This window comes from Hyperolius riggenbachi, chromosome 5 (genome assembly GCF_040937935.1).
Source record: "Hyperolius riggenbachi isolate aHypRig1 chromosome 5, aHypRig1.pri, whole genome shotgun sequence".
Lineage (NCBI taxonomy): Eukaryota > Metazoa > Chordata > Amphibia > Anura > Hyperoliidae > Hyperolius > Hyperolius riggenbachi.
In genome coordinates, this window is record NC_090650.1 from 308,720,825 (window position 1) to 308,842,720 (window position 121,896).

At 44.6% G+C, this 121,896-nt stretch overlaps 1 protein-coding gene across 1 annotated transcript; it reads left to right on the top strand.

Moving 5' to 3' along the window:
* The first annotated feature begins 19,998 nt into the window (after window positions 1–19,998).
* Window positions 19,999–121,458, top strand: LOC137518827 (acetyl-coenzyme A synthetase, cytoplasmic-like). Its single transcript, XM_068237185.1, has 18 exons — window positions 19,999–20,416; window positions 20,923–21,118; window positions 51,774–51,865; window positions 57,955–58,058; window positions 65,212–65,284; window positions 65,378–65,453; window positions 68,167–68,245; window positions 71,474–71,611; window positions 76,405–76,575; window positions 84,257–84,390; window positions 89,008–89,140; window positions 97,292–97,348; window positions 103,152–103,232; window positions 104,089–104,197; window positions 104,292–104,360; window positions 106,698–106,874; window positions 117,377–117,451; window positions 118,908–121,458. Exons 1-18 carry the CDS (start codon window positions 20,263–20,265, stop codon window positions 119,033–119,035), a joined length of 2,046 nt encoding a protein of 681 aa, XP_068093286.1. The 5' UTR covers window positions 19,999–20,262; the 3' UTR covers window positions 119,036–121,458.
* The last annotated feature ends 438 nt before the right edge of the window (window positions 121,459–121,896 follow it).

Below are 121,896 nucleotides of genomic sequence, written 5' to 3' on the forward strand. Positions count from 1 at the left end.
TTCGGGCACCTACCTATCTAACCTATACTGGGGGCTCCTACATATCTAGCCTATACTGGGGGCACCTACCTATCTAACCTACACTGGTGGCAACTATACTGGCTACCTATATTGGAGGCACCTACCTAGCTAACTTATACTGTGGGCACCTACCTAGCTAACCTATATTGGGGGCAACTATACTGGCTACCTCTACTAGAGATACATACCTGGCTAACCTATAGTATGGGGCAATTCACCGCGAACTATATGTGAGTTCGACCCGCCACCTATACTACATCATTAGGCTCAACTTTCACACTCTACATCACAGTCAGCAGACACATGGTAGCCAATCAGGCTACACTCCCTCCTGGAGGCCCCCCCCCCCTTTTTTAAAAGGCAGGCAACATCGGCCATCCCCCTCACTCGTGTGGCTGCAGTAATTACATCTCATTCACACTTTGTGCGCTTCTGTCCGCTTTTTTTCAGCACATCATGTTACAGATATATGTTGCTGAAAAAAAGTGGACAGAAGCGCACTGGTGTGAATGAGCCTTTAGAGAATGGAAAGGGACCTGCTGTAGACATAAGGAAAGCTTAGTTAGGCTCTTGTTAGGCTTGCTAGCTTGTGATCTATTTTTTTTTGTGTGTGTCCCACTGACACTTGCATATACAGCCCTGTCAGTCAGTCGCAGCTGGCCCTTGGCCCCTTGCTAATTCCTGCTGTGCCACTGCCAGGCCCAGCACATTCAGTGCCTACCTTTTCACTGCACGTTTGTGACAGGCAGCTGCACATTTGTAATACCAATCACTGCATACCCGTTCATGTTTACTGCACCTACGTGAAAGAAGCAAGCAGTGTTATATACCAGTCACTGCACCTGTTCACGGTACCTGTGTGTGTGACAGCTGCACATTGTATTGATACCAGTCACTGCATACCTGTTCAGTGCACCTACGTGACCGCACGCAGTGTAATATTATACACCAGTCACTGCATACCTGTTCACGGTACCTGTGTGTGAGTGACAGCTGCACATTTGTAATACCAGTCACTGCATACCTGTTCACTGCACCTGTGTGACCGCATGCTGTTTTATATACCAGTCCGTGCATAACTGTTAACTGCACCTGTGTAACCGCACATTGTTGTACCAGCAGTCACTGCAACCTTTTCACTGCACCTGTGTAACCGCACATTGTATTAGTCAAGTCAGTGTATACCTTTCACTTCATCCTCCCCAATATGGACAAAAACAAGAGGCAGAGCCAGAGGCAGATCACCTGGCAGGTCTGTTCAAGGTCGCGCTGTCGTGATTTCGTGCGGCTCTCGACCAAAGTACAGTGTTCAGAAGAACCCCCAATATTGTCAGGACGTAGTTGACTATTTAACACAGAACACCTCACCTTCCTCAGCTTCCGCATGGTAGCGTGACATATCTTCCTCCTCTTGCTCTGGTTCTGGTACCCCACTTAACTCTCCGTTGGCAGCCATCACCAAAGTGCCATCATCCCAGGGCTCAGCGGTGTGGACATTTTTTGTGTGTCTGCCTCAGATGAGAGCAATGCCTTCTGTACTCTCTGCCACCGAAAAATGGAGCCGTGGAAAGACCAAGACCCACGTAGGGACAACTACCTTACGAAGGCACATGATTACAAAGTACAAACTGCAATGAAATGACCACCTGAAGAAAAGTAGCACACAAAAGCAAAGCCACACACCGCAGTGTAAGATACCATCACGCAATTATTTCTCAAAAAAGGTGATGCCCAAACTGTACCGTGATGTTGAAAGGCAAGTGGTGTCATCTCTGGCACACAGCGTTGGGTCAAGAGTCCATCTGACCACGGATGCCTGGTCTGCAAAGCACGGTCAGGCCTGCCCAAAGACTAAGTCAGTCCCCACACACAGCATCTCTGTCTGCACGCCGTGTGACTGCCTGCCCCAAGACTAAGTCGCTCCCCACACAGCATCTCTGCCTGCAGGCCGCTTGACTGCCTTCTCCGCCACCACCAATAGGGTCCAGGACTCCAAGTGGATTCCTAAATTTTTAAGGCTGCTGCAGCGACCGCTATAATAATTTTTCTGGTGCGTGTACATGCCTGCCTAATTTTTGTAGCTGCACTGCGGCTGCAACAACAAAATAAAAAGCATGTACATGTCAATTCCTCTTCGTGATCGTTATCTTGCCGCAAGGGGCTTGCGTATCACAATGAAGCAATGACCGCCAGCTATATGTTGTTGGGGTTGGGGGGCACACCTGACCCAAGAAGATAGACAATAAGGTCGTTACTTCATTGTGGACAGACCAAATTCGATCAGCTGGACACTCAGTCACTGTTGTTCTGTCATTCAGCTACCTCAGCCCGACCATATGGGCTTGAAAATCGCTATCGCCTGCACTCTCGCCATGGTGCGCACCAGTTCAGCACGGCCGTCACTACACAAATAGCTGTTTGCGGTGTGTTACACGGTGAGTCTGGTCTGTCAGTGTGAAGCAGTACACTAATTACTCTACCTGATTGATGTATACACATGCAAGATGTTTTAAAGCACTTTAGGCCTCCAATATAGCAATAAAATGTGATTTCTGCCCATAAACCCTGCTGTGCGTAAAATCCGGATTTTTCCCTGGGACTTTTGGCATGTATCCCAAAATGCCATGCCCCCCTCCAGGTGTTAGACCCCTTGAAACATCTTTTCCATCACTTTTGTGGCCAGCATAAATGTTTGTAATTTTCAAAGTTCGCCTCCCCATTGAAGTCTATTGCAGTTCGCGAAGTTCGCGCGAACCCGAACTTTTGCGAAAGTTCACGTTCTAGGTTTGCGAACTTAAATTCGGAGGTTCAAGCCATCTTTAAATTAGATTTATTCATAGGCTAGCTTAAATCAGCAATGTTGAACCACAAATGCATTGGTTTTATGGGTGGGTATTTTATAATGCATGTCTTAAGGTGGCCATACATCTAGCCATGCCCGGATTTACCTCACTGGAGCCTATAGGCACAGATGTCCTGGCACCCTAGACTCTGCCCTCCATGAGCCTACAAACCCCACCAAACTGCACCGCAAGTGTGCTGGCTGTCCCAGCTGTCACTTCTCCCTTACTTCCCTTGCCTGTCGTAGGTAGCTACAGGTGCCCCCAAGCAGGGGTCGAGTGGTGTGTGGACGTGTGGGCAGCCGGCAGCGGGCGGGACTTACCTCTCCTCGTTCCGGCACCGGCACGAGGAGAGGTAAGTCCCGCCGGCTGCCGGCTGCCCGCACATTAGTTCTGGAGGGGAGAGCAGGGGGTGGAGAGCCCTAAGATGAGGGAAGGAGGGGGGAGATGGCCCCCCTTCCCCGCTGATCCCACAGCTCTCCTTCCACTGCGCTGCTTCCCTCATGCTGGGGGGACACCTGACTACCTATTCTGGGGACATATACCCCTGACTACATATATACTGGGCACATATACCCCCTGACTACAAATACTGGGCACATATACACCTGCCTACATATACTGGGACACATACCCCTGACTACATATACTCGGCACATATACCCCTTACTACATATACTGGGCACATATACCTCTGGCTATATATGCTGGGCACATATACCCCTGCCTACATATACTGGGCACATATATCCCCTGACTACATATACTGGGCACATATACACCTTCCTACATATACTGGGACATATACCCCTGACTGCATATACTGGGCACATATACCCCCTGACTACATATACTGGGCACTTGAACACCTGTCTACATACTGTATACTGGGCACATATACCCCTGCCTACATATACTGGGACATATACCCCTGCCTACATATACTGGGCACATATACCCCTGACTACATATACTGGGCACATATACCTCTGGCTATATATGCTGGGCACATATACCCCTGCCTACATATACTGGGCACATATACCCCTTACTACATATACTGGGCACATATACCTCTGGCTATATATGCTGGGCACATATACCCCTGCCTACATATACTGGGCACATATATCCCCTGACTACATATACTGGGCACATATACACCTTCCTACATATACTGGGACATATACCCCTGACTGCATATACTGGGCACATATACCCCCTGACTACATATACTGGGCACTTGAACACCTGTCTACATACTGTATACTGGGCACATATACCCCTGCTACATATACTGGGACATATACCCCTGCCTACATATACTGGGCACATATACCCCTGACTACATATACTGGGCACATATACCTCTGGCTATATATGCTGGGCACATATACCCCTGCCTACATATACTGGGCACATATACCCCTGTCTACATATACTGGGGACATATACCCCTGTCTACATATACTGGGCACATATACCCCTGTCTACATATACTGGGCACATATACCCCTGGCTACATATACTGGGCACATATACCCCTGCCTACATATACTGGGCACATATACCCCTGGCTACATATACTGGGCACATATACCCCTAGCTACATATACTGGGCACATATACCCCTGGCTACATATACTGGGCACATATACCCCTGGCTACATATACTGGGCACGTATACCCCTGGCTACATATACTGGGCACATATACCCCTGGCTACATATACTGGGCACGTATACCCCTGGCTACATATACTGGGGACATATACCTCTGGCTACATATACTGGGGACTACTATACTACATATACTGGGGACTACTATACTCATGGCTACTTATACTGGGGACACCTATAGACCTGGCTACCTATGCTGGGGGTACCTATTTTGGGGGAACTGCTGTCACATTATCTGCATTTTTGTGGAACTGCTGTTATGTATTTTGGGGAACAGCTGCCAGATTATGTGTATGTTAGGGGAACGGCTGCTGCCAGATTATGTGTATTTTGGGGAACAGCTGCCACATTATGTGTACGTTAGGGGAACGACTGCTGCCAGATTACGCGTATTTTGGGGAACTGCTGCCAGATTGTGTATGTTTGGGGGACCACTGCTGCCAGATTATATGTATTTTGGGTGTTACGTGTATTTTGGGTGATCCGCTACCAGGTTTCGCGTATTTTGGAGACCTGCTTCCAAATTATGTGTATGTTGGGGGAACTGCTGCTGCCACATTGTCTATTTTGGGGGAACCACTGCCATATTATCTGTATTTTGGAGGAACTTCTACCAGATTATGTGTCTTTTTGGTGAAATGCTGTCAGATTACATCTATTTTGGGGGGATACACTATGGCAGAGCTCAAACTTCCCCGGCAGACCTTTTACATCACTGCTAAGGTCATGTATATTTGGCCCCACCCATGACCACGCCCACATTATGCTTGCCCACGCCCATTTTTGGTGCAGGTTTTCCAGGAGAGTCCATTTACCTCTTTTCCCAGGACTAGACCCCTGCCCCCAAGTATTAGGTAGTAAGAAGTACCCTCAATAATAAGTAGCTAGAGGTGTCCCAAAGTATTAGGTAGCTGAAAGAACCTCATTATTAAGTAGCTAGAGGTGCCCCTGACTGAAGGGAGATCTCATCAGTGGAATGCTGAGAGCAGGGTGTGTAACCTCTCATTTACACCCTCATCAGGACTCTGCATGGGGAGGGAGGGAGAGAGGCGCTCGGAGAGGGGAGGAGTCGCCTTTCCATCATCAGACGCCTGTAGGCACGTACCTACAGTGCCTTATGGTAAATCCGGCCCTGCATCTAGCGATGATGGGCAGATTGACCAAGATAAAGATCTCTTTCTGATTAATCCTAACGGAGAGTGATCTGTCAGCTGCCCATACACTGCAGGCAGATTTCAGCATGAAATTTTGCAGGAATCGGCCTAATGACGCCACCTTATTGACGCCACACACTCGCCTATGTTACGCTAACAACCACGTGAGGCGTATGGATGTAAGGAAGAGTGCGGAGACAGTGCCAGCGGTGGACAATGATAGATAAAGTATCCATGCACAGGTAGGGGGGGGACATTTTACATTAGTGGAGAAAGCGCTGGGGGTTTCATAGCGTTCATCGCTCATCCCAATATCACATGCTGTTACCGTCACGCACACGATCATGCACGTCGGCCCGACATCTTGCAGCATGTCCAATCAATACATGCAACTAATTTTGGCCAGAAACTGGTTGCATCATCAATCGTGGCATGCTTTTGGTGGAACTTATTTTCATCCGATTCATTAATAATCATGAGGGGCAGGGGCAGCACGGTGGCGTAGTGGTTAGGACGCTCACTGTGCAGCGCTGGGTCCCGGGTTCGTATTCCAGCCAGGTCAACATCTGCAAGGAGTTTGTATGTTCTCCCTGTGTCTGTGTGGGTTTCCTCCGGGCGCTCCGGTTTCCTCCCACATTCCAAAAACATACAGATAAGTTAATTGGCTTTCCCCTAAATTGGCCCTAGACTATGATACATGCACTACACCAGGGCTGCCCTATGCGTCGATTGCGGTCTACCAGTAGATTGCGAAGGACTACTAGGTAGATTGCGAAGGACTTTTGGAAAATAGTGCGCCGGACGCTGACTGTGCTGCTCTGTTGCCCTATTCAGAGCAGCACACAGCCTATCAGAGGAGACAAAGGGAAAGCCAGGAGTGTACCTTTTTACCTCTTCTTTCCTGGTCCGCCCCACTTCCTCCCCAGCCGCCACTCAGCCTCTCTCTTCTGCACTCTGGGCCTGGGATCCTTCTCGCTGTTGCTGCGTGCCAGGCTCGGAGACTTCAAATCGGTGGCGGCCCGCAGTTTAGAGGAGAGCGGTGGCGTAGCAACGGTGCATATACGCGCTGTTAGGTCTCTGAGCCTGGCATGCAGCCCCAGCGAGTGGGATCTCAGTGTGTGGAGGAGAGCGGCGGTTGCAGAGGAAGGGGGCGGCTGGTGGAGTAGCCTGGGGGGCCTTTCCAAGCTACCTATACTATGGCTAACTATACCTGGCTATCTATACTGGACACATATGCCTGGCTAGCTGGGCTAACTATACCTAGCTATCTATACTGGCCACATATGCCTGGCTATCTATACTAGCGCACATATGCTGGACTAACTATACCTGGGTATCTATACTAGCCACATATGCCTGGCTACCTATACTGGCCACATAAGCCTGGCTATCTATACTGGCCACATATGCCTGGCTATCTATACTGGCCACATATCCCTGGCTACCTATACTGGCCACATATTCCTGGCTACCTATACTGGCCACATATGCCTGGCTACCTATACTGGCCACATATCCCTGGCTACCTACACTGGACACCTATGCCTGGCTACTTATACTGGACACATATGCCTGGCTCTTCTTACTGGACACATATGCCTGGCTACCTGTACTGGCCACATATTCCTGGCTACCTGTACTGACCACATATGCCTGGCTACCTGTAATGGCCACATATCCCTGGCTACCTGTACTGTACACATATGCCTGGCTACCTGTACTGGACACATATGCCTGGCTACCTATACTGGCCACATATCCCTGGCTGCCTATACTGGACACATATGCCTGGCTGCCTATACTAGACACATATGCCTTGCTACCTGTACTGACACATATGCCTGGCTACCTGTACTGGCCACATATCCCTGGCTACCTGTACTGGCCACATATCCCTGGCTATCTGTACTTTGACACATATCCATGGCTACCTGTACTGGCCACATGTATCTGGCTACCTAAACTGGGGGCACCCATGCCTGTTTAACCTATACTGGGGGCACCCATGCCTGTTTAACCTATACTGGAGGCACCCATGCCTGGCTACCCTATATTGGGGGAAGGAAAGTCCGCTTGATAATGTGGTAGTAGGGGGAAGAAATCTGCCTTTGCCCAATCATGATGGGGGGGGGGGGGGGGGGGGGGGTATGCAAAGTTTAGAATTTTAAATGTTGGTAGATATCTGGAGCTCGGTAAGTTTCAAAGTAGCTCACGAGTTAAAAAAGTGTGGGCACCCCTGCACTACACGATACATACATAGAAACATGACTATGGTAGAGACTAGATTGTGAGCCCCTCTGAGGGACAGTTAGTGACAAGACAATATACTCTGTACAGTGCTGCGTAATATGTCGGCGCTATATAAATACTTAAATAAATAAAATAAATTGGATGGACCGCCAAGTCCCCAGATGTATGACCACATAAAGTTTGTTATATTTCTAGCTCTGTGCTCCCTTAGTGCATTTATATTTAGAGTACATCATTTTGAAGGTGAGACTAGTACTATATATTATTGGTTGATATCCCATAATTTCTACATTTGTTCTTAATATTCCTGTCCGCTATTTTAGTTCCAGCATGTAACTACAAACCAGCTTTCCGGATTTCATATTTGGCATACAAGTTAAATAAGGAGACAATATGCAACCTTGTCCCAATCTTTTACCAATTGTGAACCAGTCTGTTATTCTATACTAAATTGTAAAGCCTGGTACACATTGATGATGATTCATTTTACCAACTCCATGTAGTATGAGAGATTACCTACCGTATTTTCCGGCGTATAAGATGACCCCCCTACTTTTCCAGTTAAATATAGAGTTTGGGATACACTCGCTGAAAAAGACTACCCCTCTTCCAACGCACACCAAATAATTTTTTTTTTTTAAATCATATACTGGTGCTATGTATAAACTGTACAGTATGTGGTACCCAGTATATAACAGTATACAGACGATTGACTGGTTGGATTGGTCAACTCTCGTTCTCCCTAAGCAGATTGGTCAGCTCTTCCTGTCTCCAAGCAGATTGGTCCGCTCTCCCTGTCTCCCTGTTTATCAGAGCGTTATGGAAGAATAGATTGCGCTATGCCCATAAAAAACTCTTTTACCTGTCTGGCCTGCCCTTGTATCCTATTTACTTCCTACTCTGCCTCTCATATATCGCACATGTGCGCCTGTGCCGCTTCACTACAGTCCTCAGCAGCGAGATCTGAGAGGCGATAGCAGGATAGGGCGGGACAGATGGGTGGGCCAAGGCATGTTTTATGGGCACAGCCTAATCTCTTTCTTCCATACCCTGGGCGTCCCAGACCTTGCAGCATGAGCGATGAGTTCCCTCCAGCATATGCAATGACCGCCGAATCTCCAGCACCCGATAATTAAACATTAGCATGTCGCGTACGCGCATCGCGTATACATCAACATGTCGTGTATGCTCATCGTGTATCATCCGGCATCAATAACACCTGTGGCGTATAAGACGACCCCCGACTTTTCAGAAGATTTTCTAGGATAAAAAAGTAGTCTTATATGCCACACACTACATCAGTGGTAAAATTGTAGGTGTGTACCAGGCTTTACTGTTGCTTCTTGGTTTGCATACAAATAGCTCAAAAGTGTTTTTCCATTTTAAAGCTATCCATCTCCTAGCATACAACAGGAGTAACCTAGCCAGGAACACCTTCAGTTCTACAGGTGGTACGTCTCTGAAGAGAGTAAGCAGCATGGCTCTGGGAGTGGATGGTATAGAGGTACTGATAAGTTTGGTGAGTAGGTCTTGAACATCATTCCAGAACACCTGGATCTCGGGAGAGGACCAGAATGTATGGAAAAACGTTGTGTTTGATGAACCACATCTCCAGCACCACATCTACATCTCTATCCTGGCCGGTGTCTCCTATCTTTAAAGTGACCCATGGTTGTCCACTCTGTCACTTCCAGAACTATGGAAAAAGTAATGCTGGGTACACACAATTGAATTTCCTGTCTGATCGAGGGGTATTCTGACGGGAAGTTGTATCGTGTGTACATGTCCAAGCTGCTCCTGATGGAATATGGGATCGATTTTCCCATTGGTATTCATAATCTATTTATAATCGAATTATGAAATCCCACCCTATGGAAGAGCTGCTGAATCGTTCGGGCCATACAGGGGACATCTCTCTACTTTATAATATATTGATAAATGCTGACAAGGGCAGTATTAGAAACCCCGGCTCATCTGGAAGCGAGATATTCCTGACATGACTGAGGAAGAGTCACTGGAGGTCACCTTTTGCTTCCTGAAAACCCCCATAGCAGTTCGCCATAAGCTTTCCGCTCTTAAATATCTTTACCAAACACAACTCATACTTTACAGGTTATTAAATGGGCCCTAAGCACTAATTAAAGATGAAATTGGGACTTACCTGGGGCTTCCCCTAGCCCACCGTAGGCTGCAAGGTCCCCCGGCATCCTCCTGGCTCCTCTCCAGGTCCCGGTTGGTGGCTCTGTTATTAGATGACTCAGCCTGAAGTCGTCAGGGTTGCTTCATGATTTGTCTATAGATATATAATCACGCCGGCCGGTGTGAAAGTCCTGCACATGCATGGTTCTCTAATATTGAACCAGCAATGCGCAGGACTCTCACGCCGGCCGATGTGATTACGCATAGCGGGCAGCAGCCCTGATCACTTCAGGATGAGTCATCTAATAATGGAGCCCAGTGTGCCCAACCGTCCCGATTTTATCACGGTATCACGGTATGAGCCTCCCAAGTCCCAGGCAGCAGTGGTCAGTGAGGGTAAAAAAAAATGATCGAGGCGCCAGCCGCGGGTAAGTGGGATGCGGGACGCGTGCATCACATTACTATCTCCCTCCCTCCCTTGGAATCTGCCCCCCCGTGTACCCCCGTTAGCAGAGTGCGCAGCGAGCGGAGCGGGCTGTCATTACCTGCGTCCATCGATGCGTACCGATATCCGGCTTCATACTGCTTCCTGTGACGTCACAGTAAGCAGGAAGGCTGAATGAAGCTAGACATCGGTACGCATCGATGGACGCAGGTAATGACAGTCCGCTCCGCTCGCTGCGCACTCTGCTAACGGGGGTACACGGGGGGGGGGGGGGCAGATTCCAAGGGAGGGAGGGAGGTAGTAATGTGATGCATGCGTCCCGCATCCCACTTACCCGCGGCTGGCACCTCGATCATTTCTTTTTACAGTGGCACCCATCCTCACCCTCCTCCCCACCCACGGCCATCCTCACCCTCCTCCCCACACACGGCCATCCTCACCCTCCTCCCCACCCACGGCCATCCTCACCCTCCTCCCCACACACGGCCATCCTCACCCTCCTCCCCACACACGGCCATCCTCACCCTTCTCCCCACCCACGGCCATCCTCACCCTCTTCCCCACACACGGCCATCCTCACCCTCCTCCCCACCCACGGGCACCCTTACCCTCCTCCCCACCCACGGTTATCCTCACCCTCCTCCCCACCCACGGGCACCCTTACCCTCCTCCCCACCCACGGGCACCCTTACCCTCCTCCCCACCCACGGCCATCCTCACCCTCCTCCCCACCCATGGCCATCCTCACCCTCCACCCCACCTATGGGCACCCTTACCCTCCTCACCACCCACAGGCACCCTTACCCTCCTCCCCACCCACGGGCACCCTTACCCTCCTGAACCAGGATAGAAAGGACCAGTGTGGTTTGAATTATAAAACATATGTTTCTTATAAAATCTTTATGGTATGCGTGACTAGAGGCGTGGTGAGGGCATGGCCAGGGGTGTGGCAGGGGTGTGGCTTAAGTGTCCCTTTTTCTCATCTCAAAAAGTTAGGAGGTATGCTATGATGGAGCCACCAGCAGGGACCTGGAGAGGAACCAGGAGGACGCAGGGGGACCAGGCGGGCTACAGTGGGCTGTAGGACGCCCCAGGTAAGTCCCAATTTCATTTTTAATTAGTGTTCAGGGTCCGTTTAATAACCTGTAAAGTGTGAGGTGTGTTTGGTAAAGATATTTAAGAGCAGAAAGCTTATGGCAATCTACTATGGGGGTTTTCAGGAAGCAAAAGGTGACCTCCAGCGACTCTTCCTCAGTCATGTCAGGAATATCTCGCTTCCAGATGAGCAGGCAGTGGCGTAGCTACAAACCTCTGGGCCCCGATGCGGAATCTGGATGTGGGCCCCCCCCCCCCCCGGCAACAACAGCCCCCCCTCCCCCGACAACACCCGACGGATGCACACACATATCAAAATCCCTATAGCCAGCTATAGGTACCCCCAGTATAGGTAGTCAGGCATAGGTAAGCCAGTATAGTTGCCCCCGGTATAGGTGAGATAGGCAGGCGCCGCCGGTATAAGTTAGATAGATAGGTGCCCCCAGTACAGGTTAGCTAGGTGGGTGCCTCTAATATAGGTAGCCAGAATAGTTGCCCCCAGCGTAGGTTAGATAGGTAGGTGCCCCCAGTATAGGTTAGTTAGGTAGGTGCCTCCAATATAGGTAGCCAGTTTAGTTGCCACCTGTATAGGCTAGCTAGGTGCCCCCAATACAGGTTAGATAAGTAAGTGCCCCCAGTATAGGTTAGATTAGGTAGCTGCCCCCCAGTATAGGTTAGATTAGGTAGCTGCCCCCCAGGATAGATTAGGTAGCTGCCCCCAGGATAGATTAGGTAGGTGCCCCCCAGTATAGGTTAGATGAGGTAGCTGCCCCCCAGGATAGATTAGGTAGCTTCCCCCCAGGATAGATTAGGTAGCTGCCCCCCAGGATAGATTGGGTAGCTGCCCCCCAGGATAGATTAGATAGCTGCCCCCCAGGATTAGGTTAGAATAGGTAGGTGCCCCCCAGGATAGATTAGGTAGCTGCCCCCCAGGATTAGGTTAGATTAGGTAGCTGCCCCCCAGGATAGATTAGGTAGCTGCCCCCAGGATAGATTAGGTAGGTGCCTCCCAGTATAGGTTAGATTAGGTAGCTGCCCCCCAGAATAGATTAGGTAGCTGCCCCCAGGATAGATTAGGTAGGTGCCCCCCAGTATAGGTTAGATTAGGTAGCTGCCCCCCAGGATTAGGTTAGATTAGGTAGGTGCCCCCCAGGATAGATTAGGTAGCTGCCCCCAGGATAGATTAGGTAGGTGCCCCCCAGTATAGGTTAGATTAGGTAGCTTCCCCCCAGGATTAGGTTAGATTAGGTAGGTGCCCCCCAGGATAGATTAGGTAGCTGCCCCCAGGATAGATTAGGTAGGTGCCCCCCAGTATAGGTTAGATTAGGTAGCTGCCCCCCAGGATTAGGTTAGATTAGGTAGGTGCCCCCCAGGATAGATTAGGTAGCTGCCCCCAGGATAGATTAGGTAGCTGCCCCCCAGGATAGATTAGGTAGCTGCCCCCCAGGATAGATTAGGTAGCTGCCTGTCCCCATAATGGAGGGGGGGCCGCAGCCGCGGGGAGGGCAGCCCGACCTCTCCCTCCCTTCCTCTCCCCGGGGCCCCCCCTCAGATGCAGAGTAAGCGGCTAACGGAAGCGCTATAGGCAGAACTCACCTCCGTCCCTGGTTCCAATCGCCGCTGATCTCCTCTCTGGCTGGCTCTGCATAGATGCTTACACACGCAGCTTCCTGTTTAGCCGGAAGCTGCGTGTGTAAGCATCTATGCAGAGCCAGCCAGAGAGGAGATCAGCGGCGAGTGGAACGCAGGGAGGTGAGTTCTGCCTATAGCGCTTCCGTTAGCCGCTTACTCTGCATCTGAGGGGGGGGGCCCGGGGAGAGGAAGGGAGGAAGAGGTCGGGCTGCCCTCCCCGCGGCTGCGGCTCCCTCCTACCAGCGCGAACGGGCGCATGGCCCTGCAAACGGAGATGGGCCCCCCGGGCCCCTCCCCCGCCTCCTCAGGAGCCGGGCCCGGTCGCCAAGGCGACCGCTGCGACCACGGGCCCTACGCCCTTGTGAGCAGGGGTTTCTAAATACTGCCCTTGTCAGCATTTATCAATATATCATAAAGTAGAGAGATGTCCCCTTTATGGCCCGAATGATTCAGCAGCTCTTGTATAGGGTGGGATTTCATAATTCGATTATAAATAGATTATGAATACCAATGGGAAAATCGATCCCATATTCCATCAGGAGCAGTTTGGACATGTACACACGATACAACTTCCCGTCAGATTACCCCTCGATCAGACAGGAAATTCAATTGTGTGGACCCAGCATTACGTTTCCCATAGTTCTGGAAGTGACAGAGTGGACAACCACTGCAGACGCATCAGAAGGCTCAGTCACTTGCTCTCTATTCACCATAGCAACAAGGGAAGTAGAGAGATACAGACTACAGAAGATAGTATTGTGCACTACAAGTACATAGCTACTCATAATTGAAATTTAGATTAGACAGCGCTGCCCGCGGCAGAGGGGGGTTAATTAAACCATGCTGCTGCCTTAGCCAATGCGCTCCACTCACATTCCATGTCGCGTTCGACATCACTCCCATGCAGGGCCGGTTCTAGACTTTTTGCTGCCTGAGGCAAACTTGTGATGATGCGCTTTCTCCCCCCCCCCCCTCCCCCACCCCCTCTTGAATTCAAATGATCGCACAGCACCCAACAATTTTCTCTGCTTCATTTAATGTTCTCACATGACATGCTGCAGCTCAACACAATAGCATACTGGCTGGCTGTGAGTCTGTGACAAACAAATTGCTCACCCTCAGCCACCTACTCTCTTCTGCTGTGCAAGTCAAATTAAACACTGCTGCTCTCCTGCCTCTCCCCTCCTCACTCACTGCCATGCTCCTCATACAGCACAACAAGCTGCTTTTCCCCAGTGATGACCTCTTCACCTCACTTTCCTCTCACTTCTCCTCCTACTCTGACTGCATGCTGTTAGTGTAAACACACAGTACAAACATGCTGCCCCTGTAATCTCTGCACCTGATGCAAATGTTTCACCTTGCTTCATGCAAAACCGGCCCTGCTCCCATGCATTCTTCAAGATTGTAGGAGGAAGCATAGAAGTGACGTGGAATGCGAAATGGAACGCTAATGGAGTGCATCGAGGCAGCAAATTTCGATTAAGAGTAGCTACATACTTGTAGTGCACAACACTAGTCCTCAGGAGCCTTGCTGAAAAGTTCAGTATCAGTTGATTTAGATTTTGCCTATTCAGTAAATCCTCTTTAGAACTCCTAGACAAGGTCACTCCCTGGTTAATAAGATCATTTGCTGTTGTAATGATTTGTTTGTATAAAATTTGTGAAAGCCTCTGATAGGAACAGTCAACAGATTTCCAAATAAACTATTGCAATGCTTTTTTTATGGTTTACTTGAGAACAGTCTTCAGTGACCCAGTAATTTTAGGTGATGTGCTGCTTTTGCTGCCTGCAGCTCTGTAGCATCAGCTTAGAATACGGTGATTTTTCCCTAAAAGCAATATCTGAATCGGGGCTATTATCATTCTTTCAAAATACTTTGGGTTTTCTTAGGATATAGTATAGATGGACCGCACAAGTTCACTTCAGGTATGCTTATAACAAATGTGATGAAGGTCTGGAACCCACTAGAAATCGCTGCAGCGTTTTAAAATCGCCACAGCGCTGTGTGCAGTGATTCCTAGGGCGATTGTGCTTGCGATACCCCAATGCTTGGAAGCGTTGTACAGTAAACTGTACAGCTCTTCCAATTTGCAGTTTGGGTTTTCTTTTAAATAAAACTTTATTATACTTACCCGGCATCCTTCGTCCGTCCATAGCACCGCCCCCTAAAGGAAGAGGTCATAGGTGCTTCTCTAGGACCAATCAGAGATGCGCCTGTGACCTCTTCCTTTAGGGGGCGGAGCTACAGACGGAAGAAGGAAATCAAGACACCGGCTAAGTATTTTAAGCTTTATTGAAAGCGCGATTGCTGGGCCCCCAGCGCTCAAAATGATGTATGTCGCTAATGGGTTCCCCCTCACTCACTTACATTGTCCTTGTGTGAGTGTATTAGTACTGAGCATGTGTGAGTAAGGTCCAGGCATGCCCAGCAGAACGCTATGCATGGAGGAATAAAGCCATGTATGAATGGCTTCATGTCACTGGGCATGCACTGATCTTACTCGCACATGCCCAGTATGAATGCGCTCATACACGGGATCACAGCCATAAGAAACATTTGACAAGGAGGAGTATGCATTGACCCATCACTGGACCGGTGGGCTGCAGGATTGGGGAAGCCTCAACTATCCAGAGGCATCTCACTACTGAGATATCTTTTGTTTTTTCATATTTGTGACAGGTACACTTTAAAATCCAACTCCAGGGAGAAAAACAAAACTACTTTTGATGCCTCCTCCTGCCTACTTGACATACATTTTACATGTTTAATCACCCCTGATCAAAGAACTGATCCAAATCAATCGAAAGACTGGCGATGTTCTAAGCAATAGATATGTGTCTGAGTCAATCAAAGTGATCACCTAAAAACATTGATACGTACCTGTATATGGCTCCCTGTAGGCAAGTGCATTTATAACCCGTGATGTATATTTCCAGTAGAGCTGAATAGTAAGGCTTCGTTCACAATGGGGCATTGTGATGTAATGCGCAGTATCGCACTGTAGTTGTAAGAATACATTTCTACTAGGCTGCCTCATCTGTTTACGAATTGGACACGGCATCTGTGCTGCAGATGCTGCAGGCACTACGCTTTTTTCATGCACGTGAATTTGGAAGCAGCCTGTTGATTTCAATGGACTGTAATTCCACATCTGAATTCACATGCGGGGAAACGGATAGGATTTGCTTTAATGGAGACTTAGCCGAAGAAGTTTATGTGACGTAAAGAGTGCATTGGGAGTAGTATGATCCGGCGGACTCCAATATCCCAATGTGGAGCATGCAGTGCATTGCAGTATAACACACGTTATCGGTGGCACTGAAGCATATATTTCTTTGACTGTATGCTTCACTTTTTGCGTACATAACGTGCAATGCGACTTTTCCACTCAGTTGTGTTTCTGTTTCTACAGGGAATACAACACAGCTTTCACTGAAGGTTTAACTTAATACTAAACAAATGTCTAAAATGTAGAGGATTAACCCCTACACTCAGCTGGCAGAGAGGTACTGTCTTTTAAGGTGGTCACTAACGATACAATTTTCCAAACGATTGTTTACAAACAATTATTTATATGAACAATCGGAAATGATGGTTTGGGACCACTAACAGACAAAAACCTCTTAACCTATCTGTATACAATGAACAGAGGCGCCAAAAGTATAAGATTAGATTAAATGAGCTTAAAGGGGTTCTGTGGGGTTTGTGGAAGAGAAAAACGGACACTTACCTTGGGCTTCTATCAGCCCCGTGCAGCGGTAATGTCCCACGCCGTCCTCCTCCCATCTGCCGTTCTCCACCGCCGGCCCCGGTCTAAGCGGCATGGGATCCAACTGCGGCTGCGCTAGAGTGGCCCCGCACCCACTCGCTTCCGCCTGCGTCATCGGAAGCTTACTGCGCAAGCGCAGTACAAGGCTCCATTGTACTGCGCCTGCGCAGTAAGCCTCAGATGACGCGAGCGGAGGCACGGCAACGCGCATTATTCGTCTGTATGTCAGACGAATAATAGCCCGGTGCCGGCTGCGGGGAATGGCGGATGGGAGCAGGGCGGTGTGGGACATTACCGCTGCACGGGGCTGATAGAAGCCCAAGGTAAGTGTCAGTTTTTCTCTTCCACAACCCCCACAGAACCCCTTTAAAAACCAATTTAAATGGCAAAATTGAAGGAGGAAGTGGTGGTCTTACCTCCCTCAAGCAGACACGACAACGACTGCGATTCAGACAGTCAAACACATTTATTAGGAACTCCAAAAAGAAATGCAACGCGTTTCGCAGGTTCAACCCCGCTTCATCAGGCAATATATGGAGGAGTATCAAACAATCTGCACAAGGATTCAAGTTAAGCGCCTCTTAACCTATCTGATCAGATTGATAGGATCGGTCCAAAAATCGAATCAATTTCATTAATCTGATCAAATTGGTCAGGAGATTTTTGTCCATTAATGGTCCCAAACCATCATTTCCGATTGTTCATATGAATAGTAATTTGTAAACGATCGTTCAGCAAATTGGATCGTTAGTGGCCACCTTTTGTGTCAGAATTCTATCCTAAACTCCACATGCCAATTTTATCTTCATGTCGTGACATAGTCATGCAGTTTTCTATAGGCGTACATACCGGTATGTAATCGCCGCCGTGAGACTTAGGTGCAGGATACAGCCGGTATGGCTTATCCTTCTGCTGCACAAGTTCCCGGCGACGTTAATTACTATTCTCCCTCTAGGTCCACGTGGATAGTGGAGAATTATGTAATTTGGCTTCCAGCTATTGCTGTAGGCGAATTAAGCCTGGTACACACTTTCAATTTTGAATGGCCAATCATCGGCCAATTTTACCACTTCCATGTAGTATGAGATTTTACCTGCACAATCTGTTTAGAGTATTTAGTCTGTAGGCCATTGTACTAAATGGAGGTGGTAAAATTGGCCAGTGATTGGCCAATCAAAATTGGAAGTGTGTACGCACCCTTAGGCCTGGAACACACTACAAAACGCTATCGCTAATAAAAGTGTTTTGAATGAGCATTTTGTAAGCCATTTCATGATCGTTTTTGGTAGCGATTTTAAAAAGTGTAAGGTTTTTGCCAGTGATTGTGTAGCGATTAGTGTTTTTAATTCTGATTGGTCCTTTCAATTAATTTTGATTTTTTTACAGTGTGCAGTAACGTCAAAATGCTAGCAAAATCGCTCTGTGCAGGTTTTGATGAGCGATTAGGACAGCGTTTATATGCTTTACATTGCAGAAACGCTAATGCTAACCGCTAAAAATGCTGCATGTCCTGCGTTTTGCAATTTGGTAATTGAAATCGCTCCGGTGGAATTTGGCCCATCCATTAACATTAGCTGAGCATTTAGGGAAATCGCTAGCGGTTTGAATTGCTCTCTAAACGCTCAGAAAATTGCTCTAGTGGGTTCCAGCCCTTACAGTGTTTTAAAATGTAACTTCTGCTGCATCTTCTGACGGCCCCGAAGTTACTCAGTGTGTGCCCAAATCTCCTGCGCTGTAATCACAGCGCTCTTTCTATAGTGGTAAGCAGATGTAGCACACCTAGCTCTTTACTGAAATGTCCCATCTGGGGAATAGACTGTTAAAGGGGAACTGAAGTAAGAGGTATACAGAGGCTGCCATATTTATTTCCTTTTAATCAATACCAGTTGCCTGGCAGCCCTGCTGGTCTATTTCTCTGCAGTAGTATCTGAATAACACCAGAAACAAGCATGCAGCTAGTCTTGTCAGATCTGACTTTAAAGTCTGAAACACCTAATCTGCTGCATGCTTGTTCAGGGGCTATGGCTAATAGTATTAGATGCAGAGCATCAGCAGGGCTGCCAGGCAACTGGTATTGCTTAAAAGGAAATAAACATGGCAGCCTCCATATACATCCCTCTTCAGTTCTCCTTTAAAGAGAACCTGAGGTGGGTTTGAAGAATGTTATCTGCATGCAGAGGCTGGATCTGCCTATACAGCCCAGCCTCTGTTGCTATCCCAAACCCCCCTAAGGTCCCCCTGCACTCTGCAATCCCTCATAAATCACAGCCACGCTGCTGACAAACAGCTTGTCAGAGCTGGCTGTGTTTATCTCTATAGTGTCAGTCTGCTGCTCTCCCCGCCTCCTGCAGAACTCCAGTCCCCGCCTGCATCCCTTCCCTCCCTGCTGATTGGAGGGAAGGGATGGGGGCAGGGACCGGAGCTATGCAGGAGGTGGGGGAGCAGCTGAGACTGACACTACAGATGTAAACACAGCCTCACAGCACGGCTGTAATTTATGAGGAATTGCAGAGTGCAGGGGGACCTTAGGGGGGTTTGGGATAGCAACAGAGGCTGGGCTGTATAGGCAGATCCAGCCTCTGTATGCAGATAAGATTCTTTAAACACACCTCGGGTTCTCTTTAAAAGGCATTCATTCACTTCAAGTTTCCAGCTCATAGGCGTGCACTGCTCTACAGTGTAAAGCAGGAAGTGCTGTGTGATTGAATGCCTCATTCATATGCACCCTCCAGAGACAACCAAAAGACTTCCAATATACTATAAAGAACGGATTTATTACTACAGAAAAAATGAGGTCACAAGAAGTGAAGTCGGAAGGCAGAGCAGTTTGCAGTTAGCCACGCCGCTGCCTTTCTCCTAACAGCACGCTTCCTCCGCCTGCTCGCCGCACACGCCATCTCCTCCGAACGCAATGGCAAGAGATGAGCCGAGCGCGCCGCAGCCAATCAAAAAGGAGGAGTGTGAGTTTGCAGTTCTGTGATTGGATGGCTGGAGATGAGAATACAGAGCCGAGCTAGACTCGCAAATAAGGTCCTGCAGCAAGACAGACCGAGCAGCAAATGAGGAGGAGGCGAGGAGGGATTAGTGGCTGGTGCTAAATCCTTTGGCGCTCATCTCCCTTGACACCTCTATTTACACGCTTCCCTGGTCCTCACCACATCTGTCACCTCTTCTCAGGGACTCCTGAAGTTCGGATTACGGAGTCAGAGGTGTTTGTGGTTTCTTGCTGCAATCATGCCAAGCCAGGTAACGGCAGCATCAGGAGTAGCCGGCGAAGAAGAGGACGTGATCACCTATCCACCTGAAGAGTCTCTGAAAGAGCATGCATACATCCCAGACCTCGGCTCCTACCAGGAGTTGTACAAGAAATCCATCTACAACCCCGAAGGTACTGCAGCACAGTGGAATGCATACTCAAGGACCAAGGTACCCATTAACGGTACAATTTTTTTCATCAGATGCGATCTTTCAATGTGATTTTTGCTTTCAAAAGTAATTGGAAGGTGAGTATCGATTGTTGCCATAATCAGGTCGATCAGGGTATTTTCTCTCTTCCGATTCGATCATAAAAGCTAACATTCCTATTGATTACATTTTCTGCTCCATTTGACCATAGAATCGTTTTACATTGATTTTCACCACTCACAACACAATTTTCTGTGCAATTCAACCATAAAAATCACATTGAAAGATCGCATCTAATAAAAAATTGTAGTGTTAATGGGCGCCTTTACACTGGATCGTTTTGCCAGTAATGTAACAATTTATACTCCATAATTGACACACATAAACCTATTTAGTGTGTGAGTTTTGTACATATATTAGTTTAGTGGCTATGCATATAAGGCTCTTCTTATTGTTAGTTTTCTCACCAGACAAATTTCTCCTTTGCAGAATTTTGGATGGAGGCTGCCTCTGAATTCTACTGGAAATCTCCGCCGACTGGAAAAGTACTGAATTATAATTTTGACATTACCAAAGGCAAAGTCTTTGTTGAGTTTTTGAAAGGGGCTAAAACCAATGTGTGCTACAATGTCCTGGATAGAAATGTCATAGAGAAGAACCTTGGGGACAAGACTGCATTCTTCTGGTAATATGTCACTGCTAGGAAACATTGGTGAAATGACTAGCTTTTATGTAACACCCTGATTTGTTGGGCAACAAGTACAGATGCATGTCATCACGCAATTACCTCCAGTGTGTTGAGATACTATTCAGACATATGAAACAAGGAAGTTGTATGTTACACCCCTAATATTTATTTCATAGCAAAATATAACACCAGCAAATTTCACAGTGTACTAAAGCCTAGAGATGGCTGTTTAGTTAAAGGGGAACTGAAGTAAGAGGTATACGGAGGCTGCCATATTTATTTCCTTTTAATCAATACCAGTTGCCTGGCAGCCCTGCTGGTCTATTTCTCTGCAGTAGTATCTGAATTAGGCCCGGTTCACATTAGCGTTCGCTATCAGGATTTTCCGGGTCGGATCCGGAACACATACTGCACAAACGGAACGTACGTTCCACATAGCAATGTAATGTCTATGCGGACGTTCACACGCGTCCGTTCCGTACGTACCGGAGCCGGATCGGATCCGGACTCTTTTCCAACATGCGCTATTTTTTGGGTCCGGATCTTCGGCCCACGCATCCTGACCGGAGCCTGACAGCACCATCAGGCACACAGAAAGCAATGGGGAACGGAAGGCACAGAACACACTGCCTACAAAAACCTGACATTCTACCCCACTTCCTATGCGTATCCAAGCGGCAATTTCGGATGGGGACACATGGGCCAAGCATGTCTGGAGTGGAGCAGCAGTGACAGACGTGCTGGAACTGTTTTGGCAGAATGTCGGAGGTGGAGGTGAGGCCTACAGCGGAGGAACCTGATTCTACAGGTGCACCTTCTGCTGACCCCAACATTTTTTTTATTTAATTTCGCTATTTTTTGCCCACGGATCCTGATGGCAGCCTGATGCATGCCTGATTCAAACGGACCGGATCCTGATCGGAACCGTACGGTTCCGATCAGGATCAGGTCCTGATCCGATCAGGATCCGGTCCGTTTGCAAGGCAAAACGCAAGTGTGAATGGGGCCTAACACCAGAAACAAGCATGCAGCTAGTCTTGTCAGATCTGACTTTCAAGTCTGAAACACCTGATCTGCTGCATGCTTGTTCAGGGGCTATGGCTAATAGTATTAGAGGCAGAGGGTCAGCAGGGCTGCCAGGCAACTGGTATTGATTAAAAAGGAAATAAATATGGCAGCCTCCGTAGACCTCTTACTTCAGTTCCCCTTTAAACTAAAAATTTGCTGTTTGCTCTGAAATTGGCTGAAGCGGATCTTTTCACATGGCTAATTAGGTATAGAAGCTACTACCAATAGTTTCCATGTACTGTATGCATCGCACCTTTTCCCTTGCGTTGCGATCCTGTTTTTACAGAGAATGCAACGCAATTTCCCAGAGTGAAAGTAGCCTACTTGTTAGGGTGTGTTCACACTATGGGCTCGATTCTCTAAAGTATGATAACTGCTATCACAGCAGTTATCACGCAAGCTGCCGTGCGCAAAGGTTTGTGCAGGAACAGCGTTACTTCGCGTGATAAGCGAAGGTTTGCGCTTTTCACGCTATACTGAATCAAGCTCTATGTATGTTTTGCAGTAATGCCACATGTGAACTTGCTGCCCATATAATTGCATAGGCATGTTCACATCTATGGGCTGTAATGGATTGTGTGTTTCTAACCTGTACGCAGCGTGTTTCTGGACAATGTGTGCGATTATGTGCACATTGCATAGACCATGACAAAGCTTTGAAACAAAACATGTGTTAGGCCCTATTCACACTTGGAAACGCAAATTGCAATTGCAGTCACCTAGCAGTTGCAATTTTACATTACCTTTTTCCAGGACTGTAGAGTTGGCACAAAAGTCATCCAACTCCTCAGTTTATGAAACCACTGACTCCGACTCCAGGTACCCAAACTTGCTCCGACTCCTTGACTCCAACGCCTTAGTCTAATACTAACAAGGGATGTGGAGTTGGTACAAAAATCACCCCACTTCAACTCCTTATGTAGACTTCGACTCCAGGTACCCAAAATTGCTCCAACTTTCCGACTCCACGGCTCTGCTTTTTTCGGCGATTGTGTTTGCGATTCTCAATTTAGTGAATGAGAATCACAATGCAATCGCCGGAAAAATGCTGCATGCAGCATGTTTGCGATCAACAATAATCACAAACGCGCCACAATCGATGCAGCGAGTGTAATCCCATTGGATAACCTGTGCAGCAGTGTTTTGCTGATCGCCGGCGATTAGCAACGCATGAATCGCCCAACTTGTGGGTCAAATTTGAAGGCTCTGTGGACTTGGTTGCATGACTTCCCTAAGGTTAATATGCTTTCAATTATTATAATTTAACATGTAATACAGAGTTCATGGTATGTAGAGTGGGGTATAGTATTGTATTAGCTAGGCCTATTTTTAACATTGAGTCACAAGCAACCAGAAACCTCACCTGTCAGTGTTGGTGGCTTGTTTGACTGTGGAGATTATACTGTGCTCTAGGCTGGGTCGTTGAAACTTTAACCACTTGCCGACCAAGTGATTTCCCATTGATCTGTGCTGGGTGGGCTCTTCAGCCCCCAGCACAGATCGTATTGCAGGCAGGGCGATCAGACTACCCCCCCCCTTTTTTTCCCCACTAGGGGGATGTCCTGCTGGGGGGGTCTGATCGCCACCGCTCTGCTGTGCCTTGCGGGGGGGGGGGCTCCTCAAAGCCCCCCTTCGCAGGGCTATTCCCCCCCCCCTCCCTCTCCTTCCCTCCCTGGCTCTGAGGGCGGTACAGGACGGCGATACGTCCTGTACCGCCTCGGATATGCTTCAGCCTATCAGACGGCGGCGATCCCCAGCCTATCAGAGGCCGGGGATCGCCGATCTCCTGGGGATTTCTTCCCAGTGTGTTTACATTTCGGCTGCGAGCCGCGATCGGAGGCTCGCAGGCAGTTCACGGTGACACCCTCCGTGAACTGACGTTTCCATGGAAACCCGCAGACAACCAGTTTACACCGATCGGCGTTAGCTGGTCGTCAAGAGGTTAATAGTTCTTCAAATACAAAGCAGAATGAACTGACGACCCAGAATAATTACATACTGTTACCCTGGTTTTCCTCAGTTCTTAATGCAGATCTCCAGGATTATTAATAAAAACACCAGTAAAGCCCTCACACTAACCCCAAAATGTCTATGTGCTTTTTTGGCTATAAAAGGGTTTTCTCTTTGCTCCTCTGCCCTGTTCCTGGTGCTGGAGGTGGAACACTACTTCCATTAGCAGTACCCTATGGGAGGAGTGTTCCAGCAGTACCCTATGGGAGGAGTGTTCTCATATGCTGATTGATCCCCACCATTGACATGTATGTCTGGTCCATGGCTATAGGATGGCAGGGACAAGGGTCACATGACTGATCTTTTATAGATACACTTAAGGTGCACATACCACACACCGACAGGCCTGTTGCCTACAGGGATCGGTAATTGTTCTTTTGTGCAATAGTCCAGGACCGAGTTCTGTACAGACACGTCACTAGACTAGAGGCTGGTGACCCAAACTGTTACTATGTAACAGGGAGGAGGATCAAAGTGCAGCACACAATGGAGCAGGCAGGTAAATAGAACCGTGTGCTCAGCTAAGATGATCCACCAAAACTCAGATTACCATCTGTATTCATCCAGTGATAGTAGCTGATCTTTACTATATGGAAACAGGGCAGATTTTTCCATATTCCAACACTCTCTGACCTAGCAGACCTGAAAAACCACTAGTTGGGTGTTGACAAGTATATGACAGAGAAACATATTTACAGTATGCAGATAAAAATCATTGTAAAAAGTTTGTCGAACTAGTTCACTGACTTCTGAAACACTGCTGCTCATGCTGTTCTGTGGAATTTCTCCAACTGGATGATGCTTTCTCTGTGCTGCTTAAAAAAAAAAACCTGAAGCAAAAATTAAAAGAAAAAACAGATATTTACCTAGGTAGAGGGAAGCCTTTGGATAGACCAGAGATTTCCTGTGTCCTCCTCTCCCCCACTCTGCCCAGGATCCTCTTTTAGTCCATGCTCCCATTCTTGCACAAGCGTGGCCGTACTGTACCTGCGTGAGTACAGCGTGGGTGCGCAATCGCACAAAGCCACTTGTGAAGAAGCAGCTTTGGTTTATTGTGCAGTCCCAGTACAGCCTCGCTTGTACACAGCGGGTAGCTAGGCCATGAGAACATATCTGATAAGCTCTTGGAAATGTTTAGGGGGTCCGTGCGCAGCAATGGTGGTGGGGGAAGAGGACACATAAAGCCTCTGGACTATCCAGAGGCTTCTCTCTACCGAGGTAAGTATCGTTTTTTTTCTCTAGCCAATGCCCACAGGGCACTCCAGATAATTGTTCTAAACGTGTTTTTTTTTTTTTTTTTTTTTTTTTTGAAAAGCTAACTATTGGTATAACCACTTTTGCTTTTACATGACATGCATTGCTTATTTACTCTAAGTTTGTAAGTATATGTATGATCTAACAACATCTATAGCCAGGGCAACTGCTATGGGGCGCAGGAGCAGGTAGGGGCCCCCTAGGTGCCTAGTATGCTTTTTTTTTTTTATAGTCTCCCACACCCCATGTCTACCAGGCATTTTACTTGAAATCAAGCGGTATGGCTCAGGAAAGGGTTGTGGGGAGGCTTGGGCAAATCAGTGGGTACTCACAGATACAGATCCTGCAGGGAAGTTGTGCAACATTCTGCAGCAATTTTCCTGAACACTCTAAGGTCTGGGGCCCACTGGCAGTGCTTTTGCAGCGCTTGCCAATTACCGGCAATTGGCAAAGTGCTTCCACAGTGGAACCCTATGGGGGATATTCTACTTGCAGTGATTGCATATTGCTGCATGCAGCATTTTGGGTGCGATCTCGGCGTGATCATATTTATAGCTGCAAAGCCAAATCACGATCCCGTCGGAATTGAGTTTGAAAACACAGCACTTTCGTAATGTGGTCATGGACATTTTGCAATTTCCCAAAAAAAGCATGGCATAGGTCCCCATGTTTACTGAATCGTGAAGATAGGGACACTGCTGCTCAAAGCAATCTCATTTAAAGTACCACCTCGTGGTACTTTAAATGATTTGGGGAGACACACCGTCCACCATTTTTGTTCCTCCATTTTTCAGGAACAACTGTTATATCTGCCTGAATGCATTGTAGTGTGCCTAGGATTGGGAACCTATGTCAATGTTCAAAACCACTCATTGTACTGACATGCTTCTGTGCTGTCTGCCAAGTAGCCTGTTCTGCTCCATGGACAGGGGAGTGGAGAGAATAAACAGGAGATGCCCCAGTGCCAGGACTTCAGTTTCAAAAAGTTTTATTAGGTTAAACAAACCAAATAAACAATACAGCCATTGTTTTTCTGTCCCAGATGGGACTGTACTGGATACACATATAAAGATACATAAAAAACCCCCAATAAAACAGGTACCATATATGCAGTCGTATCTGATACGAGAAAATAAACAGGAGTACATAAAAGAGAAGTCGGCATAATTATACAATCATAGTAGTAATTAGGATGTGGTCACAGAGTAAATGTACAAGAGCGAAGCCCTATGAGGTTCGAGGCGTTTAGCCAGGGTTGCCATGTCATAATGAAAACCTCAAATACATCATGAACAATTGCAAGTATTCTTTTCCGAGATCATGATATCCAATATAATATTGTCAGGTAGCTGAATAGAGAGTGTGGGTTGCAACCATTGCCTGGCAATATGTGATCTGGCTTCCTTTGCTATATGTTGTGCTAGGCGGTGGGAGGGATGCTTCCACTTTGAGGGCTTATCCCCAAAAAGGGGTCTGGGCCCAGAGAGGTTCCCAGTGCAGTATTTATTAGTGAGGTAACTTTAGCCCAGAAGGTCTGTACCACCGGGCAGAACCACCATATATGGGAGATATCTCCCACTCTCCCACAATTCCTGAAGCATAAGTTAGTTTTAGTTGGGTCAATGTTGTGCAGTTTTGTTGGGGTGATATATGCTCGGTGGAGAACCTTATAATTGGTTTCAATATGAGAAAAGTAGGTGCTACCTTTCGTGAGAGTGATACAGCACTTGGACCACCTCTCTGTAATCCCCAGCTCTGATTCCCATGCTAGCATAGGTTTAAGTTTTTGAAGTTCAAGGGGTTGCGAGAGTGCCAAGACTTCCGTAGTCATTCTTGCCAGAACAACAGTAGTCAGCCATTAGTGATCAAGCACAATAGTTCACGAATGACCTCATCAGTGATATTGGGGACCCCTGTACACACTGTAGACTTTTGCCTGTTAGGATCACAGACAGTGGCGTAGCTAAGGAGCTATGGGCCCCTTCGCAAGTTTTACATGGGGGCCCCCCAAGCACTCTATACATATCAATTGATCCGGCGTAATAAAACCTGCCAAAGACAACCACAGTGTCAGAGTTGCAAGAAGGGGACGAGGAACAGTGTGTTAAGGATTACTACTATTCAAAGCATCTATAGAAATGATTACCAGCACAGGACCAATAGAGAGCCAATACTGTGATAGAGGGTGGACCCTTCGGAGCCCCTCTGGCCCAAGGGCCCCGATGCGGTCGCTACCTCTGCACCCCTTATTGCTACGCCACTGATCACAGACCGTTGTTTTCAGCTGAGGTAAATTTGATGTGTGCATGTAGCTTTAGCTGCCTGCCTGAAGTTCAGCTGTAGATATTCTGTTTGTCACACTGACCTTATAACAGCCATAAAATCATTCATCTGCCACAATTCAGATATTCAGCACAATGCTATCTGCCAGACTGATTCATGAATCCAATGTTTAGATATCTATGTAGGTCACAAAGTTGGTAAAACAAAGGACTATTGTGTAGTAAAGTAATTTATTAGAATATCTGAGTTAAATGTAATGGACAAAGTGGCCAGTGATGGAAACGAGCAATGAAGTGATCATATCAGAGTATTGTGTGCAGTGATTTAAGCTGATATGGGACCCTAGGCAAGGTAGTAATTTTGGCTCATCTTGATGGTCCTTTTTGGCAATCTGGGGTGGGAGACAGGGCTGAGAAATTAGCAGTTGGGCTCCCTGACATGCACAAGGCCCCAGGCACCTGCCTAGGTTGCCTTGTGTGTGTGTGTGTGTGTGTGTGTGTGTGTGTGTGTGTGTGTGTGTGTGTGTGTGTGTGTGTGACAGTCGGCTATACAGGATAGTGGTGATGTGCACTTCCGATCAATAGAAGTGATCAGTGTCCCACAAATAGATTTTTCAAGCTGAGAATCTGCAGCCAGTGGCTGAGCATTCCAATTAAATGGAAAAATGCTGATAAATCTTACATCGTGAGAGTGCTGCTAATATCCACTGGATCAGGAATGAGACCTGTCATATGGGCAGTAGGCTTGTCATTGAGGAAGTGCCCAAATAAACTTACTTTGCTTGAAGTGGAGCAGTACACACCTTTGTGACTAAGGCCGGTTTCACACTGCAAACATGGCGGCAGCGATCAGAAACAGGTCTTTAGGGAACACTGCGTTAGTATGTGGCGTTCCCTGTCTGGCCACCAGCCAAGCAGGAAGTGATGCACACTTGCCGTCACTTCTTGCTTCGGGTATGCGAAAGTGCACGGAAGCGTATTGTTAAATAACGTTTCCACACAGGCACGCCATAACGTCGCAACGCCAACATTTTTAAAATCCCTGTGTCACCATAGAGTAACATGTCCGATGCAGAGCGACGCAAGTACACGCATTAACGTAGTTTTGTCCTAGTGTCGGATGTGGTGAAAAGTTACTTCCATCGCATCGCGCTGTACCATGGCAGTATAAAAGTGTGGTAAAAAAGGGCCCTCGGGCTCAGTTCACACTTGCACCGGGCCGGGAGTGAACAGTGAAATGTCCACTCAGATGGTCTGGATCTAGCCAGGGCCCGGAGCAGATGCGTTACCCCCATAGGCTATATGGGGGAAGGGAACACATCTGCCTGCCCTGGATTAACACGGGCTGCACAGATACCACATACCCTTTGCCGAGTGACAAGTGTGACCCGCTCCTATTTATAAAATATGAGCTGTTCACTGCCCACTTAGCAATCAGCAGCGAAAGAAAAGAAATATATACGTTCTCCGCTCAAGTGGGAACAGAGACTAATTGTTGCCATTGTTCAACTGGCAATGAGGAAGACTCCCTTCCTAGCAAAGCTATGCTAGTGGATTCATGCTCATTTGGCACTCCTTGTTCCTGAGAGGTAAATAAGTCATGTGACATAGTTTGAGAATGGCCAGATGTCTCATAGCCTTATCTGTCTAAATTACTGGTCCTATTGAGTGAAGTTGGAAAATTTCGTTACATCAATGTTTTCACCCTGATAAGTAAGTTGGTGTCTCTCTGAAAGGTCAACTTAACTTAGAGCAATATGGAGGCTTAGGGCTGCAGTGGTGTCAATCACACACCTGAAACAAGCATGCAGATAATCCAGTCAAACTTCAGTCAAACACCTTCAGGCTCTGTTCACAGTGGTCAGTTGTGAGGCAGAATAATTCTGCTTGTCAACTCACTGCCCATACAATTCTAGGGGGCAAGTAGATGTACAGAGGCGCCAAAAGGATAAAATATTCTAAAATGTTTAAAATATTCGGGTGGCGGCGGTGGACCGGCCACTCAGAAATAGACTCGATGCTGTCGCTTAAGATAAAGACAATTTATTCACATACTCCATGAACAGAACCGCAACGCGCTTCACGGGTATATTCCCGCTTCCTCAGGCAATAAACAGACAGGAGTACACAGTACAGTCTCAAGGTCTTGTGTACAGAGGCGCTATTCGTGACCTTGAGACTGTACTGTGTACTCCTGTCTGTTTATTGCCTGAGGAAGCGGGAATATACCCGTGAAACGCGTTGCGGTTCTGTTCATGGAGTATGTGAATAAATTGTCTTTATCTTAAGCGACAGCATCGAGTCTATTTCTGAGTGGCCGGTCCACCGCCGCCACCCGAATATTTTAAACATTTTAGCATATTTTATCCTTTTGGCGCCTCTGTACATCTACTTGTCAAGATATCCACCCTTGGTGGTTGGAAGGGTGACAAACCCTCCTTTCCTTCTTCAGAGAGCGACATCTTAATCCTGAGTGGGGACAGGTCTAATCTCCCCACCTGCCTATATAGTGGTTGCCTAAACGGTAACCCATGTTTGTAAGTATAATACTTACTCCACACTAATTCTCCCTGATCCAATACATACTACACTATATTGGGCTCTCGGTTTCTCTGTTTTAAATTCTAGGGGGAAGTTCACAGTGCTGGATTGTAACGGACCTTGTTATTGCATGCAGGCTCTAAAGTAACGTCTATGTCCAGTCTCCATTGCAGTTCACAGTCATGATGTGTGCGTTATGAAACTGACCACTGTGAGCCTAGCCTAGCCTCAGTCAAACGGGCAGAGGATTCATTTATTTAAATGAAATAAATATACTGTGTCGGCCTCCATGCTTAAAGCTTTCCCTTTTCAGAGAGGAAACGGGGACCTTGCTTAGTAGTTCTGTCTATAGCAGTTCAAATAGATTAGATAGATCAGGCCAATAAATCAGTCTTTAAACTTTGCCGCCTGTACCTGCCTTAACATTTTTAAGTTGATTAAGTTCAATAAAGATTGTACAAGTACATTTATAGTGCCTGACCCTCCCTGCACTTGCAATTTATAAGTTTATCTTTATGGTTGGTAATTGCATTTCCTAGGAAATTACATACTAAACAGACGTGCATGCTAAACCTTTCAGTCATAGATATTTCAGCTGATTTACAAAGTAATACATAGTCTGTTTATCAAGCATGCTATTTAAAAAAACACCAAATCCTATCAAAACACAAGTACAGTACTCCTCAGCAGCCATCAGCTTCAGAGGTTAAGGTGAAATTTTAGGGCTCCCATTAAAAGCTTGGATTTGCAAATTTTCACAGAGGAATTTTTTTTCCACATGTTCTTAGCATATGACTCCTCCCCTTGTGCTTCCTTTGTCAAACGTATGTGAATGTTTGCATTTCACAAGTGGAGTAATTGAGAATCATCGTGCGCTTTAGACACAAACAAATTAGGCATGTGAAAAAATGGCTGTCGGGTTTTACCCCGCAAAGCAACACGAATGAAAATGTGTGTTTTTATGGAAACTAACTCCTAGACGTTCATTAACATGTGAAGTTTTGCTATGTGAAAATGTAGTGGCAGTGAGGCCTAAGTTTTTAGTTAGGGTCAGAATGTTACCTCCACTTGTTCTATTGTGAATAGGAAAAATTTCACAATTCATTTAGAAAGAATGGTACTTTATACAGAGAAATAGTAGGGCTGCAGTGACGTATCACCCTGTTCATGTCAAACATCCCGTCATGTGTGGAGGAGTGCTTTAATTTAACTTACTTACTACAACTAACCTTAGTCCAGTCCATTCACCCCATAGCATCTTAATGACTGGTAATTGATGCTGATCTTTCCATAGCAGGGGTTCTTAAACTACATAAATGTGCTAAATCTTGCCGATGAAGACCACCTTGGGCGAGATTCTAGTTTGTGTGCATCGTCTAAAGGTCCAGCATGACAGATTTTTAGTGATGTCCAATGCCCAATTGACACCGAAGCATATTGCACTTCCCCACACCCTGCCCAAGGTAAGATGCTCGCTAATGATGCGTCTGTACAGCCTCCACCCTCAACTGTCCCCAGAGGAATTAAGTTCCAATCCCTGTTGGGTGACAGTCCAGGCACGAGGCTTTAAACTTGTGGTGGTGACCCAGTGACTGAGCAGTTGACCCTCACCCAGCAGCAGTAGAGCTCCAGTTTCATTTCCTAGGCAGGACAATCTCTGCATAGAGTTTGCATGTTCTCCTTTTGTATCGTGGTATTTACATCATGGGTGGCATGAATGTAGCATCAGGTGGCTTGGCAACGACGCCATGCCATACTGCCAGTTAACTGCTGAAGTGTGTACTGACTTTCAGTGTATTTGGCTGTGACTCTGCACACTCTTCAACATTGGCTGTTGGTTGACAGTGGCACTCGGCAAGCAACAAGGACGCGACAACATCGCATTTGACCGACTGCACGACATCTGCCCAACAGTTGTCTGAGTTGGTCCGATACGGTGAATCTGTTGTTTGTCAGACATTTAAAAACTACTTGCTGAGCGTGTGTACATAGCTTTACTGGTGCTTTTAGTAATTTTTGATGTTAGTGACTGGTAACTGCAGCTTGCCATTGCTGATAGCCTGCAGTGTTGTGAAGTGCTGTGGGACAGTTTTTTAGTTTTAAGATGAGCGTTGTATTTTATAATGAGCTGATCACACTCTGCCTATTTATCTGAAGAAATGCAAGACTGTCAAATCTGCAGTGGATGTCCTAGAAACTATTTTGGAGACATGCCTAGTCTCTATGATTTATCTTGTAAGTCAGTCAGCGTTATTACTTGTCCTTAAGCAGAGAAGGGCTACATTCTGTCCTCATGACAAAGGCGCAGACAAGTGTCACCATCACAGTGATATTCTTAGTTCCTTGTGGTAAACAGAGGCAGAGGCTGGACTACCTAAAGGACACAGGACACATTAGATGACCTGTGATATAGTGAAACATATTGGCAAACCAGTTTAGAGATCAGTTTTTCCTGATCCCTTAAACCTTTCTGTAAATTACGCAGATTTGTAATGCATATACAACTTCTTTTTCTGTAATATTTTAATGTGATCATTACTAAGTAGAGGTCAGATTTTGTACACATGATTTGAGTTGTGTTTTTCTTTTCTTATTTATTTAATACACACAATGTTTTGCATATGTATAGTTGCTCTTTCAATTATGATCATTCTCTGGCTATACATAACAAGAGATTGTTGCAGGATACAAAGCTCATTTCTAGAGACCGATAAAAAAATACCATCTAATAATAGTAATCGGTGTTCAAATGTTACCATTTTCATGTAAATTAGTTATTTTTGTTTTACAAATCCTGTTTTGAAATTTTGATCACAAAAGCATTCAGGCTGTGTGGGTCTGGCTGCTGCAACTGTCGCTGGATTTTATCATCTCCACTGTTCAAGAGTGAAGGCACAGTCAGAATCTTTTTGAGAATGTTGCAGCCTATAATATAGGTAATGATTCAGGATGTGGCCAGTTTCTGAGTTACTGATTAGATACGTTAATATATACAGTATAATGAATATTAGATGTTGGCTAATGAAGGAGTGTACTGACTGTCCAGTGAGTTGCTTCAATGTATGTTACAATCTCAGCATGTATGGGCAAGGATGACTGAACAATTGCCAAATGATATCTATTTTATATGATCAGAAAAATTCCCTTGTTTTCCTTGAATTGATGCTCACCATATTTGCTGTTTTGGCACAATTGGCACACTGACCCTAAGGCCACGTTCACATCATGAAACGCAGATGGCCGTGCGTTCGGAACGCAAAGCGTCCGAACGCATGCCATCTGCGTTTCTATGCATTGCGTGGCTGATTCCATGGTCAGCCGCGCATTTTGGTAAAAAATCAGTGCAGCATGCGTTCCCGGACCGCACTGGTCTGGAACGCATGCAGTGTGAACATCAGACAGTGCTGGCTATGCACAGTCTGATGTCGTGCGTGTCGGCCTCCTGCACGCGTTCCTGAAACACAGACGGCAACGCGTGCATTGTGAACGGGGCCTGAAGAGCAGAAAAGAATTAAAATGGAATAGGGCCCTAGGCAAGAAAGAAGTTTTTGCTCACTGCTGATGGTCACCTGGCTCCTTTTTTTTTTTTTTTTTTAGTAAGATTTGGGGGGGGGGGGGGGGGGGCGGGCTAGCATCGACTAGGCTCCTAGACTTTCTCCAGGCCCTAGGCAGGTGCTTAGGTTTGCCTTGTGGATGATCTGGCTCTGCTGAAGAGTAGATGTGTTTGTAAGGAAGAGATTTTAGGTTTTGTTTATTTCAGAACAATCCGATTTGAAGTGTATGGCCATGAAGTCATGCTGCATACCAGTGTGGTTTGATGGCAGCAAATCAGTAAAATATGTTCACTTGACACTTTTCTGCCTCCTCTTATTTCTCAATAACATCCTTCCTAATACTGTGCTTTGCGGGGTAGCTAGGAGTGTGCAGGAATCAGCTTGGGGGTCTATCTGTTTCTTACAAAGTCATGAATATGGTACTAATTACATGATCAGTATATATATGACAGAATACCTGAAAATATGACCGCATACTACTGGCTTATCATGCTCATTGCAGAAATCTTATCTTTGTTCTTACACAAGTGCTGAGCATACTGACCAGCTTACAGAACTGCAACATTAATGAAAAGGGAGTGTCTATTCCTGATTGCTGTATTAATAGTGACACAACAGGTTCAGCTTGTTCTAAAAATATCCCAGGCTGTAACTGATCTGTCATTGTACAGCCTAATGATTGCTGCCAGCACAATGTCAGCATGAACATTTATGTCATATGTTAAACTGTTTCTTCAGGTTCATTTTAAAATCTGAATACAAGTTGGAAACCTTCTGCTTTTAATATTCTTAACAATCTCTAGTTCAGAACAAAAGATGGCATCTCTGCAGAAGGCTACAGCTCTGGAAGTGAGGATCTCTTGCCTGTCCAGGTTACTTCAGCTGCCCTCCATTACCACGGTCCTCTGGTGTGACAAGTGTGAGCTGACCCGATACTAAATATAATTTTGCCTTCTGAAAACAGAAAATATTTGCAATTCTTCAGCTTTAAAGGATACCTGTGACTTTAAAAATGGCAAAATAGATACTCACCTTAGTAGAGGGAAGAGTGATAATCCAGAGGCATCCCCCGTCCCTGAGGACCAACCCCCCCCCCCCCCCTTGACCAGGGCTTGTCAATGGGAGTGTGGCTGTACCTGCACAGGAATGCTCTTGCCTGCGCAGTAGCATGGAGCTGCTCAGGCTCTGCTTTTACCACGGAGCACCTCCAAGCTACTGCACAAGTGCGAGCTGTCCTACGCAGTGCGACCGTGCTTGTTCAGGAGCGCACCTGTGAACTTCCAGAAGGTTGTGGCGTCCGGCGGAGGTCTTGAGGACGTGAGAAGCCTCTGGAGGAACCAGAGGCATCCTGCTACTGAGGTAAGTAACATTTTCTTTAACAAAGCCACAGGTTTGCTGTGGGTGAGCAAGTGAGGTTCTCCATGATGCATCAATCCCAAATATCCAAAAAATATTTTTATACCCCTAAAAGCCAGGCACACAACCAGAACCACTGGTGTATAATGAGTGTTGAGCTTATACAAATCCAACATGCATACAGTGTTGTTTCAGACTGTCTGGTGCTCAGCAGTGCATGGCATAGATTGATGTGGCTCTACAGGATAGGGCTTGGACCAGTACTACAGAGTGCCCAGAGGGCTGATAGTGAACCGGAACCACTAAGAGTGTAAGGTGCTAAAAGAGACTGAAAAGCCCTCTTACTAAAAAAAAAGCGATGCTAAATATAGTTTTTGCCCTCTTACTAAAAATGTGTTAATAAAAAATATAATTCCGGTATATGAAATAATGTGGTATTACATGCCGCATCACTCCATCATTTCTTTATGCCTCTAAAAGATTCCCAAGCAACAATACATAATCGTGAATGTACTACAGTCGGAAGAAATCCAAGGAATTAAGAAATAAAGCATCCAGCCTGATGGCCATTTCCTACAGACACTTTTTCAGATGAGGCATCAGACTTTGACAAAAGGGACTGACTTGATAAGAGTGCCCATACTTCAGGCGATACATGGGCAGATCGACCAATCGACAGATCTCTCTCTGATCAAAAAAAGCCTTCCTACTAAAAAGCATTGCTTGGTGTGATTTGCCTTCTTAAAGGGAACCAGAGGGCCCAGAAAAAAGATTCTATACCTACCTGGGGCTTCCTCCAGCCCCAAACGCACGGATCGCTCTCACGCCGCCGTCCTCCGCTTCCTGGATCCGCCGGTACCGGGTCCCGTCACTCCCGGCGGACGCGGCCAATTGTCCGCATGAGCAGGGGCTCCCTCCATACCCTTACGCGTGCGGCTGCGCAGTATGCAGCTGCACGCGTACGGGTATGCCGGGAGCCCCTGTGATGCGGACAATTGTCCGCGTGCTGCCGCCGACTGGCCGAAACTACGGGACCCGGTACCGCCGGATGCAGGGAGCGGAGGACGGCGGCGTGGGAGCGATCCGTGCGTATGGGGCTGGAGGAATCACAGGGGCTCCCGGCATACTCGTACGCGTGCAGCTGCATACTGCGCAGCCGCATGCGTAAGGGTATGGAGGGAGCCCCTGCTCATGCGGACAATTGCCCGCGTCCGCCGGAAGTGATGGGACCCGGTAACGGCGGATCCAGGAAGCGGCGTGGGAGTGATCCATGCGTATGGGGCTGGAGGAAGCCCCAGGTATGTATAGAATCTTTTTTTTTTCTGGGCCCTCTGGTTCCCTTTAAAGAGAAACTCTGTCCAAGAATTGAACTTTATCCCAATCAGTAGCTGATACCCCCTTTTACATGAGAAATCTATTCCTTTTCACAAACAGACCATCAGGGGGCGCTGCATGACTGATATTGTGGTGAAACCACTCCCACAAGAAACTCTGAGGGCCTTGGTACTCCTGGAAGTTTCCTGTCTGTGAACCTTGTTGCATTGTGGGAAATGGCTGTTTACAGCTGTTCCCAACTGCCAAAAAAAGCATGCAGCAGCTACATCACCTGCCAACAGTAAAAATATCACCATGTAATAAATGTCAGAATGTACATCAGGGATTTATAGGATTTTACAATGGACAAACACTGACTAAATCATTTATACATAATTATTGTAAAAATGAAGCACTTTTTTCATTACATTATTTTCACTGGAGTTCCTCTTTAAAACAGAGTGAATGTGTGATAATTCTGCTTTATAGTGGACCTGAACTCTTGCACAGGACACAAGGAGAACATAACAGAAATGCACTCTGTATGTATTTAGAGAGTTTAGCCTGTGTAATTCCCCTCATTTGTGTCTAATCACTAGTTGTAATTTGATCTCCCCCTGTGCAGTGTTGCCAACCTTTCACGTTATTTTTTTACTGACCAATACCTAAAAATTTACTGACAAAAGATTTTTTTTTTACTACGTGCGGCGCGCTGAAAAAAAATGGGTGTGGCCACGCAACAGAATGTGGGCGTGGTCATGGGTGGGGCCAAATATACATGATTTTAATATTGCTGTGAAAGGTCTGCCAGGGAAGTTTGAGCTCTGCCATAGTGTTTCCCCCCCCCCTTCCCCCAAAATACATGTAATCTTGCAGCATTTCACCAAAAATCCACGTAATCTGGCAGAGGTTCTTCCAAAATACAGATAATATGGCAGTGGTTCCCAAAAAATAGATGTAATCTGGCAGTAGCGATTCCCCCAACATACACATAATCTGGCAGCAGTTCCCCAAAATACATTTAATCTGACAGCAGTGGTTCCCCAAAAATAGGTAGCCCCAGGTCTATAGGTGTCCCCAGAATAGGTGGCCAGGGGTATAGATGTCCCCAGAGCAGGTAGCCAGGGGGAGAGATGTCCCCAGAACAGGTAGCCAGGGGTATATGTGCCCAGTATATGTAGGCAGGGGTACAGGGCCGGTTCTAGACTGGCACATATGAGGGGGCAGTCAAATGGGTAGGGGGCAACATGTTCAAGGAAATTTGCGGCGACTAAAGTGGGCATGGCAAGTAAATACACATAATGAGAGACAGCGTTTCACCAGTAAATGCACGTAATGACAGACAGCTTTTCACCAGTAAATGCACATAAGAGACCGCCTTTCACCAGTAAATCCACGTAATGACAGACAGCTTTTCACCAGTGAATGCACGTAATGAGAGACAGCTTTTCACCAGTAAATGCACATAATGAGAGACAGCTTTTCACCAGTAAATGCACGTAATGAGAGACAGCTTTTCACCAGTAAATGCACGTAATGACAGACAGCTTTTCACCAGTGAATGCACGTAATGACAGACAGCTTTTCACCAGTAAATGCACATAATGAGAGACAGCTTTTCACCAGTAAATGCACGTAATGAGAGACAGCTTTTCACCAGTAAATGCACGTAATAAGAGACAGCATTTCACCAGTAAATGCACATAATAAGAGACAGCATTTTACCAGTAAATGCACATAAGAGACAGCATTTCACCAGTAAATGCACATAAGAGACAGCATTTCACCAGTAAATGCACATAATAAGAGACAGCATTTCACCAGTAAATGCACATAAGAGACAGCATTTCACCAGTAAATGCACATAATAAGAGACAGCATTTCACCAGTAAATGCACATAATAAGAGACAGCATTTCACCAGTAAATGCACATAATAAGAGACAGCATTTCACCAGTAAATGCACATAATAAGAGACAGCATTTCACCAGTAAATGCACATAATAAGAGACAGCATTTCACCAGTAAATGCACATAATAAGAGACAGCATTTCACCAGTAAATGCACATAATAAGAGACAGCATTTCACCAGTAAATGCACATAATAAGAGACAGCATTTCACCAGTAAATGCACATAAGAGACAGCATTTCACCAGTAAATGCACATAATAAGAGACAGCATTTCACCAGTAAATGCACATAAGAGACAGCATTTCACCAGTAAATGCACATAAGAGACAGCATTTCACCAGTAAATGCACATAAGAGACAGCATTTCACCAGTAAATGCACATAATAAGAGACAGCATTTCACCAGTAAATGCACATAATAAGAGACAGCATTTCACCAGTAAATGCACATAATAAGAGACAGCATTTCACCAGTAAATGCACAAAATAAGAGACAGCATTTCACCAGTAAATGCACAAAATAAGAGACAGCATTTCACCAGTAAATGCACAAAATAAGAGACAGCATTTCACCAGTAAATGCACAAAATAAGAGACAGCATTTCACCAGTAAATGCACAAAATAAGAGACAGCATTTCACCAGTAAATGCACAAAATAAGAGACAGCATTTCACCAGTAAATGCACAAAATAAGAGACAGCATTTCACCAGTAAATGCACAAAATAAGAGACAGCATTTCACCAGTAAATGCACAAAATAAGAGACAGCATTTCACCAGTAAATGCACAAAATAAGAGACAGCATTTCACCAGTAAATGCACAAAATAAGAGACAGCATTTCACCAGTAAATGCACAAAATAAGAGACAGCATTTCACCAGTAAATGCACAAAATAAGAGACAGCATTTCACCAGTAAATGCACATAATAAGAGACAGCATTTCACCAGTAAATGCACATAATAAGAGACAGCATTTCACCAGTAAATGCACATAATGGCAAACAGCCAGTGTCCTCAGTATATGTAGCCAGCAGATATATGTGCCCAGTATATGTAGCCAGAGGTATATGTCTCCAGTATATGTAGGCAGGGGTATAGGTGCCCAGTAGATGTAGGCAGGGGTATAGGTGCCCAGTAGATGTAGGCAGGGGTATAGGTGCCCAGTAGATGTAGCCAGGGTTATAGGTGCCCAGTAGATGTAGCCAGGGTTATAGGTGCCCAGTAGATGTAGCCAGGGTTATATGTGCCCAGTAGATGTAGCCAGGGTTATATGTGCCCAGTAGATGTAGCCAGATGTATATGTGCCCATGGGTAGCCAGGTGACCCCCCCCCCCCAAAGCAGGAGGGGAGCAGCTCGCTCTCCCCTCCTGAACTAAGTGATTGAGTGGCAGGCGGCAGTGAGCGGAACTTGCCTGCGTCTTCTCTCGTCGCCGGCGCGGGATGATTTGCCGCTACTCTGGTCTGGTCCAGACCAGAGCAGCAGAACTTCCGGCGCAGGAGCGAGACGGAAGGTAAGTCCCGCCCGCTGCCAAGCGCCACTGCCAGCCACTCAGTCACTTAGATCAGGAGGGGGACAGTCAGCGAGGGAGGGAGAGCACTAAGGTGAGAGAAGGGGGGGGGGGGAAGATTGTCCCCCTTCTCCACCGCTGCCCACAGCTCTTCCTCCACTGCGCCGCTGTCTTCCTGCAACAGAGCGGGCGGCTGATTGGCCGCCCTTTTACGGACGCTGCTGAATTCCTTACGGAATTCATGGGCAGCTTAATTTGTATACAAAATTACAGGCTGCCTGTAAATTTACGGGCGTTTGGCAACACTGCCCCTGTGTCACATGACTACCTATGGCACATCAGCCCATTTGAAAGTACAGGCTGTAAACAATATGTCTGCTTCCATGAATCGGGAAGTAGAAACAGTTCAGAGTTATTTTTGTATCTGTATCAGCTGTAACAAATGTTTGTTGTGTATCTTTAAGGCTACTAACACACCAAGACGTTGCGTTTTAGGGGACGTTATGGTCGCATAAAGTGCCCCTAACGCAACATATGGTGGTGTTGAAGTTGGACATCAGATTGAGCTGCGTTATGCAGCTCTCAAAGCAGCCGCTCCAGGTTAGTGATAGGAAGTCCGGATTTTTTTAAGGATTCGGATCATTTGAATCGGATCATTGAAAAGATCCGGATCTTTGAACCAAATCATTTGAATCATTTTACTAGGGACGCAGACTGGGTGAAATGACTAGCAGGACAGGACTTTCCCTGCACTGTACATTCTGTATGTTCCTGTTTCTTCCAGACAGACATCCACTGTGAACCGAATCTTTCATTGTGATGATCCGGATGATTTGACTCACAAAAAAGATCCGGATCAAATTAACCAGTTCATGATCCGGACAACACTACAGTCCTACCACGAGTCTTTGCAGTGCAGTGAATATTAATTAGCCATGTGGCTGGCCGCAGAGGAGGAGGGGAGACCTCCTCCTCCACCATTACTGAGCATGTGCAAACAGTCTAACGCTGCTTAGCCCAGTATAACGTACAGCATGCAGCACTTTGTTTAAACGTGCTGCGTTACTATGTAACGCAACGTGGGCACTGTGAACAGCACAATTGATTTTACAGTGCTGTGAGTTAGGCTGCGTTACTGGCTGCTGTAACGTGGGACTTTAACGTCCCATTGTGAAACCAGCCTTAGAGTAGAGAGGAGTTCTGAGTTCAGGTCCACTTAGGTCCACTAAGTGAACATCTGCGGTTACCCACAATTCACAGCTACTGAATATGCAAATTATCTTTTTTTCTTTTGCCCCTGAAGTCAGGCTTACATCCAGAACCGCTGGTGTCTAGCAAGCCTATAGCTCTAAATTTTAGAGCTATAGAAGTTCAGATCATTCAGATTGACAGAAAAAAAATCATATTTAATCGATCCACACACTAAAGAATACAACGTACGATTGTATCTTAAAGTGAATGGGAACCGCATTTAAAAAAATGAGACAGATACTTACCCAAGGAGAGGGAAGGCTCTGGGTCCTATAGAGCCTTCCCGCTCCTCTCCTGGTCCCCTCGTTACAGTGCTGGCTCCCCCGGTAGCAGTATTTGACTAAATTAGTCAAATACTGCTTTACCCGGCTGAAGGAGGCTTCGGAAGTCTTCAGGGAACCTGAGTGCTCCTGAAGAAGGGTGGCCCTGTACTGCACCTGCGCAAGCACGCTCTCTTGCACGCTCACGTGTGTGCAGTATGGAACCGCACGTCTTCCGGAGGACACAGCTCCTGAAGACTTCCAAGTACCCTTTTGGTGGGGGATTGAAACGGGGGGGGGGGGGGAGCCAGCACAGGATAGAGGGCACAGAGAGAGGAGACGGAAGGCTCTATACGACCCAGAGCCTTCCCTCTCCTTTAGGTAAGTATTTGCTTCATTTTTTTTTAAATGCGGTTCCCATTCCCTTTAACCAGGTATGATTATATCTTTGAAAAATCTGACATGCGGAACAATCATTTCTTTAACTACTTGCCGACTGCTCCACGCCAATTGACATGAGCAGTGCGGCAGCCCCAGGACCACTCCACGCCGATTGGCGGGAACGGCTGTCTATGGGGGCTATCGGGAGATGTGCGCATCTCCTGCTTGGATTGCTGCTCGGGAGACTGTTAGACGGCGAAACGGGTTAACACTGCGGTCCTCAAGTGGTTAAAGTGAACCTCCAGACTAAAAATCGACTCAGCAGCACTGAAAAGGCCTGGTGTTTAACAGTTTTACAGTATCAGAACTTTGTTTCTCTTATACAAGCCTCATTTTTTCCCCTGATGCTGTGCAAAGCATGATGGGATTTCTGATGTTGTTGCTCTTGTTCTGCTGTTTTGGTGCAATTTTTTTTTCTTACATTTTGAATTTGACATTTGAAGCCTAGTGTGTGCAGCTGGGAGGGGTGATGAGGACACAGGACAGTTGGAACTGTGTCTCCTGCTCCTTGTCACCTCCTCTCAACCAAAAAGATGGCTGCCCCCATGACAAAGATGGCAGCCCCCATGAATCACAAACATTTGCCTGTTCTTTTAAAAAAGGGCAAGTAAGAGATTATATTACCAATCTATTCTAATTAACATAACTAATGTAAGGGCTGGTTCAGACGGACGTTTGGAGGCGTTGCGTTTGCTGGCGTCGCGTTCAGCAGCGTTCGTGTGCGTTTGGATGCGGTCGCGTTTTTTCTTCCCCTAGGGGGACATTAGCCGTCGCGGTTAACCTCCCCTGGAAGCTACATGTAGCTTCCAGGGGCTCCTTGAACGCCAGGGAAAATCGGGACACAAACGCCGCGTTTGTGTAAACGCGCTTGAAAGCTTGGTACAAACGCTCCCATTCACTTGAATGGGAGCGTTTAACACCAAGCCCTGAACGCTGGCTGTAAATGCTCTGCAAGCGTCCGTCTGAACCAGCCCTTACTTAATGACAGTATGTTTGTTTAGGCTGAAGTTCCCCTTTAAGGAAACAATTGACAATGTGATAGTTCAGGATTGATTGGACCCATCAGCTTCTCTGATTTCATACAATAAGCTCAGAATAATTTGATCGAAAATACGATTGTTCTTTAAAAATTGTACCATTAATTGGCACCTTGTAACGCTCGGTGAAGCACAGAGAGGTCTGATTACCGGTGATCTGCAGTATCACAGGAAATACAGACGTATACCAGATTATATGTGATCTGCAGTATCACCGATAATCCAATATACTAGCTAACCTCTGGTCACCAGGGTAGAGTGTTGTGATTGGTGCAACAGTAATACAGAGGACAAGCCTCAGTGCAGCAAGGAGAACTGCACAGATTCCTCCCGCAGGTCTGAGCTCTCCAAGACGGGAGGAGTCAGACTGACAGTGGGAAGGAAAGTCCGAAAGTGGCACTCAGGCGGGAGTGTCACTAACAGGACGGGGAACCGCCTCCAATCGTGAGGACGGTTCTCGAGGTCGGACAAGCCAGGTCGTATACACACGGACAGATAAAGTACAAAATCAGTAGGCAAAGGCGGAGTCAAGGTACAGGCAGGGTTCAGTAACGAGGTATCAGAGATATCGGGGTACAAAATCAGTAGGCAAAGGCGGAGTCAAGGTACAGGCAGGGTTCAGTAACGAGGTATCAGAGATATCGGGGTACAAAATCAGGAGGCAGAAGCAGAGTCGAGGAGCGAGCCGGGGTCGGCAACAGAGTATCAGATATAACGAGGTACAAGGTCAGAGTTCAGGAGGATAGTCAAGGCAGGCAAGAGTCATAACAAATAATCACAATCAAACTAGTACTTTAAGCTATCAACAGAATCTAACTTAGTGTAGGATTACAGCTCCAGCTGGTCCCGGCACACTAACGGATCTGACTAACGGATCTGGGTGCTCCCACGTATGTGAACGCAACGCCAGACAAAGAGCAAGTGAAGACCCGGCAGTATATATACACACCTGCCTCTCCAGCACCTCCCAAGTGCTGGACCAATGGGAAGCAGAGTTCGGGTCAGCTGACCAGCCTGGTCAGCTGACTCCCTTAGTACTGTCATAAATTTCCCCTGAGTGCGCGCGCGCGCGCGTCACTCTTAACACTGAGGGACTATGAGTCCCAGCAGCCCCGCTCTGCGGTGTCTCCGCAGCGGGGACCTGTGTACCAGCCGCCGCGTCCAACGCGGCGGCTTCAGTGCCTCTCGCCCGCCTCTCCACGGGGACAGCCGCCTCGCGCTGGGAGGAGGCGGCTGCCTCCCCGTGTGTGCGGCTACTGAATGCGGGAAGAGCCGCCGACCGCTGGCTCATGGCGGCGGCTCTTCCCCGCCTTCTTACACACCTTTAGGAAGAGTGGGCCAAACTTACTAAAGGGACAGCTGTAACGAGAGGGATATGGAGGCTGCCATATTTATTTCCTTTTAAGTAATACCAGTTGTTTGGCTGTCCTGCTGATCCTCTGCATCTAATACTTTTAGCCATAGACCCTGAACAAGCATGCAGCATATCAGGTGTTTCTGACATTCTTGTCAGATCTGACAAGATTAGCTGCATGCTTGTTTCTGTTGTGATTCAGACACTACGCAAGGTTGCCAGGTATTGTTTTCCTTTGATACGTACTGAATGAGCCATATTGGCCTCAATTCACTAAGCTTATCTCCTGTCTTTAATAACGTTTCTAGAGTTGTTACCAAGGTGATTAGGCATGTAGTATTCAGGAAACATTTTACCTCAGGCAAACCTAACGTTAACTCTTCTGTCTTTAAGTTAACTCTCCAATCCTTAAAATAACTCCAGAGTTAAAGACAGGCTGTTAATTAACTGCGTGTGAAAAATTAACTACAGAGGAGGTAATTTAAGGAATGAAGAGATAAGATAACTCTCTCACTGTGTGGAGGTAAGTTTTCTTTTGCCTTATTATCTCCAGCATGATCTTAGTGAATTGAGGTCAATAGTCTTAGCTGCAGTTTTCCTTTATATGTAAAGGGACCCATACACCTAACGATTTTCCCGCAGATATACAGCCGATTCGATCACAGTGATCGAATCGGCTGTGAAATCGCCGCGCACACCGCTGACAGAATTATCGATTTCCGTCTGAAATCGATAATTCCCGTCGATTCGTCCGTGCAGAAGATTTTTCTCGATCGCCAGCGAGTCGGGAGTGCGTCGATAGCGGCGTTCGAATGCCCGACGACCGACGCTATACAGCGGGTATACATTACCTGTTCCGGCCGGCACGAGTCCCCTGGTCCCCGCTGTCTTCTTTCCGCGCTGGGTTCCGGACTGGCTGCAGCTACAGAGAACTTCCTGTCCTGGCAGGAAGTTTAAACAATAGAGCGCCCTCTACTGTTTAAACTTCCCCTGGACAGGAAGTTCAGTAGCTGCAGGAACGGTCTGGAGCCCGGAGCGGAGAAGAAGACAGGGGACTTGTGCCGGCCGGAACAGGTCATGTATGCGGCGGGGGGGGGGGGGGGGGGGGGCAGCTCCACAGATTGTGATCGGTTTCAGGCTGAAATCGATTCACAATCTGTTTGCAGTAAAGGTGGCCATACGAACCCTCTCTGATCAGATTCGATCAGAGAGGGATCTATCTGTTCGTCGAATCTGATGGCAAATCGACCAGTGTATGGCCACCTTAAGTGTAAGTCATTGCAAATCTCTAGCTATTGTCCTTTGTATACTGAATATATGCTCTCACATGTTGCTATTTTTGACAGATTTACTTGCTTTGTGTTTATAAAGGCAGTATCCTATTACTTCTACGTCAATGAGGCAGGGCTCTGGGCAAGATATGTACACAATGCATAAGTATGTGTGCTCCTTTTAACTGCTGAAATTCCTGGTTGTATTTTCATACCGCAGATTATCTGTTTATATGTATACAGTGGCTTGCAAAAGTATTCAGCCCCCTTGAAGTTTTCCACATTTTGTCACATTACTGCCACAAACATGAATCAATTTTATTGGAATTCCACGTGAAAGACCAATACAAAGTGGTGTACATGTGAGAAGTAGAACGAAAATCATACATTATTCCAAACATTTTTTACAAATAAATAACTGCAAAGTGGGGTGTGCGTAATTATTCGGCCCCCTGAGTCAATACTTTGTTGAACCACCTTTCGATGCAATTACAGCTGCCAGTCTTTTAGGCCTCGTTCACATTACAAACGCGGATGGGCACGCACGCGGAACGCAACGCGTACGAACGCACGCCATCCGCGTTTGTATGCATTGCGTGGCTGATCCCATCACTGAAAAGTGAATGGGACAGTCACGCGTTTTGGCAAAAAATGCGTGCAGCATGCGTTCCCGGACCGCACAGTTCCAGAACGCATGCAGTGTGAACATCAGACAGTGCACTCTATGCACTGTCTGATGTCGTGCATGTTGGCCACCTGCACGCGTTTCCAAAACGCGGCTGGAAATGCATGCAGTGTGAACGGGGCCTAAGGGTATGTCTCTACCAGCTTTGCACATCTAGAGAATGAAATCCTTGCCCATTCTTCTTTTCAAAACAGCTCCAGCTCAGTCAGATTAGATGGACAGCGTTTGTGAACAGCAATTTTCAGATCTTGTCACAGATTCTCGATTGGATTTAGATCTGGACTTTGACTGGGCCATTCTAACACATGGATATGGTTTTTTTAAAACCATTCCATTGTTGCCCTGGCTTTATCTTTAGGGTCATCGTCCTGCTGGAAGGTGAACCTCCGCCCCAGTCTCAAGTCTTTTGCAGACTCCAAGAGGTTTTATTCCAAGATTGCCCTATATTTGGCTCCATCCATCTTCCCATCAACTTTGACCAGCTTCCCTGTCCCTGCTGAAGAGAAGCACCCCCAGAGCATGATGCTGCCACCACCATATTTGACAGTGGGGATGGTGTGTTCTGAGAGATGTGCAGTGTTAGTTTTCTGGCACACATAGCATTTTGCATTTTGGCCAAAAAGTTCAATTTTGGTCTCATCTGACCAGAGCACCTTCTTCCACATATTTGCTGTGTCCCCCACATGGCTTGTGGCATACTGCAAACGGGACTTCTTATGCTTTTCTGTTAACAATGGCTTTCTTCTCGTCACTCTTCCATAAGAGCCAACTTTGTGCAGTGCACGACTAATAGTTGTCCTATGGACAGATTCCCCCACCTGAGCTGTAGATCTCTGCAGCTCGTCCAGAGTCACCATGGGCCTCTTGACTGCATTTCTGATCAGCGTTCTCCTTGTTCGGCCTGTGAGTTTAGGTGGACGGCCTTGTCTTGGTAGGTTTACAGTTGTGCCATACTCCTTCCATTTCTGAATGATCGCTTGAACAGTGCTCCGTGGAATGTTCAAGGCTTTGGAAATCTTTTTGTAGCCTAAGCCTGCTTTAAATTTCTCAATAACTTTATCCCTGACCTATCTGGTGTGTTCTTTGGACTTCATGGTGTTGTTGCTCCCAATATTCTCTTAGACAACCTCTGAGGCGTCACAGAGCAGCTGTATTTGTATTGACATTAGATTACACACAGGTGCACTCTATTTAGTCATTAGCACCCATCAGGCAATGTCTATGGGCAACTGACTGCACTCAGGCCAAAGGGGGCTGAATAATTACGCACACCCCACTTTGCAGTTATTGATTTGTAAAAAATGTTTGGAATCATGTATGATTTTTGTTCCACCTCTCACGTGTACACCACTTTGTATTGGTCTTTCATGTGGAATTCCAATAAAATTGATTTATGTTTGTGGCAGTAATGTGACAAAATGTGGAAAACTTCAATGGGCCCGAATACTTTTGCAAGCCACTGTATATAGAATCAGGCAGTGTGTGTATGCGCATGTGTATGCACCTGTGGGAGTGTGTGTGTGTTTATGCCCATGTGTATGCGTGCGTGTGTGTGTGTGTAGGGACCTACGATGTTAATGCGAATAGTGATTTACCTTGTTGAATATTTCCTGTCCAAATGCCATTGTATTCCCCCCCCCCCCTTGCAGTGGGAGATCTGCCGCCTCTCTACCCTCAATGATGATAAACTAAAAAATATGACAGAGATATTTTTATTCATGCCTTGAGAGATGTAGGTAAACCTTACAAAGAGAGACGGGAGCCCAAATGGTGTAGTATTTTCCACCGATTGGAGACTGAGAGTAAAGAAAAGAGGCTACTCACAAAATGAGGTTTCTGTGATGGGCAACCAACCAAAATAGCTTGTGGGAGAATAACTGTCTTCTCTTGGGTACAGGGTCCACCACTGTACTTCGGTCGCTCTCTAAGCTGGCAGAAGGCCGCTCTCCGCACTAGCAATAGACACAGTAGGGGGAAGAGGCGCACAGGAAGAATAAAATACATTAAAATCCGATAAGGAGGTGGCTTACCTCAAGGATGACACAGATCTAGTATGGATTGAAATGTATTTGCACTAGGGTAGAGCCAAAATAGCCTTAGCACTGAGCGCCCAGACTTAATCTTGATTTGAGGATTGTATTGTATTTTATTCTTCCTGTGCACCTTTTACCCCTACAATATCTATTCATGTGCTGTCTAGTAGTCTGATAGTTGTCATGTTGTGTGTTGCAATGCCAACAACAACAATCTATAGTCTGTACTAATGCATTCTCTCTTGCAACATCTCTAGTTTCAGACCAGTGAAGTAATAACTTACATTGATGTTGTGAAATAATTGAGTAAATTGATACTGCAAATGCTTCCTAACCTGTGAATGTTGTATTTTATATCTTGCTCTATGGTCTCTTGAGCCAAAACTAAAGACATTCGTCCATCAAGTTCAACCATTATAACTGTTGACATTAAAATGGTATGAAACACAAAACTGCATTTTTGCTCACGGCACAAAATAAGATATTAAAATGTTATTATGCCACTGGAGGTCATATTAGCACTTCACTGAAGGTAATTGATAAAATTGCTGCTCACGGGAAAAATTATCAGAATAATGTAATGAAGTACCATACTTACTGCCTATCTCCTGGATACAGCAGAAGTTTGTCTGTATTGTTTATTTTGTAAATAACCGCTCAACACAATCTGATATTTCTGGACAGCAACAGTCATCTTATCAGTTAACTACTGAGTGAAGCGAACGGTTTAATTAATCAGGGTTGGTTCACACTTGGGTGCTTTTCAGCCCTTTTGCTGATCACCGTTGATCTTCAAAACACTGTTGCTAATGTATCCCTATGATATTCTTCTCACTGCAGTGTTTGCGATTTGCATTAATTGGAAATGTGCTGCATGCAGCACTTTGGGGGTGGCTGCAATGGGATTCTCGTTCTGTTGAATGGAATTCACAACGCAAATCACGGCAAAATTGCGTCACCAACCGCCATTCGCAGTTTTTGAAAGACTGTGTAGGGATTTGTAAACTCTGCTGACTCCTTCCTGCCTCACTAAATCTTTATTAATGTGATGGATTGGTGAAAAAAATAGTGGGCACTGGTCTGGTGATATTTGTCCAATAGTAACAATTTAGGAAGGCTTCGTCCAGAGTCTCACTACATAAACTGCTGGCACAGGCTTACTGTAATCTATAGAATACATACATTTTTATCTTTTGGCCAGGTGATATAAGAGATAAACAACCTCATGTTTAAGACTTTGAATGCATCCATTGATGATTTTGCCATGTATTAAGTTAAATGATGGAGGAGGACTAAAATGTTTTCAGCTACAGCAATAATAATGAGAAACACATTGGAGAGGATGAAGATCAGTGCTCAGTGTGGGGCAGGGAATATGTTAATGAATGTATGTTGCACAATCTTCAGAGTAATCATAGTGCAGATGCCAAACTACTTGGTTAGGCTTTAGGATGACATTTAGTACCTCAGACATTATAGCAAACACTTAATATTTGCTGACATTTTTTAAACACAGTAAAATGAATGGCAACACACATAGGGCTGTAGAGTTAGAGTATGAAGCAATTATTGTGTAGCTGGAGTCGAGGCAGGTAATTGGTGTGCCACACAACGCCTGGTGGTTTGTGTGCCGCCATTGACCGCAATGGCAAGTTGGCAACTGCAGTTACAGCAGTGGTCAATGTATAATTTGGCTGGACGTAGCCATAGCTTGAATTTAGGTTTATAAGGGATGTATGCAGCTGGTTTGGCAAAAAGTACCATCTCCTACTCCAAATAAATTTTGAAATTTTAATGAAAAAAATACTGTATGTTTAAATGTCCTATATCACAGATGATAGTCATAATACAATTCCCCCCTGCTGTAGGAGTAAAGCCTGGTGCATACGGTAGTTGTTTCACTAGTGTGACGTCTAGCAGAGCTGTTATGTAGCCTGACTTTCATACATACACTTTAATCTGGATTATAGCACATAACAAAACTGTTTCTTTTCATTTTATCTGAGCTGTAATATGTTTAACTCCTTCAAGACCGGTGCTGCAAGCCAGAGAATATTTTTTCTTATTTGTGGTTTGACCTTCAAAAGCTTCTATTAATTTTTTTTATTATTATTATCATAAATCTATGTGCCCCCAAAAGTTTACTATCTGTCGATACCAAATGTAAATAAATATAATTTTATCATCAAAGATTTAAAAAGGGAAGCTGGAGAAAAATCTGAAAAAAAGCTATATAAATAAATTATAAATAAAGTGTGTGTGTGTGTATATCTATCTATCTATCTATCTATCTATCTATATATATATATATATATATATATATATATAATCTATCTCTATCTATCAAGGTGGCGCATATAAAACTGGCCCTGCTGCCTGCTACTGATGCTAGTGTATATACCTGCCACCACTGTGTTTTGATAAATACACGTGCAACTCCATTTTGGTATCAATGTGCCATGATCTAGTTTTGTATTACACACACACACACACACACACACACACACACACACACACACACACACACACACACACACACACACACACACACACACACACACACACACACACTTATTTTTGGGTCTCTTCTGCTTATGTGTATACATTAAAAAAAAAATTAAGCACTCTACGCTTCCCTGGACACTGAGGTTCTTCAGTTTTTAAAGAGAACCCGAGGTGTGTTTAAAGAATGTTATCTGCATACAGAGGCTGGATCTGCCTATACAGCCCATCCTCTGTTGCTATCCCAAACCCCACTAAGGTCCCCCTGCACTCTGCAATCCCTCATAAATCACAGCCTTACTGTGAGGCTGTGTTTACATCTGTAGTGTCAGTCTCAGCTGCTCCCCCGCCTCCTGCATAGCTCCGGTCCCTGCCCCCGTCCCTTCCCTCCAATCAGCAGGGAGGGAAGGGATGCAGGCGGGGACTGGAGTTCTGCAGGAGGCGGGGAGAGCAGCAGACTGACACTATAGAGATAAACACAGCCAGCTCTGACATGCTGTTTGTCAGCAGCGTGGCTGGGATTTATGAGGGATTGCAGAGTGCAGGGGGACCTTAGGGGGGGTTTGGGATAGCAACAGAGGCTGGGCTGTATAGGCAGATTCAGCCTCTGTATGCAGATAATATTCTTCAAACCCACCTCGGGCTCTCTTTAAATACATGTAGACTATCCAGATTTTTTTTCTCCATTTTTTAAATTAAACCTATGATAGTAAATTTACTGCCAATAACATCGTAGTGTGAGTTGCCTAGTTAGCGTCAACCTTACCTAAGTAATGTGAGCATAGCTAGGGTAGCACATGTTAAAACTTGCGTTACCCTAGCAGCGATTGCCTTACTTAGGTTGCATAATTAGGCAACTCGCGTTACACTCTCAGCTGTAGATACGGTAAAATTGCCATGCGCTACCGCAGTTTAGTGCATATGTTTGTTGGGCTGCATTAGACATAATTTTTTTTTTTCACAATACATTTTTTTTAATCTGTTTCTTACAAAACATTTTCCTTTGTCATTTTTAGGGAAGGCAATTCACCTACAGATTCTTTAGTTATTTCCTATGGTGATTTATTGAAGCAAGTCTGCAAGTTGGGAAATGTCTTGAGAAACTTAGGCAAGTATTGTTTCTGATATGTTGCTACATGTTTCTGTTTTGCATTTCTGTAGATATACTGACACAATGTGCACAAAACTGTAACTTGATACAGCATGCAATGCTTGCTTGAGCACAAGTACTTCATACAGTGTCACTATACAGTATAACAGGACAAGGGAAGAGTACCCGAGGAAAATGAAGCTTAGAACCTTTAATGAATATGATTGAAAAAGATCAGTGGGGCAGCTGGGCCTGATGATAAGAACACAATTTCTGTAACTGTGGCCTAACCTTTGATAAATACACGTGTAACTCCATTTTGGTATCAATGTGCCATGATCTAGTTTTGCATTTAACAGTGTAGGGAGCTAAAAATGCCTTGCTTGATGTGACTATTGCTGCTGCTGGCATTTCTCGAGAAAGCCCTAATTGGGGGGCGAATCCGCCGTTGACCATCCTCTGCACCTCTATCATCTTATGTGCCCGATAAGTATACTACTTGTTTATTCTTAAAGCTGCATGGAAAGATTTTACTTGAGCTCATTTAAAGTTGTGTTCTAAGGTTATGGTGAGCTGCTCCTGGAAACTTTTTTATTTCTTGTACTTGTACTGCAGCTACACATAAAGGTCACATTTTGCAGTGGCTGTAAATGTTGTCTTTCCAGTTGTGTTTCTGCTTTGTCGTTCTCGTGTTTTTGCATACTTTAGGTAGTTTGGAGAAAATGGAAAGTTAGTCCATCTGCAGTTAATGTTTCAGTTCTCGTTTGCATCATCTGTGTCTTTAACCGCTGAGGTACCGTACTTGAGGTGAGAGATCTCTATGCAGTACTAGTTTCCAGATCTGTTCCCTGAAAACCTTGTGGAGTCCTGATCATGGTTTGATTTTCCTTTCTATTTTGTAAGTGGACGAGTGGTATTTCCTTGGTGTAGCAAAGGTATGGCTAGTACAACCAAAAGCTAAGGTGTAGTTATCTGTTAACTCAGGTAGTCAACACTCTTACCTTGCAGTTGTTTTATTGTGTGTTTTAAGTAAAGCACAGCGGAATAAATATCTGTGCTAAAAAAAACCTGTACATTTTAATCAATATTTATAGTTGTCATTTAGCATATATGGAATACTGAAAAAATCAGGGCTGTGGAGTCGGTACAAAAATCATCCGACTCAGACTCCTCAGTTTATGAAACGACCGACTCCATGTACCCAAAATTGCTCTGACTCAGACTCCGCAGTCCTGGAAAAACAGTCCTTTTTTTTTTTTTTCAACTGACCTGCTACAGAAGAGGTAAAATTCATGTGTATGCTGTGCATAGACAGTGATCTGTATGCTTTATGTGCAGGGCCGGCCTTAGGTTTCACAGCGCCCTGAGCAAAAACTGATTTTTGTGCCCCCCCCCCCCTTCATCCTCTTCCCACGTGCATATACACGCACGCACGTATACACACACACAGGCCCATATGCAATTCCCCTTTTCTCTTGAGATATCTCCTAGGAAAGTGGTTCCCAACCTTTTTGACGTTGTGACACATCACGCCAAATGCTCAGATCTCTGTGACACGTCACGTATGTATAATAGAAAAAATACTATTAATCGCCACGAATGGATAGGAGTGCATTATCCTGAATACACTTAAAAATGAAGGAATGAAGGCTAGAACCTTTTAGGAATATTAAGAAAAACAATCAGTGGGACAGTTAGCCCCCTCCCCCCCATTTAGAATGATAGCACAGCACTGACAATTTGCACCACGTGTTAGCGGCTATCCCCCCCCCCCCCCCCAAACGCCCTCAGACTCAGTATAGGTAGGTAGCCTGTGTAGGTTCCCTCAATATAGGTTGCCAAGCATAGGTGCCCCCAGTATAGGAAGTCAGTTGAAGGTCTCCATCCCCCCATAGGTAGCGTAGGTGCCTCCAGTATAGATAGCCAGGTGTTGGAGCCCTCAAGGTAGCCAGCTATAGGTGCCCCCAATATATGAAATCAGGTGTAGGTGCTCTCAGTATAGGCAACCAGCTATAGGCGCCCCCTTGGAAGCCGGCACCCTGTGCGACCGCTCCGGTCGCTCATATCAAAGGCCAGCTATGTGCACAAGATATATACTCAAATCAGCAACATAGGAGAAAAGTCCTTTAACTGCCTTTTTGAGCATCTAAAATTGGGAGTTACTTCTTTGCTTGCCTTCCATGCAAGATGGGAGGAGCACTGCATACCTACATTTAGCAGATGTAATAAGAATGTACAATCAAGATTATACTGTATCTTTGGCAGTCCAGAACAAAATAAAAACTGAATAGTGGTCTCATGAACTGATTTTTTTTATTTATTTTTTTTTATGGAATTCCGAGGTGAAAATAAACGGAGATAAACATTTGTATTTATCCTTCTCCCCCTCCTAAAAATGACGTGTGTGTGTGTGTGTGTATGTGTGTGTATGTATGTATGTATATATGTATGTATATATGTATGTGCGTGTGTGTGTGTGTGTGTGTGTGTCAGTATAGGAACCCCACAAATGACCCCATTCTAGAAAGAAGACACCCAAAGGTATTCCTTTAGGAGTATGGTGAGTCCATAGAAGATTTTATTTTTTGTCACAAGTTAGCGGAAAATGACACTTTGTGAAAAAAAAAAAACAATTAAAATCAATTTCCGCTAACTTGTGACAAAAAAATAAAAACTTCTATGAACTCACCATACTCCTAATGGAATACCTTGGGGTGTCTTCTTTCTAAAATGGGGTCATTAGTGGGGTTCCTATACTGCCCTGGCATTTTAGGGGCCCTAAACCGTGAGGAGTAGTCTTGAAACAAAAATGACCTGTGAAATCCTAAAGGTACTCATTGGACTTTGGGCCCCTTAGCGCAGTTAGGGTGCAAAAAAGTGCCACACATGTGGTATCGCCATACTCGGGAGAAGTAGTATAATGTGTTTTGGGGTGTATTTTTACACAGACCCATGCTGGGTGGGAGAAATACCTCTGTAAATGACAATCTTTTGATTTTTTTACACACAATTGTCCATTTACAGAGGTATTTCTCCCACCCAGCATGGGTATGTGTAAAAATACACCCCAAAACACATTGTACTATTTCTCCCGAGTACGGCGATACCACATGTGTGGCACTTTTTTGCACCCTAACTGCGCTAAGGGGCGCAAAGTCCAATGAGTACCTTTAGGATTTCACAGGTCATTTTGAGAAATTTCGTTTCAAGACTACTCCTCACGGTTTAGGGCCCCTAAAATGCCAGGACAGTATAGGAACCCCACAAATGACTCCATTTTAGAAAAAAGACACCCCAAGGTATTCTGTTAGTAGTACGGTGAGTTCATAGAAGATTTTATTTTTTGTCACAAGTTAGCGGAAATTGATTTTTATTGTTTTTTTTTCACAAAGTGTCATTTTCCGCTAACTTGTGACAAAAAATAAAATCTTCTATGAACTCACCGTACTACTAACGGAATACCTTGGGGTGTCTTCTTTCTAAAATGGGGTCATTTGTGGGGTTCCTATACTGTCCTGGCATTTTAGGGGCCCTAAACCGTGAGGAGTAGTCTTGAAACGAAATTTCTCAAAATGACCTGTGAAATCCTAAAGGTACTCATTGGACTTTGCGCCCCTTAGCGCAGTTAGGGTGCAAAAAAGTGCTACACATGTGGTATCGCCGTACTCAGGAGAAGTAGTATAATGTGTTTTGGGGTGTATTTTTACACATACCCATGCTGAGTGGGAGAAAGATCTCTGTAAATGGACAATTGTGTGTATAAAAAATTGTCATTTACAGAGATATTTCTCCCACCCAGCATCGATATGTGTAAAAATACACCCCAAAACACATTATACTACTTCTACTGAGTACGGCAATACCACGTGTGGCACTTTTTTGCAGCCTAACTGCACTAAGGGGCCCAAAGTCCAATGAGCACCTTTAGGCTTTACAGGGGTGCTTACAAATTAGCACCCCCCAAAATGTGAGGACAGTAAACACACCCCACAAATGACCCCATTTTGGAAAGTAGACACTTCAAGATATTCAGAGAGGGGCATGGTGAGTCCGTGGCAGATTTCATTTTTTTTGTCGCAAGTTAGAAGAAATGTAAACTTTTTTTTTTTTTTGTGACAAAGTGTCACTTTCCGCTTACTTGTGACAAAAAATATCTTCTATGAACTCACTATGCCTCTCAGTGAATACTTTGGGATGTCTTCTTTCCAAAATGGGGTCATTTGGGAGGTATTTATACTATCCTGGAATTCTAGCCCCTCATGAAACATGACAGGGGGTCAGAAAAGTCATAGATGCTTGAAAATGGGAAAATTCACTTTTTGCACCATAGTTTGTAAACGCTATAACTTTTACCCAAACCAATAAATATACACTGACTGAATGGTTTTTTTTTTAATCAAAAACATGTTTGTCCACATTTTTCGCGCTGCATGTATACAGAAATTTTACTTTATTTGAAAAATGTCAGCACAGAAAGTTAAAAAAATATTTTTTTTGCCAAAATTCATGTCTTTTTTGATGAATATAATAAAAAGTAAAAATCGCAGGAGCAATCAAATAGCACCAAAAGAAAGCTTTATTAGTGACAAGAAAAGGAGCCACCAAAATTCATTTAGGTGGTAGGTTGTATGAGCGAGCAATAAACCGTGAAAGCTGCAGTGGTCTGAATGGAAAAAAAGTGCCTGGTACTTAAGGGGGGTAAAGCCCACGGTCCTCAAGTGGTTAAAATATTGGCTAATACAAGTGCACTGGCTGAATGGAAGGACTATAAGTGATATTTTTTTCTCAGATTTGCTTTAATTGGTACTGCTACTTTTTGTAAAGTTTTCTTGCCACGTAAATGTACTATAAGTTTACTACTTCAGTTGTTAACTTAAAGAGACACTGAAGCGAAAAAGATATATGATATAATGAATTGGTTGTGTACTATGAATAATTACTAGAAGATTAGCAGCAAAGAAAATATTCTCATACTTTTATTTTCAGGTATATAGTGTTTTTTCTAACATTGCATCATTCTCTAATATGTGCAGATTACACAACACTCTGCATTCAAAATGAGTCTTTTAGAGCAGTCTGTGAAGTAATGACCTCTCCTCTAGCAGAGAAAAAGTAAACAGTTCACTTACAGTTGAGATAATTAAAAGTCAGATAACAGCCCTCTCCACGACTGAGGGCTTGTTTCCACTGTTGCGACGCGATTTCGGCCGCATTCCGACGCTTGTAAAAACGCATGCGGATGCGTTTCCGCATGCGTTTTTACCCGCGATTTCGCATGCGATTTCGCATGGCAGGGTGCCATGCGAAATTAACCATGACACTGCCAGGGCTAAATAAAATTGAAAAAGGTGCAAAATCGCACGCGAAATCGCGGGTAAAAACGCATGTAACAAACGCATGCGTTTTTACTATTAAATACATTAGCGGCGATTCGCACGGATTCCCGACGCAGGCGAAATCGTTGGCTCTTTTGTGCGTTTTTTTCACGCTGAAAAAAACGCACCTCAACAACGCTACAGTGGAAACAGGCCCATCCACTTGCATTACATGTGCGGATCTGCATGCGTTGGACGCATGCAGATTCGCGATAGTGGGAACGAGCCCTAAGACTTAGTCGGAGAGTTAATGGCTTGTTTGCATAGAGATAACTGGAGTTTCTCAACTCTTCCTGTACTGGAAACCATTAGACTGATGTATCTGATCTTAATGTTTTATTTCTTAGCTGTACTGCACATACAAATCATAATCTCATAATTTTTTTTTCGCTTCAGTGTCTCTTTAAATACTTTGTATAACTTTTTTTTAAAAAGTGGCATTTTGTCAACTTTACTGGTACCAAAGCCAGGGAAGCAACGCACATTGTGCTATCAGCGTAACGCTAACGTGCGTTGCACTAATGGAGTAGTGTGCGCTGCTCCCTCGTGTTAGTACCAATTATTCTAAAGCTGCTTCACACATCAATCCCTATGTACGGTAGTTCCATACAAAATGTGCTTTATCTGAACTATTTTCATCTCATTGACCATCCCTAGTGCTGATCTGCCATTGGCTAGTGTGGAGCTGCTATTAATTATTTTTCCATTAACAAAAATGCTTTATTTTTGAAGGTGTGAAGAAAGGGGATCGGGTGGCCATCTACCTGCCAATGATACCAGCGCTAGTGTATTCAATGCTGGCATGTGCCCGCATTGGGGCAGTTCATTCCATAGTGGTAAGTACTTATTATTGTGGCCATTAGATCTTTTTTAGTAGATGACTAGTTATATAAAATAATCAAATCAATTAAAAAATGAAGGCACTCTCGAGTTAATGTCCAATTGTTTTAATGCCCAAACTTTAATGAGGAAATGCCAGTCTTTATTGGATGTGTGGCTGGAAGCAATACGCATTTGTTGACTTCATACATTGTACTCCATTGACTAGGAGCATCAGTGCAATCAATATTAGATCATGTTCCTTCTGGACTCTAGTCTAAAGGCTCATACACACATCAGACTATAATCTTCGGAAAATGAAAGATCACAGACCAATCTTACCACCCTTCATGTAGTATGAGAGCCATACCTTCACAGTCTTTTCTATGGAGCTGGACTCCACATCAGAAAAAAAATCTTTGCAAGATGCTGCACACACAGATGATGTACAGACACAAAAGATCAGTATCTGCAAAAGATCTGTTCCTGCCAAAGATCCGTTCCTGCAAATTGCATTCATAGTCTATGAGATCTGCAGATCATCATACACACAGTGTTGCCAACCTTTCACGTTATTTTTTACTGACAAATACCTAAAAATTTACTGACAAAAGATTTTTTTTTTTTACTGACAAAATCTCCTGCACCGAAAAATGGGCGAGGTCACACAACATAATGTGGGTGTGGTCATGGGTGGGGCCAAATATACATGATTTTAGTATTGCTGTAAAAGGTCTGCCAGGGAAGTTTGAGCTCTGCCATAGTGTTCCCCCCCCCCCACCCTTCCCCCAAAATACATGTAATCTTGCAGCATTTCACCAAAAATCCACGTAATCTGGCAGAGGTTCTTCCAAAATACAGACAATATGACAGTGGTTCCCAAAAAATAGATGTAATCTGGCAGCAGCGATTCCCTCAACATACACATAATTTGGCAGCAGTTCCCCAAAATACATTTAATCTGACAGCAGTGGTTCCCCAAAAATAGGTAGCCCCAGGTCTATAGGTGTCCCCAGAACAGGTAGCCAGGGGTATATGTGCCCAGTATATGTAGGCAGGGGTACAGGGCCGGTTCTAGACTGGCACATATGAGGGGGCAGTCAAATGGGAAGGGGGCAACATGTTCGAGGAAATTTGCGGCGCGAAAGTGGCAAGTAAATGCACATAAAGTAAATGCACATAATGAGAGACAGCCTTTCACCTGTAAATGCACGTAATGAGAGGCAGCTTTTCACCAGTAAATGCACGTAATAAGAGACAGCTTTTCACCAGTAAATGCACGTAATGAGAGGCAGCTTTTCACCAGTAAATGCACGTAATAAGAGACAGCTTTTCACCAGTAAATGCACGTAATAAGAGACAGCTTTTCACCAGTAAATGCACATAATGAGAGACAGCGTTTCACCAGTAAATGCACATTAGAGACAGCTTTTCACCAGTATATGCACATAATAAGAGACAGCTTTTCACCAGTATATGCACATAATAAGAGACAGCTTTTCACCAGTAAATGCACATAAGAGACAGCTTTTCACCAGTATATGCACATAATAAGAGACAGCTTTTCACCAGTAAATGCACATAAGAGACAGCCTTTCACCAGTAAATGCACGTAATGAGAGACAGCTTTTCACCAGTAAATGCACATAATGAGAGACAGCCTTTCACCAGTAAATGCACATTAGAGACAGCCTTTCACCAGAAAATGCATATAAGAGACAGCTTTTCACCAGTAAATGCACATAAGAGACAGCTTTTCACCAGTAAATGCACATAAGAGACAGCTTTTCACCAGTAAATGCACATAAGAGACAGCTTTTCACCAGTATATGCACATAAGAGGCAGCTTTTCACCAGTAAATGCACATAAGAGGCAGCTTTTCACCAGTAAATGCACATAAGAGGCAGCTTTTCACCAGTAAATGCACATAAGAGACAGCTTTTCACCAGTAAATGCACATAATAAGAGACAGCTTTTCACCAGTATATGCACATAATAAGAGACAGCTTTTCACCAGTAAATGCACATAAGAGACAGCCTTTCACCAGTAAATGCACGTAATGAGAGACAGCTTTTCACCAGTAAATGCACATAATGAGAGACAGCTTTTCACCAGTAAATGCACATAATGAGAGACAGCCTTTCACCAGTAAATGCACATTAGAGACAGCCTTTCACCAGAAAATGCATATAAGAGACAGCTTTTCACCAGAAAATGCACATAAGAGACAGCTTTTCACCAGTAAATGCACATAAGAGACAGCTTTTCACCAGTAAATGCACATAAGAGACAGCTTTTCACCAGTATATGCACATAAGAGACAGCTTTTCACCAGTATATGCACATAAGAGGCAGCTTTTCACCAGTAAATGCACATAAGAGACAGCTTTTCACCAGTAAATGCACATAATGGCAAACAGCCAGCGCCCTAAGTATATGTAGCCGGGGATATATTTGAGCAGTATATGTAGCCAGAGGTATATGTGCGCACAATAGGTAGCCAGGTGACCCCCCCAGCAGGAGGACAGCAGCGCAGTGGAGAGAGGTCCCCAAAAATCTGCAGATCATCATACAGACATGATTTAACTGACATTCATCTGCAGATCAGATCCACCAGGATGGATTTTCAGATGATTGCTTGATCTGCAGATGAATGTCAGTTAAATCTTGTGTGTATGATGATCTGCAGATCTCATAGACTATCATTGCAATTTGCAGGAATGGATTTTTGGCAGGAACAGATCTTTTGCAGATACTGATCTTTTGTGTCTGTACAGCATCTGTGTGTGCAGCATCTTGCCAAGATTTTTTTCTGATGTGGAGTTCAGCTCCATAGAATAGACTGTGTAGGTATGGCTCTCATACTACATGAAGGGTGGTAAGATTGGTCTGTGATCTTTCATTTTCCAAAGACTATAGTCTGATGTGTGTATGAGCCTTTAGTTATAATGTTGCACATTTTCTTAGTTTCTACTTTTTTTTTTTTGGAATGGATGTATCATTTGCTATTTTTATTGTTATGGGTAGTGAGAAAGTTAGCTTACAATGAACTCCAGGTATGAATCGGTACACAGGCATTAGGGTTATTTATCAAATATCGAAAAACCTTGTTTTTAAAAATTCTCATCTCTGCAGAGCTTTATATTTTATCTTTATCAGTTCTACTGCAATATTCACATTAGCATCAACAACAGCTCAATGGATTGATATATTTCCTGCATGTAGTTGTTAATAAGTAGTGATGAGCAGTGAATTCTGTTAATAAGCAAATTTGGCAAACTGAGAGGACAGAGGTTGTCAATAACCATTCAAAGCCCCTAGCAACTGAACCATTCAAAGCCTCTAGCAACAGATCTATTTAGCCAACAGCTGTTCCAGTTATTCTGTGATTTGCTGAACTTGACATCTGGATCCTGGGGGAAGCCTATTTATGTGTTAGAGTAATGTTCTGCTTACCAATATTAATGGGTCAGGTCAGGGGTGCACCTTTTTAAAGGACAACTGCAGTGAGAGGGATATGAACTGTATATGCAGACAGAGGCGCCAAAATAATAAAATGTACTAAAAATGTTAAAATGAGAGGAGGCAAAGGTGGACTTACCTCCTCCAAGCAGACACAGAGGCGCTGAGCTTTGCACCAGACCTGTATGAGTACATGCTCCATTTTTATTTGCCTGATGGGGCAGGAGATGCCTGCGAAAGGCGTTGCACTTGCACTTTTTGGAGTATACAAATCCTTGTTGTTTTGAAAACCGGTATATACAACAGTCTCTTTGTGTGTCTGCTTGGAGGAGGTAAGTCCACCTCTGCCTCCTCTCATTTTAACGTTTTTAGTATATGTTATTCTTTTGGTGCCTCTCTCTGTATATACAGTTCCTGTGTCCACCCCTGGTGGAGGGTTGTTGCCCCGTATTTCCTATCTACAGAGAGGGACTTCTCAATCCTGAGTGGGGACGGGTCTAATCTCCCCACCTGCTGATATAGTGGTTACCTGGATAGTAACCATTGTTTGTGAGTATATCTGCATACTTACCTCTACATATCCATTCTACCAGTACATACTACACTATATTGGGCTCTTGGTGTCTCCATCTTTGTGAGAGGGATATGAAGGCTGCCATATTGATTTCCTTTTAAGCAATTCCAGTTGCCTGGCAGTCCTCCTGATCCTGTGTCTCTAATACTTTTAGCCGTAGACCCTGAACAAGCATGCAGCAGATCAGCTGTTTCTGACTTTATTGTCAGATCTGACAAGATTAGCTGCATGCTTGTTTCAGGTGTGATTCAGTCACTACTACAGCCAAATAGACCAGGAGCACTGCCAGGCAACTGGTATTTAACCCTCCTGGCGGTTTAAAAAAATCCGCCAGGGGGCAGCAAAATAGTGTTTTTTAAAAAAAAAAAAAAAAAAAAAAAAATTTTCATGTAGCGAGACAAAGTCTCGCTACATGATAGCCGCTGCTCAGCGGCATCCCCCCAGCCCCTCCGATCACCGTCGGAGATCAGGAGATCCCGTTCAAAGAACGGGATCTCCTGGAGGGCTTCCCCCGTCGCCATGGCGACGGGCGGGATGACGTCATCGACGCCGTGACGTCAAAGGGGACTCCCATCCACCCCACAGCGCTGCCTGGCACTGATTGGCCAGGCAGCGCACGGGGTCTGGGGGGGGGCGGCCGCGGCGCAAGGAATAGCGGCGGATTGGCGGGTAGCGGCGGCGATCGGATGCTACACGCAGCTAGCAAAGTGCTAGCTGCGTGTAGCAAAAAAAAAATTATGCAAATCGGCCCAGCGGGGCCTGAGCGGTGCCTCCCGGCGGCATAGCCCGTGCTCAGCACGGGCTTACCGCCAGGGAGGTTAAAAGGAAATAAATATGGCAGCCTCCAATTACCTCTCACGTCAGTTGCCCTTTAACATAGGCCAAAGTGAAATCTCTCCATGCTTTTTGCACCTTACACAATTGACAGCTCTGGAAAGGGGAGACAGGAAGCATACACTCTTAATATATTTATTGATTTCTACTAAGGCAGAAAGCTGCCTAATAATCAATGTGTGATTTCTTGTAGTTTATGACTTCAGATGTCCAGAGAGTTGCAGTGTCTTCCCTAACTTAGAAATCGATTCATGTACAACCCTATATTCTACATTGGTGCTTTAGATAGGACATTGATGTTATTGGCTCTGTGTGATCTACAAAACTCTGCATAATTTGTTGGCATTATGTCAGCGCAGGAAATAAATATTTGCTAAAAGCCACATTGGTTTTATTGCATGCTGGCTTAATTATGTCAATCATGGGTTTACAAATTTTGGCTGCTGAAGCTGGAAGGACCAGTTCCAGGCAGACAGGTGCCCTGGCCAGAAAGCAGACTGGGTCCCCTTTGATTGAATAATGCAATTATGAGCAATAAGGGTTGTCTGGCTCACATGCTAATAACTTTTACGTAAATATAAACCCTGAACTATATGCATCAGCAGTATTCAATAGCAGCTTCATCTGAGTGAACCCTGGGATTTCCAGTCCCAGCACATCATCCTACTACACTCGTCATCTAGAGGCACTGCTCTGCATTCTGTTCTACAGTAGACATGTTGGCAAACACTACATACTATATCTACATATATAAAAGAACAAAAGAAAAAAGTCTGCACAGCTTTAACCTGGAGGAATTTCATCTTCCCATTTAGTACCAAAACCAGATGTAAAACCACAGTAGGCAAACACAATGATGGCAGCATCCAGTCGTGTGTGTGTGTGTGTGTTTGTGTTTGTGTGTGTTTGTGTGTGTGTGTGTGTGTGTGTGTGTGTGTGTGTGTGTGTGTGTGTGTGTGACCACAAACTGAAAAACAAAAACAGAGAGTGCTCCTCATTGCGGACACTTTATGAGGATGAGCGCTTCACTTTATATCTACATACGTGAACGCACAATCCTGTTGCAGCTACTGTAGCTAGTGACTAACAAGCAGATTGATTTGATCACTGACAACAGCGTAAACCCAATCACAGTAATATGCAAGCAGAACCTGGCATTACACGCAATACACTATCATAGTTTAGCTAAACTACTTGTCCTGAAAAACTTGGCTTACCTGCATAAACATGGGACTGGGTTATCAGGTTAGAAATGATTGATCTATATTGTGTTGTTTTCTTCCTACTGGTTAATTCGACTTTATTCCTGCAATAGCATATTTATTACTGTTGTACCTGACTACAAGTGTTGTTATCTTAAAGCCAATATAAGCATTTTAGGGTTGCTGTCACTGGCCCTCCCCTCCAACTAGTACGATCATGGGTACCGCTCCCCACAACTCCCTTGCTTTACTTATCTTGACCCCAAAGTTCCTGCAGTGATGTCATGCTGACTCTTCTGGGGGTGAGCTGCAACATCCTGCCAGGAGCGCATCCTCCTACTCTCAAGAGTGCATGGTGCTCTTGCCACTCTCTCACACAACGCCTTGGAGTTATTTCTGATGGTGGGGAAACAATGTTTTGATAATGGTTTTAATAATATGAACAATATATAAATTTACTTACAGGTAAAACTTTCAGTAATAAGTCAAACTTTGTAACTAGTCAAGATCATGATATAGTTTCCCTAACTATAAATTGAAAAGACCCCCAACCTCAGCAGTACACAGCTGGCACCATCCGGTGTTGCCTGTGATCGGTACTAGCCCTCCCGTCTTTTATGAACCACTCTAGAGGCCTCCTAATCACTGTTGCAAATATTAAACTATTCTGAGATCTGCATGGCCAAATCCACCCCTGCTACTGGTCACTTGAGTCATGCCACACACCACTAGGGGGAGGAGTATGCTGTACACAACCAGGAAATGTGAATGTTTGGGATTTCTGGATGTCTAGTACCAGAGCTAGGATGGTGGGTATCTATCACAGCTAATACATATTGGTCAATGAGATGCTAAGGTGATTGAAGTCTTTATATATTAGGTTACTTTAACCATAACCAGCTCCATTTGTGTATATCGCTGGTCTATAGAGCTAGTCTGCATTAACGGGTAGAGCTTTTTACTAGTCTAGTATATTTTTGCCAATAAGGTGGTGGATGTTTTCATTGGCACATTATTCTGCTGCATAACCCGGAGTACATAGTGCATTTACTGTTTTATTGTTTGTGGCAATGTAATCTATTGTGTGGCTTCTCAGTTTGCAGGATTTTCCTCAGAGTCGCTGTGTGAGAGGATATTGGACTCCCAGTGTGCCGTCCTCATTACTGCAGGTACAAGCAGAACTTACCCAGAAAATGCTTTCAAACAATGCGCAACTGACTAATTGCTTTGTGCTGGAAATAACTGAAACACTCACTTTTCAGATGGTGTTTTCAGAGGAGAAAAACTGATCAACCTGAAAAATATTGCAGATGAAGCTATTCATAAATGCCAAGAAAAGTATGTTTTTGTTTAGTTTTTTTTTTCCCTTTCATTTTTGCCCCCTTTGCTAATGGCATATTTATCTGTATATAGTATTTATCCAAGGCTAAAAGACCTTTAGCTGGACTGCGTGGTATACTGGCTTTCTGATGACAAAAAAAAAGCAGAGTGCCCAATCGCAATCTCACCATTCCGTGATTGGTGAATGGGCAACAGCTGTTCCTAAACCCAATTACAGTGCCTGTAGTGAATGAGACCCTGTTTTTCATATGGGGAGGGGCTAATAAGGGGCACATCTGGCTAGCTATACTGGGGGGTAGATAACTGGGCACACATGGATATCTATGGGTGGTGGGGGGGAATAATGGGGCACACCTGGCTATCTATAGGGTCGGGGAATAAAGGGGCACATCTGGCTAACTACAGGGATCGGGGCTAATAAATTGGCTTAGCTTTTTAAATATGTTTGCCTTGAGGGTATATTACTGCTATTTTGACAAATATGTCTTATAATTACTGATAAAGTGCAATGAGAAAACACGGAATAGAAAAATACACCTTTATTTCCAAATATATTGTCGCCGCACATTGTACTAGGAACATAATTTAAATGTTGTAATAAACAGGACACATGGGCAAATAAAATGTGTAGGTTTGATCTACTTTAAAACTTTTTTTTATTTTCAAACTGTAAGGGCTAAAAAAAGAGAAATAATGACTTTTTTTTTGTTTTTTCTTTTCTCCTCATTTCCTTTAAAATGCATACAAAATAAAATAATTAATAGTAAAATGTACCACTCAAAGAAAGCCTAATTGGTGGCAAAAAAACCAAACAACAAAGTACAGATCATTTGTGTTATAAGTACTGATAAAGTAATTGGCTAATGAATGGGAGGAGTGTGAAATGTAGAAAATTGCTAGGTTTTTTTAGGGGGAAAATCTTAGGGTAGAGAATTGTTCTGGGTTCTGTGTGGGGCATTAACCTCCTTGGCGGTTAATTTTTTTTGCCAAATTGGCAAAAATCCTTTTTTTTTTTTTTTTTTAATTTTTGTTTCATGTAAAGCTACCAGAGTGGTAGCTACATGAAACACCACTAGAGGGCGCATGTGTCCCTCTAGTGCGATCGTCGCCGGCATCTATAGCAAACAGGGGAACGCGTATATAACGCGTTCCCCTGTTTGGCTTCTCCTGTCGCCATGGTGACGATCGGGATGACGTCATGGACGTCAGCCGACGTCCTGACGTCAGGCACACCCGATCCAGCCCATAGCGCTGCCCGAAACTCATTGGTCCGGGCAGCGCAGGGCTCTGGCGGGGGGGGGCCTCTTTCGCCGCTGCGTGCGGCCGATCGCCGCAGAGCGGCGGCGATCAAGCTGTGCGCGCGGCTAGCAAAGTGCTGGCTGCGCGCACAGCACTTTACAGAATAAAAATCGCCCCACCAGGGGCTGAGATCTCCCCCTGCGCGGCATAGCCCGAGCTCAGCTCGGGCTTACCGCCAGGGAGGTTAAAACAAAAAACACACTTACCTGGGGCTTCTATTGACCCCCTGTAGCTGTAATGTCCCGCGCCTGGTCTATTTATTCGTCTAAGGACGAATAATGCTCACTCCCGCGCGCATCATCGGGAGCTTACTGCGCAGGCGCAGCACAAAGTTTTCTTGTACTGCGCCTGCGCAGTAAGCTCCAGATGACGTGCGCGGGAGCGAGCACACGCAGGACCACACAGCCGCAGTTCTATTGAGGAAAGAATTAGACCGGGGCTGGCGACGGCTAATGGAGAATCGTAAGAGGACGGCGCAGGACATTACAGCTGCAGTGGGCCGATAGAAGCCCCAAGTAAGTGTCTGTTTTTTGTTTTTAATGCCCTATACAGAAATGTATGTCATGAGGGTATATTACTGTTATTTTTTTATACACCTTTATTTACAAATAAAGTATTGTTATATGTTGTACTTTATTCTCTCTATGGTGTGTATATACTGTATTTTTCTTCTTCTCTGTAAATTGCATATAAAATAAAATAATTCTTAGCTAAAGGTATGGCTCAAAGAAAGCCTAGTTTGTCCCCAAAAAAATATATAAATCATTTCAGTGTGCAAGTAGCGATAAAGTAATTGGCAAGTGAATGGAAGGAGTGTGGTATGGAAATTGCTCTGGTTTTGAAGGGGAAAAACCTGTGGCAGGGAATTGGTTAAGTAATTGGTAAATAAACATTAGAAATGTTAACCACTTAAGGACCAGAGACTGCTGGTACCAAAACCTGCTGCATACTGATGAATGCCGCATGTACCCGCCCCTCCTTCCGGTCATGCCGCTCTCTCACCGCTGCAGGCTTCGCTCTCTCTGCCGTCGCTATGACGGCAGAGCTCTGTGTGCCGGTCAGGAGCCGCTTTCATTGGCTCCTGCCCCTGTCCGTCAATGTAACCCAATGGGATTGGCCTACAGTGGTCACACGGTCAGGAGCCAATGAAATCGTCCGGGTGAGTGAACTGTGGCAGGAGAAAGTGACGCAATTGTTGTAGCGGCGGGTATGTGCGGTTTCCGAAGCAGTAAAATATACGTCCTGTCATAGCTGCAGCACTACCTGCAGGACGTAGATTTGTACTGCTTTGGTCCGGAAGCAGTTAATAAACATGTTAAGAGAAAATCTATAATCAAAGTTTAAAAGGTTTGTAGCATGGCAATTCTGTCCCATCCTATGTGATAAGTCATGTTTTCTTTCTGTTTACAAGGTCACACATTGTGAAGAACTGCATTGTTGTAAAACACCTTAGTGGAAGTCTAAACAATCAAAACCAATCCAAACTCCAGGTAATTAAACTTATTTCATGTTCCTTTTTTGTGAAGCATATTTTTGGAAAGTGCTTTCTTTAAAGTGGACCTGAACTCTTGCTCAGAAAGGAAGGAAAACATACAGAAATGCACCCTGTATGTATTTAGGGAGTTTAGCTTGTCTAATTCCCCCTCATCTGCGACTAATCACCATAATTTTATCTCTCAGTTGTGTCGGCTCAGGAATCTCTTCTGCCATGGCAGAGCAGCTGATTTGTAACACGGGATGTTACAGATATGTCTGCTTCAGTGAAAGCAGGAAGTAGACGCACTGCAGATTTATTGCTTGATTTCTTTCAGCTGTAACAAAGGAATATTTTTCTTTAAAGGTTATTATGCTGTTGCGTATCTTTTAGAGCAGAGAGGAAGTCCTGAGTTCAGGTCCGCTTTAACTGTTATATTGCCTTTTGTTCCATTCAGGCTAGCAAAGTCTATTGTTATTTCCATGAAGATCTGTGATAGGCAGTTAAACTCTCCTTCAGATGCACATCACAATGGACGGATGCACATCACAATGTTTTTAATAGATTAGACGTTAGATTTCATACACACACAGACACTAATGAAAATCTATGCAGGGTATGGCATGAATGATTGTTATATTATTGCAGTTCATGTATCGGATGAATATTGATTGGACACCCCTGTTCTGTGTCTGATAGATGTGGCTGGCAGTGCTACACAAGCAATGTTTGCCTAAAGTTGGGCAGTACACAGCTAGTGGCTGCAGTGTCACAGATAATATTAGAGAAGATTCCAGCTGAAATCGTATTGGATCTCTGCTGGTGCAAGGTGGTGGACCATCTCTGGAAGATATCAATTATATATCTAATGTAATAATGTATGCCTATCCGAAATACATGCTGTAGGGTGGGATGTATCTTGCTGCAAGACAGGGAGATCTTAACCACTTGCCGACTGCACACTCATACCGTGCGGCGGCAAAGTGGTAGCTGGAGGACCAGCGACGCAGATCTGCGTCGCCAGGTGCCTCCCTAATTAATCAGGAAAGGCCGCTCGGGCGAGCGACCGTTTCCTGTTAGATCACGGAGCGGGTCTCTGTGAATAGCCTGCGAGCCGCTGATCTTGGCTCTCAGACTAAATGTCTCCTTTGTTTACATTGGCAGCGGCCGGGGATCGCCGCCATGTGACAGCGGACATCCTGTCACAGGCTGCACAGGACGGATAGCGTCCTGTGCAGCCCCGATCACCGGGGGGACAGGTAGGAGAGGGAGGGGGGGGGGGAATGTCACCGCTGAGGGGGGCTTTGAGGTGCCCCCCCCGCAACATGCCACCAGCAGGAGCGATCAGACCCCCCCCTGCACATCATCCCCATAGGGGGGGGGAAAAAGGGGGGCGATCTGATCGCTCTGCATGCCAGCTGATCTGTGCTGGGGGCTGCAGAGCCCACCCAGCACAGATCACAAAAATCAGCGCTGGTCCTTAAGGGGGGGTAAAGGGTGGGTCCTCAAGTGGTTAACCAGCATATAGAAATGTAATAAAAAATATTTTCAAAGACTTTATCACCTCTGGAAGTGCTTTACAACCGACAACCTGTGGGCTGCTCTGCCATTTGATTTGGCCCACCAGCATTTGCTTTCCTGAGATCTGTCCCTCTCCTTCCATTATTCTGCAACACTCCTCCTGTCCCTCTACTTGGTTTATGGCACTTTTCCCTCTTCACCATGCCCTCTGGTATTCCCCCCTCTTCTTTATGCTCTCTGGTACTTTCCCTCTCTTCCCAAGCATCTCTAGCACGTCTCCTCTCTGTTCCATGTCATTTGGTTCTTCCCCGTACTCACTGGCTCTGCCCCTTTCCTCCCCTTGCTCTCTGGCTCTTCCTCCTCTCTCCCCCATGCTCTTTGGCTCTTCCCCCTCTCTTCCCCTTGCTCTCCGGCTTTTCTCCCTCTCTTCCCCATGCCCTCTGGCTCTTCCCCCTTTCTTCCCCATGCTCTCTGGCTGTTCCCCCTCTCTTCCTCATGTTCTCTTGCTCTTCCCCTTGCTCTCTGGCTCTTCCCCCTCTCTTCCCCTTGCTCTCTGGCTCTTCCTCCTCTCTCCCCCATGCTCTTTGGCTCTTCCCCCTCTCTTCCCCTTGCTCTCCGGCTTTTCTCCCTCTCTTCCCCATGCCCTCTGGCTCTTCCCCCTTTCTTCCCCATGCTCTCTGGCTCTTCCCCCTCTCTTCCTCATGTTCTCTTGCTCTTCCCCTTGCTCTCTGGCTCTTCCCCCTTTCTTCCCCTTGCTCTCTGGCTCCTCCTCCTCTCTCCCCCATGCTCTTTGGCTCTTTCCCCTCTCTTCCCCTTGCTCTCCGGCTTTTCTCCCTCTCTTCCCCATGCCCTCTGGCTCTTCCCCCTTTCTTCCCCATGCTCTCTGGCTGTTCCCCCTCTCTTCCTCATGTTCTCTTGCTCTTCCCCTTGCTCTGTGGATCTTCCCACTCTCTTCCCCATGCCCTCTAGCTCTTTCCCCTCTCTTCCCAATGCCCTCTGGCTCTTTCCCGTCTCTTCCCTTTGCCTTCTTGCTCTTCCCCTTGCTCTCTGGCTCTTCCACCTCTCTTCCCCATGCCCTCTGGCTCTTCCCCCTCTCTTCCCCATGCCCTCTAGCTCTTCCCCCTCTCTTCCCCATGCCCTCTAGCTCTTTCCCCTCTCTTCCCAATGTCCTCTGGCTCTTTCCCGTCTCTTCCCTTTGCCTTCTGGCTCTTCCCCTTGCTCTCTGGCTCTTCCACCTCTCTTCCCCATGCCCTCTGGCTCTTCCCCCTCTCTTCCCTATGCCCTCTGGCTCTTGTCCCTCTCTTTCCCTATGTCTCCTTCCTTCCTTCCTTTCTCACATAATAGGGTACCTGGGAAGGTGGTATATACTATAGAGGAACTGACTGTTAAAACCGGCATGTGGCCAAATCCACTTTTGTAGTCTCCACACGTAAATCTGTACACCACGCAGCAAGATTTAAAAACCTCTATTATATTACTTTGTTGGTGTATTTATTCTAGTTTTTCTCTGCTGCTTAGAAAGCCTCATGGAGTTTGCTGTGCAGAATGGTTTGGTGGCCTTTCCAGTAACTATGCTAGTCTCTAACATAAGCACATTCTAATTACATGTTCGTTTTCCAGAGTGTCTCCATTATGGAACTACAGTATATAGACAGCATGCTCCATTTCTCCTATATTGCCAAATAAAACAGGTATCCTAAAATGATGTTCTGCTTGTCTGCAGACTGCGTGGAACCCAGACAGTGACTTGTGGTTGGATGAGCTGATGGTGAACACTGAGGAAGAATGTGAACCCGAGTGGCTGGATTCAGAAGATCCTCTTTTCATTCTTTATACAAGTGGCTCTACTGGAAAGCCAAAAGTAAGGGCACAATAGCCTCTGATGGTTCAACCTCAAATGTGTATCTGTTCATGTGCTGCTATAGATAAAGAAGTGTTCGTCATAACGGCATACGTTTTTATGAGCTACAGAGTAAATGTATTGAAGTATTTACAGTTAAGTAAAAGAACCATATTTTGTCCAGGCAACATATGTAAGATTGACAACCGTGCATTCAGGGTTATATTCCAGATGATAATTCACAGTCTACTTTGTTTCTTATGACACCTACAATTTTTTATAACAATGCTTCCTTATTGCTTCCTTCAACAAGTTGACAATATCCTGGTCGTGTCCTGGAACAGGGATACATGAACAAAGGGACTCAGTAGTGATTAGTGTTGCTCTTACAATATCATTGGAACCTGCCTTATGGCTCCTGCAGGTATTGATGACCTGTCTCTGGTCTCAGCTCCCCCACACACCTGGAGCTACAACCGCGTGTTTTGTACATGTTATGTGTTTCTTGTGGTATATTTATCTGTTGGTCTGTACATGACACAAGAGGGTGTGGCTCCACATGTGGGGTGCTGAGTTCCTATCACCTAATGGCGGGGTCACCTACATCTAGTTAAAGCAGTGTTGTGCTATGACCTGTGTTTAAATTCTATGTGAGGAATACCAGGCCATAGAAAGTGTTTATAGCTGTCTGTGAGTGTGGACAGTATTGTAAGATGGGGGGGGGTGCTGGCATCTCTAGTTCTTAGGACACACAGTGGAAGGTGGTGTACACTACCACCTGGAATACCTACAGTACCTCGTGGTGGGAGTTTCATGTATATTGTGGTAGCAGTGTAGCACTATGATTTGTCCTTGAGAACTTTCTCATATTTTTGGGCAGCACGGCAACATAGTGGCTCGCTCTCTCACCTTGTAGCGCTGGGTCCCCGGGTTCGTATGCCATCCAGGGCACTATATGCATGGAGTTTGTATGTTCTCCCTGTGTCTGTGTGTGCTTCCCCCGGGCACTCCAGTTACCTCCCATACCCCCAAAACAAACAGATACATTAATTGGCCTCCCCCTAAATTGGCTCTAGACTACAATGGACATATGACTATGATAGGGATTAGATTGAGAGCTCCTCTGAGGGACAGTTAGTGAAAAGACTATATACTCTGTACAGCATTGCAGAAGATATCATGTGTAATTTTTGGGAAGCACATCTTCAAAAAACGGTATTTAGCACAGATAATAAACGTCAAAAACAACTGCTGGAGAGAGAGAATATTTCACTGGGTGCTCCTTTTTATTGAAACAGGCTTGATATATGGATCAAGTATAATATGATCTTAATAGGGCTTTCATTTTTTTTTTTATTTAAGTCAGACACCGCTTCATTTAATAGAGAAAGCATTACATAGTGCACACACGGTTACATTACTGAACAAGACCCTGTGAGGCAGCAGTAATGGAGTATTTTACATTTGAAAGTTTACTTTTAGCACACCAGGGGCTGAGTGGGTGCCCACTACTCCAGGTCTCTGCGGGTGCCCACTGCTCAAAGTCCTCTGCATGTTCCTACTGCTCAAAGTGTCTGCATAAGCGTGCAGGAGCCAATGGGACATTGTGGAGTTGTCTCACGTTAAAGGATAATGGCCTCAATTCACTAAGATCATGCTAGAGATAATAAGGCAAGAGAAAACTTACCTCCACACGTGAGAGTTATCTTACCTCTTCATTCCTTAAGTTACCTCTCCTGTAGTTAATTTACCTCCTCTGTAGTTAATTTACCTCCTCTGTAGTTATTTTCACATGCAGCTAATTAACAGCCTGTCTTTAACTCTGGAGTTATTTTAAGGATTGGAGAGTTAATTTAAAGACAGAAGAGTTAACTTTAGGCTTGCCTGAGGTAAAATGTTTCCTGAATACTACATGCCTTATCACCATGGTAACAACTCTAGAAGAGTTATTAAAGACAGGAGATAAGTTTGGTGAATTGAGGCCAATGTGTGGCTGTAGTTGTCACCATGGGCTTTGGATATGGGCTGTGCATAAGACTAGATAACTGATGCCTGTTGCAGGAAAGGAGTTTATAAATTTAGCAATCTATCACATACTTTGATATTTGTTCGGATTTCCTCTGTGGGCGTACATTTTTTTTCCTTTAAGGGGAGATTATGATCCACTCACACAATGTTGGTTAGGTGTGATGGTGAAATTCCAATTTCTAGTTGTAACCTTCCTGGCAACAAGTAGGGAATGGAGTTTTGTTGTGGAGGAAAGCAAAAACTGGTCTCCAGTTGTCTGTTATTGGGGGGCAAAGCTAATCTAGATGTAGAAGCAAGATATTGCATTGACATGTGGGACAATTCAGGACTTTCTTTTTTATATTCTTGGAACTTCCCTGGCACTGACCATGTCTCTGTGTCAGGTACCTGTATCAAAGGAACGCCAGCAAGAAAATGTCACGTCAGTTAAGTCCACGTTGCATGTGGAGACATTTATAAACACACTCTTTGTTTTGTGTCGTGTACAACCACTCCTTATCTAAACATTCCAACTAGCTCCGTATGACGATTTCACTGTCGCATACATCACCTGCCCAGGCTGGGCCGGATTGTTTTATTACATTGTTTTGCAGAGCTGTAAACACCAGGAACGTGTTTCCTGCTCACATTTATATAGGTTATCGAGTCTGATATTTGCAGGGTGTAGCCCATTACTGCACAAATACATTTTCCCCTTCTGAAAGTATTGGGACTGGAGTATCAGTAATCTCCCTATTATCTTATTATGATAATGAAAAGTCCAATCCTCATGTGTACATGTAGGTGATAATCCTGGGCAGGTGGATGCATCCCCCCCATATAGCCTACACAAGTGTATGACCACCTTTACTGCAGCTTCCTCTTCTGTGGCTCTCCTGCTAGCAGTGTGGCCCCACTACCGTTTATCATGAATTTTGCCTCGCGACTCATTGCGAAGTAATAGCAGTAATGTGCTGTAGTGCACGGTGCACGTAAGAGTAATTTGAGGTTCCGGCGATCGCTGGACCTCGAATTACATATCCCTTCAAGTTGCTAAGACTCGGAGGGGGAATAGTATTTAATGCCACCAGGGATTTGAGCGGCAGCAGCGTGAGCAGTCATTCGGCCCACCCTGCGCCCAGCTCACCGGCGGCGTACGAATACCTACACACTCATTCATCTCTCCTCTCTCTTCTGTAGTGCTATCCTGTCCTGTTAGTCCCTCCATCTACTGCTTATCTCACAAAGGACACTTTACTACAATTGTCTCCAGATGCCACCATGCACAAAATTTACAACCAATATCCTGACTGTCTCTCTAGTCACGTCATTTCATTCTCTCTCAAATTGACCCCTCTTCTATGGAACTCTCTTCTGTTCATCAATGACCCACACCTACCATTAGATACAACTTGAAAACTCGCTAGCCATCAACCACTACTCTACCATCTTGTACACCGCATAGGTGCATATTCACCTATATGTACCATGTATTGCTGACCTGTTCAATTACTGGTATCTGTTTTCTCTATCTCATTATTTTGTAACTGCCTACAGTTTGTATTCTCTATTGTACAGTGTCGTGGAGGATGCTGGCACTATAGAAATCCCTCTCCTGTGTATCGTAGTGAACACAATATGAATGTTAACCAGTCGCAGGGTGGTCTTCTGTGCATATCTCTTGTGTCTGTGGTCAATGCTGTCATGCACTCCACCAGATATGCATGTTTCTATCATCCTCTATCCCTCCCTCAGATCGGCTATGTACAGGTGGCCAGCAATGACTGTGTGGTTTTAGTGGTGATCATGTTAGATACTTCATAGCTAGATACTTTTATCTTCCTCACTACACAACCAACATGCAACAAACAAGTTTCAGCAAGCTAATGATCTTGTTAGTTGTGTAGGTTGTTGTAACATTTCTCTGTTTATACGGTACTGCTTCTGTGTTGTATTTGCAGACCAGCTTAAATAAACAGTAGCTGGAACTTCCTCATTTTCTAGTCTAATCTACAGTGTATTCTTGTACTGGACTGTCAGCCGTCAGATCAAGTGAGATTATTCCTGCACCAGCCTCCCTTCACACACCAGAGTCCCTGAGTGCGTTCTCCATTTGTGTCCTCCTACAGATCGCTCCATAGTCACCGAGGTGAACCAAAGAGCAGCACCAACCTCCATGTGGGACCTGGCCAATTTGATTACATTGATCTGATCACTCCCCCTGTAAAAGTTACTGGGGTCTTCTACTCACACCTTTGTTTTCCCAGGAAGAATAAAAGCGATCCCAAGCCGAAGCTCGGGTTCCAAATCTAACTCTTACCACTTACATAGGGAAGCCTCAGGATCCTAATGAGGCTTCCCTCAGTTGTTCAGAGCCCCCCATTGCTGAGCGTGGCCCCCCCTTCACATCGGGGCCGCACAGCTCCTCTTCCTGTTGAAATAAGCGCAATGGCCGTGTGAGCCCCCATGCGCAGTAGCACAGCTCCGTGCTACCGCACATGTGTGGAAGGGCTTTGTCGACCATTGAGCGCACTTCAACCAGGGAGAGGCGCTGCGTGGCCCTGATGTGATTAGCGACACTGCGTTGTCTCTAATCTTCTGGGGGGGGGGTTGCGCTCACCAACGGGGGGCTTGGAACAACCGAGGGGAGCCTCATTTGTACCTGAGGTTCGGCTCGGGTACACTTTAAGGGGGCTGAAAGCATTTTTTTCAGTTAAAGTTTCCTTTATATATCCATTTGACATTTATTATGCTCTGCCACGTATTGATTTCTGTTCTTGTGACTGCATGTGTTTGCTCTTTGGCAGGGTGTGTTACACACGGTTGGAGGATATCTCCTTTATACAGCTCTGACTTTCAAGTATGTATTTGACTACCATGAAGATGATGTTTATTGGTGCACAGCAGACATTGGATGGATTACAGGCCACTCTTACATCACTTATGGTCCCCTAGCAAATGGGGCAACTAGCGTTATGGTAAGCTTCTGTGTTTACTTATGTAGTCTTTTACTATGCTTCCACTGCATTATATCAGCTCTCTGTTTCCATTTCATTTGCACTTTATAAACACTGACATTTTCATCCATCCTTTAAACCCTATTTGTCAATATGACTGTATTACTATAGTATAATTATTTGTTTGCCTCTAATGAGCACTCCCGGTGAGTTAAAGCCACCCAGCTAAACAAAAAAATTGAAGTTGTTAAATTCTAAAACCACACATGTTTAGTAGAAAATGTGAATTGAATAAATAATAAATAATGTTGTCTGAGATCCTAAGCCACCTTCCTCCTCCTCCTCCTCCTCCTCCTCCTCCTAAACCTCCACCTCCTCCTAAACCTCCACCACCACACTAGGGTGGAGGACCCTGCCAGGGGCTTACAATCTAAAGGGTAGGGTTAGAGACACATTAGGTGCGTCTGTTGAGAGGTTTCTCTGCAGAGCGTATTATGGTACTGATGCGGGGGAGGGGGTAGGTGAGTCTTGAGGGCTCGTTTGAAGGAGTTAATGTAGGTGTGAGTCTGATGGTGGTGGGAGCGAGTTTCAGAGAGTAGGGGCAGCCCTGGTAAAGTCTAACAATCAAGTGTGGGAGTGAGAAGTGCGCTATGCAAACAGGTGCAGGTCATTGGAGGATCGGAGGGGGTGGGCCAATATCTGCTTGTGGACAAGATCAGCAATATAGGTTAGGCAGGTGCTGTGCTGTGCCAGGCACATCATTTTGAAGTTAATCCTGAAGTGGATGAGTAGCCAGTGGAGCTGTGCATTAACTGCATCAACTTGGACTTCAGTAGGAGAGATTGGTGGGGTGGGGGTCAGCTTTTACAAGAATAGTTAAAATTTCCATATTAATTCAGCAACCTACTGGTAAATATTTTGACATGCAGTTCTAAATCTAAGGAAGTTCTTTCTTTTTTTTTTTTTTTTCTTTCTTTCTTCCTTTTAGGCACTTACCTTAACGTCCATTGCGTTCTGCTACTGCGCATTAACTTGGGGGCACTGCATGGGAAAGGAGTGACGTATGGGTCACCCCGAGCTGTAGGGCTCAGGGCTGGCTCACACACAAATGACATCAAGCTAATTAATGATTTAACAATAGTGTAGTGATAGTGAAGGGGTTAATCACTGAACAGCTTTCGTTTTATCACTGCTAGGCCAGCCGCACTGGAGCACACACTCTGACTGTCATACAATGATATCAATCAAGCTAATTAACGATTTAACAATAGTGTAGTGATAGTAGTGAAGGGGTTAATCACTGAACAGCTTTAGGTTTATAAATGTGTACAGCCCTTGCTAGGCCACCAGCACTGGAGCATGTCTCTCCGTGAGCTTTCAGCAAGCTAAGACGATATGTCTCATCATGGCAGCCCTCCTTATTATACAGGGGGGCTGGCCGGTGTTCCTTTCTGTGATTGGGTGCCAGGGTTTAGGCCGGGAGCCCTCTGATTGGCTCAATGAGGTCAGGTGGGGCTGGCCAGGGTTCCCCTCTGTGATTGGTTGCTAGGGCTTCTGCTGGGAGCCCTCTGATTGGCTCCAGGACGTCATCTCCTTTGTTACAGTATTTCGGATCCGGATATCCGCAATATCCGCGTTACGCGCCCAAATATCCGCAGATAGCTATCCGGATTTTAAAAAAAATCCGGAATCCGAATCCGATAGAGGACAAAAAGTTCGGATATCCGGGTTACCCGGATATCCGGAATCCGGATGAGCACCACTGCTTAAAGTACCCCTTACTCTCTCCCCCCCCCCCCTCCTGTTAAAACTTTTAATATTGTTTTATTGCTGGTGCTGCAACTAGCACACAGCACCAGCCTCCCCCCTCCTGTGCCCCCTCTTACCCCCGTTCTGCTCAGTCAAAGTCTTCAACTGAGGCAGAACGTCGGATATTATCGGGGAGGAAGTGACAGTTCTTCCTCTCCGCTGTGTGTACATAACTCCGCCCTCTCCACCTGCCGCTTTAGTTCCACATGTGTTTCACTGCACACAGCACGCAGGGGAGCTGCGCTGTGTGGGGACTTGTGATAATTGAGGTTGGATATTCTTCCGACCTCAATTAACATGAGCCCACATACAGCGCAGCTCCCCTGCGCGCTGTGTGCAGTGAAACCCATGTGGAACTAAAGCAGCAGGTGGAGGGGGCGGAGTTATGTACGCACAGCGGGAGGAAGAACTGTCACTTCCTCCCCGATTTTCAATGATCATCTATGCTGTTAGAACGGGCCACGGGGAGCACTGGAGGGGGAAGGATGATGCTGTGTGCTGTGAAAAGTCACACAGCACCAGTAATAAAATAATTTAAAAGTATATCCAGACCAGGTCAGGGGTACTTTATGAGAAAAAGTGAATTGCATATTAGCCCTGGTGAGAGTGACAAAGAAATCCCCTTTTTTGGGGGTCATTTTCCTTGCTTCTTTACTATTTTCCATTTACAACAGCAAGTTGCAAGCATGCAAGGCGCACTGCAGATCTCACTTTTCTTACAATTATGGTGCCCGACCTCAGAATTCTGCTCTACCTGCTGATGTGATTAGTTTTTTTTGTGTTCAGAAGTAAATTGTCAGCATTTCTGCTCAACATTCTAAGCTGCCAGAGACTCAGATTAGCTTACCTAGGAGATCAACTTGAATTCCAGTAGAGATACGCGAGGTCACTGACGTTACCAGTTACCTCATTGGGCTTGTGAATCACAGAACTGGCTGACAGGATTACAGACATTTGGCTGACAACACAGTTTAGGTATGTAATTTAGCTGTTAATGCCTGAATTCAGCTTTAACTGCTTTATGGTGACATGATTGCTTTATGACAATAGCCTGCCCCTACCTAAATAACCCTAATCTGGCCTCATAGAGAAAGACACAGACACACACACGTATACACACACACACACACGTACGTACACACACGTACGTACACACACGTACGTACACACACGTACGTACACACACGTACGTACACACACGTACGTACACACACGTACGTACACACACGTACGTACACACACACACACACACACACACACACACACACACACACACACACACACACACACACACGTACACACGTACACATGAACACACACACATGTACACACACACACGTACACTCACACGTGTACACTCACACGTGTACACTCACACGTGTACACTCACACGTGTACACACACGTACACACAGACGTACACACACACGTACGTACACACACACACACGTACACACACACGAACACGTAAACACACACACGTAAACACACACACGTAAACACACACACGTAAACACACACACGTACACACACACACACGTAAACACACACACACGTACACACACACACGTACACACACACACGTACACACACACACGTACATACACACACGTACACACACACACACGTACACACACACACGTACACACACACACACACGTACACACACACGTACACACATACACACGTACACACGTACACACACACACGTACACACACGTACACACACACACGTACACACACGTACACACACACACGTATACACACGTACACACACACACGTATATACACACACACGTACACACACACACGTACACACACACACGTACACACACACACACACGTACACACACACACACACACACACACACACACACACACACACACACACACACACACACACACACGCACACACACACACACACTGGTCTTTTCTGTCTACATACATTGTGAAATGGTGTTTCATGTTCACACAAGTCTTGAGCAGGAATTACAGTCCAAATATTTATTATTATATTTTTTTTTACGAGGTCAAGGAAGCAAGAAAGCTAGGCTGAGCCACATTTCACAGTTTTTCCACTTATAAATGACATATGGTTATTAATTTTCTAGCATTTTTTTAACTTTATACGCCGTCCTTGGTTATAAACATTGTGTAGCTGTAAGGCTTGGTGGTGTATTCTCCACAGTCAGTATGCAACGCATGAGCTGACGTGGAGGAGGTACACACACTAGCACCAGGAAACAGGCTATCCCTAGTATAGTGGAGGGGAGGACTGACTCCAATAGGAGATTGTGGCGCACAGAGCCGGTGCAGATCTGACAGCCACAAACAATGCTTTCGTATAACGTCTCAGCGCAAAGTAGCGCTGAGCGCATAAACCGGAACTGAGGAGATCAGGACAGGTAGACAGAATGAACGCTTGCTAGCTAGCGGCTACTTAGCGACAGCAAGCGTCCAAAACCAGACAGACTGGAATGAGGCAGCCAATGCGATGCGGCGATGGCGTGCCTCACAAAGACAGGACAGGACAGTCAGAAAATAGCAGGATTAAGATAGATGAACGTAACACAGATAAATATACAATAAGTATGTTTTCCTAGCGTATTACAATTACAGCTATCAATGAAACTATTTGTAACGTCTGACTAACATATGTATATATCGGCAATGAACCGATATATGACATAAGCAGGAACGCTGACTAGGACTGGAGCAATACAGGGAACAGGACTCAGAAGGTATATGTGAAGAGAAGAACCGAGAGCCAAAATATAGTGTAGTAGGTTGTGATAATGGGAAAATAAAGCAGAGTACAAAATTATACTCACAAACATGGGTTACCTCCAGGTAACCACTATATAAGCAGGTGAGGAGATTAGCCTGTCCTCACTCAGGATTAAGAAGTCGCTCTCTGTAGACAGGAAAAAGATGGGGTATCCCCCTCCACCAAGGGTGGATATTCAATATGACAAGGACAGAGGCGCCAAAAGAATAAAATCAATACTTAAAAGGTTTAAAAATTGCTGTGGAGGCAGTGGTGGACTTACCTCCAGCAAGTAGACACAACAAACTGTGTGTTTAGAACAAGTTAGATTTATTGGTACACTCCGGGGGGCGGTCGCAACGCGTTTCGCAGGCAAAGCCCGCTTCCTCAGGCAATAATGAACGGAGTACACAACAGCATTAGGTCCGGGTAACACCTGGCGCCTCGTACGAGGCGCCAGGTGTTACCCGGACCTAATGCTGTTGTGTACTCCGTTCATTATTGCCTGAGGAAGCGGGCTTTGCCTGCGAAACGCGTTGCGACCGCCCCCCGGAGTGTACCAATAAATCTAACTTGTTCTAAACACACAGTTTGTTGTGTCTACTTGCTGGAGGTAAGTCCACCACTGCCTCCACAGCAATTTTTAAACCTTTTAAGTATTGATTTTATTCTTTTGGCGCCTCTGTCCTTGTCATATAGGACTCAGAAGGATTCGCTATCTCTTCGCAGAGATGAACGCAATCCACAAACGGTAACAGAACAGGATTCAGAAGGATTCGTTATCTCTTCGCAGAGATGAACGCAATCCACAAACAGTAACAGAACAGGATTCAGAAGGATTCGTTATCTCTTCGCAGAGATGAACGCAATCCACAAACAGAACCAGAAGCAGGGTAACTACCTCAGCACGGGTGGTCACGGTACGCGCAACCTACCAAAACGTGCTGGAAAGCTGACTAACTGCACACAGGATATAAACAGTTCGTGTACGTATACATCAGCGACACTGATGTATTAACGTAACACAAATACAAGGAAAATAATAAACGTGCTGGTATGCATATATATTGGCAATGAACCAATATATGATGCAAAGACCAGCAAAGTATCTTTATAACAAGAAACACGATCGGGGGCTAAAGCGACAGCAAGACAGGCTTAAGCTGAAGCTATGAAAAACCCAAGGAAACCCTGCAGGAAGCAGATCTTTATACTGAGGTCATCCAATGGGAGCAGACATGCAGATTCCCACACAGGTGAATGACAATCAGTCACAAGCTGACAGCAGGGAAAAACAGACAAAGCTATACAGCTTGCATGGAAATAGATCAGAACTGCCTGAGCTGCAGCACTACTACTTCCAGTAATAGCTGCTGCAGCAGCGATCATTACAGTAGCCCAATATCCTTTATACTTAAAGGGATACTGTAGGGGCGTCGGGGGAAAATGAATTGAACTTACCCGGGGCTTCTAATGGTCCCCTGCAGACATCCTGTGTTGGCGCAGCCACTCCCCAATGCTCCGGCCCCGCCTCCGGTTCACTTCTAGAATTGCAGACTTTAAAGTCTGAAAATAACTGTGCCTGCGTTGCCGCTGATGTCACCAGGAGCGTACTGCGCAGGCACAGACCATACTGGGATTGTGCTGTACACTCCTGGTGATGTCAGTTGGATCGAGGACACGGCAACGCAGGCGCAGTGGTTTTCAGACTTTAAACTCTGAAATTCTAGAAGTGAACAGGAGGCGGGGCTGAAGCATTAGTGAGTGGCTGCGTGGGCACAGGATGTCTGGGGACCATTAGAAGCCCTAGGTAAGTTCAACTCATTTTCCCCCGACCCCCTACAGTATCCCTTTAAGCATAGAAATGTTCAAAAGATTCCTCCGCACACCTTCCATAGGTTAAAACCAAGTCCTTTATTAAATCATCATAGAAAAAATAGCAAAAAATAGAACAGCAGTAAGCTGACGCCTTTCTGACCCTATTGGGTCCTTAGTCGTAGCTTAGTCGTATACTTAAAGAGAACCTGTACTGAGTAAAAATATTTAAAATAAACACATGAGGTAACTTCAAATGAACATTACATAGTTACCTTGCCATCGGTTCCTCTCAGAAGCTCACCGTTTTCTTCTGACAATAATCCCTTCCAGTTCTGACAATATTTTGTCAGATCTGAAATATCAGTTGCTGTCAGTAAAAATATCAGTTGCTGTCAGTTATAGCTGAGAGGAAAACTGATGTACCAGGTAATGTCCATGTTTCCCTATGGCTCAAGTGGGCGATGTTACAGTTTAACTGTGTGCTGACCAGAAAGCTGTTATGGGTAATGGCCATTTTCAAAATGGAGGACGGAAAATTCCCTTGATCACAGTGAACAAACAGGATGCGGGACAGGAGAATGACACTGAGGAGTAGACTACATGGAAGGTAAGTATGACTTGTGTATGCTTATTTTGACTTTTAATTTTCAGTTTATTTTATCACGCCTAAACTGAGTTTAGGCTTGATAATGGGCTTTTCACCAGCGTGCTAACAGTTAACACGGCTTTGAGAATCAAGCCCAATAAGGCACTGTATAAACCCTAAATAATGCAGTCTACACAAACAACATAATTAGACAATATGTACCTCTCAAACAGCATAATTAGGCATAGGGCCAACTTCACCCACATATACGGTAATTAGGCAGTGTGTAACCCCAAAACACAAATGCAGAAAGCCCACGCAAACATAGGGCAGCTTAACATAAATGGAGAATGCCCTCCTTCAAAAATAAGAAGTGTGTCCTTCAAATCGCTTGTGTTCATTGGTGCCTGTAATAATAAAGTTACACTATACTCACCTTTCAGCAGTGGGCACCCCTGCTTATAATGCTTGCAAAAGTCTCTTTAAATGGCCAAAATCCCTTTCGGAGCTCTCTCTCTCTCCCTCTCCCTCTCCCTCTCTCTCTCTCTCATAACAGTAGTTCTATGGAAGGATCTGGGCACTGTGCAAACTATACGGTACACAGACAATGAATAGGTAGCCCTAGCTACATAGCAGAACTGTCCAGTAGAGGAGCAGAAGGTACAGCTGGCCTAACACTTCTCTCCTTTCCAGCACAACTGATATACATTCTTTATTTTTAGTTTGAAGGCATCCCCACCTATCCACATGTGGGGAGATTCTGGGAGATCATTGAGAAGTATAAAGTGACCCAGTTTTACACCGCCCCAACGGCTATCCGCCTGCTTATGAAGTATGGAAATGACGTTATTCAGAAGTAAGTGGCTTTCAGCTATGGGAGTACACAAAGTCACATTCAGCCATAACCACGTTTTCTACTTGCAAAATAATAATTTAATGTTATGGGTTATTTTCTATGGCTAAGTTTCCATTGCAGCGATTCCAGGCCGATTCCCCGCCCACGAATTCTGATGGATTTTAGCAGCCTATAGGAGTCTATGTAAGGCATCCAAATTCGTAGCCAAGGAAAAATCTGAGGCCCTGCAGCATAATTACACGTGTCACTGTCCAAATCCCATAGCCGTGCATAGCGCAGCTAGAGGGATTCGGCTGCGCCCCCTGCAGATGAACATTATGTATTACTTGGATCCATGTACATGTTTGTCCCCATTCAAAGGGGAGGGCTAGCTAAATGCTTGAGTACCACAGGAAGGAACAATAGCAACCAGAAAAAAATGTAAAGACCTGTGCGTGAGTGCTCCAACAGTGGTCGACAAGCACTGATTTGACAGATCTGGCCTTTGTTTGTCCAGGTGACTGCCACCAATCTTGTGACAAGACTTATAGTGCACAGTAGCCATGTTCTTGCAAGGTCAAAGGGGAAACAGATACTTCTAGTAAGACTTGAGGGAAAACAAAGCATAGCCTTCAGTTCAGTTATGTACATTGCTACTATTCATGGTAAATTTTATTTCACCTTGTTTACATGTAAGCATGCAAAACGCTCCCATATCTGTCTATGTTAGTAACTGTGGGGTAGGATGCAGGCATAGGACTGTCGACTAGTCCAACTACTAGATTGGGCAAAAATCATCTGTTTACATGTAACTGCAAATTTAGGCCTCGTTTACACTTAATCAGTTGCTCTCAGTTATAACTGAAAGGACAACTGATTTTGAAAATAATGCCCATGTTTTCCTAGGGCAGCTTTCACACTTAACGCGTTTTAATTGAAATCTTTTTCACAATGCACTGCTATGGAGAAGAAAAAAAAAAGCACCTACCAACTGATTAAGTGTAAACGGGGCCTAAGGGCCTGTTTCCACTACACGCGGATTCTGGATGCAGAAAAACTGACGTCCATGAATGTCTATGGGCTTGTTTCCATTAAATGCGATTTTTATGATGCAGATTTCCCATAGGCATTCATTGGAGTCAGTTTTTCTGCATCCAGAATCCACGTATAGTGGAAATAGGCCCTTAATCATTTTCTCTCAGTTATAACTGAAAAAAATGTCTATGTTTTCCTATGGTTCAGTTCCCACTATACTATTTTTAACTGAAATCTTTTTCACAATACACTGCTATAGGAAAACCGCATACCAGCGCGTACTAACGTGTACCAACGCATTACGTGTAAAGGGCCCTTAGGATTTCCTTTGTTGTGATTATTATGCATTTTTAAGGAGACTTGCCCTTATTTGATTCACTTTTTTTCTCCTTCCTGATCTTTTCACATCTTATCAATAAAATACCTTTTAAAGTGTACCTGAGGTGAGCAGATGGGACATAGAGGCATGTTCTCTGCCTCATGACATGCCTCTGTGTCCCACCCACCGCCGTTCTCTGTCCCCCCCCCCCCCACCCCCCCATCGCTGTGCTATAGCTCCCCGAGATTATCGACAATATTTGTCACCATCTCGGAGGTAAACACAGGGAGAAGGATTCCCTTTTCAAAACGCCCCCATGGGCGTTCCTGCAGGGTATCCAGAGCTCTCTCTCCCTGGCTACGCCTCCAGCCGTCCCCCCCCCCCCCCCCGCCTCCCTGCACGCTGGTGAGAGACACAGTCTCTCTTTGCAGCGTCGTGACCTATAGGTCACAAAAGTAAAAGTGGGCCAGTGCTGCCCACAGGAGCGGCAGGGAGTGGCATTTTTTGCGGCTAAATGATCCGCTCAGTCCCCCGGATCAGGTAGCCTATTTTGTTTTTGTTTTTTTTAGCCCACCTCGGGCTCTCTTTAAAGGGGAACTGAAGAGAGAGGTATATGGAGGCTGTCCTGTTTATTTCCTTTTAGACAATACCAGTTGCCTGGCAGCCCTGCTGATCCTCTGCCTCTAATACTATTAGCCATAGCCCCTGAACAAGCATGCAGCAGATCAGGTGTTTCAGTGGTTCAGACTTATAAGTCTGATCTGACAAGACTAGCTGCATGCTTGTTTCTGGTTTTAATCAGATACTACTGCAGAGAAATAGACCAGCAGGGCTGCCAGGCAACTGGTATTGATTAAAAGGAAATAAACATGACAGCCTCCATATACCTCTCTCTTCAGTTCCCATTTAAGGCATCAGCAAGCAAGAAAATAGAATCATTTTGATAATACTTTTTGGTACTTTATCAATTACAGAGTGCTGAAAAGTTATTTTAAATAGAAGAAGGAAAATGATCTCCTAGTATAAAAAAAAAAAAGGGCCAATCTGTTTTAGGCTGGGTGCCCACTACAGAACGCCAATCACAATTGCCTAGCGAAGTTGCAAGCGATTTCAGAGCATTTTCCAGTCGTTTTTCATTAGTCATTTCATTTTTCAGCTTGCGTTTTCAAGGAATAGGAATGGTTTAAAGACAACCTAAACTTTTGTCTGGCTGCTTTTGAATGTGTGGGGTGTAAAAGGCAAGTGTCTGTGCAGTCTCGTGTGTTTTTTTTTTTTTGTGATGAGAGTTTGTTGCTTGATTAAGAGAGTTCCTGTGCGGGAGTTTTGTGAATCTTACTGTGAATTATTTTGCTTGGATGATTCTGGATGGCTGGAGCTGCAATTGTAGGTAAAAGGAGGAGAAGGGGATTCTCCTTGGCAATTAGCTCTTCCCCCCTGGCCATCTCTGATTTTTGCAATCCAAAATGCCCAAAGCTGCAGCTTTCTGGGGACAAAATCATGCTGACAGGCCTCTCCCTGTCATGTAAGCAGAGGAAGTAAACAAGTCTTTGCAGTGTATTCTGGGGGCAGCCGGTGGTTCTGGGTAGTGAAAACACAACCAAATTGCAGTGTGCTGCAAATGCAAAGCAATTTTTCGCTGCTCCTATCTTCTACATTATAGCGCAATTGCTACACAAAAGCTGCAGGACCTGTAATTGCAATTTCCCTAATGCAATTGCTCCTGTGGACCCTGCTCCCTTTGACTTCTATTAACAAATCGCTTCTAAAATCGCCGGCAATCGCCAGTAATTCAAAAGCAGTGCTCTAGTGGGCAATAGCCCTTATGGAGCTCCTAGACATTATATGCAACCAGCTAGGCTCTACTGCAAGAATAATAGGCACTAGTCTAGTTTAGAGGACCCAGCAGAAACCTCATAAGGAACAATTCCCCAATCACAGCACCCTCAAAAGCATGAAGCGTTTTGATTGGCTGAATAGTGTGGGAGCAGTTTACAACAACCTATGTGAAAGTTCTAGAGGCTTTTGTCCACCCAATCACGTTAGCAGAATGTCCCTATAAAGGTTTCCTGCTGGGTCCCCTTAAAGTGGATCCGAGATGAACTTTTACTCATTGCATAATTGTGTTCCTTTCCGATTGTTTATAGGGCATTCCTCAAGCTAAATACGTTTTTGTTTTAATACTCTAATTCCCTATAACCTAAACAAACCACGCCCACAGCTTTTCAGACAGTAGCAAGGGTTCAAGGGAGCTCAGTCTGGGCAGGAGGAGGGGGAGGTATTACTAGCCAGAGATTTCAGAGGCAGAGGGGAGAAAGAGGAGAGAATAGGTTTTTTTTCACAAACTGAGTGCTGAAGATGCAGATAAGCTTGCCTGTGTGTAATGTTTACAAACAACATGGATGCTGTCATTGTATCACAGGAAGAAATAATCATATTCTAGTGAAACTGTTTGCAGATAGAATTACTATGTAAACTATCTAAACTTTAGATAAGATATATAGACACGTTACTTGTTATAGTTAGTTTTTCATCTCGGATCCGCTTTAACTAGACTAGCGCCTAATAATCTTGTTTTCTATTGGAAAGAGCTATTCCATAAACTAACTGAGAGGGCTGGTGCACACCGAGCGGCTTTTTCAGCGTTTCTGCAGCCGCTTGCAGCTGCGGATACGCTTGGTCAATGTATCTCAATGGGGTGGTTCAGACCAGAGCGGGAGGCGTTTTGCTGAAACGCATACTCCCGGGGTGAGGCATTTTTTGGATTGCGGATGCGTTTCTGCCTTATTGTTAAGTATAGGAAAAAACGCAAACCGCTCTGAAAAACGCCTGTTTAGAGCGGTTTTGCCGGCGTTTTTGTTACAGAAGCTTTTCAGTAACAGCTTTACTGTAACAATATATGAATATGAATATATGAAATCTACTACACCAAAACCGCTACACAAAACCGCAAAACGCTAGCTGAAACGCTACAGAAAAATAAGAAAAAGCGTTTCAAAATCTGCTAGCATTTTGCGGATCTGCTAGCGGTTTTTGGTGTGCACCAGGCCAGACAGATTATTTCAGTGAGCATCATATCTGTCATTAATCATTTCAGCATCAAAGTAGAATATCTGCAAAGCCCCGTAGAGCGTCTTTATCAGAGATTAGCTTCTCCACAGACTTGCATATCAATCAAGATGAAGAATAGTCCTACAGCTTTTTTTTTTTTTTTTTGCTTGTCTGTTTTTCCTTTTAGCTTCCTTTTTGGCCCCTTTGTTCATTATGGTTCATGTTTTCTCATCTAGGTTTAATTTAAATTCTTTGAAGATTCTGGGAACTGTAGGAGAACCCATCAATTCAGAGGCCTGGCTGTGGTACTATAATATTATTGGAAATCAGAGATGTCCCATTGTCGACACATTTTGGCAGACAGAAACGGTGAGTGTTGCAGCCACGTATTGAGCACAGTTTCTTCAGATAGCTGTGAAGACGGATCTGCATGAATGTATGATCATTTTCTTTCAAATAATATAGTTTATCATACTATCAGTCATTGATAGTGTATCTGCAGGGAGAAACTAAAATCCTCCAGAAGACGATATTTGCAATGATATGAAATGTGAAGTATACTTCTGCTGAACCAGCAACAAACGTTAAGGTGGCCATACATCGGGTGACTTAGCAGCCAATTTACCATCCGGTTTGATAATAATCGAATCGGATGGAAATCGGTGCCGCCAAGAGCATGCCCAATTAACTATGTGACCAATTCTCCGGTAGAAATTGGTTGCATGTATCGATCTCCCCTCCTGGTGCCCCGTGCAGTATACGTTACCTGTCGGTGTCTGCAGCTGGCTCCATGCTCCGTCTACATACCCCCCACATGGTGGTTGCCGTATGCGTGGGCGCGCGTGTGATTGATAGAACTGGAATTTTTGAAAGTGAATCATTAAAAGTACGTTTTACCCTGGATCTGCCTAGCCGCTGTTTCTATATCTATGGACTGTCAATTTTGGTCTGGAGCACTCTGGTGAGTTTGTGGGCCTGTGCACTTTTTCTATTTTATCATTATACGCCCCACATCGTGGTTGGCGTATGCGCGGATGCGTGTGTTATGTCACACATGCAACCACGTGTGGACGGAGCACAGAGCTGGCAGTGGACACAGATGGGTAAAGTATACTGCACAGGGCACATTTTACATTGGGGGGACAGTGCTGGGGGCGATGAGGTGACGGATGATCAGGAATCGGCCTACGGTGTATGGGCAAGCAACATATCTCTCTCTGAACAGATTCAATCAGAGAAAGATCTGTCTCTTGGTCGCCCTTCCATCATCTGATGTACGGACATCTTTATAATCTGTGCATCTCCTTGGTTCCTGCTTAACTTATCTTCAGGTATAAATTCAACTGACTCATAACTGTCAGCTGGCATTACAGAGACTTCTTGTCACTGATTAGGCTGGGGGAAGAGATAATGAGGGAGGAGTGAAGCCTCTCCCTCTGTTTCCTCTATCCTAATGTTTGCTGATTATACATGACCCATACCTCTAAAGTATACTGCCAGAGATCAGCAGCCCTGTTTACCTTAAGGGGCCCATCCACTCAGCCGATTTTCTGGCCGACCGATCGATCCCGATAGATCGATTGCAAATCGGTTGGCCAATCGACCGATCGATGGCCGATTTCGATGGATTTCCATCGAACTGGCAGGGTGGAAAATTTAGGTCGATCTGATGAGATTGCTTATCAGTTTGCATTGGCCTTAATGGAAATCTGATGGCAAAAAATGCCATCAGATCGAATTTCAATAGATTTCAAACTGAAATCTATTGGAATTCTATCCTGGTAAAAAATGTTCTAAAAACGCATCAGATAGATCATCAGATGCATTTCTTATCTATCTGCTGCCAATCTGACGAGTGTATGGGCACCTTTATATGTTCTGTAAGGAAATAACTAAAGGAGAATATTAAGTGCATATAATAATATATAGGAGTGCAAATTATTGGCCCTCCCTTGACAAAACATACAGCATATGAACTGACTGGTTGTTCACATCATGTTGTATAGGCACTATAAATGCTTTGAATGCTATTCAAATATTATTTTTTTTAAAAAGTGTTAGCCTTATGTGGTCAGGAGTGGCATTAGGTTTCTCTAACCATAACTCTTCTCAAGAAGTCATTTAATACAGAAAAGCAGCAAAGATTTTAAAGACTGACTCATTTGAAGTAATAATGACATGACCCCACCCTCTTCAGACATAGTCCACCTATAGATGTCTCATAACAGGGATTTCTAATCTATACTATATTATGACTATATCAATACTAGCAAGGAGAAATATGTGTTAGAACCAGGTTTTGTATATAACCTCCTGAATTCTGACTGTTCTTGATGAAACTTTTTAATACATGAAATATGTAATAAAAATTAATCTGGCTGGTAAGGGATGGCGGATCTCCTGCCTTCATTTCAGTTCCTGGGCCGCAGACTTCACCCTATGTGGCATATTCCCACTCAGCCTCGCAAGAATTTATGTCGTCTCAGCACTCGGCTAAACCCAGGACTTTAGTGTGCAAGGTATAGGAATTGAAGGCAGAAGTTCCACCAGAACCCCACTAGGCAGGATACCGGCAGGAAGCATAGTTTAACAGTCCAAGGATCTACACTGGAGATCAGATGACTGCCGATCCAAGGGATAGACAAACTTGAGGTCAGGAACAAGCCAGAGGTCATACACAAAAGATCCAACAGATAAACCAGAGTTGAGACAGGAACAAACTCCATATAGCAGAGGTCGATACAAGGAGCAAGCCAATTCATGGTCAACGGCCAAGCAAAGGTCTAAGGGCTCATTTCCACTATCGCGAATTCGCATGCGTTTTTCGCATGCAAATTCGCATAGCAATACAAGTGAATGGGACGGTTTCCACTTGTCAGGATTCCTGTGCGTTTTTCTGTGCAGAAAAAATTCGGATGGCAGAGCCATCAGAATTCGCATACCGCTATGCGAATCGCATACAATGCATTTAATAGGAAATTCGCATGCGGTTTGGGTATGCAAATTTTCATGCGAATTCGCATAGAAACAATGGAAAAAGCACACCAGCACTGCCATGGTTAAATTCGCATACATCGTCATCCATGCAAATTCGCATGCGAATTCGCATGAAAATTCGCATACACCCGCATGCGAAATTCGCATCCGCATGCGAATTTTTACCGCGGCGATTCGCACCGCACAAGTGGAAATGCAGCCTAAACAATAGATATAGCTTAGCACTGGCAACCAACAGCTATCCCTGGCAGCAAACACTTACTTGGGCAGACCTTTGTAGGGACAGGGGTCAATCAGATGGGACTACAATTCCCATCAGTCAGTCATTGGCTGCCTCTGCAGCAATTGACCACTCAAACACCTTACAATAAATGCTCTCATCCAGCGGAGGAAATATGAAAGGTGCATGGGGTGCCACTACGGGCCGTAGAGGACCCTGGCTGATCTAGCCAGCTGCCTGAAGAGCCAGACTTGTCGCAGGAACGCTGACCAGGTGAGTGCATGACACGGCTGTTTTGTACTGTTTGTTGTGCAGTGTTTGTCGATTTTGAAATACTGCATTGCTCAAAGCTATTCAGTAGGATTTAAACCTCAACTACTTCTTCTGATTTCTGCATGACTGCACATTTTCTTGGTCATTGGCACATTTGATGATACAAAATTCTGTCATTATGGTTGTAAGCTTCAACTTGTGCAATATGTAAAAGCTTCTTTTCGAGAGGAAAAAAAAAAAAACAGCAGCAAGTGTCACCCTTCATAATGCGGCATGTGCCAAACAGCAGGACAGGAAGTGCTCATTCTCATAAGCATAACTGTGGTTGGAGATTAAATAAAATATTTACCATTCTGCTGAGTAAGCCTATTAAATGTAGCCATATGACACTGCTACATACTGTTCGCTGCCTTTGAAAGGTACAAAGTACACATTTGCTTGTAGCTAATGAAAAGACCATGTAAGCTTAGCAAACACCTAAAATATACTGTATCTAATACACTCAACTGAGACAGGCAAGCTTTACTGCCAAAGACTAACATGTCAAGAGATTAATCTGAACAATTCCTGGGAATTTATACAGTGGGAAAACAGTACAATTTTAACAAAAAAAACACCCCCACTGGCTTTTTCTGGTGCTATTTAAATGTTTTATTAATGTTAATGTAATTTACTGTCACCCAGCTGCTTATAAGTACGGTAGGTTAAAAAATCTTTATGTAATATTAGGGTGTTTCTGGCAGCCACTCTCCAAGGTTTCATTCTCTACACTGATCCAGAAAAGTGGAATCTAGGACAGTTGTTACACTCTGTTTAATCATCTCCTTGCCTCATGGTGCTATGCTCTTATGTAATGCTTTGTCACACAGTCTTTTAGTGAGTCACATAGTTCTGAAGAGCAGTGTAGCCTAGCGGAGTCATGTAGGAGAGCAGTTATTAGCAGTAGGTAAGCTGGGTGTGAAGGTGACATATGTAATGTCTATATATACTGTAATTATACTGGTTAGTGCAGATGATTGCTTGTATGAGGCAGAGGCTAATTGATATATTGGAGTTGTTAAATTCCATCTGTAAACCTTGCAAGTCTCCTATATATCCTATTATAAGCACAGCAACTGACTATATAACTTTACATATTAAACGCATACAGCTTTTTTATAATTTTTATTTTAGTTCACTGAGGAGGGCTCTTTTACACTTAATGCGTAGATATGTGTTAGTATGCGTTGCATTTTCTTTCTCCATAGCAAATGCATTGTGAAAAAGCGCTCAGTTAAAACGCGTATAGAAGAGCCATAGGAAAACATGGGCATTACTTTGAAAATCAGTTTTCCTTTCAATTATAACTGAGAGCAACTAATTAAAGGACCACTAGCACGAAAAAAGTAGGCAGTTAAGATCTGAACCACAGAACCAACAGATTTTTGGTCCAGTCCAGGGTTCTCTTTGTTTTTTCAACAGCATTTCCTGAACAGCAGTTGCAAAGTCTAACTGACAAAATAGTGTGCAAGTGAGTAGGTAGGCTGGATAGTATCATACTATTTTGGCAGTTAAAGGGACTCCGAGGAGTGCCCGAATGTAAAAGAATAAATTTACCTGGGGCTTCTTCCAGCTCACTGTAGGCGACTGTCCCCCGACTTCCTCCTGGCTCCTCTCTCCTTCAGCCTCCGCCGGCCCCTGTTTCCGGCGACACCCGGGTTGGGTGTCGGGCGGCTCTTCCTGGTTAATGACGGGCAGCTGGCTTGACAGGTCTGCGCATGCGTGGGTTTTCGGCGACCGATTCGCACTTCTTAATCTGCGACTGTTTAGGAATGGGTTTGGACTTTTCTAAACTGTAGTGCAGCTCTAGAAATTCACGCTAAACTGCCACTATTAGCCACCCTGGCGTTCTATTTCCCCAGGATTTCCGTGCAAAAAGTGGTTCAATTAATTTCCAATAATTTTCAAACACATATTATTTTTTTTTTTTTGCAATCATTTTTTTTTTTTATATTGAATTCAATACAGGTTATTGTATTGAATTCAATTAAAAAAAGTGTTTGCTGTGCGATTTTGATGATGCTGTGTGACACTGGTGCCATTAACGCCGATCGACGGGGGACATGTGATCGCCAAGGGAGAAGCAAAATCCGCCAAGGGACATGAAAGAAGGCACTGGGGAAGCTATCAGAGGTACGCGACAAGGGATCAGCATGCCAATGGTGAGTATAAGACCCAGATGTATTAGCCAGATGTGCAGCCAGGTGTAGTTAGCCAGATGTGCAGCCAGGTGTAGTTAGCCAGATGTGCAGCCAGGTATAGTTAGCCAGATGTGCAGCCAGGTATAGTTAGTCAGATGTATTAGCCAGGAATAGTTAGCCAGATGTTTGCCAGGTATATAGGGAGCAAGATGTTTGCCAGGTGTATAGGAGACAGATGTGCAGCCAGGTGTATAGGAGACATATGTGCAGCCAGGTCTAAGGAGTCAAATGTATAGGGAGCCAGGTTTGCGGGTGCCTCTGCCCCCCCCCCATTGCCCCCGATGCTGTGGCCGGGTGTCCCTTCTGTGGGGGGGCTCCCCTTCTGTGCTGGCTGGTAGTGGCCGGCGGGGATCCCCTCTGTGGGTAGGGGGGAATCCCCATACTGTGCGTGCGGGTGGCCCTTCTGTGTGTGTGTGTGTGGGGGGGCATCCCCTTCTATGGGGGCTAGCCGTGGTCGGTCGGGGACACCCCCTTCTGTGGTGGGGGGGAGGTGGGTGTCCCCATCTATGCAGGCTGTGGGTGGCCTCTCCCTCCTCTTCCCCCCCCCCCCCCATCCATCCCTCCCGATCCCCCGTGCCCCCCATCCCGTGTCTCCCCCCCTGTCAGAAGCCCTGATCTACTCACCTGAGGGCTTTCTCCTGCGGCGGAAGCGGCGCACCTCCTCCTCCATCGCGAAGTCTCGTGTTCTCTGTAATTACAGGAGGGTGTCCATCGCGGCCAGCGCAGGAGAAAGCCCTCAGGTGAGTAAAGCGGGGCTTCTGACAGGGGGGAGACACGGGATGGGGAGACACGGGATGGGGGGGGGGACAGAGAGGGAGGGATGGGGGAAGAGGAGGGAGAGGCCACCCACAGCTCGCATAGAAGGGGTCACCCCCCGCACAGAAGGGGGTGTCCCCGACCGCCAAGACCAGCCCCATAGAAGGGGATACCCCCCCCCCCCCAACCCCCGCACACACAAAAGGGTTACCCGCACGCACAGTACGGGGATCCCCGGCCCCCCGCACAGAGAGGATCCCCGCACCAGCCACCCGCCGGCACAGAAGGGGAATCCCTGCACAGCCCCACACATTCTCTGCCTCGCCGGCTGCACAGGGATTCCCAGGGTGGCTGGATGCTAGTTCTGTATACTGTGGGTAGCACAGATCGCTACCCACAGCGTGCTGACAGGCATCCAGCCATCCTGGGGAATCCCTCTGATGAGGGAAAAGTGCAGCCGGCGGGGCAGAGAAACAAGAAATCTCCCTGGCGGTATTGACGAGCTCAGCTCGTCAATACCGCTTTCAGCAAGTTTTTTCCTGGACGAGCTGAGCTCGTCAATACCGCCAGGGTGGTTAAGTAGGATTCAAGAAGCTTCTTATTATACAGAACAGTTCTCACTGCTGGTTAGAACTGTTTTAAAGGAGAACTGTAGTGAGAGGGATATGGAGGCTGCCATATTTATTTCCTTTTAAGCAATACCAGTTGCCTGGCAGCCCTGATGGTCTATTTGCCTAAAGAAGTGTCTGAATCACACCAGAAACAAGCATGCAGCTAATCTTGTCATATTTGTCAGAAACACCTTATCTGCTGCATGCTTGTTCAGGGCCTATGGCTGAAAGTATTAGAGGCAGAGGATCAGCAAGGCTGCCAGGCAACTGGTATTGCTTAAAAGGAAATGAATATGGCAGCCTCCATATACCTCTCACTACAGTTCTCCTCTAAGGCCCTTTTCCACCAGCACGTTTGCGCTGGCTGAATCGCAAAGTCGCAAACCGCTAGCGATTTTACAATCGCTACGGTTTGCTTTTTAACATAGGAATCGCGGTAGGTCATTTCCACTACCGCGATTCGTTTTTTATGCGAACGCGTGGCGGAGCGATATTTGCCACGATTTTGCTATGCAGTGCATAGCATAGCAAAATCGCGGCCGCAAAACGTCGGGGAATCGCCGGTTTTGCGATTCAGCAATCGCTAGCGTTCAGCGTGAACGCTAGCGACTGCAGGTGGAAAAGTGGCCACTAATGATCCAGTCTTTTTCATCCAATGTTACCACATCTATGATGTAGAAGGGTAAACGGAGTGAATATATTGAATGGATAATGTAAGCAGTCCCTTATTGTAAACTCGCAAGGGCAGGGACCTCCTGCTAGTGTTTCTCATACTGCTGTAACATAACACATATGCACATGTACCAACTACACATCAACAATGTATGTATTTGTATTTCTACTATTCAATGTCATGACTGTACAGTGTCTTGTAGTTCTTATGTATACTTGTCCCCCATTATTTGTTTGTACTATGTACAGCGCTATGGAAGATGTTGGCGCTATATAAATAAAAAATAATAATTACATAGAAATTGTAAGATTGGATGAAAAAGATTGGATCATTAGTGGACACCATACGAAGAAAAAGCTTTGATAAATCTGGCCCAGTATGTCTAATCTGATAGGGTAGAAGGAAAGTTTTCTCTGTAGTTCCACTTCAAATGAGAAGATTACCATGTTTTCCAGGAAACCGATGTTTGTGTTTAAAAGGGAGTAAAGATGACCACCTCTGTACCTTTTTTTTTTTTTGGGGGGGGGGGGGGGGGGTTTATTATCCCCCCCCCCCCCTCTAAAGGATTTCTGAAAGATGTTGTGGTTGCTAAGTTGTATATTGTGAAGTACAATACTTATTGTATTGTAACTCATTGGAAATATGAGTATATTTTGCGTGTATGTGTTTTCCATCTGCCACACTATTTTGTTTACATCGCAGTTTACCCAAGTCAAACAACTAAAAATCATTTCTATTGATCTGTTTTAGGGAGGTCATGTGATAACGCCTCTGCCAGCTGCCACCCCACTGAAGCCTGGATCAGCTGTAAGTAGCAATGAGCACTGCAAACGTACTGATAAATTAGTTAATCTCCCAGGCCCAATCTACAGTAGATGGTTTAGGGCTAATGCACACTACAAGAGCTTTTTAAATGCTAGAGATTTTAAAAGCTCTTTCTAATGCAATGCTATGGGGGATTTTTACAAAATCACATTGTTCCAGTGTGAACACACACATAGGGTTATATTAGCAAGAGCTTAAATCACAAAGCGCTTAGAAAAGCTCTTGTAGTGTGCACCAGCCCTTAAAGAAAACATCCAAGGTCCCCCCCAAAAGAAAGATTAGCTTACCTGGGGATTCCTTCAGCCTGTGGCAGCCATCTTGTGCCCTCGTCACAGCTCTCGAAGGCTCCCGGTCTTCTCCTCGCCAGGTCGGGTTCCGGGTCAGCGTCTTCTGCGCTCCACGGCGCGGGTCACGTGGTCCAGCCGACATCATCAGGATGGTACTGCGCAGGCGCAGTACCGTCCTGGAATCCCCAGGTAAGGTCGGGTTCTGCAGCGGAGAAGACCGCGGGCCTCAAGAGCTGCGGCGAGGGCACAAGACTGCTGCCATGGGCTGGAGTAAGCCCCCGGTAAGTGGATCTTCTTTTTTTTTTTTTTTTTTTTTTTGGGGACCTTGGACACTCACTTTAAAGGACAACCGAGGTGACATGATTAGATAGACATGTGTATGTATAGTGCCAAGCACACAAATTACTAGACTGTGTTCCTTTTTTTTCTCTTTCTCTGCCTGAAAAAGTGAAACACTTGGGGCTTGAATCACTAACCAGTGCTAACTCAGTTAGCACGTGTTAAGGTTTAGCACGTGCAAATTAGGGTGCTAAGTAGTTTGCACAGCAAAGCTGTTGTTGTTCGCGTGCTATTTTAGCTGTGCCATATGCGAACGCCATACGGTCCGTTTGAGTGCAAAATTGGCCGCTTTGCGTGCAAAGTATGCTTATCACGCTACTTAGCACGCAAAGCGGCTGATTTTGCACGCGAATTGCTGCGCGCAAAACTTTGCGCGTGAAGCGCAGAACTTTACACGTGCAAACTCTTACATGCATATTAGCACGTGAAGAGGCAGTTTGCACGTGCTAAGGGGCTTTTCACTGGCGTGCTAACATGAACGATTTTGAGAATGAAACCCCAAGTATGCAAGTGGCAGTCTCTGCCCAGGTCGGACTGGGTCAGACTATAGCATAACCCTCTGATAAGTAATTACAGCCATAAAACCCTTTCCTGTCAGTAAATGGCTTCTGAGAGCAGGAAAGAGATAAAAAAAAAGGTCAATAATTCATAGATTTGAACTCTGACATACTATCAATGAAGGTGTCATTGAGCAGAGACAATGAAACAGTAAAAACTAGCTTTAGATATAAAATAAAACTGGGATATCTAAAAAAATAAAAAAAAAAGTAATTTTTAGGCGACTGAGGGTAGATGCGATTGTTTGTTTTTCTCATCAGTTTATTTTCACCTCGGATGTCCTTGAAGGAACAATGAGAGACGTGACTTGACTTGTTTAGTATACTTATATAGAACATTACATGTCATGTCGATTCTGTATAATTACAGGACCTGTTCAGCCTACAAGGTATAACAACTTAAAGTCCAGCTTGTGTGTCCATATCCTACAGGAATTAGCTGATGGATGCATTAAACCTGTATAATGATTACTGTAATATATTTTTCACCCTATTGTGTATATTACACTTTTATAGCATATAACACAGAAATAAAGTTAAGAGGTAATATTGGTCTTAAGTTAATCATACTCTGCTTTTTATTACTTCTTCGCTTGGTAGGAGCCCAAAAGGTATTCTACCTGATGATAAAAACATAACATGGTATATTCATTAACATTTGAAAGGGATGCAACACCAGGAGAGTAAATGACTGACAGGTATTGCTCCTTAGCTCTAGCGTGATTCACTGTCAGCATGTGTGTTTTCTGATATCTCATTAGGTGCTCTAAAGGTAGCCATACATCTAGCCATGATGGGCAGATTCAACCAACAGACAAATCTCGAATTAGAGAGAGATCTGTTGGTTGCCCATACACCGGCAGGCTGATTCGATTTCAGCATGAAATCTCTTGGGAATCATCCGAGCCTGCCGCAATTGCCACGTTACCCGAATCTATAAATGTGCCTTGTTCACATTATAAATCGCCAGCACTATCGCAAGCGCTGAGCGTTTATAGAGCTTTTTTAAAGCGCTATTTCTTTTGCGCTTTTTTCTAAACGCTTTTGATCAGTGATGTACCCGGAAATGAATAAATACAATGCATCTATTCACAGAAGTGCTTAGGAAATCGCAAAGTGCTTGATAATGCACTTTGTATAGCGATTTCCCTATACCTTCCATTGAGCCAAGGTGCTCAGACAATGGTACAGGCATCGCATTTGCGATTTCAATTGAATCTAAATGCTTACATGTGAACACTCTCATAGGGAATCATTGCACAAGCGCTAATGGGGTGATTAATAAAATCGACAACGCTTAAAACCCCCCGCAAACGCTCATAGTGTGAATAAGCCCTAAGTGTGCGTTTATAGATTACCTGCCCTGTGCCGTCTGTTTTCCACTGCTCTTCTATTAGCCCCATACAAGCTGCTAGCGTGGCGCATGCTTGACGACACACGCCAAGTATGCGGCTAATAGAAGAGTGGTAGAAGGATGGGCACCGTGAAACAGGACAGGTAATGTATAAATGCACACTTACAGCACATTTATACATTGTTGGAATGGCGCCGGTGGTTACGTCACTCGTCCCGATATTGCTCGCCATTACTGCTGCACACCTGATTGAGCTAGTCGGCCCTACATCTTGCAGCATGTCCGACCAAATGCACTTGCTGGTACTGATTTTCATCGGATTCTGATTATAATAATCAAATTGGATGGTTGATCGGCCGCCAAGTCGCCTGATGTATGGCCACCTTAAGCGCAGTAAGATATTGCAGGTGACAGTTGTTGTTGAACATACTGCACTTCTGCTTTAGGGCTGGTTCACACGGGCGTCTGCTGAGCTTTCGCTTGGCATTGCGTTCAAACGCCAGCGTTTAAACGCCAGCGTTTAAACGCCAGCGTTTAAAAGCTAGCTTTTAAAGGCTTTTGGGAAGCGTTCAAGGCTAGCAGTTCTGGTCTCTGCTATTGTTTCCTGGCGTTTACCGCCTCTGAAAGCAGCATGTTGCTTTCGAGACTAGACGCAACGCTGGGATCTACTGCCAGGCTTTCATGAAAGCCTGCAAAAGCCAGCTCTAAACGCTCCCATTCACTTGCATGGGATGGCAGTAGATCCCAAAAAACGCTGCGTCTGAAACGCTGCGTTAAACGCCACAAAAACGCCCGTCTGAACCAGCCCTTAACAGGCAACCGAGGGTCAGCAATAAAGCAATTTGAAATGTTAAGAAGATATACAGTCAGGTCCATAAATATTTGAACATGGACACAATTCTAACATTTTTGGCTCTATACACAACCACAATGGATTTGAAATGAAACAAACATAATGTGCTTTAAAGGGAACCTAAACTGAGAAGGATATGGATTTTTCCATTTAAAATAATACCAGTTGCCTGACTCTTCTGCTGATCCTATGTCTCTAATACTTTTAGCCACAGCCCCTGAACAAGCATGCAGAGCAGGTGCTCTGACTGAAGTCAGACTGGATTAGCTGCATGCTTGTTTCATGTGTGTGATTCAGCCACTACTGCAGGCAAATAGATTAGCAGGACTGACAAGCAACTGGTATTGTTTAAAAGGAAACATTCATATCCCTCTCAGTTAAGGTTCCCTTTAACTGCAGAATGTCAGCTTTAATTTGAGGGTATTTCCATCCAAATCAGGTGAACGAAGTAGGAATTACAACAGTTTGCATATGTGCCTCCCACTTAAGGGACCAAAAGTAATGGGGCAGAAAAATAATCATAAATCAAACTTTCACCTTTTAATACTTGGTTGCAAAACCTTTGCAGTCAATTACAGCCTTAAATCTGGAACGCATAGACATCACCAGGCGCTGGGTTTCATCCCTGATGATGCTCTGCCAGGCCTCTACTGGAACTGTCTTCAGTTCCTGCTTATTCTTGGGGCATTTTCCCTTCAGTTTTGTCTTCAGCAAGTGAGATGCATGCTCAGTCAGATTCAGGTCAGATGATTGACTTGGCCATTGCATATCATTCCACTTCTTTCCCTTCAAAAACTCTTTGGTTGCTTTTGCAATATGCTTTGGGTCATGGTCTATCTGCACTGTGAAGCACCATTCTGAAACATTTGGCTGAATATGGGCAGATAATATTGCCCACAACCCTTCTAAATTCATCTTGCTGCTATTGTCAGCAGTTACATCATCAATAAATACAAGAAGGCAGCCATACATGCCCACGCCATGACACTACCGCCCCCATGCTTCAATGATAAGATGGTATGCTTAGGATCATGAGCAGTTCCTATCCTTCTCCATTCTCTACTCTTTCCAACACTCTGGTCTCCCACAATGCACTGGGCATAGAATTCAACATAATAAACAGCCTAGGCTAAGCCTCAGTGGGAGAGTGAGGCTATACACCAATATGCAGCAGTATATAGCTATAGGAAGTGTAGTAGTCTAATGCTGAAACCAGAGTATTTAACATAAAAGTGAGTATTCTAAATAATTAACTGCATTCTGCTACATGTCATTACAGTTCCTCTTTTAGGTAATAGAGAAGTTTGTTAATTAGTTCAGGCTGCACTGGAGGAGCAGCAATGAGACAACTACCAAAATAGGCAAGATAAAATAAGTGGAGGCCAATTACGTTTTTCCTCCTCACCTTGGCTATAGTCAGTGTCACAACAGGTAGCATAAGGCAATACCTGGACTCCACAGAGATTGCTAAACCTCCAAAATGGCACACCCAGTATGTGCCATTTCCAGAAGGTTTGCTGTGTTTCCCAGCACAGTGCCAAGGGCATGGAGGAAGTTCCAGGAGACAGCAGGATTAGTGATAGGTAGTGTGTTATGAAGTCTGAGTAGATATAAAGTAAGGAGAGTGGGTGAAGACAATAGGAAAGGACTCCAACATGCATATATTTAAAAAAAAGTTGCACACTAATTTAGGTGAAACTTTAAATAACAATAACGGTAAATAACAGTTTGGGTGGAACGTTAAATAACAATAACCATAACAAAAACAGTAAATAATTGAATTGCAATATTACATTATCATTAAATGTACCGATAGTCTACAACCTGACTATAACATAACCTCTTCTACTCTCACACAGAACTCTCCCCTGGTGGTGCCTAATCCTAAGAACGCCCTGTTGGTGCCTAACCCTAAGACCCCCCTGCTGGTGCCTAACCCTAAGACCCCCCCTGGTGTTGCCTAACCTTAAGACCCCCAGATCCCTTCTAACAATATTACCATATAATCACAGCCGCCCACTAAATAGCATAGCCGCTATCAATATTGTGGTACAACAATTGCACCCATTTTTGGCCATGCATTTATTAACTGCTCCTTCCAGCACATGTTAAGTGATGTATGCTGTCCTATCTACACATCTTTCAGTTTGCAGAGATGTACATAACTAGTGCAGTGCAAGCAATTCTTTATAATATGTAAAACTTCCCGGGGCATATTGAAGGAAAAGGGCACAGAACTGTTAATAACATGACAGTAACTTCTAATTTATGTAAGGCAGTTTGGTACCTTATTGAGGTTGCATTCCCTAATTTAGGTTCTCTAAGCCTTCCTGTGGTATAGAGTTCTTTATGTTTTGGTTTGTGTAAAGCTCTCTTCAAATAATCTGTTTTGCAGACCTTTCCATTTTTCGGGGTGGTACCCGCGGTTCTGAATGAGCATGGAGAGGAGCTGGAGGGTGAAGCTGAGGGCTATTTGGTATGTTCTAGAAGTAGATTCTAAGTTGTGTATCCTCAAAATTCACCAATGTCTGACAGACAACATTTACTACTGTACAGTGTGTACAATACACTAGGTTAAAACACATCTATTGAGAAGACATACTTCAGATAAATGTGACATTAACCGCATGTTGAAGCGATGGACATGCTATGTTTCTACAGTTACATGTTTCCACAGCAGAGTCCTGTTGGTTTTTTTTCTTTGTTTGTTTTTTTGGTGCAAGATGTTATTCAAATGTCCATTTCAGATTTTCCTGTATATTTGTGGACTTTTATAAACAGAATGGCTTTTGGGTATATATAATATATAATTTAAAATTATACCATTTTATTATAAAAGTGTGTGTGTGTATGCATGTATCTATGTGTGTATATATGTATATATGTGTGTGTGTATATATATATTATTATTATTATTATTATTATTATTATTTTTATTTTTTTTTATGAAGTAAGGTCAGTTTTGCATAATCACTTGTCTCCAACATTTAAGTTTTTATTATTTATTAGTTGATGAATTAATGTGTTTGCAATTTTGCACATTTAAGCTTTAGTAATAACTTAATGTCTCACACAGCCCTCGGGAGTACATGATAAGACAAACAGGATTATACTGTGTAGTAAATGCACAGATAGTTATTAAGTTTTGATGTTTGGCCATGTAATTTCTCATGACTGTCAATTATGCTGAACTTTTTTGTGTCCCTCTCTGCCCAAACATGAATTAAGAACTTGTACTGGTAACTGCTTATGATATAATAAGTTAACTGCTTATACTTGCTATAATTATACCTGAAATTAAAGACTCAAGACTTTACCCGTTTATATGTTAGGTCTTCAAGCAGCCATGGCCATCCATAATGAGGACTGTATATGGCAACCATGAGCGCTTTGAGAATACGTACTTCAGAAAGTTTCCAGGATATTATGTGGCTGGAGATGGTAAGAGGTTCCTGACAAATAAGTCAGTTATTATACTCATAAAGCAATCTGTAAGCAAAATACTCATCTCACACCTTGTTCTCTGGTTTGTCAGGATGCAGAAGAGATAAAGATGGTTACATCTGGATTACAGGCCGGATAGATGATATGCTAAATGTTTCAGGTATGCAATATAATATTCTGTTACCTTTAAAGGCATACTATTCTTGCTGTTGATGTGCATAAAGTGAACATGATAAAGATGTCATACAAGGAGCTGTCAGTCAATTGTTGGCTTCAATGTTTAGTGATTTCCCATACATCATGGAGGACAGGTTAGGAAGGTGTGTGCCAAGGACTCCTCAACCAACCAACCTAGCAACTGGTACTGTGAGCAAGTGTCAGAAGGACATGAAACAGATGTTCATTTGGCCAGTTCATCCCCTGGCAACCATCTGCCTTACCTGTCTTCCACAGTGTTTGTGACAGCTCTTATTGCTGCACAATAAAACCATCGCTGGCCTAAAGGCTTGTACACTCGTCCAACAAAAGCGCACAACCAATCCCACAACATGACCGAACGCACAACCAAGCGATTGCACAACTTTTATTTTCTGTGCACCAGGCAACTGAACAACCAACTTATTTGCATACTTCGCACGCAAGCGGAACAACGGACTGGCCGCATTCAAAACAAGTACAAGTCGCTCAAACGACATCATCTGCACGATATCAGTCTAGTCCTCTAGTCGTTTGTCACTCGTTCACATGCCCAACTATAATGCAATAGACCAAGTTTAGTTGATGATTGGGCACAAAAGTTCCACGTTTGTACGACCCTTAATAGTATTTGTTTGCCTTCTTTTGTGAATGTTTGATACCATTTTTAGCAAACATTTTTGACTAGGCACACTCCAGGTAATACACACAATGCAATTTTCTGACAGGTTTACTGTCAGATTGACTATTTCCAATATGTCCGATCTGACTTGCAATCGATTTTCTGATCATTTTACCATAATAGTGAATAGAAAATCGATTGGAAAATCGTTCGGAAATCAGATTGGACATGTTGGAAATCGTCGATCTGACAGTAAATCTAACAACACAACTGATACAAAATAATACACACAAATTTATCTTTGCAAAAGAGATTAAAACATAACATTTATTCTGCCCACTAAAAACCATTAGCCTGTAAAAATACTGTTTCCATATACAGACTGGGGAAGGGAGAAAGGAAGTCAGGGGTACTATCTAAAGTGCTCAGCATGCTACAGCCTGTTAATATAGCCGTGAGGCTATGACATGGTTTTTTCCATATCTATTGTACTTATTATATTTATGCCGTCCTTTCCACCATCCCTTCACCACCTGGCATCGCAGGTCAGATATATCGTGCAGATTGTATTTATGGAACTGTCTTGCAGAGCCGGGACAAGGTCCTCCAGCACCCAAGGCTGAGACACCAAAGTGCGCCCCTCCATCCCTCCCACCCCAGCCGTCACACACTGATTGCTATTAGACTAAGAGGCACACCAGGGCGCCCAACCTCCCCAACACCTTAATATCTAGTTATCTGGCTTGCAGTCACTGCCATGTATCCCCATTTATTATTTATTTCTGCTTCAAACACAATTAGAAATGACAGCTGAATGAATTCTGTGCCCCCTCCTACACTGCGCCCTGAGGCTAGAGCCTCTCCAGCCTATGCCTCGGCCCGGCCCTGCTGTCTTGTATTATGGACATGGTGGTGGTCTGAATAAAGCCTTTAAAGGAACAGTGTCCAGACTAACTATTTTGCACTAAGTTGTATCCACGTGTTTTTCTGCCATTTGGTCGGCTGCACGCCCCTTAGCTATCCCAAATCCACACCATACAAGTGGTCTGGGGTGAGAAAGTGAATTGTATATGTTTGCCTTGATACGTGCGGGCCTAGCCCTCCATCTCCATCTACTGGGTGCCAAGTAAGTCTTTCTCAAGTGTACAATTTATTATATTTATGTAGCACACTGAGCACTTTGCACTTTAGATAGTACCCCTGACGAAGACCCTAATTATTAGGGGGTAAAACATGTAGGGTTTATAGGCGGGGTGTTGTATTTGATTATCAACTCTATCTGGGTAATAGGGAGAACCTATGTAGTGAGCTAAACTCATTGACTTCATTCACAAGGCTCTGTGTTCTCCTTTCTCCCTCCCCAAATCTGAATATGGAAACAGCATTTTTACAGGCTAATTGTTTTTAGTGGTCAGAATAAAAGTTATGTCTTAATTATACTTATTAAAAGTTATGTCTTCTTTTTGCAAAGGTATAGATGTGTGTGTACTGATAGTGAATCTGTCAGAAAATTGCATTGTGTGTATCTAGCATTAGGTTTCTTTGTTTGAAAGATGTACATTTAAATTTGAAGATATTTCCTTATATTGCTGCAAAATTCAGTATTATTTAGTAGTGTGTGCCGGTTAGTGTTTGTTTCTGATTTTTGCATTACAAGTAAACCTGAGATGTGTCTTGCAGGCCACTTACTGAGCACTGCTGAGGTTGAGTCTGCACTGGCAGAGCATCCGGCAGTTGCAGAGGCTGCAGTAGTGAGCCGGCCACACACTGTGAAAGGAGAATGCCTGTACTGCTTTGTCATTCTGAAAGATGGGAAGAAGTTTACAGAAGTTGTTGCAGAAGAACTCAAAAAACAAGGTAAACTAAAGTTATGTTGCTAGTGTGATTATTGTGTTTACTTTAGCACAGAGCCATGTTCTAACCATGCTGCCTATTTGTTAAACATATACATAAAGGTAAGCAATCATCTTTAAAGTATTAGGCCCCTTACCCACATAACATGATTGCCGTCGTGTTTTCAGGACTGCAATGCAACGCAATTCGAGGGGACATCAGAAGTGCTTAGACTGCACTGTCTGATGTCCACGGTTAATTGCAATGCACGGTTTCCAACTGGAATACGCAAACACATTGTACTGAATTGTACTGATTGGAATCGTAATCACATTGTCGAAAATCTGAACGGAAGTGCATTGCATTGGTACTCTTGTTTTCCGGTGCGTTTGGATGGGGAAGGAACCTTAGTGTGTTTGTGCGTGTTGTGCACAATGTTGTTTCAATAAGGGAGGGTGCAACCAGGGTCCCTGAATCTGAGGGGCCAACATGGAGCCCTCCTACTGGCGTTGCATTAGCTCTTTATTGGTGCTTTAGTAGCAACGATCACCTCTATAAATGTTTTGACTATAAGTAATATTTAACAAGCCATTCTATTTACATTTCTGCTTACATAGTGGCTGTCCTTGGAGACCCGGTTTTGGTGGTATGCAATTACTATGCATACAGTTCTGAGGGAAGGCAGAGTAACATTTTGTACTATAGACCAAGGTTCGGTAGCTTCACCACTGGTTGTGACCATCATAATGTAAATGAAGCTCTGATTAATAATGCTAATAATTAAAAGTGCTATATACCTGCATTCTTATTTTAGGCGTGGTTTTAATTTGTATGGATATCAATCCTGTTAATCCTATAATGACTCCACACTGGCTGTGGCTAGGCATTGAGTAATTTGGAAATTGAGTTGGGTAATTGTAATGATCCGCTCAGCTGGCTGTACAGGCAGACAGCTGTTTGACCATTCCTCTAGTCTGTGGGCTGTAGGTCTCTGGAAGAGAGACCTGTCTTTCCTTTGCAAGTTTCTGATCTGCTCTGCTGCTGAGGACATTGCATACATTGGTTATGCAAATCACCCAGTTAACTCCTTTGTAGGCTGGCAGTATAAAGAGCTATGTTTCCCAGAGTTCTTTGCTGGTCATTACTTCATGGTTTGTTGAAACACTCCTAGAGTGTCAGTCCTGCTATTGCTTGTTAAAGTTATCTTAGAGTAATTCTTGGGACTGCACTAGGCAGCTTCCCTAGTGCAGTTAGCTTGCTATCTGTTTTGTCTGTATTGCCTCTCTGTTGCGATTGTCCTGTCACCAACGGTGGTTGTCAGGAAATCGTTCTGTCTGTCTGGGGGTGCTAACCAGAGCAGTGTTCGCTACTGGTAGCCCCTTCTGTTAATCTGTCTTGTTTGGATCGCACTAGCCTCTAGCGGTAGCGGCTGTGGATCCTTCTGATCTTTGTTCTTGGAGTATAGCTGGAGCAGCGGTTGCTCCCTGCTATCTCATCTGTCTGTCGTGCTTGGATCGCACTAGCGGTAGTGGCTGTGTATCCTTCTGATCTGCTTTCTTGTCCCTGTATCTGGATCGCACTCGCTCTGGAAGAAAGAGCAGTGGATCTTCCCTAGCCTGTTCCTGAACTCGGATCACACTTGCTCTGACGGAAAGAGCAGTGGATCTTTCCTCTCGTATTCCTGTTTTCCGTTTGTCTGTCTTCTGTAGGCTTGGTGAGGTAACCGTTAAGCAAGTGCTCGCGTTCTTTGTTTCGTGTTTGTCTGTCGGTGGTTAGTTAGGCGTGCTTGTCTCTGTTGCGCTTAACGTGCGGAGATCGCGTGTAAACGCGTTCGCTGTTGCGAATGAGTGCGGTGTTCGCGTTTAGCTAGCGTTTGTTATTTTTGTTATTTTCTCATTGTCGTTTTCTGTGCCTTTGCTTCTCTTGTGTTCTGTTCTGATCTGTCTTGTGTCATTTCTGGCGATCGCCTCTCTCGCGATCGAGTTCATACTTTGTTTCTGCGAATGTGTGTTCACCGTCGCTGGGTGGCGACTAGATTGGGGAACACACATTTAGTCTTTCTCTATGCTCTTCTCTTTAAGGGCTGTTCAGCCCTGCATTGTCTTAGATCTGTACAATTCCCATCTGGCATTTGTGCCCGTGCAGAGGCTATGCTCGTCTGCACTCCACAGCGCCATCTGTTGGTGGGAATTGCCCTCTGCTGGTGCATTGCACCTAGCCAGGGTTCACCTAATTATACGCGTGTGGAGGGTTTTCGTTGTGTCAGTGCGCATCTTGTGCGCTGACGACGAAAACTATTCCGCAAAAGTTACAGTAATACCAATAGTAGAATATAGGTTAGGTAATGTTACCCATATTCTCTAATATTGCCTTACCAAATACATCAGGTGACTTGGCGGGCGATCGACCATCTGATTCAATTATTATCGAATTGGATAAAAATCTGTGCCGCCAAGTGAATGCCTGACCGACAGTGTGACCAATTTCAGTCCCAGATCGCGCATGCTGCAAGATGGGTGCACTGAGGTAGCGGTCTGCAATTTCGGGATGATTGACGAATGCGACGAACACCCACCTGAGGCCCCCCACCCCCGCACTGTCCCTCCCTAATGTTAAATGTTCCCCCTAGTGCCCATTGCAAGTGATGCATTACCTGTCAGCGGGCTCCGCTGCTTTCGGGATTCCTCGATTCTGCATACACGCACCCCCCATGTGGTTGCCTAGTAAGGGCAGCATGTGGGATGTCAGGCGTCACTCACATGGCCACGCTACTAGGCAACCACGTGGCATGCGTGTATGGAGAATCCCGGAAGCAGCGGAGGTCACAGACAGGTAAGGTATCACTTGCACTGGGCATCGGGGGAACATTTAACATTAGGGGGACAGCGTTGATGCGGCATCACAAGGCCGATTCCAGATCGATTTCAACATGAAATAGATCAGGAATCGGCCTGCAGTGTATGGGCAGCTACCAGAACTCTCTTATCAGATTTGATTAAGAGAGAGATTTGTCTCTTGGTCGAATCTGCCCATCATCGCTAGGTGCATGGCTACCTTAACCTTCCACTACTTATGCCCAACACTAAGGCCCGGTTCACACTGGTGGGAAAAAACAGCTCCAATGTTAAACTATGGATCTGTTCACATTGGTCTGTTAGAACGGATCTGTTCCACACGATGAGCTGAACGAACCGCACATTTGGTGCTGCAGCAATTGTTCCAGACTGCTGAGCCCAGCGAAATGGAACCAGAAGCCCTGCATTGGGGGCAATGAGAAAACGGAATGTTTCTTCGCACTAGTGGGGGACTGGGGGTAATATGGGGAAACAGAATGGAAGCAGCTGAACAACAACGGAGTGAAGACTGATCCTATCGACCGGTAATCAGATCAGTTTTTATACGGATCTGTTTGCCACTTAAAGGAATACGTAAGTCTAAAAAAAAAAAAAAAAAAAAAAAAATTTACTCACCCGGGGCATCCCTCAGCCCCCTGAAGTCTGGATGGTGCCATCGCAGCCCCGCTCCGATCGTCCTGTCCCCGCCGGCGGCTACTTCCAGGTTCGGCGACCGCCGCCGACAGGCTGGGAATACGAGTGATTTTCCGCGTTCCCAGCCGCTATATCACCCTCTATGCTGCAATAGCGTATATGTTATACGCTATAGCAGCATAGAGGGTGGTATAGCGGCTAGGAATACGGAAAATCACTCGCGTTCCCAGCCTGTCGGCGGCGGTCGCCGAACCCGGAAGTAGCCGCCGGCGGGGACAGGACGATGAGAGCGGGGCTGCGAGGGCACCATCCAGCTTCAAGGGGCTGAGGGATTCCCCGGGTGAGTAAATATCATTTTTTTTTTTTTTTTTTAGACTTAAGTATTCCTTTAATTGCCAGTGTGAACTGGGCCTAAACCACCCACCTACTCTTTACACTAAGAGCCAATGGGCTCTATTCACAAAACTTCTCAAAAATGACTTATCACCTAATTAATAAAAATAACCTTTCAGCACATTTACAAGCAAAATAATCACACAAAGTAAGTTGTTCCTGATTAACTTCATTTCAATATTAATTTTCTTAACTTAATTGTAATATGTTTTTGCTCTTTGGGAGCTTAAAAAAATAACATAGATAAGGTGAAAATAGAGTAAAACCGGTGAAAAAGCTTTGTGAATCATCCCCAATGTGGGGTTCGGTTACATAATAGTACCCTAGGTGCCCAGTTCATTAACCCTGTGCTGGTCCACCAAACTCTATGCACTGGTAACTGAACCCCTCTGGAGATATCTGGGATCTAGCTACATAATAGCCAACCCCGGGTGCCACTGACAGACCTCTGCCAGCTATTTAGAGTTCAGCTACGTAGTGGCCAAACTCTATAAACCGTCACCGATGTCTCCAGCACTATTTTGAGTTTGGCTACATTGTAGCCGAACTCTGTGCACCACCGTTCCATCTCCTCTAATGATAAGCAGAGTTGAGCTGCATAATAGCCAGACTCCGAAACCCGAATTGTCCAGTTGGCATCATTATAGTTGACATGTACATTGCAGTCTCTGGGGCAACCACATTGCCAGGTTTCAAGCAGTCTTCAGTGTATAGACCTTTCAATAATTTTGCCCGAGATCCTAGAATGACACTATGGACAATGAGTGCCATACAAACGCATCGCTCAGGTATAGTTGTGCAACCTGCACTGTTTCTGTTTACTTACATTTATTAAAAACCATTATATACACTGCTCTATGTTCAGACAAAGGTAGTTTATAACCACCGGTGCGCTATTGTAATAGGTCACTGTGTCCTATATGAAATGCAAAAGAAAATACAACAGCGCTGCCAGCATGCAATTCACAGTATAGCAGAACCCAGGCTCTCAATCAGTAATAGTCTCTCAGCGATACTGCAATAATATCCAGAGATCCCACACAGCAACTTCACTCTACTAAAGTTTATGATCAGACTCATCAGATCCTTTGACTCTTAGATAGAGCCAAATCTCACTGCGAAGGGTTTGAGCCCCCTTCCTGTCTGGCCGTCTCCCTGCAGTCACACTGTGTCTTGCACCAAGACAGGAACTTCCTCTTCCTGCAGTCACACTGTGTCTTGCACCAAGACAGGAACTTCCTATTCCTGCAGTCGCACTGTGTCTTGCACAAAACAGAAGCTTCCTCTTCCTGTGTACTTTGTGTTCCCCCACCATAGAGAAACACTAATACGTTCCTTTAACAATAGTACCTCAAATAAACATAATACTTTTCATAGTGCAATACTGTTTAATAAAATAAACATAAGATTTAAAAGCACCCACAAACATCAGGTGATTTCAATAGTATAGAGTTTTGACCGGGCTCTCCCCCGTGCTCCGCTTCGGATCAGCGCTCAGAAAAATTTCGGCCCTTTAATGCAATCAAACTTCCCTGTGGTTCGTGGCTCAGCCTCCTCGCACGTAGCTCCGCCCAACGCGTTTCGTACATCAGTACTCATCAGGGGCATGGAGTTATGTGCGTGTTGTGTCTATCTATCTATCTATCTATATGTGTGTGTGTGTGTGTGTGTGTGTGTGTGTGTGTGTGTGTGTGTGTGTGTGTGTGTGTGTGTGTGTGTGTGTGTGTGTGTGTGTGTGTGTGTGTGTGTGTGTGTGTGTGTGTGTGTGTGTGTGTGTGTGTGTGTGTGTGTGTGTGTGTGTGTGTGTACAGTACCTACATTATCTATTGTTTGTCTCTAACTCCCTCATGCAGCCGGACATAGGTCCTTCTAGCAGCCCAGGGAAAGAGCCTAATCATTACATTATGAATATAAAAGTATAAGTATAAATCACAGATTAAAAAGTATAAAATAAATAAAATTTATATCATCCAGCAGCATAGAGGTCAACATTAATACAGATATATGCCAATTTTCAAGTTCATATGCCAGTTCCACTGCACATCCTAATCATCACTGATGAAACTATTGATGTCTATCTCTATGTTTAGACCTACTGGTGTCAAGGATTTCATCATAAACATCCACTTCATTTCTTTTTGAGCCATATCCCTTATCTTGTTCACCACAGTCCATGGATATCTCCTCTTTTTTAAAATACAAAACCTCATTTGCTTAGGGTTTCACCCAGTGGCGTAGCTAAGGAGTTGTGGGCCCCGATGCAAGTTTTACTTGGGGCCCCCCAAGCACTCTATACATAGCAATTGATACGGCGCACCAAAACCTGCCAAGGGCAACTACAGTGTCAGAGGTGCAAAAAGGGGTTGGGGAACAGTTTGTTAATTATTACCACTATTCAAAGTAGCTATAGAAGTTATTATTATGAGCACAGGACCAATAGAGAGCTAATATTGTAATTGAGGTAGGGCCCTTCGGGGCCCCTCTGGCCCAAAGGCCCCGATGCGGTCGCAACCTCTGCAACCCCTATTGCTACGCCCCTGGTTTCACCCATGGCGTTGTTTAAAATGAGCTGATACGCTATGCCCCTCATATCCTTTAATAATTTTACCTATGTGCTCAGATATTCTCTATTTAAGAGTTCTTCCTTTTCTCCTGACATACTGTTTACCACACGTACACCACAACATGTAAATCACATGCGTGGTGCAACATGTGGAAAAATCGTGGAGCCTGAAATTCTGCCCATTCACATGGGAGGTTTCCTCCCTATATCTCCCAGAGGTCGCCTCAGTGCATCCCTTACATCTTCTGCGGGGATGGAAGCCTAATCCCCATGGATTATTTTGTTGTTGTACTGGGGGGGGGTCCACGCATCTAGGTGCCAGTTGCTTCAAACAGTTGCTTCAAATTTGTTGCCTTACTATATATAAAACTTGGATTATCAGGTAAATTAGGGCCCAAAACCGTATCCTCTTTCAAAATCGCCCAGTACTTTCGAAAGATCTGCTGTACCCCTGTATACTGGACGTTAAACTGGATAAGGAACGCAAATTGTCCCATGGGGTCTAGATTGCCACCATCATTATTGTTACTCCAAAATGTATCCCTATCCATTTCTTTGACCTGCCCAATGTGTGCATTGATATGCTCTCTATTGTATCATTTTTCAACAAACCTGTCTCCCAATACCTGTTACTTGTTCAAGATAATCATCCACCCTCGAACAGTTCCTCTGCAGCCTCATCATTTGGCCCTTGGGGACTGCTCCAATCCAGCTAGGGTGGTGACAACTTGTCACAGGTATAAACCCGTTTCTATCAGTTGGTTTGAAATAGTGTGTAATACATCCCCTTCTCTCAATATTTCCAAGTCAATTCAGTGGATCTTATTTCTATCAGATTCTGCACTTAATTCAATGTTTAGAGTGTTCTCATTCAAAAGGTCATATAATCATTAAAACTGTCTCGATCTACCTCCCAAAAGATTATCAGGTCGTCTATATATGGACGCCAGAGGGCGACCTTTGCACTCATATTATTAGTCAATACTTGTTCCTCCCATCTGGACATGAAAATATTTACTTACGTTTATTGAAAAGTATTTCAAAGAAGTACAAACATTCAAACGGTTTGCCAACATGACAGCATTTGCAAAAGACCTATAAGACAGGAATTTGTAGGTCAGGTATGGCATGTCTCAATACAATGTTGCAAAATAGTGACATTGAAATTATGTCTTTATAAACATACATTAATGAAAAGTAAGGGCCCGTTTCCACTATTACGGTTTCCGCCGCGAAATCGCAGAGTTTCCCCACAGGCAAATCGCATGGGGAAACTCTGCCATAGGGTATAACGGCGGCGCCAGCGATTCGGCCGGAACACCCCCGCAAATTCGCAGCGGAGGCTGCGATTCCCATAGCCGTGCATAGCACCCGCTCAGTGCCGGCGTGCGTCTGCGAGACGCACGCCGCACAAGTGGAAACGAGCCCTAAGAGTTCAAATAACCTCTCCTATAGAATCATTGTTAATTATTGAAGAGAGGAAGGCGGCTTCAGGGAATCCTTCATCTTTGGCCCTGGGCTAGCTACCACAACCGTGCTATAGTTAACAAAATACATTTTTGTTTATCTAGGTAAACGCTTAAGCAAGTGAAAGAGCTCTACCTAAAAGGTCATTCAGACTTCGGTATGTGATCCAGTCTTCCCATTTAGAGATTAATTTATCTTGGGAATCATCTAGGGTGTATGCTATTTCCCATGAGCAGGATTTGGTCAATTCTAGTGAGTAGGAGATCGAAATTAATGGTGGACTGCTTCCAGTGAAAGGCAACCAACCATTGAGTGGCACCAATTATTACATTTACTAATGGTCTGAGGTGTTTCAATACTTCTTTTGGGGCTAAAAATAATAGGGCATTTAACATGTTAAATTTAATCTAAATTTTTAAGACTTCTTTGATTAGATCCGCCATCTTTTGCCATGTGTCTACTGCCACTTGGCCCTCCCAAAATGTGTGTTTGATGGTCCCATTAGAGTTACAGCCTCAAAAGCATAATGAAGATAATTGAGGAAACATTTTTTTCACCTTGTCCGGGGTATAATACCATCTAGTGGTAATTTGTATGTAGTTTCTTTGATAAAATTAGATTTAGAGCTTTTAGCTCTATTACGAAAGATACTAGACCATTGCTGATCTGAAATTGGAGAGCCCCAATCAGTCTCCCAATCTTGCATATTTTTAGGTCTCCTGTATAGAGGAGTCCTGTAGATGAAAATAAATTCTCGAAATGACCCCAAATTCAGTGTGTGGATGCAAACATATTTGTTCATAAAAGGTGCCAATACGTTCAGAGGGGCTCAGAGTTGACGCCGAAAGGAAATATCGAATCTGTGCGCATTGAAAGATTTCAGATTGTGGAATGGATCTGTTATAGACAAAAAGTGAAAATGGGATAAATGTGTTAATTAGCCAGAACTTCCTTGCTATAACTAGGTTATTATCATTCAACCATTTAAATGTTTCAGTGGTATGTAGGGCTGGTAAATAGTTTGGGTTACCAACATAGGAAAAAAAAGGGGGCTTCACTGAGGCCAGAGAAAACCGACTCCGTATGGTTTTCCAAAGAAGCAGATGTTGCCAAACAATCTTATTTAGGTGGGAGACGGGTTGGGGTATAAGGACTGGATTCCACATAAGGCCATTAAAGGAGTAAGGCAAAATAGAGTCTTGTTCAAAATGTACCCATAGAGGGGGAGATGTAATATTATGCCAGTGAGACATCTGAGCAAGTCTAGCTGCGAAATGATAATGCCAGATCTGTGGGACTGCCAAACCTGCATATTTTGGTCTATAAAGGATTCTATTATGTATCCTAGGGCGTTTGTTATGCCAAATGAATTTATTGAACAGGGTTTGGAAAGGAAGAATTTTCGATTTAGGGATAAATAGTGGGAGTGCTCTAAAAATAAATAACTTGGGAAGAAACACCATTTTCATAGAGATTATTCTACCTCACCAGGAGATAGGTATCAAAGACCATTCCTTAATAAGAGCTTTACATTTGTTAAGTAGAGGGGATAAGTTTTGCTCGAGAAGAGGGAATAGAGAAGGGGTGGGGGTGATTCCTAGATAGCCTGCACGGTTTCTTTGGAGAATGGAGAAGTCAACAGGGCAGCGCACAATGGAGTGACATCTGGTGGCAGGTGTAAGCGGAAGAACCGTGCACTTGCTTGTTAGTGTTGAGATCTTTTACTAAGCTTTGTTGTGAGAACAATGCGTTTGCTCATGCCTATGTGTTTTTAATGGGGAATTTTTACCATTGTTTGGAGATAGCAACTAGCTAAGATTTTGAGATTTGTCTCCTACAAAGTGTATGAAAATATAAACTTTGCTCAACATGTTTAGAATACAGAGTATGAGTAGGCATGACTTTTTATATTTAGAATCACAATCAGAATCAATTTTATTTCGCCAAGTAAGTTTGCATCTACAAGGAATTTGTCTTGGCAGTTGCTTAACAAACACAAACACAAACAAAAACAATACAAGGGCAGACAGTCTGTATATTACAAGTCAAGGACATTATAAGTATAGTGGCAGTAAGCAGTGTGAGAATTGTTCATTTACAGTTCTGTGCTGATTACTATCAAGTCCTAGCAGCTCTAACGTGGTTCAGCATTAAGTATGGCTACCGCTTGAGGAAAAAAGCTGTTCCTGTGTCTGGAGGTTTTGGTAGCGATTGACCGGAATCTTTACTCCTTAAGGCATGCGCTGGAAGATGGAGTGAGCTGGGTGAGAGGGGTCAGAGGCAATTTTGGTTGCTCTTTTTCTGCACCTGCTAGCGTAAAGATCCTGCAGGGAAGGTAAGCTACAGCCAATTATCCTTTCCGCTGTTCGGATGATGCGCTGCAGCCTCCCCTTTTCTAATGCTGAGCAGGAGCTGAACCGTACAGTCATAGATGATGTTATGGTGGATTCAATAATTGCAGTGTAGAACTGCACCATTAAATTTTGAGGTAGGCCAAACTTTTTCAGCTGCCGTAGATGGTACATCCTCTGTTGCGCTTTCTTGACAATAGTGACCGTATTGTTAATAATCATTAATAATCATCATAATAATCATTTAATATTCTAACTTTACAGTACGTGAGAAGATTGGACCAATAGCAACACCAGATTTCATACAGAATGCCCCTGGACTGCCAAAGACACGATCAGGTAAACAATGTACATTTTATGAATGTCACCATGGTTGTGGCTGAAAGTCATTTGCTTATACATATGTTAAATGTCTCAACTGACATAGATTTGTAGTGTTCTTAGATGCAGTGTCCAACAAGTATCAGAGACTGCAATCATGCTTTACACCTGCTTTCCTCCACCTGTAGCTCGAATAATACTGCATATATGAAGACCCTCCGTTAGCCGTGTTATTGAATAACTGAGAGTTAGCAATACACCGGACATACCGTAATTTGGTCTTCCTTCCTGTTCTCGAACTCGCACTACTATAACAATATTATGCAATACAACAGAGCCGGATTGGCTCACAGTACAATCCTCTCCCAGAGTTGATGCTCATAGAGAGACAGGATAAGATACTAGTACTATTTACTACTAAATATGCATTTGAGTTAACTGGAGTAAACCAATATCTTTTATTATTTACTTGAAGTTCACTTTTAAAGGCTGGTATGACAGATGTTTGCATGCAACTTTAAACATAATTTCAGCATTTGGGGCTGGTTTGTCTGCCTTTGAGCTCATTGCTTCTGCCATCTGGTCTCCGTGTTAGTGTGAGTGTTCCGGATCATGGCATAATGTCCACTGAGCTTCTAGAAGCTCTTCTACATCACCACCCCAACTTGGCCTCGAGTTCGGCGATCGCTGGCCGAGAACATCATTCTCCCTACTTACCCTGCCTGCCGCCTGACATCACTCGTGTGCCACATAGCAGCAGATGATGTCAATGGCCTAGAGGCAAGCGATGCGTCTGTTCAGCGCCGGTGCTGTGTCCGATCGTGCTGCTGCTTTTGATTTGAGCTGCTGCGCATGCACAGTACAATGCTGTATTGTGAGATTTCCTAGTAGTTTATGCTGCAGGCTCCGCAGCCACGCCTCCTACACTCCCCAAATTTTGACGGCCAGTACCCGAGATAGATCAAACAATCCTTACTCGGGAGCCAGCAGGGTTTGGGGGCTGCAATTTGGGGACTGTAGAAGGTGTGGCTGTGGAGATATTTGATGTAATTCATTAAAATTTCCCACTGATCATGCGCATAACCCACTACAGAAGGCAGCTTCCGGGCAGCACAATCAGACACAGCACCGCACTAATGTCTCAAGTAATAATCCCTCCCTGGCGACCATTCTTTTTACATGTGTACGAGGCTTAGGGTCCTGACTCCTTATACACTTAATCAATTGCTCTCAGTTATAACTGAAAGAAAACTGATTGTCAAAGTAATGCCCATGTTTTCCTATGGCTCAGTTCCCACTATACATGTTGTAACTTAAAGCTTTTTCATAATGCACTGCTATGGGAAAAATGCATATTAACGCATACCAACGTAGTAAAGTTGTGAATTTCTGATTCTTGCATTGATTATTCACTTTATCAACAAGCCTTTATTGAAAACTTTTTTTGTTTTGACATTGTGATGTTTTTCCACAGGTAAAATAATGCGGAGGGTCCTTAGACAGATTGCCCGGAATGAGAAGGATTTGGGGGACATATCTACCCTGGCAGACCCCAGCATAGTGGAAGTCCTGTTCAGCCAGCGATGTGAGGCTGCAGCATGAGAGCTCTTACAGTTTTTACTGCTGTAGACAATACTCTATTTTTAGTGGACTTTGCACAATACTTTATGAAACTATTTTAAACATTCTTCCACATGAAGATCCTTCTGGATCAGAATCCGTCTACATGAAGAAACGTCCGGATGTGTCTTCAATGTGTTTTTATTATGAGATCAGCCCCTCGCCAGACTATACAGCTTCCATTGTTTTATGCTAGCTGATGCTGGCTGGACATGGCAATGGAAATTACATATAACATTTCTGTTAAGATTTATTGACAGATGTGTTCTGCACTTGTGCAGCGATGTGTTGATTTTTTTTTTTTTTAAGCTATACTTTTAATGAGTAAATGTTTTATTTCGTCCAAGTAGCAAACTGACAGTGGTGAATGGGCTGATTTGAAAGACTGTTGCTTAGAAAATACGGAGAAGAATCAGAGCAGCAGCTCAGAGAAACCAATGAGGTTTTATCTTGGAGTAGGTTTTACATGCAGCAGGTAAACTGATCGGTTGCTATTGGTAACGCCTCCTGCATTAATATTTGTGTGTTATCACTGCTATTCTTCAAGATGGCTCAAAGTGCAGTGATGTGCAGATAACTAGATTCCATTCTTCACTGTAGTCTAATGAAACATGACCGCTGATTGGTCACTAAAGAGGACTGCTGATTGGCGACTGTGGTTTACCCTGTTTTTTTCTGATCCTATTGTCTTATATGGACCCTCTGACCTTAAAACAACATATAAATGTTAAGTGTCTTCAATGTTACATGGTTGGAGAATGAATCCGTCACGGTCCTTGTTTTTTAGGGTCGTTTTGGAATAGAAGGTCAGACAATGTAATTAGTTGGTACTGGCTGGTCAACATTCTGCTTAAAGTGTAACTGTCATGCATAAAATAAAAAATCAATTCTTTATTTTTATCTGGTAACCAAGTAATAAGGATGCTTACCAGGCAATCCAAAAGGTAAAATCGCTAATACTTTTCTTGTTGATAAATGATAATTCCCCAGTTCTTATTCGGTACACACAAAATTTGGTTCTGTTTTGCTGCTCTACATCCCCTCAGACTTAACTAATGCAGCCTGATTGGCTGAAGCCTCTTTCCCTCCTGATTTCCCCTCCCACACCTCTGTTCCCCTCTGATTGGTCAGTATTTCTCATGCTGAGACAATGCACTTTCTATAGTGGAGGGCGGCAATGCATACACAATCAGGCAGAGGAGAGTAAGGGAGGAAATTACATCAGGAATGGCTTCAAAATAGCCACACTTAAAATGGGAAATGCTAAGGATTTTTTTTTTTTTTGGCTGTACAAAAATCACTAAATCAAAACGTGGACAGTGCAATACATATGTTATGTAAGTAGACCAACTATTTATCTACTTATAAATGTTTTGTTTTTCTGAGATAGTATGGCAGACAGCTCCTCCTTAAATGCTTCTTGTACAGATAAGAAAGAGAAGACCCTACTGAAGTAAGCATAGGATGAGTTAGTAATTAAAAGACAAAGCAATACTTTCACTTCTGCCAACTATATTCCCAGCAGTACCATTTGAAAACCTTTCAAAATTAAAAAAAAAAAAAAAATAGGTCAGAAAATTCAGCAATACGGATGTAAAGCTGCTTTCCAGGCATTCTTCTTAGAAACTCTGCGTTCCATTGTGCCCAAGTCTAGTAATGCTTAATAATAGTGCAAATGGGTCATGCTGCCCTACACTTTGGAAATCCTTGCCACATCCAATCAGGTCATCTCCATCCCTGGATACATTTAAGTCCAAAATGAAAAGCCACATGTCTAGCGATTACAAACGCCTGACTATTTCCTCTGTAACACAGTCCACCTGCAACCATGTATTGATTTGAGACATATCTATGCACTTTGAGTCCTATTGGAGAAAAGCGCTGTACAAATGTTATTGTACATTGTATATGTATAGTGATTACATGACTGCTGTGCAATTCTCCCTTCCCAGGAATGGAGACCTGGCATTGCATTGCTGGTTCATGAAACCGTGCCTCTCCCTTCCTTATGGTTTAGCTTATGGAAGGTGGAGGGGTGCAGACAGTCGGGAACTACAAATACTTAAAGGGATGCTTATAATTTTGACTTGCATTCAAATGCAATGCACATTTTATGTAGCTTGGGATTGAGTCACTATAAACATCCAAAATTGCAGTTGGCTAATTTCCAAGCTGCATGCAATTTGCATTAACTTTGTATGCAGTAAGATAGAATTATAATCTTGCTGACCATCTGTACCATTGACTCATACTGGGCTGAAGGTCATCTGGCAGGTTGGAGATAACTGCGATGGAGAGCAGAGGTCACATGTCCACTGCTCTAAGGATTTTAGAAGGATATTCAAGAGGATATCCATCCTAAAATAGAAAATCCTGCAGCACTGCTGTAATGAAAAGTTATATTTACCTGCGGTGTCTTGTCCCACTAAGTCATCCCGAAGTCTCCGCGTCACTCCACTTCTGGTGCCTGTCACCCGCCTCCCCTCTCTCCCCTGAGAAAAAAAAACGCCAGACTATTTGCTGCAATAATTAGCTTGGCATTTTTCTCCGGGGAGAGAGGGGAGGCGGGGCCAGGCACCAGAAGTGTAGTGATGCGGGGTCTTCGGGATGGCTTAGTGGGACAAGACACCGCAGGTAAATATAACTTTTTGTTACAGCAGGATTTTCTGCAGGATTTTCTATTTTAGGATGGAGATCCTCTTTAAGCAAATTATTTGTTTTTACTGGTAACCAGAACCAGGCAGAAGCAGTGGTGGCCATAGTTTCTGCAAAGCCAGTTCTCTGAATTTCTGAAATTCAGCCTTATCCAGGCTTTGTATCAAAATGAATGCTATCTAAACTGG

Excerpts from the sequence above, each read along its gene's own strand:
- LOC137518827 (XM_068237185.1), top strand. The coding sequence starts at position 20,263 with ATGCCAAGCCAGGTAACGGCAGCATCAGGAGTAGCCGGCGAAGAAGAG. Across the intron at positions 51,866-57,954 it reads AAATGTCTTGAGAAACTTAG|GTGTGAAGAAAGGGGATCGG; the intron begins GCAAGTATTGTT and ends TTATTTTTGAAG. Across the intron at positions 58,059-65,211 it reads GGGCAGTTCATTCCATAGTG|TTTGCAGGATTTTCCTCAGA; the intron begins GTAAGTACTTAT and ends GTGGCTTCTCAG.